The sequence below is a fragment of the Zonotrichia leucophrys genome, chromosome 4 (genome assembly GCF_028769735.1).
Source record: "Zonotrichia leucophrys gambelii isolate GWCS_2022_RI chromosome 4, RI_Zleu_2.0, whole genome shotgun sequence".
Lineage (NCBI taxonomy): Eukaryota > Metazoa > Chordata > Aves > Passeriformes > Passerellidae > Zonotrichia > Zonotrichia leucophrys.
Window position 1 is genome coordinate 10,455,760 of NC_088173.1, and position 144,179 is coordinate 10,599,938.

Below are 144,179 nucleotides of genomic sequence, written 5' to 3' on the forward strand. Positions count from 1 at the left end.
ACATGAACCTCTGAACAGAAAAGAAATAAACCAAAACTGTCCATGTTGCTGTTTCCTGCTTAAGGAATGGACTTCAGGTGATTGAGAATTGAGGTTATTGATTTAAAATAAGTGTAAGAAATTTGAAAGTTAGAGCTGAGTTGTGTCGAATAGGTGTTGTAGTCTTTTCAAGGAATTAAGAGCTCCCAGTTGTTTTCATGTTCTCTGTAGTTTTAATGCTCTTTTCATACAGTGGCAATGTGAAGGGTCCACAGTTTATTAGGCTCAGGAGGATACCAAGAGTTTTTCATACAAGATTCCAGTGAAATCACCTTCTGGATTTAGCAAGAGTGGCCTGAGATCTTCTAATGGAATGTTATTTTTTAGCACAGTAATTAACATACGCCTCTCTTGTTCCAGGGCAAAGTTTCCACTGATTTTTTATCTCCTACCTTAATAAAGACAAGGAAAAAAGGTGTTTTTAAAAACACACAGATCTGATCAATATATATATCCTGTCTCTTTAGAGCAGAGGTCTTAGAAATCTCTGTAATCCAATGTCATGGTTGAAGAGCATTTTATGGTTGTTATTATTGCCCAACAGTGGTCAGAATCTGATGGATGTGGACAACAAATAGTCTGATCTCTATTGTTTGGTCGATTATTTGAATACATTCTACTATTCCTAGGGATACATGTAACTTCTGAAAGACATGTTGCAAATATAACTGGAGAGAAAAATGGCCTATTAAATGTTTTAAGTGCTTGGTGCTCAGATGCCTGATGCGTCATCAGACTAGCATCTGATATTATGATAATGCTACCTAAAAATTCTCTGTCCAAAAAAAGGAGATACTTTAAAATATGTTCCTGGGGCCTCAGCTTTCTATTTCATTGTGGTGTTCTATTATAAAATGCACAAAACTTTCTAGTGATACAGCAAAATCACCAAAGAAATGAATAGTTTTGCTTTCTGAGTCTTCAGCACAGCTGTGTGTAAGTAACTAATGTAGCACAGAGTGTTCTTGGAATTCTAGGGGAAAAAAGAGAAGTATGTGCTCATTAATTTAACATTACCTATCCTGCGCACTGCAGCGTGCACTTTCAAAAAATGCACAATCACTGATTTGAGGACTGTATCATGAATCAGAATATCAATTTAGACCTGCACAGTTAATGCTCTGGGAATTAAATTCGAATTAATTGTATCAGCATATTACATTAATATTATTTTCTCCAAAGCTGGCTTTGTGCGTGCCTAATGAAATCTGAAAAGTGTATGCGCATAAACATATTAGAAAGAAGTCTTTAGAGTTTGGGTCGGGTTTTGGTGGGGTTTTATGGTATTTTGTCTTGTTTTGTTTTACAGTCTCCGTGCAGGATTGCACGGTGTGCTGCGGACAGCCGGGAGCAGCAGCGAAGCTGAGCCCGAGCAGGCAGAACTCCCCGGACGAGCAGAACCTCCCCCCTCCCAGTGCGGCCAGAACCACTCGGGCCGGCAGAACCTCCCCTGGGCGGGCGGAACCCACCGGGCAGGCAGAACTCCCCGGACGAGGAGAGCCGCCAGGACGCGCGAAACTCCCCGGGCCGGGCGGAACACCCCGGGCCGGCGGAACCGCAGCGCTGCCCGCAGCACCCACGCCGAGCCGAGCCGAGCCGAGCCTGCCCCTCAGTGCCCGCAGAACTACATTTCCCAGGCGGCTCCGCGCCGCGGGGCGCTGCGATTGGCCGGGCGCGGGCCGGCTCAGCGTGGCGGTGCGGCAGGTGCCGCCGGCGGGGGCGGAACATGGCGCTGGGTGCCGGGGCAGCGCGGCCGCTGCCGCACCTGCCGGCCGGGGGCTGCCTCCCCCTGCGGCTGCTGCTGCTCCTGCTCCTCCTCTGCGGACAGCTCGGGGGAGGACAGAAAAAGAAGGAGGTAGAGACGTTCGCTTCTTTCGCCATCGCGCCCGGCCGGGGGTGCCCTGTCGCGCTGCCTCCCTCTCCGGAGTCCCCGTGTCCCCGTCCGTCCGGCGCCCCCCGCGCTCCGCCGGCCCCGCTCCCTCCCCAGCCCCGAGCGGGGCGCCGGTGGGGCGGGAGGCGCCGGGCAGGCGGTGCCCCTGCCCTGCCCTGCCCCGCTCGGGTGGTGATGGCCGGCGGCGGCGGCGGCGTTTCCAGGGCAGCGGCAGCGCAGGGAGCAGCGGCGGGATGGCGGTGCCCAGCGTGCTGTCCGTGCCCAGCGTGCTGTCCGTGCCCGGGCCCGTGCCCTGCGCTGCCCTGGGCCTTGGAATGGCCGGTGCTGAGCAAAGCCCCCCTCCTGCGCCGGGCTCCGCTGGTCTGGGCTGCGGTGGGCCAGGGGGGCCTGGCAGAGGAGCCCGCGGGAGGTGGAAGTTAAACCCGTGTTTGTGGTGCCAAGGGAACGAAATGCCATGAGTTAATAACGAGCATCAAAGCGATGGCAGCAGGTGTGTGCGTGAGTGCAGGTGATGGTGCTCTCTTCTAGGACACCATCACCTACGTGGAGGGAGATGTGGAGGAAAGAGCAGTTTTAATTCTGATTCATATTAACAGCTTATCCTCACCAACTTCTGTATTTAAATAGGGAAGTGTACAAAAATGTGTAGTGTACATAATTGCCTTTTTCAGATTTCAATGCTGCTAGAGCTGCCTATGATTCTCTTCCCAGGTTACCCTAGATTTCAGGCCAGGCTTTTGCCTGCTAAGTGCTAGGCCACCCAGTAGTCTCTACAGTGTCACTATAACTTCATTTATGGGAGGAGTTAGCTTTTAACCAAACTAGAGTTTTTACAGCTGATTCTGTCTCTGAACTAGCAGCTCAGACAAAGAGAAGGATGGTCCAAATTTTAGGGTTTTGTTTGTTTTGTTTTTCTTTAAAGAACTATATAGGTTGTTAAGGCTTACAAGCCAAAGATGTAAAAGAACAGGGATGTCTTCCCACTGGTGTCCAGTGACAAGAATGGAAGGAATGACTTAAATCTACTTCAGGAGGAGTTCAAATGTGGTGTTAGGAAAGAGATCCTAACTGAGAGAGTGGTTGGGCACACAATAAGGTTTCGAGGGAAGTGATCATTGCCCCAAACCTGTAGGTGTTCAGGAGACAAATGGACAACGTTTTTGTGCATATGGTTTGACTTTTAGATTGCCCTGCGAGAAGCTGGGAGTTAGACTCAATGTTCCTTCCAACTCACAATATTCTATGATTTTGCAAGGCCAAAGTTGGTATGTAAAATTCTTATTTAAGTATTTAAATAGTGGTGGGACTCTGGTCTTTGCAAGATAAGTGATCTGATCATTGAAATAAATCCCTTGGGCATCATTGTGAAAAATGAACACCTTCACTCTAGGCATTCATTGCCTTTTCCACTCTTTTTAGAATGAGTAAGCAGTAAATGTGTTGCCCTTCTGCTGCTATAATTAACTTCTTTTCAAAACTTTAACTTATTAGGTTTCCTTAATAAAATGTGTTTAATGTTTGACACTTGATTCTCTCTTGCTGTGATGTGCTGGCACTGCAACTTTTGTTGACACTTTCATGTGGAGTGCCAGCTGTGCTACCAAGATAGCTGAAATAATCTATCTTTTAAGTGAGATCCTTTTCCTCACAAGTAAATAATGGCAAATTAAAACAGACATGTACAACTACTTTTTAGAAAGTTTCCCATTCCTACTGTGGAGATGGTACATAAAAGGATGGAAATGCTTGTTCGTTTGTCCACCTATTTGGTATTGCAGTTCAAGCAGGTATTTCTCCTCTGTAAAGCTTGTTATTCAGTGTTTTCCTTTTTAACTAATTTAAATGAACACATCTCAGTCTTCTGGATCTTTTTGCTGCCATTTTTCATTTCTGTTTAATATTTTGCCTTTAAGACAATGGACTGCTCATACAGAAAAACTCTTGGCTTTATGTAGACATAGAATCTAAGACTGCATCTTTACAGAAACTATTACAATATTGTAAGTTCTTGCTTCACTTTAAATGCAAGCTTAAAATAAAGTGTAACTTGGTTTTTCTCAGGGTTTTATACACTGTATGCTTCTGTGTTGTATATGTTAGAGCTATGATCTGACTCTTCTTGCCCCATAGCCTTCATGTTAAAAGCTGTAGTAGTTTACCCAATGTCTATAATGAGGAAAACATCTGTATGTGAAAAATGAGACTTGTAATTACAGTAAGTAGTTTGGAAGTAACATTTTAAAACTGTTCTGAGGAAAATTATGTGAATTGAAAGAGTGCAGGATATTGTGCTGTGGGACACTGCTGTTCACACCACTGTCCAGAAGCACAGTGGTAACAGGTAAAGGTGATGGAAGTTAAATGTGTTAAGTGAACTGAAGATGTTCTATACAAAGACTGGTAAGATTGACACAACTTGTTTTTGGGAAGTTGGAAAAATGGTTGAACACACACTGAATTGTTTCAAAGTGAACACTGCAAGAGAAAAGCTAATGTAGTGGGATTGAAAGGTGTATCTCAAGATAAAATCATCTCACGTCTCAGTTTTCTGCTTTCTCTGTGCTTTGTGTGTGTGTGTTGACATGGTTGTCCAGAAAAAGGGGTAAAGGACTAGAGAGAAGGAACAGCTTTCCCAATAATTTTTTTTAAAAAACTTGATTATTTGAAAAGTACTTCAAAATTACAAGAACTTGAGATGTTGGAGTTAAATCTTAAGGAAGGAAAGTATTCTTGGTGAAGACAATGATTTTCTTTTTTTATTAATTTATCTTTTTAAGTGCTGACTTCATGGAAAACTGTGCATAAAGTCTGAATGATTGGAGGTGTCTGGATCAGTGGTATGAGCATGGAAGAGGTGGAGATGCTTTGCAGGAAGGAGAGGACCAGGTTACGATATTAGGTATTTCTGAAGGACTTGATGTTAGCAGAGAAAATAACCAGGGAAACTGGGAAACATTGTTATAAATTTCTGTGTTGATTGTGAAATACTACATTAAAGCTATATTTAGAAAATGTGCAAGTCCTTAAATGCTAAAACACATAGTCCTCTACAGTATAATGTTCTTAATGATAAATAAAAAAACTGTCTTCTCTGGAAAATTACTGAGAAGTGCTAAGGTTGGTTTTAAATTTGATTAAATCTACAAGAATTTAAGAGCTATTTGGAAATAGATTTGAATTAGATTATTAGTCATCTGGTTTCATGGAAGCTGTTTCTAGAATGACTTCATGAACTTACAAACACACAAACATTCCTATTGTTTTGCTTTGATCTCCAGTACCTTTTCCATATTACGGACATTCATAACAGCCTTCATGAAGATGAGGAGATAAATAGAAAATATTGGAATGTCTAATTTGAAAATGAGATGAAGAACAATACCACAACTTTCCCCCATAGCTCGTACTTAGAAGCTAACTAGATTTGAAAAGCCTGCTTTTATGATTTTAATTTGGGTGCTGAAGAGTACCTTTATTTAAAGTGAAGTAAAGAAAAGTTCTTGATTGCGAAGTATCAACAAGACACTGGGGAAGGATTATTCTCTTGGAAACTGTATGCATAATAAGAGAAATAATAGTTAACTCTTTCCACATATTTGAGATAATATAATTATAATAATGTACATGCATTTTCTGTTCCCAATCCTTGCAATGCTTTTTATATATCTTATACAAATTTACAAGTGGGCTAAACTATTAAAAAAATTAAAGGAATCAGAGTCATTAACTTTGAAGTATACTGCTTGGCTTTCTATTATAGATTTTCTTGTGACTGAAACACATAGAAAGAGAGCATTGAGTTTGCAATATTAAAAACATTTGTCATGGAGGATAATGTTTATTTTTGAGCTTTCATGTGGGTGGCTCAGAAGCTGAGTTAAACCACTGATAGGCAATTGGAGTAACTTTTACTGCAGGTAGTTTGTTAAATCTGACACAGGGAGGAGATGTGTTTACATACAAGCTTTCTTCAGGTGGAAGTATTTTGTTGAGCTTGAGTCTACTAAAAAAGATACTGAAGACATATAAAAATATTGTAGTGATTTTACTCTTCTTTAAGGCAAGGTTCTGTGATATCTTAGTTTGCCCTGATTATTTTTAAAGGATTTCAAGATTCATACATTTATAATATTCTTTACCCTTTTTAAGGTAAAGACCTTAAACCATATTTATAAGTTCTTTACTTTTTCTCCCTGTCTGGTTTCCCCAGCTGAATGTAGAAGTTATGAAAGTTGTGAGAAATTGCGGGAGATAAACTATCAATTAGATTGTCCTTCCAACTCTATCCCAAAGCTCAGCCATGCTTTTATCATTCTTGATAAATATGTGTGTGATATGCCCACAGAAGCCTTTAGTGGTGGTGACTCTACAATTTCTGGCTTTTTCTATTCCTCTAAAGATTTAACCTAAACTTCTGCATGTTCAAGGGCCTAGATTTTTGACCCTGTTTCTTCCCCTCATCATGACCATAAAGAACAAGTTATTGTTTGTTTAGTTGTTATTTTTTAAATTAAATAGAAGAAGCTATTTATGTTTTTAAGGCTTAAGGTATTAAATATCTGAGAGAGTCTTCAGTCTTGATCATATTTTCCTGTTTTATATGAAAGTAACTGGGATAGATTGGCACTATCCCCGTGTTTCTGCATCATGAGTTTTTGTTTTCCTTTCATAGTGAGCCTGTTGTGTTTATTTGCAGTTATTGATTATTTCCATATTGCAGGCAGAATGGCATCTTCCACTTAAAAATGTTTTTCCCATCTAATTTCTGGTAGTGGTTCCCCATAAAGGTGGCAATTCTCACCCATTCAGACCTGGAGCCAGCAAAACCTGCTGTCCTTGGTCTTGCTCCAGAACTGAAAGAATACTACTTAGTTTCTTACTTAATCTCTTGGTTCTGTTTTCAATGATCTGTAACATTCTTCTGTTCAGTGTTCTGTGTGTGTATTTAATTGAAAGGAGTATTAGGAAACATGGTAAAGCGAGTGGAGAAAAGGAAAGGAGGAAAAAAAGTTTGTGATGAATGGGAAGTGTTTAGCATATATTCAATTTCTCATATAGTTTAAAAAATAAATTCTCCATTTTTCAAGATCTCTTATATTATTTGAATAACAGTGATAATTAAAACCTAAGTTTCTCTTCTTGGTCTACTGAAATTCTGTTTAAAATTAAACTTGAATATAAAGCCTTCTTCATCTTGTGGTTGTGAAAATTTTGAGTTTGGTCTCCGGACTGTGGAGCACTGCATGTTTTTGCTTTTGACACAGGATGCATGAAAGTGTTTGGCAGTTACACCAATTACAGATTCTCTTTAAAAACTTTATTGTAAATTGAGATGTGGCAAAGCTTGAATCTGTGGAGGGAAACTCAGGCCTCACTGTAGATTTGCCTTCAAATCATTTTAAAGATGTATTTTAAGCGGAGATTTTGTATGCATTTATGTAAGTGGACATTTTAACTATTGCTACAGTAGAGATAGGCTTTTTTAAAACAATGCTTAAAGCTTTAAATTAAGTGTTCTCAGTTTGAAGTGAAATAAGTTCTAACCCATGCCTGAAAATATAAAACTCATTAAATGCAATTCTAAATGTTTTTCTCTACTCTTGTCCTAAAAAGAATGGGGACAGCACAGAGGAAAAAAAAATATTTGCAAGAATTCCTTTTCTCTGCTGTTTTTTACAACCCCATAAAACATCTATATCCCTCTCTCCTTTATTTCTAATTAACTAAAGTTTTGCAAAAATTTGGCAAAATTGATTAGCAGTTCTGGCTTCGACCAATCTGTGTAGAAAACTTCAGTGACTGCATACAATAAGTGAAATAAAGGATGCCTCTAGTGGCCTGATGGCATTTTGTGATTGGGTTACTGAAACCTTTTGTCCCAGATGTCTCTGTTTGGCATCCTTGCTGTCATGAGACAGATCAGTGACATAATTGATCTTCTCCCCTGTTCTGTTCTATAACCATTTATACAGCACATCCTGTGCAACCACATGGAAAATACAGATTGTATCTGCTTAAATTCTACATGCTCTGGAAAAATCAGTTAGTGAAATTAGAATTTTTAATTCTAAGCACTGAGAGGAAAGCCCTGGGTTTGTTGGATATTGGTTTGGGTCTTCAGATTTATTCTCTTGATTTTTAGAAGTGTTTTCAAGGTCACATTTTATTGGCTAAGATAATGGTCAGAACTAAAGAAGGACCTTTACCTGGTATTTGGTTTGGGCCTCATTCTCTTGCTCTAATAAATCTACTAAATAGAGTAGCAAAAGATTTGTACCCTTGCTATCACAGGCTTCTTCATGAAAACACTCTTCTTCCTGAGTGCTAAAGTAGTGGCAGGACCAGCATTTCTCTGGACAGACTGCTCTCCCACCTAATAGGATTTGCTATTAGGATTTTACTTTCTTTTGTATCTGATAATACCATTCTGGAATACCCCAAGTTCATAATCTCTTTTTAAGGAATTGCAGTCCTTAGCCTAACTATGCCATACCATTAATTTTTCTTATCCTTTGCTGCTGAATCTAAAGCAACTAATTTTTGAATTTCAGAGGAACTGGTCATTAAGCTTAGCAGAGTTTGGCTGTGTTGCATAGAACATTTTGTATATCAAGTTCATAACAGAAGTGGTAATTACAGTTATGCAGTCCCTCTGGAATGACATTTTGAGCTCAAAGAGCTGCTCAAGGTTATAGGCTGTAGCATCTGCTTCTTGAAGGATAGAAACCATTTTGTGCTCTGCTTTTACTTTGGCTTTTTCATAGTTTCAAATCACTATTACTGTCTTCTCTATTATTAAAAAAAATAGCATGTTCAACTGCTTTTGTTAACCAATTGCCTTAAAAAGACCAATTCTGACAGTCTACTGAATCAATCAGATATTGACATTTCTGTTTAGCTTTTTTGAGATTTCACTGTGTATATATTCATGTCTGAGTAAAAGACATGAATTGCCAAGTAAAAGTTTAGGTAATACTATAAAATTCTCATTTGTAGTTTAAGGTTCATTTCTGGGGCTTTTAAAATAATTTATACTAGGCATTTTTGTCTACTTGATTGTTTTGTGAGGTCTTTTGATACTTAGCCTGTTTTTCATGAAAAATAATTGACAGTTATTCAGTTAATTAATTAGCTAATTCCGTTTATGTTTTCCTCTTTTCTGGTCATACATACACATTCAGAATTTTTCACACAATTTGTTTCTCAGATCTTGTCAGTGGCTGGTTGCATTCTGAATGTAAAGTTGGGCCTTTAACTCAAGACTTTGCTGTCCTGCAAGAGTGTTTAGTATAATGACTTGTTATATTGCAGTGATTTTCTGCACTATGCTGAGGAATATGGTCATTTTAACAATAAAGTAGGAGAGGTATTTTTTGTTTGGTGGTGTTTAAACTTTCCTTGGTAATTGTAGCTGCTTTGTCTTTGTTTGCTTCAGTGGTTCAAATTGTTACTTAAAATATTTTGTTCTTTTTACTTCTCTTAATTATGTACATATGACCCTCTTGTATTTTTGGTAGTACACTGCAGTGAAATACAAATTCCATTTGATCCATAATTACTAGATTCACTGGGCTACTGATACACTAAAAATATGAAACTTAAAGTATTTTAGTGTGAATCTATTGAAGTATTTTAGTGTGAATCTTTGTCTTTCTATTAAAGTCTACTATTAAAGTATTTTAGTGTGAATCTTTGTCTTTCTATAAAAGACATAGCTGGATATTCAGATTCTGCACAGGAAATTAATGTAGGGAGTGAGAAAGCTGAGCAGACAGATTTTTTTGAGACACAGTTCCTTTCTCTACTTTGTTTTTTTCAAGGTTATCTAGAAAGATTAAGAAGATATTTTAATATGAATAGAATACCTGTGTCTGTTTTGACTGACCTAGGTAATGCTCTTCTAGATACCCTAGGAGTTACAGGGCTGGGGCTACATACAGTGAAGGAATAAATTAGCTGTATCTACATATGTTTAGGTGTCTTTCCAAGGAGAGGAATTCAGGCTACAATTAGGTGAGGGAATTGTAGAGCAATTAAATTAAGAGTATAGCACCTCATCATAGGTCACAGTACCAGTACCCTTTGTAGTCAGTGATCTTGAACTAGGGAATACAAAATGCAAGAGGATGTTTCTGAAATCTTATAATTCTCCAGAATGTGGATGTTAAAGTCAAAACTGTAAAAGCTGTGCTGTTCAGAATATGTGCTGATAAAGTATTGTGTACTCTTCAGCTGCAGGAGGAGAATGTAGTGATGATGACATATACTCATTCTTCAGTGTAGATTATGTGCATGGTCCTTAACAATAATAACAACTAAAATCAAAATAATAATATAATAACTTGATTGGAGTAGTGTTTTCTTTTTCTTTCATCACATGGTGATGTACTGAAGGTGATGTGGTTAAGGTGGTATATATTCTAGTTTCTGTTCAGGTCATGTGAGATGGTATAAACATGCTTATTGATTATGGTTTATAGGATAGGTTTCAGGGATTATGAGATGTGAGACCTGAATACTTCCACATGGGTGAAGATGATATTGAATACACTTCTCCCTACTTGAGTCAAAAACTGAAATTTAGAAGAGTGCACAAACTCATGCAGCAATAAGTGGTTTTTGTTTTCAAGTGAATCCTTTGTGATACCTTTTACCAGGATGTCTTCAGTTATTGGGTATTTTCAGATGATGCCTGAGGAAACTAATGCACTTGCCACCTCCTTTATCTGACTCTTAAGTGGGGCTATAAATTATCTCATGGCCAAGTCTGGCATGTTAAAGTGTAGGGCATGCTCAAAGGCCTAGAGATCATTGAGAATTTTCTCCTCCATTACTGCAATGTCTGTGCAACTTAAAAGTTGGATGTGAAGTAGAATTACTGCATTGCAGATGCCTGTGGTTGATGAACTTGGTTAGCTTCTATCCTCAGATCTAGTCAGTGAAAAACAAGTTAGCTTCAAGATGTGCAAATCTTGTGTCTGGTGTAACATTACACGTTCTTGTGACTTAAATGGAAATATCATCACATGTTTCCTGAACATTGTTTCCTGTTTTTCCTGTGTTTTGGAAAATAAAGGGAACTTGCTTTAAGTTCATTTCTTTGATAAAGTAGGATTTCTTTTTTTATTGTTGGGCAGAAGGATAGAAAAAATGTGTATGGGAAAATAAAAACTATTAAGCCAATGATCAATGATCAAATGTAATCAGAAGTAATGAATCCTTAAATCCTTCTGAAATCTGTTAGAGCATAGAAACTAGTAAAGTTATCTGAATTCTATATTATTTTTGCATCACACTTCTAAATATTTTAGCCATGGTTTGTACTCTTGATAGCTGATGGCTCAGCTCTAAAACATTTCAGTGGAAACTTTTTCCATTTTTCTGTTCTATGCCTCAATTTTACTAAAGCTTCAAGTGAAATGGAAAATAAAGGGCAGGAATTTCAAGAATGCCATTTCCAGGAAGCTCAGTCCAGAATTGAAGATGTACACTGTTATGCCTCTTGCTTGTCCCCAGCTGCTGGATTCAGTTAGTGACAATGTGACAGCACATTGAGTGGATGAGATAGGAATTGTTGTGAAAAGGACACGAATGGTGCATTAATGCTGAAGTTATTGCAAAAATATTTTTCTTCTGTTGTGTCATACTTTTGCTTCTAAGCTAGAAATGAGTAGAAGCTCTTGTCTAAATTTTTTTTCAAATCTCTGTTAGTTGATAGCAGTGCAATAACTTCTTTAGTGGGAAATTGTTTTAGAAGAAAAGATAAAGTTATTGATACCTGCTGGACAGACTCTAGATATTATAATTGTTCTTTATTTCCTTTGTTCTGTTTTTGGTTTGGGGTGATAGTGAAATCAGCCAGAGAATAATTGTTCTCTCACAATGTGAAGTATTAGAAATCAGGCATTCTTTATTATTATTAGTGCTGCACACATTCACGGTATTTTTTCTCTTATTGAATGTGTATCATGAAATTTTACAACGGGGTATTTATTCCATCATGACTGTACATGGTCACTACAACATATTTCCAAGCTAATACATAAACATCACTTCTCCTAGAATGAGTTTACATGTCTTTGCTCCTTACTGGTAGTTTTTTAATGGTCTTAGAGGATCGTCTAAAGGTGGTCGTATTCACTGAGAGCCCCCAAAATTTTAAGGGACCTTGTCTGGAACTTCTCTTAGGGCATGCACTCTTTTTTTTTGTTACATGACTGCCACAGAACCACTTAGGTTCCTCATTATCTGTGTATCCACTGGTTCCAGCTACATTTACAGTCTACAGTCTACTTCTACATTCTTTCACCTAATTTCCTAGTTACTCCTTAAGCTCTACTTTGCAACTTCAAGGGATCTGAACATTTCTCCCTGTAGTCTGTCAGGGGCATTGCTAATCATTTTCCCCTTCAAATGCATTGTAAGCTTTTTCATTTTTTTGTTTCCTGTAAGCTGAATAAATCAGTCAGCGGAGATGTGGGGCTGTGTGCCTGAATATGCACACACATATTTACACTAGATGAATAGCATCATGATGATGGTCTAGATGAAATAGCATTTGCTTTGGTGTTGATGTCTGTGGGTTTTTGTCCTGTAACTCTAGGTGCTATAAATGATCAAAGTGCTTTAACTAGAGTTCATGGAGAATGTAGCTTTCAGAGTAAAACTTTAACTAAAATGCCCTCATGTAACTGCATATTGGTTTGTGAGGCAGCTGACATAGTGCAATTTCTATAAAAGTAATAGTTACCGGAAGTTCTACTTTAGTGCATAAGGAGGGACAGTCCTCATCTGATTTGACATCCTGTATTTTAGCCCATTCTGTGCACAGAAACTGAGCTTCCTTAAGTCATTGTGTGCTATGAACGTGTAACATTCACAATAGGAGTTAAATTTTCAATTAAATGTGACATCTCAGCCTCTTCCACAGTAGCATTATGGTTAAAGCATGTCTGGGAAACTGATATAGTGGGAGCAGTTGATATTAATTTGATTTCTGGGAAATTTTATGCTGCTTCACATAAAGTACCCTGAACACTTGTCTGTCTGTTCCTTTGGGTGCTTGGATCCTGTTAAGGTGATCTTCATTATTGTATTAATTCAAAAAGTTCCTGCTCTGAAGCATATCAGTTGTTTTGCCCCTCTAGAGCACTGTTTGCACTCTGAACTGTCCTTTTACACCAACACAGAGGTTTGTACAATGTTGCAGAATTCACTGGGCACGGAGGAGTGACAAGAGGAAGATAATTTTCTAGCTGAATGATGATCATTTGAAAGAGGAAAGTCCTGGGTTCCCACAGCTATTTATACATTTAATCCAATAACTGTTCAGTGTAAAACATTGTAATACAATCTGTTCAAGTAGGTTTACTTGCCCACCATCTGGACATGAGTACTGCCTGCCAAACCAGTTGGGAGGGCAGTGGAAGAAATCAAGGTTACTTTAAAGTAGTGAAGGCTTCTCAGGGTAACCCCTGTACACTTGCTTTCTCTGTTTAAGCAGCTATCACCTTCTCAGTTGTAATTTTGTGTGACAGTGGAGGTGGCCGAAGGAACTAAGTACAGAGTGTACTATGCACAGTGCTCAAAGAGCCAGCCCTGGAATATTTAAAGGTAATAGTGGTCTTGGTGGGAACATAAAGATTCTCAAATCTGCATTTTTATTTCAATATTCCAGGCCATTTGGATATTACAAGAAGGTAATATCCAAGCAAGGGGAGATAACACAAAATTTAAGTACGTTTTGTAAGTACCTGGTGGCAGACAGGAGAAGCTTGTTCAACTTTAGAATTGCCCACTCTGGTTTCCATTTCTGTTTGCTGTAGATCCAAATTCCTCGATTAAGTGCTCTGTGTGGATTAATCTAAGTACCTCTTTACCTCTATCTGTAGAACAGATACCAAGAAAACGAGTGTATAGCACAAGAATTTAATGATTTATAGGTGGTCAAATGCCACATTCTTTGACTTTGTTTTAATAAAATGATAAATGAGAGGAGAGGCACTAAAGCTGATGAATTTCAGTGCAAAATTTTTTATACTGTAGAAAACATATTAGCAAGTGAGCTATGCCAGGAAGCAATGACGCCTTAAGTCACCCCAGTCTAGAATTTTGTTATGTTAGTATTGGAGCTTTAGCCACCTGTAGGGCACAGTACTGATGAAGATGGTCCCAGCTGTGTAAGAACTGAATATTTCCCTCCTTATCCCCTTCATAAAGTTAGGACAGGTATGGTGTTCATTTTACAAGAGACTCAAGTGCACAATATTAGATAGATTGTAAATGCAAGTATATATTGCATGTTCAGATGACATGTAGAATCATAGGAAATAGAACTTTAATCTTTCATTTCATTTTTTTGTCCCACCATATTAAAGTGATCTAGTTATGGTTCTGTTAGTGTATTGGTCTATTGGCATGTGTCTTAAGTGATTAAAAAATCTAGCTGAAGCTGTTCAGTTATAGCAATATCAGTTTTTCTGAGCAGTGAATGCATTGTGCTGTCATGCAGAACTCATGCTTGCTTGGCTGTGAGGGAGAAAATTACAAGTTCATTAGCTGATACAGCAGCTTTGTTTTCAAAAGTAATTTGATGTCCGTACTTCTCCCAAGTGAAAATGGAACTTTTCCTGAATCTAATCAACTGTTTTGATAGTAAAAATGTTCTGGAGGAAAGACATCTTTACTCAAGTCTTTACACTGAATGTTGACTCTACAAAAAATTTAAGAAGTGTTCTTTAAAAGGGGCTTAGAGAGACACTTTTAGCTGGCTTCCATCATTAGAACTATAGCAACTTTTTCTAAAAATGAAAAAGATGTAGAATTAGAAATTTAATTTCATGTGGATTTTAGAAGCTAATTTCAAAAGGTAAAAATATAGATTGCATGATAGTATGATAATATTTTTATGAGAATGAAATGTAATTTTAGTAAGCACATCATGTTTTTATTTTTCTAATGTAGACATTAATTTTGCCTCCAGTTTCGTCAATATGATTTATTGAGTTAGTCACTATAAGGTAACTGAATTTTTAATATTCAACATCGAAAAGAATGCTGAGTATTGGTGTTTAAACAGCAATTAACATATTAACATATTAACACCATTAGGTTTTGCATTAAAGCTTTCTAACTGCTTGTACAGTCATGATTTAATATTCCACAATGAACTTCTGCTTTAGTCCTACTAATTGCATTTTTTTATTTAGATAAAAATTATGTGCTGGTATCTATGAATAGTTTTTCCTTAAACTACTCAGAAATAGATATAAAAGTGAAAAGTAATTATTTTATATTAAAAGGATTAAGTGCTTTATCTGCCACTAGAGATTGTCTACCTCCTGTTGTACCACTGAATCCATTAATTAACTCAGCACCATGTTATGTCCTTTCTGTTCTAATGAACTGCTTACTGGGAAGGTAGTATTCTGATTAAAGGAATTCCTGCTCAGAAACTGTGATACTTCTGTTTCTTAATGTATGGGTAAATGGCAAGGGTGCCAGAACCTCATGTGGATGGCTGAGAGAGGTTAAAGGTACCAGGCATGAGGAATAATGCTGAACTTAGTGGTTCTGTCATATTTATGTGTGTGGTTTTGCCTTCTGAGAAACAGAATTTGCTAGTAAATTGTGACAATAAAGTGACCAATGAATGGATGGCATAATTAAATAAAACTATTGAGAATCAATATCAGATGTGGCAAAGAATTTATGAATAATGATTAGCAATCAATTGACAGTGAAGTAGTGTGAGGGTAGATGCAGATTTCTCTCCCAATGACCATGAGTTGTGAGGAAAAGTTTGAAGAAAGTGTTGGGGGAGATAGTACTCTGAAACATACATTGAAATGGTGCAATGGCTTTAATGTACACACTTTGTAGTTTTTAAAAGTGAAGCTTACACTCAATTAATTGTGATACCTTCAAAACTTTCTCTACTGCCCACTTTTCTAGCTTTTTAAAATTGCTTGTAGAATCTCTTTATTGAAATGTTGTATCATAAGAAAAAACAAGGAAAAGAATGGGTTTGCATATCTTGAAAAGAAAGAAGGAAAAATCAGCAGTTTGAATTTGAATCCAAATTGTGATTAGTTGTGTCATATGAACATTTCTGTGTTACAATTTGTCATTTCTGGCAAGAAGAGAAAATGAGAATTTTCTTTAATATGAAGTAGAATTTTTATTCTCATGCTTTGCTTTGAACCCTTCCCTTTCTGGTCTGATAGTAGGTTGTCCATTAAATTGGCTGGATCATGTTGCTATTGTAAACCATGTCAAGTGCTGTATATATTTTTCATTGTGTTTGATAATTACTGTTAGAGTCCTAAAGCTAAAGAAAACTTGGAAGAGTTGACTTTGAAACCAAAGTGGGCTTTCATTAATTTCATGTGAAGCAATGAAACACAGTACTACTTTCTGAAGTCCTTGTAGAAGAAAGAAATTTGCTGTCTTACCTTTACAGCTTGAGAGAGACATTGATAGGGCTGCCCGTAATGCTGAAGTCATCTGCACACTTTAGGTATTTGAATTTAATTGTTAGATATGTAACTCGTTTTATGTGTCATTTCTTTGGTTGCTTGTCCATTTTATAAACTGTGAAGGATGATGCTTCTCTTTTTTCTTGTTTTTTCCATTTCATAGCAAAGAAAGGAGTATACATTGCCTTTTCCTTTTTTTTTTTTTTTTTTGTTGTTGTTGTTGTTGTTGTTATTTCTGAGGTATGGCAACACAAATTGTTTTCAGTCCTTCTTGGAAAAGTAGTGGTCTTTATGTGCTCTATGACTTTCTTAGTAGCAAATAATGTGTAAAATTTAGTTAATTTAATTTTGGAAAAAAGTTGTGTAAGTGCTCATGATAGGTTTTGTCAATCTGCAAAAGTTTGTTAGACTTTAAAGGATTTATGAAATTGAGTTCTGTGTGTTATGATAGTTTCTGAAAGCAGAACAAACTGAATGTATAATAGAAGTCCATCAAATATTTATGGTTGCACATGGTCAAAAAACCCAGTTTCCCTGGTGTCTTTTAAAACTGTGACAATGCCAGCATGATATGGTCTTGAAAAAGTGTGGATGCAAGGGTGCATATTTTTCTAATTTTATGCAGCTCTAGCCATAATGCTCATAAAGAAAAACATAATAGTAGATTTGTCTCTTATAATCTTGTATCCTTCCTCTGATAGGGATTCTGCAGTCATTTGTAGTCATCTTCTAATACAGTTTTTCATTGCCTTTTTCTCCTGTTTTTTTTCTTTTGTTTTTCAAGGTATAGCTTGTTTTCAAAGCCCTCTGGGTTTTTATAAAATGCAGATTCACCAGCTACAAACTCCACTTGGTACTTGAAAAGTTACTTTTATTCTTCCTGCAACTACGTTCATATCCTGTTTAACCTAAAAGTCTCCTTATTTCCTTCCTATGACCCAAATGGTGGGGTTTTTTTGTTTGTGTGTGTATTGATTCTTATAATTTAATTCCTATTGTTTTTAGTTTTTGTTATTATTGTAGCTTTTGCTGTTTTCTCTAGAAATAGAATATTCACATATATTGATGCAAACTTAAAGCCTGCTCAACTCAAAGAGCAGACTTCATCCAGGAACATTTGTGGCTGCCCTGGGGAAAGTTATGTGTGTATTTTCTGCCAAAAATTGTTCTCTAGTCTGTTCAAAGACAAATTTCAAGCTGCCTACATTCACTTTAGGCTGAATGTGTCTTGCCTTCAGTGTAATACTGCATTCTTTTTCTTCCAATCTGTTTATTCATGTTGCAACTCCCAGTTATCCTACTTTTTCCTCATATGATGGTTTTCCTTTGTATATTTTTTGTCATCATACTTCTGAATTACAGTCACACTTCTGTGATTATCTAGATGTTTTTCCTTATAGTTTTCCTTTAGTTTCATCTTTTCTACAGTATTTACAACGTTCTTCTCAAGAATTTTGGTATTTCAAAATTTTCCTTCTTTTCAATATTCTACTCTTCTTGGTATGTACAGATGGATTTTAAAAGTATTCCCACAATCTGTTTTATATCTGTTGTTCTAAGAGAGATTGTCAGATTTTGCTCTCCTCTAAGGAGAGAGATGAATGAAATGCAAAAGTAGGTTGAGTAAAATTTTGATGTCTCTGAAGAGATCTGTATTGTTTAGAAATTTTTCTGTTGTCCTTTCCCGTAAACCCTCTGGATTTCTTTGTAGTGGGAGCAGAAAGCATACCTGTAATCATTATAATATCTGGAGACAAGTGTGGAAAGGAATCAAGGGTTTGATTTCATTATTTGGTACTTATCTTTTCTCTTCTGATCTGTGTGATTTGTTCTAAAATCAGAGACCATGTGCACATTTAATGCTGGTATTTATACAAGTATATCCTGTCAGGACCCAGATGGGCTAAGTTGACAGCACTCAAGAAAGACTAGGTCATACTATTTTCTTCTTTCTCCTGTTTCCATCAACCTATTTCAGTCATGACTTGAGTTTCTCCCTGTTGCTGAGTTGACTGAATGCTGTATTCATTCTCAATTCAGTTATTTGCCTTGTGTCAGCTTTCCTTCCAGGTCTATACCCTTTGCAGTGAAGATAGAAATTTAAGAATCTCTTTTTTTATTATGTATTTTTAAGCTTTTAACTTTTTAAACTTGCTCTTGATTCAATAATTCATTTGTTTCCAGTGTTTTGCGGAGAAAAGAAGAACCCTCACAACTTGTAAAAGTTGTAAAGCCCGGTATGCTTTATTACGACGCGCGCCGGACGCAAGCCTCCCCAAAAGGGCATGCGTACCCCTGAAGATTTCAGACCTCCTTTTATCCCCCTTCCAAATGCATATGCATACAGTTTCACAATAAGTTCATACATATTCATCTTGCATGACACTTAGCACTAATTCTTCTTTATCGGAGAAATTCCTAGGTCGGGGCAGATTGACCTCGTGGTTTTTCTGTTTTTCTTTCTCTGTCTCCTTGCTGTCTCTGGAACACGGCCTCTCCTTCAGCTTTAGCTCCACAGACCCTTCACCTCTCCCAGACACTTCACCTAGTTCAGGATGGATCCTTACTCTGTCTCACCAGGTTGATAAGTCATTGTTTTAGAAAGTTATCTTGCAGTTCACACTGCAGAAGAAAACACTCAGTTGCTGTTTCATGTGATTCAGGTTTTCTCTGTGGAAATTCCTACTGATACTGTTCTGATTGTTACATTTACAAGTGTCATGTGCTCTCCTTGTGTTTCCAAACACTGCAAAGTAACAACAAGGATAAATCCTTCAGATATCCCAATTACTATTTCTAGCCATAAGATACTAAAGGACATTCAGTTTTAGAGATATTCAACACAGATTGTTATTCTGTTGGACCTGACTTTTCTAGTCATGGCATAAAGTGCAGTAGTTCTCAGAGACTCCAGAGACTCATCGTGATTCTTTTTGTCTATGACCTTCTTTTGTCTTTGAGATTTAATAAGTTCCTTGCTTTTGACTTGAAGGTCTTCATTGTGAGTTGTAGGTTTTAAGTTTGCATTTCTTCCCTGAAAATTCAAGCTAGGCTGCATGAATTACTCTATTTATTCTTTGTACTTTGCTACACTTGGAGAAGAAAAATGGGATGACATGGTGTGAAATGCTATCAAAACAATATGATCTCTTTTAAATGCTTTTATTTTTCCTGCTTCAGTCCTTATTGCAGTTTCCTGAAATACATAAAGCTAGTAATGGATTCTGATCTCATCATGCTCACTCTCTGCTTTAATATATAAAAGGGATGATACTCATTCATTAAGCTCTAATCATTGCCTCTTTTATTATCCATCTATTGACAGGAGCCCTTATGGAAGTGATTTTTGTCCTGTTGCTGTGTTCTGTTGCATGAAAATGGTTCAGATGATATCTCTTCCCAGAACAGGAAACCATGTACCATATTGTGATAATCAGAAGATATATTTTCTTTTTAAATTCCTTTCTGAGAAGTGGTTTAAAACTACTTTCTGCTTTGAATATTTTATAACATCAAATCATCTAGGATCTCAATATAAGATGAGTAAGAATGGCTTAAGTCATTCAGTCGGAGTTCACTTAATCCAGTATTTTTTTTTCTAAGGACATCTGCAAGTGGGTTTTCTCCTCACCAACCTGTGATCTTCCATTCTTCCACTGTTTTCAGTTCTGGTTTTCTTGAGCCTAGTGTTTTCCACTAATGGATCTCTCCATGAGGAATGCTCAGTCATGAGTAGTTCATCATTCCCAGGTCTTGCATGTCTCTCTCCATGCTTTACAGAATGATGCTGTTAAGGAACCTACATCTGTAGTTACAACTGCATCGAGAGAGGATTGACAAGTCTTACAGCTCATGCCTTTTCATTTTATTAATCTTCATCTTTGCCAGGTATTTTGCTGTCAAAGAAAGCGAGTGCTTTTCATCTCTCCTGCTATCTAGAGCAGTGTTGTCCATTTGACATACTTCTGAATTTACTGAATAGAGTTACTGTTCAAAAGGCTTTACAGCTACCTTGCTTCATAGTTAATTTGTTCTTTTACAAGAATCGCTTCTGGCCTGAAGTAGATTTTTTTTTTCTGTCTCTTAACCATGAATATTGAATGAAGTGAAGCTGCCAAATCATTTATATTCAAACTTATTATGTAACCAGACCTATATTTTGCCATGCACAAATTGGATTGCAATAATGTTTTTACCGTCTCTGTGGAGGGGATTTGTTTACATTTAATGAGTGTAGTATGGAAACATGTTCTTCACAGTGCGTCATCATTCTTAAAAGTAACATTCTCCTTTTCCCACTGTATATTGCACTAAGACTCTACCAAATATTGGCCTCTGTACTGCAGCTGCATAGGAGCCCATTCTCTTACTGAAGCACATACTTCCTTAATGATAATTGAGTTGATATCTGGATCTTTTATTGATGATAGTCTTAGACAGTGAATGTACTTTCAGCTTTCTGGGACTGAGAGTAATTAAGTAACATTGACCTAGGAGTAAATCTCTGATTGTTTGGCCTTTGAATTGTACATTACCTGTTTGACTTAGAAGAGATTTAAATTTTCAGAACTGGACTTGTAGGTTACTATTATGATAAACACATTTGGTTCTTCCTATGCACACACATAGCTGATATGACATATAAAACTTAATCAGTTTTTCAGATTGTGTTGGTTTTATATTGTACATGCTTTGAACAGGGATTCTTCCCTTTTGTGGATAACTGTCAACCTGAAAATACTGCAGTTTCTGAATTGAAAATTCAGAGCTCCTAATTTTTTTCTTCAGGTTTTTTCCAAGAAACACAAGGAATGGTTGTGTTGTTCATAATCTAGTAATTTGCATAGTGAAATGACAGAGACAGCTAGGAGGTGCAGGAAGCAGGAAATTTTCAGTGAAAATTAAAAGGAAAAAATAATTAATAATGAAGAGGATATCTGTAGAAGTTGCAGAATCTCCATCCTTGTAGACTTTATAAACTGGATAATGCCCTCAGCAGACCATGGAAACTCCTGAATTTAACTATGATTTGAGGATGACTTCTACAACATTTAGAATTGTAAAAACAATTTTAAGTATCAAGAATGTATGATTTTTAAAACTATTTTAATTGAAACTGTATTACTTCTTGATAAAAGCAATGGTGCTGCAGTGAATACTCATTAGATCTTTAAGTAACTGATAAGAGATGCTCATTTCATATAATTTTTTTTAAATGAGATGATTCTAGAAGTCTTTTTTAAGTCTAATATTTTGGTCATCTTTCATCAGTCATTTGGAGAGAGACAAGTAGGTTTATGCAGGACATGGGTTATTTCCTGTGATTAAAAACTAATGGTGCAGTATTTCTCTATGCTGTACTCACCCACCTGATTGCTCTGTGTGCTTGGGAACAAAGTGTGAAGGTCACTTCTACAAGATCATCCTGAAATACTGTGATGAGGGGGGATGAGGGGAGAATGGCAGCCATTGGAAAATGAATACCAATTCTAAGCTGATGAGGAGAGAGCAATTTTGGAATGAAGAAATGAGGAAGTAATTAGCCAATTATATTATTGCATATGTTTATCATACTGGCATGGGATCGGCCATCAATAGGTAATGATAACATTTCTTATATCACTGCTGATGAACAAAACATGCCCTGCTGAGTGATAGGCTAGATCCACTATCTTGTTAATCATTGGGCTTTGGGTAGTTGAAAGGTGGTTTGATATAGTTTTTTAAAATATTAGCCAAATGTTTTTTTGGAATGCTCAGCACTGAAATTTGGTGCTGACATTATAAATGCCATTTGTAGATCTCAAACTTAGATCAGATGAATAATGCAAGTAATGCTTTCATAGCTGTTAAATTTTCCACAACCAGAGGAAATCAACAGTGTGCAGATGTCTAATCAATCTATTAATTTATAGGGTTTTCATCACAAGCTTCAAAGTTGGAATTAAGATTAATTTTTTTTTTTTTAGAGTTCATGTAATTTCTCCAAAACTAGTGCACTTTTTCAATTCTTTGGAACATTTGTTTTGTCCTCCTTTGCCCCCTGGATGGCTTAAATATGCTAATATTATTTGCGAGTAGTGTCTGTTCTTAGGAGAAGATTATTTGCATGCATGCATGCAGTTCAGTGATCTGTCATATCTATCTTAGGATCTTTGCTTGTCAAAGAGGTCTAATGAGTTGCCTGAAGTAACTGTACTGGAATAAGTATTTTTAGGAATTGCACTTATACTACCACCAGTTTCAATGCCATTATTCATATTTATATCATGGCAACACCACTAAAATGTCATTGGTAACTTCCTTGATGATCTTAAGCTGCATTTTATGCTACAGTTTGTGCAAGCATATGAAAATAAGGCTGTCCACTTGCTGAGGGTGGGTAGATTTCATGCTTAATTTCACACAATGATTAAAACAGGATTATTTTAATCAATTACCTGAGGAAGTGATCAGCTGTGGGCTTGATACCAACTTCTGCAACTATATTCAGATGCTCTTTAGTACCAAGGTCCTGCCATGAGAACTAACAGATGGAATTATTGCACGAAGAGAAATTGATAGGTAAACTAAAATCAATTTTTTCCATACCATTAATTTGGGGAGAAATGCTTTAGGGTTTGCAGAAATTTAATAAATATGCATAAGGTGATATTATGTTTTCCACATCCTTTACATTTATACTGGCTTATTAAAGATTTAATTAAGTTTTCTGAAAAGTGAGAGGATGCAGTCTTGCAAAAAAATGTAGATGACAGTGTGGGTTCACAATAATTAGGGCTTCGAGGATAAAATAAAGATTCTCTACAGTTAATGAATATTAAGGCAATGGCTGCTTTGACAACTTGCAGAAATGACAGTATTTTACTTACCACATCTGTCTTCTGTTTATTTTCTAGCCCTAGTCCATCAGTATATCTGATAGATTACACATCATTTCCTTCTGCAACTATGAATAATAAACAAAAGTTACCAAAGATATTTTACTTTATCCTTTCTGTGTGTAAACAGTCTTTTGTATCAACTTCTTGCTTTTCATTATCCTGCATCTTCTTTGTTGTCCATTCATTTAAATCTTAAAGACAAGTTAGTCTGGATTGATTTTATTAATATTTTCCTATTGAAACAGCTCATCACAAAGCACTGCAAAAACTGTTTTTTTTAAAATCAGTCTTTGAATCCATTTTGCTCTCAAGTTTCTAAAATCTTGTCTGTGGTTAGACAAAAATATGGCAAAGCAACTGAGAACCGTGTTAATCCATGGTCTTCATTGGTTCTTATGTGTGTAGAAATATATAAATAAGTAAATGACATGTGCTTTGTCTTCTTTGACTTGCAGCTTTCAAACTCTTAGGGACCACAGCTGTCTCTAATGTACTTCTCCAGTAACACACAATTAAATTTTGCTCCTTGATTAGGATTTCTTAGTGCTCTGATTACATAAATAATGACAATACCAAAGAACAATTCCTTTACACATCTGGTTCAATGTAAGTGGAACTATAATATTATACTTGAATGCTGAACAATGTATTTTGGCCTATAAATTCTGTGTCAGTAATATCAAGGAAATATATTGTTCTGCAGTTCAAAGGTTGCAGTGAACTCACTCAGTTGTCAGTTCAGTACAGTTGTCATGGATTCTGTTGTAGGCTTTTATTTAACACTTTGAATGTAACTTCCTGCTTCTTTCAGCTTTGTAGCACATACTAGAGGATACTGTTGAGCCATATGCTGTACATGTGGCAGAAGCTTGCATCCTTTGTCCTTGTACCCCTTGACCGTTTTCCAGGTCTGCTTTCCTCCCCGTATCATTGTTGATCCTGTGCTCCTTTTAGAATATCTCCTGGAAATCTTCCTGCAAGAAGAAATTCAATTTCTTTTCCATTCTGTATTCTGCTCCTCTGCCACCACAGTTGTGGTGGCCCAGTCTGCCATCAGTAAGTCAATAGTACTTACCTCTCTTTGTTCACATTAATATCCATGGGAAAAGTGGATATTTTCCTGATAGAGGGTGTTGAAAAAGGTATTCAGTGAAAAAGGAGCTGTAGTATGGACTGTGAGGAAAGATCAGCAGATAGTGGAGCTTGTTCTAAGGGGTTTGTATAGTATTGAGGAACTGAATTCTCTCTAGGATAATTTTCCTGTAAAACCTGCAGTCTCTCTGAAAGCATTACCTTTTTGCATTGATGTTTTTAAAATATACCCTTTCCTGAAACTTCTGGTATTCATTGAAATTTTGAGTTTCAGTTGTCTGAAAACTGCTTTATTTTTGCATATTGCTGCTTCTCCCTGATGGTCTGGTTAAATGCCTTTTAGAAGTACCAGGAGAGTTAATCTTTTTCTCATTGTTTAACTCTGTTCTAAATGGGAACTGTTAATGTGCCTCAGACAGAGTATTTGATTTTGTATAAATATGAAGTTTTACTTTAGTGTTACAAATTCTGGTAACTTATCCTGAAGACAGAACTGTGTATCTGCAAATTGACTTAGTCATGCTACAGATTATTTCTCCCAGCCCCTTTTACAAGCAGTTGGTAAAAAGCCATCTGGCTCACAAGCCATGTCTGTTCTATGTTATGAAATCTTTAAATACTTGCCTTTCTGCACTCTTATTTGTCTTTTGAACCACTCATTTACATAGTTTTTGACAAAGAAGTACTTTTTCAGAAAAATATGGTCTCTTCTGTGTGCTTCAGGAATAAATTATTGGGTATTTGGCCAAAGCCAGTGAGCCAAACTAATAGTAAGTTACTTAGGCAGTCAGATTATTTCAGTCAAGTTGGAGTGTGTGTATAAAGCAATTTGTGTTCTTGGTTAATATCATCCAGTTTCAGTCCTGCATATGTAAGTCCATGTGTATACATAATGCAGAATATTTAACTGCGTCATTTTTAATTTTTTTTTTTTGTATTTTTATTTATTGTGTCCTATATACATTGTTTTGCAGAGTAAATTCAATTCAGTTTACTACATTCTTGGAGTGGGAGATAAGGACTTGTGTACCAGCAAAGTAAATTGGAAAGTAATGCCTCATACTTATTTTTAAATGTGATTCAGACCTAAAACTTTACAGCAAATCATGTTGTGTTCTTGTAAAAGGATAGGTTTCTGTCAAATGGAGATAAAATGTATTCTCAGTCTTTGTGTCTGTAGGGATTAGGGCAGTAATTGCATCTAATTTCTGGTGATGCTTTCTCCTCCCTGTGGTCACTGATGTATTGTTTCACTGAATATTCAGGGAGGAGTTGAAATGTCTGCAGTGGATTTCTTGAACCTGAATGTAATTCCTATTACTTTACTCATCTTTAGGCTTGTCAGAATAAGAGTTTTTCATAAATGTTTTCTTCTAAATATAGAGGGGGCAAACTAATTGTGTACATTGATAATTTTAGTTAGGCACTTGCACGTATATAGTGCACAGAAAAGGAAATTTTGACAGAATGAATAGTACAGTTCTGTAGAAAACGTAATTTTTTTAAATCTCCTGTTCTTGAACTGTGAAATCCTGACTCCCTTGAACAACATGGAATGTAAACTATGCCAGATGAAAACTGGAATAAATTGATAAGTACTATTTGCCTTTTCTCTGTCATGTTTTTAAGACTGCAAGAAGTTTCTGTGATGAAAATCTCCCAGACTGATTCTATTTAAAGTGGTGCAGCCAATGTCAATATTCCTGATTGGCATTTTTCCTTGTAATGAGGTGATTTACTGTTTGTTCTTGCATGTTCCATGAATATTCACCAATTCTGTTGCTAAGCATATTGATGTGTTTTTCACTTACTTATCACTTACAATTGGTTTCAGGGCTATCTAATCTTCTTCTCTATAGCATTTATTCTTTATCTGTCAGAAGATCCTCCCTCTTAGTCTACTTCAGGGAGCAGGAGGGGTGTAAGCTTATCAAAGATTTTTCTCACTTGATCTTTCACTAGTTAACATGCCTCTTAGGTTATCTCTATAAATGATTTTGTCTTGTTAAATTGAGAAGTGAACAGATTAGAACCATTCTGTGCTTTTGGGTCAGTTACTGTTTCAGTTTTCCTTAGTTTTTCTTCCAATAGCACCTGCTTTAACTTAGACCATTGTGCTACTGTAAAAAATAGTAGTGGCTTTGTGTCCTGTCTTCTAACTGGCAAACTTTGTTAATTCTTTATTATGGCTACTGTTGCAGCATTTGTACAGGAACTAGAGAAGTGGCTGTCTTAGAGAGTGGCATGTCTCTTTCCATGGGAGTAAGTGGAGTATGGACACACTCAGGGAAAACTTTTTGTAGGGAAACCATTTCTGTTCATTCCTCATGCTATACGTAAGCATTTCTGAGATACATTTTTTTATTTGCCAAATTGACTTCAAAATCTAGGTTGAATGGGAATTGAGAGGGGGGAGCTGGAAGGTGGTGTGCTTAACTAGTGCCTAATATTGACCTTAAAGACTGCAGATACCAAAACTAGAATATTTAAATATTGGATAATATGTTAAATTAGCTATGTTAAATCTTTTTCAGCTAGCTTCAAACCAAGACAGGACAAGAATGTGTGCAAATTGATTCACATATGAATTGCTTAGCTTTTAAAGATTATGTAGCCTTTGACTTAAGTAATTTTTCAGTGTTAATTCTTTGTGGAGTTATTTTAAATACAAAGATGGTGTTTTCTACCTCAGCATGTCCTTGAGATGCAAATTATGAATGTTGGGAAGATACTAGTATATCTAATCTGTTCGGTTGGCAGCTGCAATGGTACCTGAGTTCTGTGGGAATCCACTGTTGCACATGAACTAGGCTGACTTGTGGCCTGAGCTGGTACTGCTTTCGTTATATTGCTATGATGATGGTGTTGGCATGTAAAGAGGACTTCAGAATATATCTGTGTGCATTAAGGTAATCAGGAAAAGTGATTCTTGGTCAAATTAGGAAAAGTGTCTCTTTTTCAGCTGGGAAAAAAATCGGGAAAGTGCTTCTCAGATTTATTATTCTAACTGTTTTCAAAGTAAAGCTCTAAGATGAGTCTGTGGAATATTAAATTTTATAATCATGCTTCCTTTCTCCTTTCTATTTCATTATTCTATATCAACATACTCCTTAAAATCAACCACAAAAAGCAAACCGCCAAATAATTTTTTTCTCTCTATTTTTTCTCTGTCCTTAAGCACCCTACTCTTTAAAAGTGCAAGTATTCTTTTTGTTTACCTAAACTTTCGATGCAGATCTCTACTTGGTCTTTTACAGAATTGAAGCTTAGTATTTCTTGACTGGTTTAGGTCTTGAAATTACGTTCCTCTTTAGCAAAAGAATAATCAAAAATTTTGCTTTTTTTGTCTGGGTGGTGGGTTTTTGTTGTTATTGTTTATTTTGCTTGGTTTTAAATCTGTAATTGTTTTTAACCCGGATAGGTCTCATATTAGCCAAGTCTGGAGTTAATTTTTTTTTTTTTTTACAAGAATAGTAATAATATTTTGCATAATATTTATTTCTTTTCTACCATAGGAGGTTTTATCCTATGGGTACTTTGGTTAATGGGTAGAACATAAAGAACATGTGGAATTTTAAGGAAGAAGTAAAACTTGTATCTGGGGTAGGTAGTCACAAGATGTTACAGTGCCTTTGGCAGTAACAACTTTTTCCACTCTAAAGATTAACTATTTTGTCTGCAATTTTTGGTTGTAATTTTTAAAATTCTTTAATTTTACACAGACTAGTTTGTGCATAGTTAGATATCTTATTTCAGAAAGTACTTAATTGCCTTGGCACAAGACAGAAAGTGTTAATTACTTATCATCACCACATCTTTCCTCTGACATTACTCTCTTAATTCAATTGTTGTGAAGAGGCAAGTGAGAAATTTAATTCTGTTGTTTTAGCTTCCCAGTGTATTAGGCAGCAAGATAACCTTTGCTATTAAGGTGCCAATAAGAAACAGGTACTTGAAAATTCTCTCAGTAATACCAAAAAGACAAATTCACGATGTCTGCCTATGTGTTGATTTTGGGGCTTTGGCATTTTTTATTGTTGCTGGTTTTTGTGTTTGTTTTGGTTTGGTTTTTTTTTTTGGTGTTTTTGGTTTTGTTTGATTCTGAGTTTTGTTGTTTTTTTTTTTTTAATGTTTTGGAAGATGAAGAAGCCGGAGTACTCAATCCCAGAATGTTTTTCAACTAGATGCTTTATGTATTCTCTGTATGAAGTTAACCAGTTATTCTTTGCTTGTATGGAGAACTCTGCTGATATGTTGATTTTGTTAAAGGTCACTTAGCTTTCTCTAAATTCTTTTATGTTATATACCCTCTTTTTATGTTATGTATGTATGTTATATAATATGTTTATGTTATGTATGTATGTTATATAATAACAACGAAAGTTGAGTACTCTTGTATTCCTTGTTGGAGCAATTTTTTTTAAAAAATGCAAGCATTATTCTTAAGGAATTTCTGTCAAAATTATTTCAGTATGCTTGTTTGAGGTCTCATTGTTTTCCTGTTCAAGCAGTTATATCTCTGATTACCAAACAGTGCTTATGTGCTTTGAAACAATTTAATTTCTGCCCCTTCATTCTGGTATGTTTTTACTCACAGAACCAAATCTTCTCTGATTTATTCTGTATTTACTCTGCATTTTACATTTCAAATGTTGAATTGATTTGTCCTAAACTTCTTTCTTTTAACAGTAGCTGCTGCTGCCCCTTCCCAGCCTTCTTTATAATCTAATGCACTTTAAATTCTTGATGTTTTCCCTAGCTAGCCTTTTTTAATAGTTTTTTTAATAAAACTTCTTTTCGTTGTAGCTGTTCAGTCATCTATTCTGTACTTCCAGGGTCTGGAAATACAACATCTGTTTTTAACCTGGTGTTTGGAATAACATAGAAAAGTGAAGAAGAGGAAGAAAGATTTATTTATTTATTTATTTTTTTTCGCATTAGCCATGGTTTGGTTGTCTGGGTAATTCTTCAGTGTAGCACAGTGCTTAAGGGCTTTAAGGGATTAGTCTCTATGTGGTTCCACAGAGAGGAGAGCTGAGTTATCAATGACTTTGTAAAATGTGTCTCTAGCATGCCTGTTTACAGAGAGCAAAAATGATACAACTTCTATTTAATTTTTTAATTTTTTGGGGAGAAAATCAAGTAATACCCTGAACTTTTGTTGCTCTTCTGGCTTTTTGACCACTTTCAAATTGTGATTTATTGGTAGCATTCCACCAAAATCAAAGCAACCTCAAATTTCTGAGGTGAACTACCTCTTTGTGAAGTTACTGTCATCATTACTTTATCAGCTTTCAACATAAAATCTTGTCATTCCATAAATATGCAGGGAAATAGGCAGTAAGGGATAGAAATGTGATTGGCAGTATTTCAACAGCAATTCAGTTTGTGAGTTACTTTATTGTGAAACAGGGAATAAATACACTTTGAACAAAGGAACAGTGTTGTCGATGTCTGTCCAAGTCACCTTTTCTCTAGATGCTACCTGCTCTGTAAAGAAGAACTTGCTTTACATTAATGAAAAAAAAAAAATTAGGATGGAACCACTCTTCAGTAAAGTGATGTCTTTTCATGCACATCCTTTAAATATCATGCTTTGCACCTAATGTTCTGGAGTTAAAAATGATCTGAGGAAGGGCTGAGAGAGTTGGGAATGTTTACCCTAGAAAAGCAAAGGCTGAGGAGGAGTTATATCGATGCAAATAAATACCTGAAGGGTTAAGATGACAGGCAGAATTGTTGGTGCCCTGTTACTGGGCTTGCAAGGGTCTTTCAGGGTGAAGAGAGAGACGAGAATGTTGACCTCATATTCAGAAGGCTTGATTTATTATTTTATGATATATATTACATTATGACTATACTAAAAGGAATAGAGGGAAAAGTTCTCAGAAGCTTTCTACGCTAGGAATAGAAAAGGAAAGGAAAGGAATCAACAAAGTTCTGTGTCCAGGCAGAAAGCAAGAACAGCTCTGCAGTGAGTGGTCAGTAGATCCAAACATTCATCCAAGACCAATCACAGATGCACCTGTTGCATTCCACAGCAGCAGATAACCATTGTTTACATTTTGTTGCTAAGGCCACAGCTTCTCAGAAAGGGGAAAAATCCTAAAGAAAGGATTTTTCACAAAAGATGTCTGTGACTGTGCCCAGTGACAGGCCTGGAGGCAGTGGGCACAAAATGAAACATGAAAGGTTCCACCCGAACATCAGTGAACACTTCTGTACTGTGAAGATGACTGAGCATTGTCAAGAGTTGTGCAGAGGTTAGGGGTGGCTGCTTGTTTTGTTTGGATTTTGTTGTTACTTGTTTTGGGGTTGTATTTGGACTTTTTTTTCCTGTTTTTTATTTGGTTTTGGGTCTGTTTGTTTGTTTTTCCTAAGGAATATACTACATAAGTTATTTGAATTTTTCCCAGGGCAGCATGCAGTTTGGGATACATGGCGTACTAGAGCTACATGCTGTGGTGTATACAAAACTAGTATATGAGTAACCTGATCCTGCTTTATCAGGTTCTTATGGCTTACTCTGTAACACTTTTTTAATAGTGTAAGAGATTCAGCTGGCAAAGATATTTTGTGATAAAGTTGAGAGGGAACAGCTAGTTATATAGCACTGTATGTAGAACATTCAACTTCATATGCAGTACTTGAGAGTAAAAAAAAGATCTCATTTTCACATTTTCAGAGACACTGGACTCTAGTTTTAGAATGAAGAAAACAGAGGAGAATTATCTGTAGTGTCAGACCTTTGCTTTTAGTAGAGAAATACAATTTCTTCAAATGATCTAGGTTAAATAAGGCTGCCTGCTGATTTCAGCAAACCCTGAAGAAGTGAAAGAGTTACTTATTTTTAAACATAAATACAATGTTAATAATGCGTTGAGCAGTCAATATTCTTTGTAGGAAGGGAGAGGTACCCAAATAATAATTTAGTTCCTGAATGGCTTTCAGTAGTTAACTCATAATTCTACTCTGCTAATTGAATGCTCTGAGATGACTCTTGCAGAAAGCTGAATTTAACAAAAAAACTCCTTGGGGTCCAGAAACTGAGAATGGCAATCTAAATAGCAACTAGTTTAAAATGCTGACTTAGTTAAGTTTAATTTTACCTAAAAATCAGAAGTATTTGAAAATGGCAGGCCAAATAAGTTGATATTAAACATCTTGATAATCTGCAGCTTTGAGATGTATTCCTGGATTTAGAAAGAGTTTTGATTTGTGAAATAATAATTGTGTATAGAGTTAAGTTGAAGCATCTGCATAAAAATAATAAATTTAGCACTCTTAAAGGTATGGCTGAATCCAATTCCCAGGAATCTGAAGGTTCTGAATATTGAAATAAAAAGCAATTTAGATTTAGTAGTTTGATCTTAATGAATTGAAATATATGTGCAGAATTAGTTTTAACTTTTTGTGCATAATTTTAATATTTAGCTAAAAATTTCTTCCCTACTTTAAGAACTTCTGCAATATTTTTGCTAGGTCACCCTGAATTGTTTTCCACTGAGAGTAAATGGAGCTTTTTTAGCTTTTGTGTATAACAAGCACTCTTGGAATCATCCTGGATGTCCTATATTATGCTCTCCTGAGACTAATATCCTTTCAGTATAAAGGTGACCTAAGCAAAATGTACTTTGAGGTTTAGCTGGTGCTTTTGTTGTAGAATCTTTCCTCTAATTCATAATTCAACCTTTTGGTATTTCTCATTATGTAATGAGTTACTTCCATCCTTATAAAGAAAAAACAGTAAAATAAAATTATAAGTGAAAAGCCTATAGTCATATAAATCATCTTACCTAGGCTTATTTCTATAAAACTTAAGTATTTTAACTTTTGTTTATTTAATGTATCTTTCCTGAAATAAGCTGTGTTCTTGTTTACAGTACTAGAGTCTTACTCTGTAATTCATATTGTTGATCTTACAGGCTTTATTTAAATCAGATTAACTTCATCTTTAAATGGATGTAAGTTACTTTAAAGTTTGTGACAAATTGTGAAAATTTTGAAAAGTATTAAATAGAAAACAGGGTAAATTTCTTGTATTTTGAAATCAATTGTCAATTTTTGATTGTACTCAGTGGAAATTGATGGTCTTTGTAAAATTAGCTGGGCCTAATACATCCATGTAAACCATTATGCAGGTTATTTTCAGTGTTGCATCTTACACAGTGTAAAAATATTAATGTAATACTTTTATAATGTTCAGAAAATGAGAGCTTCATGTAATAGGAAATTAACCAGATTTTTCTGAATCTGCTAATAGAACAACATATGGGCTAAAATAATAATAAAAAAAAAGAAACAAAAAACCACAGTAGTTTTGATTCTCTGTTCATTTATCTATTCATCTTGAAAAGGACATTTTTTAGGTATTATGCCACAATGTAGGCATTTTACATAAAGATGAAAATCAGCATCTCATTCCAAAAAGCAAATTCTCAGTCACAGCTAAATGACTTTGAGTCAATGGAGCATAATATTAAGTCAGCCAGCTTACATGGCTTCTCAATTATGTTCAGCCAATGGCTTTTTGTAAATAAATAAATAATCTGAGAAGGAAAAAAAGTATCCAAACAGATTTCTGTATATCTTAGTGGTTAGTAATATTTGCATTAATTCATGCTTCTCTTTGCTTGCAGAAGAGAAATTAGAGAAGAAAATATTTGTTGTACTGATAGTTATTCTCAATAGAAGAATTAGTTTATGAGTCTATGGCTGCAGAATAATGTGTTGCTCACTGGAATATTCAGATACTTAATCCAGGAGTTCTCCATTAGGCCTACGGTTGTGAATCAAGAAATCACAGTTTGTAACCTTGATATGACCCATGGTTTTTGTTCCTGTTTAAAGACAAGTTCAGAATAGAGACTAAGTATTTTTGATAAAGCTACTGGTGGTGCTTTTGTTAATGCAAAGAGAATAAATTTTGAAAAAAGTGAAATATATTTAAATCTTTTCCCCTGGATTTTAAATTAGCTTAGAAAATATTAGAGAGAAGAGTGAAGATGCAGACAGATCAAAGAAATTACATTTCAAGTCCATGAGCTATTTAAGATTTTGTTTAGAAGACCTATACAGGAAAGTAGCCTTCTATCTTCTCCCTTTTTAGTGTGTAGGAAATATTATATGAAATTACCTAAATATATGCCATTATTGTGTGTTGAGTTTTAGAAATGATATAAATGTTTTTATATGTTCAGGGATACTGATATGTTGGTAGCATACATTACATTTTTATGCAGGCATCAGCTGACCAAGGGACAGCAGAGGAATGAATGCCTGTAAGAACACTTTGAATGTTGAATCCATCATCTTTCTGCCACCAATTTAATGGGGTCAGTAATTGCATATCTCTGAATGTTTATCAGACACATTTTTAGAGAAGTTAACTGTTCTTACAGCAAACTGGTGAAATGTGTTTATTAGTGCAATTAGTTTCTCTGTACTATTATTCTTAGTGTAATTAAAGACTAAAATGGAGACTGTTAAAGTAAATTGGAATTTAAGCTACATGCATTAGATAGATTTATGAGATAGTTTACATGCAGTATCAGTACAACCTTGTTTTGTGGTTTACTTTTTGTTTGTTTAGTTGGTTTTTTTTCCACAATGAGTGTTGTCCTGAAATAATTGTGTACAGAGCTAGAATTTCTTGGGGATTTGATGCACCTGAGTGAACAAAGCAGAATTTTCATCAAGGGTGGTTTTTCAATCTGCCTTAGCTAGTTTTGGTAAAATACACATAAAGGAAACATGGAAGTCAAGCCATCTTATTTTTTTTTTTTAATTTGCAACATCATTTCAGAAATATTTAACAAAATCTGTAGTTAGCTCACCTCCAGTAGCAAATGTAATATCAAATCATTAATTAGAAACTCCTTTCTTTATTTTTTTCACTACAAAAAGTGAAATTTGAGGTGCTGGAGTGAATTGGAATTTATCAGGAAAGGGGAATGGCTCAGTAATAAACAATGCTTCAGCCTTATTAGTAGATTGAGTCTCTAGCTAATTTATACTTTTCCTAGTATAGGAATCTCATGTTACTGCTTTTGACCCAGTCTTTCTAAAGCTGAGGTCTTAATCTTCCAAGTTCACATATTGAGTATTCAGGACCCTCTTACATCAGAAAAACCTGAAACTTCGTCTGGAACCTGAAAGATGTAAAGTGTTAGAGCTGGTGTTTTTCAAAGGGAGGGAGTCAAATTTGAACACTGAATCATTGAGTAATATTGGACTTAATTCTTTGCTTTTTTCCAATAACCTCTTATGCCTTAGGTTACCCCTGTGACGTTATTCTAACAGAAGGCAAAGTAAATGAAAGGAAGTCTAAAGAACAAATCTTGAAAATATCAGGGCCATCCACTGGACAGACTGAGCAAGCAGCACTTAGGAAAATATGTTTGGTATTTTGTTTTTTTTTGTTTGGTACCCCCTGCCCACAACTGTTTTATTTGGACCAAAATAAATTTAGAAAATCTGGCCAAGAAAGATTTAAAGTCAAGTGAGGCAGCACGTGTGTATACAAGGTGATTCTTGTTGTTTATGCTTTGTCTTCTAGGCACTGTGTCTTGGGAGAATGAGTAAGTAAAGCTGTGTTTTCAGTAGCTAATCTGCTAGTCACAGAGAATGAAAGGGAAGGCTTGTAGATGTCAAGCTCTATTGGGTTAAGAAGCAGAGAGGAGATATGAAGGATCACTGGGAAGCAGTCCCTAATAGGGAATTGCTTCAGGTGCAGATGCCAGAAGCTTGGCCTGCGAGCATCTTTAGTTTTAGAACTTGTCACACTTAGTTTTTTGACAGGTGGCTCGGTTGTTTTATCACATCACTGGAAACCAAGATCTATAATAGATGAAATTTACCTTTTGCTTCCTTCATTACTCAATAATAGGGAAAACTGCAAATGGAAAAATAATTTACTAGCCTTAGGGATAAAAGAGGAATTTTTTAGAATTGTTTTCCCAAGCAGCTTTTTTTTCAGTGAGGAGTGATCATCTGCTTAACAGGATTGAGGAAAAGATGCCAATGACTGTCGCTATTTCAAGAGCAAGGACAATTTTTGTAGGTGATTGCTTTACAAAATAATCCTGTTTTCTAAAAAAATAACAGCTTTACTTGTTGTGTAAGAAAATTCCTGGATTTTGGATCTTCTCAGATTTTTTAACAGTTATTTAGTTTTGTAAAAATGTTGATGTGCTATACATTTTCACTTGCAACAAAATAGTGTAGGAGCAGCAAGTAATGTTGTAGTTCTGTTTGTTTACAGAAATTAGCATTAATTTTGTTTGCACATATAGGTCATACATGTTCCTATATTCTGATTGTGGCATCAGCTAATGAAAATAAGTAAATGATACTTGGCTACTTCTTCATTCATTGATTGAATGTTCTCAGTGCTTTTACAGACTGTTAAAGACTGTTATCTGTTGATCCTTTTGTAGCTATTTGCAACATCACACCCAGAGTTTTCTTTTTACAGGAAGAATTTCCTTTGTCATAATTAGGGTTTGGGTTTCTTGGTTTTTTGTTTGTTTGTTTTTGGGTGTTTTCTCCTTTAGTGTTTCAACTAAAACCCTTTCAGTTATCCACATAAATCTGGTAAGTGCCTTAGAGGAATACTGTAAATTAATAGATTTAAATATATGTAGAGTCTTTACTTGCAGAGACTATGTAAAGGAGCAGAAAAATAGAAATCTGGAGTGAAAATGAGGTAGTGTCCCTTGTTTTCTGGATTTGAGTAGCAGTTGTTGTGTCTGTCATCACAACATGTGTTTTGTTAGATTTAGCCTCTCTCTCCTACTTCCAGATTTTCTCTGGCAGAAGACTTTTCCCAGGGGGTGGAAAGAGGCAAGTTAATAAAATTTTTAAGTGTCTAGAATCCTAATGAGAATTCACTTTGTTGAAAATTGTATGTATGGTTTGTACAGTTGGAGAATAAAGGGTGAAAGAAAATATGTTTGGTTTCAGTATCTTCAAAGCAAAGCAATTTTGGCATAGACCATTGTCTTTTCTAACAGTGCTTTCTAGGATATTAGTAGGTTATTTTTCTAAGGGTAATATAAAAATTTTGCCTTTTCATTCTATGTGGTTTTTTGTCAATTTTTCTTCACTTTTCAATGCTTTTCTTTTGCAGTGGAGAAAATTTTTGACTCATGTAGAGCTCATGCTTTTATTCTACAGTATGTTTTTTCTGTTTTCTATACTTCTATCTTGAAAAAAATTAATTTTCTTACAAAAATATCCAAGTTAGATTCTGAATTATGAAATCCTTAAGACTGCTGGCTTCAGTATACATAAAACACACTTTACCGTGCCCCCTGCCTGTTAGTTAACACACTGACTGATTTTTCTGAGTGTAATGTCTGTTAGGTGGGTGCCTTTTTGATCCAAAGCTGAATTAGACCCGTGGAATTTTAAAATATGCCATATTTCCTTAAGATTCAGCTTTAAAGTCAAATACATGGCTAAAATGCAAACTTTTATTTCTCAGATTTATTTCTTTGATTACATTATTAAATGAAATGAGGACAAGGTTGCTAACTTACTCAGGAGCATATATTGTGAACATATTTTGTAATTGACAAAACCAATATCAGACCTTCATATTTTTCTAAAGACTTACAGGTCAGAAAGACTGCACTGTGAATTCTAGAGATCTCAGTCCCAAGGTCTCTTCTATTAATTACTCTGCAAAAGACATCTTCTGAAATAAAGTGTCCAAAATATTGGTAGGATATTGAAGTGCAGTCAGTTAACTAAGAGAAGTGTAGCCTATAGCAAAATGTTTTATGAGGCAAGACACTATCTGCAGTCTATTTCATAACTCTCTATTTGAAAAAATAGATTTCTTCAGAATGCAGTGAAGCAAGTATATACATTGTACCTAATGTCCACACTGCTGAAATATTAGCTTGATTTTACCTAGTGTAGTACACATACAAAATTAGTGCAGTTACTAGCTTTTTACTAGTGCATGTAGGAGAAGTGATAAAAGTGGTTGAGAACATTATAGTGAATAGTGCACAAGAGCTATGTAAAGGTGACGTTATACGTGGCTGAATCTAAAGGACTAATTTTTATTGGCAACTAGATTCCAAGTAAAACTACAATTGGGACTTCTCTGAGTAAGATTTTTCTATATAACTGTATTTTATAGAAGCAAATTATGTAGCACTAATAGAGCCGGATTTATTCCCTCTCCTGTTTTTTTTTTCTTTCTGTCAAGATCATGGTTTTGCTTTCATACCCTTAATGCTATTTCATGGGTTTCTTTTCTTTGAATAAGGCCTAATCTGAAAAGTATTTGTTTTTCTGTACTGAGTAGGATATTATGCATCATTCCTCTGTTAATATAAAAGTTATGTCTTTTTATTAGTTTTCTTTGGTTTATCTTTTTGCTTGAATAATTAAAGCTTTTGGACATTCTAGTTCCCATTCTTTTTAGCTCCTCGTATTTTATTGTGCGTTACTGTCTGGAGTGCCTGATGCAAAACAAGTGAATCTTTTGAAATGAACAAAGATTTAATCCTGACACTGCTAATTGAAGGAAATCTTACAAATATGTAAGCTTCATTTTTGTGTACTTTGCTTTATGATTATTTTTAAAGAAATGAACTTACATAATATCTTCTTGAGGCAAAACCACTGAAAACATATGTCTTTTAGAAGAAGAAAAATTGTAGTTTTAGTTGAATCATTGATATTCTCATGATAAACAGAGTTGTAATCTCTCCTTCACATTCATGATTACAAATACTAGCTAAATTCTGGTACAAAACAGGAACAGGAGCAAAAACCTAAAGGATTTTTTTTGTAAGGTCAAGTAAATGCAGGTATTTCAGAACTCTTCATGATCCACACTCATCAAAGCTTCTTTTGGACTCAAGCCTTGTGATGACCAGTGCCTAGGGGACCACAGCCCCTCAGGGGCTCTGATAATTTTGAAGGTGGAATTTCTGACAGGCAAAATATAATTTTTCTTTATCCTTGCAATTCATTCTTTCCTTGCCCTCATATATCTATCTCTACTCTCATTCATAGCATTACTGATTTGTCAAAATGTTACTAGATGACCAAATTTTTCTATTCTATTCAATTTTTTAAAAACTCAGAATAGCCACCTTGTCTCCTTGCTCAGTTGTTCTTGCACAAGTTGTTCTTATACAAACTTTCTGTTTGGCTTTTACATGTCATCAGGCTCTCTTTTCTGAGTGTGTCCCTACTTCTATAGGTTTTTTAGGCTAGTTTGTTCTACCCCGCCGCGGTGGAGCCTGACCAGTTTGTAAACCCTTTCACTAATTTATGTGTATTTTAATAGAGTTCTAGCATCTTCAAGTTTTCTGAAGTTAGTTTCCTCTTTGCTTGCTCTGCCTTCCTCAATTTCGTTCCTGTCTCTCTGCCCCTTCTCTGTCCTCCTCACTTCCTCTCAGCACTTAGCTTCTGAGTTGTAATATTCCAGGGTCCTCCACTCTTATTTCTAGTTTTTGTTTGATAGAGCAGCTTCCACAGGGCCAGTGAGCATGGAGCTGAAGGCTTTATCAAGATAGATGCATTAATCCTGCTACGCTGTATGCAGCAATCCACTATAGCATGGTCAGTACAACCTTGCTGAACCTAGGCAACTTAGGAAGCTAAGCACTTTCTGCTGAGCATGTGTGGCATCAGATTTACTTAATAAAAAAAACCAAAACCCTAAATAGATTTTCATAGGAATTGTTAGATAAAGAGGGCTGTCTTTTAGTATGTCTCATAGCTTGCTTTTAAATCAGTCATGGGGTGGAATGCATTCAAGCAAAAGACAATACACAAGCAGATTTTTCTTATACAATGGTAGTTCAATCAAAATATTTTGTTCTTCTCAGTCTTGAGATCAGCTTAAAACATTGATCTCATAATGGAATGTACCTAGATGAGTTTATATGACAGTGCAGTCTTGTCTTTAACAAACTAAAAAACTTCTATGAATTTAAATTCAGTATGATACATTTGTAGGAAATTCTAAACACAGTAACTATTTCCCTCTCTTTGCAGGTACATTCATCTTTCATCTTTATACTCAAGTGACAGACAATATCCTGCTGTGATTTTTACTAAATAGAATAAATACAACATAAGGCTGTGTTTTCTAAAACTTCAGTTTTTTTAAATGAAAGTTAAATTATTGCTGTACTGGTAACTCTAGTTAGGCATGATCCTTACTCTACTCCTTTGTCTTTGGTAGCAACCTGTTTGATTTTATTTTATGTATTCTTTCTGTTTAAGACCACACTGAGTTATTTTTTTAAATACTTGAAGTCTCATTGACTACATGAAAGACTAAATTATGCTATTAGCTAAACTCTGGTACATACAGTAATATATAACTTCCATCTTGAGTCCGTGGGAATTTGGAGAGTGGAAAGGCAGAATATAGGTACAAAGCACTTAAAATTTAAGCTTAACATTCCTCATGCTTGTCCTCAATTACAGAATCTTTTGGCTGAGAAAGTGGAGCAGCTGATGGAGTGGAGCTCAAGGCGTTCAGTCATCCGCATGAACGGAGATAAATTCCGAAGGTTTGTGAAGGCCCCACCTCGGAACTACTCTGTGGTCGTGATGTTCACGGCTCTCCAGCCACAGCGGCAGTGCTCTGTGTGCAGGTAATTTATGCCTTGGTGACCTTGCTCATCTTCCTTACCTCGCTTTTCAAGTGAGTGTTGGAATCAATGTGCAGTATGCCAAGTGGGGTTGTTCTTTGCATGGGGTAGATGCTCGCTAATCAACAGGCTCATGTGGTTGTTACAGCATCTTTTCAACCGCATTTCATCCATGTGTCACATTTTAGAATTAGTCCAGGTTTGATTTTTAAATTACAGTTGAATAAAATGTACACAGCTGAGGAAGACTTTCTATTTAAGAAATCAGCTTTATTTTATTATCAGTTAACCATGATCTTTCCAAAGACATTAAGTGATTCATTACCATTTAATAATAATGGCACTTCAGTGATTTCTTCAGTTAAGAGATGCCCAAGGGGCTCATGCAGGTGTCTTACCCTCTGATTTCACAGCTTTGGACAGTTCTTATGTACTAGCACATTTTTCCATGAGGTCATAGGTATTGTGGAATACTGTCTGTCACACCAATTTGATGTGTTCTGGTAACTCCACTCTGAATATGTATTAGAGTGCCTCTAGTAGACTTGAGAGTTCAAGATCTCTCTCTGCAAGTCCCTAGTGCAATAAGTTAATCCAAAAATGACTAATGATAGGGAAATAGGGCCAAGGCACTGAAAGGTAGTCATGCACTTAATTACCTCACTAAATCAGAAACTGTGCTAATAAAACCTTCTTCAGCCAAAATATGCATTAGAAATTACTGTGTTTAGCAATAAATGGGATTATTGAGCAGGGAACTCTAAACACGATTTAAATAGGTGGCAGAATATTTTGTAAGACTGAAAAATGTGGGCTGTATATGATGTAATACTATTTCTTGTTTTTAAATACATTTATTTAAACTATATGCGAGGTTGGTAAATGTAGCAGTGTGTTAGATTTCTGATGTGTTGGAATGTGACATTTACAACTGATACTTTAACTTGAGTATCTGTAATTGTCTATGTTTTTATTAGGTTTTTGTTTTTTTATATATTAATTTTGTGTCATTGAAGTCAGTTGGTCAGTTTTGAGGGAGAGTATATGAATTGTCTTTCCACTTCACCCTCCATATATGGACTGTGAAGCTGAAGGATTGGGTACAGAAATTGTCCAACATTCTCAGATGAAGTTAATTTTTAGTTCAGTAGTTTCTTTTCTGTTATTTCTTCTTTATGTTGGCAGAGTTCAGCTTCAGGAGATGATACAGGAGTTGAAAGTTTATTATATTGTTTTATATCATTCCTTATTTACCAGTGGGTAAAGCTACATGAGATGCACCAAGTTCAGCTTTATAAGGGTCATTGTATTTGTCATTATAATGGCCATGGCAAATTGTTTCCATGTTCTACATATAGGTCTTTTGTAGGGCATGTTAAACAACATAAATATTGCTGATATTAAGGAAGTTTATTTTGCTTGCAACTGTATATTGTTTACTGTGCTAAAAAAGAGCCTCTAAACTTCATCTTAGGAAAGACCAGACTAGATATCTTGTACCGTAGCAACTGAAAATCTTTAAGCATAAAATGAAGGAAAAATCAGCATACTACTTTCAGTTGAGTTTGTTTAAATAAATGTGAAATTGAAATCCATTTGTTCATGTGAAATAAAAGGAATTTAATGAGGTTGATCATACTGCACATAAAACCATTATCAGGAAAATCGACATTTTCAAATCAATGGTTAATTAATGGACAGGAGCACTGTAAGGATATATAGAACTGAAATGCATGCATTACTTGATTGTTAGATATTCACTAGCCACTTTGCCTAAAGGCTAAATTGATTTTTTAACTTAATCTGTAATGTTCTGTGAAGATGCTCTTGTTCAAGATTTAAGTTAACTGCTACTAGTCAAAAGATTTTTGGAATAATTGCATAGAGAGAAAAAATCAATGTCATATTTCAAATATGAAGAAGTATCTAGTCTGAAATCTTTGACTTTGAGTAGCTTTGCCACAAGAATAAAAACTTTTTTCCTCTCTAAAAATTGAGCATGGTTGGTTTATGCACCACAAAACTATAAAAAAAAAAAGTTTTCCTTTTGGTGTGTAGATTTGACACTTCTGTATTTTATCTTTCTATGATACATGTGGAAAGCTGACCAGATTTGTCTCAGACAATCTGAGGATTTTCTCTGTGCAGCAAGGAGGATGTTACAACATCAGTCACACAAATCATGTGATTTGTGAAAGTGTATGGAAATCATAACAATTTAAAATGATGTGTTAAAATGCTGCATACAAGGAAGTCTTTGGGACACTAGATATTTAGATAAGCTTTTGTATGCAAAAAATATCCTTTCAGTCAATCCTGTCTGAATCAATCTAGTCCTAACACACAAAGACTTCTGAAAGCCAGCAGCTATGTACATGTATTAGTACAGCCCATAGTCATGCTTCTAGAGTTTTTTTCAAGGAAATTTTATCTTTATTCTAAAGCAGAACTCTTTCATCTAGCTTTGTGGACAAATAAACAAGTTCCAGTTTTCTGATCTAAAAAAGTATTGAAAGACATCAATACTTTGATGCCTTTACAACTGTGTTAGTGGTAGCATAAATGTCAGTTTTTCTGTTGTCCCAGTTATTTAAGTCCAATATGACACAGCTGGTGTTAGGAAATGAAGTAGGAATAACTGATTAGCTATTCAATGTGCTCTCAAACAGAGCTGGAATGCGTTTCTAATGGCTTAGGATGGGGTTTTTTCCATGCATGTTTGGAAATGTGTTTGATTAAACTGTTCTGGTTCCAGGAAATTAAACTTGGTTAGTTTTAATTGATTTACCTGTTACTGCTGTTTTTGGTGTATATATTCTTCAACAGTACATTGGAAGTAGATACTGAAAGGCCCTTTGATGCACTGTGATGATGAATCACTCTGGATGAGCAGGCAGACATAATCTCACTCTAAATAGTGACTCCTCAGGATGTAAGACTAGCTTCCTTTTTCCCTTTGTCCTTAGGTCTTCACTCAGCTAAATAGTTTATCTCTGTTACCCACATCAGTCACACTGCTGAAAAAAATTACTTATGTATCTAAGAAGGAGGAAAAACCACATTCCTTCTGACAGGAATATCTTCATAGAGATGAGGGACTGTTCCTCAGCCTGTACTTTGTATTGCATACAGGCAAATGGTAACTACTGGACTAACTTGAATGATTTTTGGGTGAAAATTTGCTGCCAGCTTCTGTGTCTTTCATCTTCTTGCATCTTGCAATCAGCTCCCTCATTTTATTATCACTACATTTTTCCAAAGTGATCAGTACCTTTTACCAGCCAGAATTCAGTGACCCCCCTGCCTCACTTGATTATTAGTATTTTGATTTTTACCTACAAAAGGGCTTTAGCTCAAGCCTGCTCATGCTGACTGTCCTCTGCATCTTCCATTGTTATAATTAGCTCCTTTTTTGTTTGTAGCTGTACCATCTGACCACTCCATAAACACATTATATGAAGGCTTTTAGTTTGCTTTCTGAGCTCTGCTTCTCTTATCTGACGGGCAGAAACAACCATCTCTGCTTTGAATACATGTACATACAAGAGGTGTTTTGTTTTTTATCAAACAGTTCACAGTTTTTTCTGGTTCATTTTTCAAATTCATTGCTGGGGTATTTTCATTTAGAAAGGGATATCTGGGTCAGAAGAATGAGACTGGTCACTTGGGCCATGTATACATGAGAATATACATGAGAATACATTCTCATATATACATGAGAATACATGAGAAGAAATTCCAAATACTTTTATTAGCATCTACCATATCAGTGAGACCTCCAAGAGGTTTTTTAATCCTGAAAAAAAGATATGTTGATTTCTCACTTTAAAAATATCTCAGAAGACATCAAATAGCTGATGCAAGAGTAGATCAACAGCAAGAAGAATTGTGGCAGTCAAGGCGCATCATCAGAAAGATGAAACAGGATCCAATGTTTTAGTTTTTTGTTAGCTGATAAAGAGCAGATAGTGAGAAAGTCGTTGACAAGTCTCTTAAATGTAGTGAGACCTTTTGTTCCATGAAGGAATAGGAAATTTAGAACAAGCTTTTTAAAGTTCTGCAATTGCTTTTCCTGTGCACTTCAGGACCTTGATAGAAGTATTGATGAGTCCTGCTTAACAAGGCAGTGATTTTATACTTGGATAATAACAGACTCCTTATTCTTCCTGAGATCACAATTTTTTATTCTTTTACTTTGCAACTTCTACAGAAGAGGACCTCATAGTTTCTTTTCATCTGCAGAATATTGAACATTTCATGGGATGCTGTAAATAGAATAGCATAGATTTTAGCTTGCTTTCTCCTTTTATAGAGACATAGATTGCAAAACCTGCATGGTTTTCAATGTGTTTATACTCTCTGTTGCATTTAGTTAATTTTCTGGACACGTTTGTAGATTTTTCAGTGACGTGAGTCATCTTAAACAAAATCAAATAAGCATTCTGAATTTATTTTCTTGTTGACACAGAGAAGATGTCAAAATATGCATTTAGCCCTTTGTTCCTTCAGTTTTGGGGAGCACCATTGCGAATAGAAACCAGAAGTTGTATTGGAAGTAAATTGCAGCACTGATCACAGTTTACTTTAAAAAGATGGATAAGAATGTATAAGTAACCTGGTAGTACATTCTGTGCCAACTGTACATTTTTAAGCATTGTACATACTGTGCCAGAAAATAATGCTTTACTACTTTCTTTCTCAAATAATTCCATACTCTTTTATTCTTTTCCTAATATTCAGTTTGTGTTTTCCTTACTGTAATGTCAGACCAATAGAATAAAATTATTCTCATTAAATATAGCTCAAGTTATACAAATCTGATTAACTGCTATAGACACACACATAATTAATCTTTTTAAATAAAACTTTTAATATTTCATGAGCACCTCTTGCATAATGGAAGAATTTCTCTAGAGCATTTGCTTAGCAGCTTACTTTCCAGTATATTGAATTTTCTGTGTAAATCTAATAGTAGCATTCCCTTTTGATCTGGCCACTATTCTGCCAGCTGGTCAATATTACAGCTGTTGCTAGCTCCTGTGTTGCTATTATGATGAAATTCTAAAGAGGTAACTATCGTAGCAATAACATTCAAATTTACTCCGTCTATTAAAAAATCATGTTAAGAAAATGAGCAGTGCTAACATTATATTCTGTTGAGTTCAGACCAAGTGTAGTTCTTTGCTTTATGCCTTTATAGATTTTCACATAATTATTCTAATAATTTTGTGTAATTAACATTGCTTCCCAGAAACAAGCTGATGGAATGGGTATGAACTAATTATAGAGATAGGTAGATAAAAACTTGACAGTTGATATTGTCAAGTTGATAACTGATCATTGAAGACTGAGTTTTTTCAGTCAAGTACTTATGCTTTTTACTGTTATTGTGTCTGAGAAGGATTGAACCAGTGCTTACAAAATGTTACTAATGTTATTCTATCAGAAATTTTTCAATTGGAAATGATATAGTGGTGTGTAGGATGATCTTCAGTTATGAGTGTGTGGTAATCCTTTAACTTTGTATTCCTGCTGCTCCTTGTTTCACTCTTTTCCACACCCTTCAAGAGCTTCTATGAGGATGCATCATAGAATGGTTTGCTATGTTCAGTGAGAGGATGAAATTGTGCTTTGAGTCTCTTACAAAAAAATGCAGCCTTTTGAAGAATAATACTTTAAATGTTACCCAGTAATTCAGAACAGTTTAAAGATGCAAAATATATGGAGATCGATGGGAACAAGAGACCTCTCAAATAGTCTGGCCATAAGTGGAGTATCTAAATTTCCCAGAAATACTGTTTCATCACAAGTGAAAGGTAGATAAAGAAGAATGGTGGCGTCAAGATGAACTGATTTTCATCTTGTTCTTATAATAAAAATGGTTCAGCTTAAATATAGCAGGTTTAACAGAAGAGTGCACTACAGATACTGCTAAAGATTTTACAGCATTCCTTTGATGTTGTCTGACTGCCCTCTTCAGGATGACAATGAATGTTAGTCTGCTTCGTGATAGTATCTGTTTCTAGAAGTAACCAATCTAATGCCTAAATTACTTCTTTTCTTTTTTTAATTGCAAACTGCCCATTGAGTAAGGGTGTTAAGTAGCAAATTTTAGAGTCAGGTAATAAGGGTGAAAGTTGAGTTTTATTGTGCTTCATGTTATTTAATTCTTTGTGGGAGTAAGAAATCATCAATTTTAATTTTAAGTCTTGGCATTTTATGATTTTTTTTTTCATGTACAGTAGACTTCCTAATAATACACAACTGTGCTGGAGTTTGTATGTAATATATTTCATGTCTAAGGTTGATCTCTGTTATGGAGAAATGGGGAAGGTCTTATGATATCTGTGATCCTGTAATTTTGTCTTCCCTTCTTTGCTCTCTCTTATATGTGTTTAGTGCAAAGTTTCTCTTGCAGGAAACAGATTTTTGAATTTACAGCTTTTAAATAGCATTCTGCATCATGAAATGCATAGAACTGTTTTTCTAGAAACACTGTTTTGAAAAAAAGCTGCAGAACACATTTATACTACTTCAAAATCTTATCATATGCAAAGCTGAGTTGTCAAGTGGTAAACCACTGGTTTGTACTCTACTGTGGATGTGATTAAACAGTAATATGGAAATTAGCAAAGGAGTCTCTCTAAATCAGAAAGTGTTGCAAGCATCCCTTCATTTTGGGGGGTTTTTCCCCTGGATTTTTGTTGGTATAGATTTGTCCTGTGGAATAACCTGTGGTTTTATGGCACTGGGTGGTTAGGGGATGTCATTGCTAGTATTATTGTCCTGAAATTCCCTTTGTCTTTCTATTCCTCTTAGTAAAGTCCGAGCAAAATTGTTTGTTTTGGTTTGTGTTCTCTTTGGGTTTTTTTCGTGGATTTGTTTGTTGTTTTTCGTTTGTTGTTTGATTATTTTCTTTAGAAGAATATTTAGTAGCAAATCACCTTCTAGTGCTGATAGAAAAGATTAGATATTGTACAATATCACCACATCTAGAACGCCTTTCAGAGAAATAGTCTGGAGTTTGTCATGCTGCTTACAAGCCTAGTTTTTATTCCCTTAGGATCATTTCCCCAGTGCTTAGCAGCTTCTTTGGCTCTCCTATGGCTCTGCTATTTTAGGAACATACTGCTTTCACTGTTGTGTGTTATTTGTCCCCTAGTTTCAGAATTCCTTATGTGTAGCTGTTTCTAGCAAGGATATCCTGATAGCACACTCAAGGGCCACATAAGCATATCCTCACATGGATCAGTTAGCAGATCTATTTGAAATTTGCAACTCAGACCAGTCTTATTTACTGAGACTTTAAATATAGAAAACATTACTTTTTCTTAATGTTATCTTGGGATTTCTCTTGTATAGTTTAACGTAACACATTTCTAATTTTGGAGGTGACAAATTTGAAACAGAAAGTTGCATAAAGAGCTGAAACTTTTTAGTTCATAGTATGGATGTGAAGAATGATACTGCAAATGTAATTCATCTAACCATTGCAGCTGATTATAGGATATTTTTTTCAAGCAAATGGCATATGGATATACATTTGTTTCTTTTTCTTAACAGGCAAGCTAATGAGGAATATCAAGTGCTGGCTAATTCATGGCGCTATTCATCTGCTTTTTCAAACAAACTGTTTTTCACAATAGTGGATTATGATGAAGGGGCAGATGTTTTTCAGCAGGTAAATATTGAATACTGTAAAGCATTGTTGATTTTTACAATTACATGTCGATTTGTCAAATAACAGAAGATAAATTAGTTGTTGTTTGCAGGTGTGTACCCCAGTTTTGTATACAGTTTCCTCCTGGTTAAAAACATAGCAGTTTCTTAAACATCAGTGAAGACAGACTCTACTAATAACCACTTCTAGTATTTTCCAAGTGTAGTTTATAATCTTTGTTATTAGATTCCATTATATGTATATATATAAGCAACTTTTTTTCTAGGCAATTGTTTAGGCCATTTTTTAGAATTAAACACATTTTAAGTAAGATTTTCATTTGAAGATTTCCTTTATTTTCTCTTTAGGGAAAAAAAAAGCTCTTTAGTATAAGAGCCTTTTAATTGCTTTTATGTAATGCAATATTCTTCAGCTTCAGTAATATTTAGTCTGGAATTTCTTCAGGATAAAGAGAAAAGACTGTTTTAAAATTTAGTTGTTGACTGTGAAGAATAAAAGTCGGAGAATACTTTAAGGTCTGCTCTGAAATTGAGAAGTCAAGGAAAAAGTCATCTCTTGAAAATGAATACTGAATACTGGCATGTTATCTTTGATATTTGTCCATTGATTGAAGCTAAAAGTGCAGATCAGGAGGAGTGAAAAACTTTGAAGTTATCTGTATATTTTAAATAGCTTTTGGTGAAGTGTGTGACTTTAAATGTTCAGGGGAAAGATGATTATGTCTTTTTAAAACACTTACTTTAAATAGTTTAAATAGTGTGTTTAATAACTATTTTTACTTCTAGTTAAAATATTAGAATACATTGTGTAAAAATGGTTATTAGTGGCATAAGATTTTGCTTTAAAAATTAAAGATTTTTTGCTATTAACATTAAAGCTTTATAACCTATAGACTATATAGACTGGAGAACTTTATATATGTTGTAACCTGCATGGTTATAATAAAACAAAATATTTTGTTTGACCTTTCCTTAAGCCAATCAGCAGATGTTAGAAGAGTCCAGTTCAACTTATTCCTTGTATAACAGGGCACAAATTCAGTTTATTTCAAATGGTATGCATTTAAAATCATGTTTACATTTAGACAAAATTGAGCATAAATGTGTAAGAGTTTTTTTTTAGGAGATAGAGTGTTAAGAATAAGTTTTACCAATGACTATTTCAACGTGGATTTGAGGGAAATGTAGTTCTGACTTTACATTTATGTGTGCAAAGTCATGTAATACTGATGCCATAGCAAAAAAAACCCCATAAAGTAATGTGATTTTGATTTTTGCAGCTTTTTCCATGTTTATAGAGAAATGATAAACCAGTTCCAGATCAGCTGCCTCCAAACACTGTACAATGTCTGGATGTTTCTGTATCTCATAAAATATTTTATTTAACTATTTCACAGCATGTGTTTTAGCCTCTCTTGGAATATTTTTTATTTCCAAATCATTTCAGTAAAAAGGGCTATTTTTTTTGCTTAGATGGAAAATATTTTATTAGTTGATAATTTCTATTGATAAATTCAGCTTTGTATTTGATTCAGTATAAATTTTTGCTAATGTGGTGTGAACTTCATTTTTCAGGATATTAAAAAAAACCTTACTTCTTTATTTAAAAAGCTCCATATTGCATCAGCTTTAAGCATTACCCCTGATTTTGTTTATGTTAACTTTCATTTCTTCTAGTGCTTTATTGCATGATTTCTGAGATGGCCTGAATACAGAGGAATTTTATATAGTGGAATGACATTTTCCTATACTACCTTGCAAATCTGAAGTCAAAATTTCAAATAGCAAATGTATATGTAGATCTATTTGTTTATCATCTTTGAGGATTTTTTAATATCCTGTGAGTAGTTCCAGTGGCATCATCACATAATTAATAGTAACTTCTAGGGGAAGTTATGTGGCTTAAGCTAGTTATCCATTTTTGGATTCCAAAAAATGTCACTAGTCACTGGTGGTTAGTGTCTTGTAGCCAAACACCATCAAGCTACTTTACTCCCATAGAATTAAAAATTAATATACTTTAATAGATTGGTTGGGTGCAGGATCTTTGTTTTACCAATTACAGGAAAGGTCTTAGAATGTATGAGAAGTTTAAAGCATTAAGATACTCTTATATAGAAAAGCTTGCGGGTGAAACATTCTAAATAATTAAACATCTTGAAGAATCTACAGGAAGGAATATTGTGAGCACTCTTTTTGGGGGACTGTATATGACAATATTTCAAAAAATGTAATATATGGAGGCAAGTGATATTTTTGCGCTAATTAGATTTGTGTTATTGAGGCTATTGTGGTATTATATTTTGAGGATAAGGTTACTAATTTTTTTCCTGCTGTTTTTCCTGGTTTTGTAGCTGAATATGAACTCTGCTCCGACTTTCATGCATTTTCCTCCGAAGGGTAAACCCAAGAGAGCTGACACATTTGACCTGCAGAGAATCGGATTTGCAGCTGAACAGCTAGCTAAATGGATAGCTGACAGAACAGATGTTCATGTAAGTCTTTCAGCAATTCCAAAAGTGGAAGGTAAATGTATCTTTGTGGTTTGAGACAGGTTGACGATAAATTCCATCTTTCCTTAATAACTTTCTTTGTCAAGCAAGGGTTCCACAACACATTAAGAAAAATAACATTTTTGGTACTTTTGAGAACTTCTGCAGATTATATTCCATTCTTGCTTTGTTATAGTCTAATTCTGGATAAAAACAAGCAGTAATAATTAGTTGTTAATAAATAAAATATGCTTTACAAAACTATATACAAAACACTTAGATTCAAAGGTAGCTGCTTTTAATTCAGACACCACCTGCAAATCTTTTGAAGAAATAATGTTTCAGAGTTGCACAGTTCCAAATTAAACATGAATAATTTTCATAGTATGTGCTCATTAAAGAAAGTACTTTTTTTCTTATTAAAGTATATTTAGGGACTAGTCTTGCTGACTCTGAAACCAGATTTCAGGTGTTCCATTGTGTTTGGTGCTCCACATGGAAGATGATCTGTATGTAAGCATTTATTGCAATCTGTATTTGCATTTTTCCTTCCAGATTAGAGTGTTCAGGCCTCCTAACTATTCTGGTACAATTGCACTGGCTCTTCTGGTATCTCTTGTTGGTGGCTTGTTATATCTGCGAAGAAATAATCTAGAGTTCATCTATAACAAAACTGGCTGGGCCATGGCAGCTCTGGTATGCAGATTTTTCTTTACTAATATGCTTTTTATTGATTTCCTATCTTAGGGTATGTTTTTATTATTTAGAGGATAAATTAAAATCAATTAAATTAGTACATTGTTCAGAATTATACTGTCAGAAAAAGATTCATAATCCAGATTTTGGGTCTAATTCACATAAGAAGTGAGTATCAGTTACTATGAGTGACTCACTGAAAATGAGAAAATTCTCTAATAGGTTCAGTTTTTTATTTGAATTTTAGTATGAAAATATTTTCAATAATGTTTACTGATGTTTATGGCTATGGTACAACTTGCCCTTTTTTGATAAAATCCAAAATGTCAATCAATTGGTTTAGCACAGATATTGATGTCAGACTGTATCAATTTAGAGTAATGAGAGTTTGAGAAAAAAAACAGAGGCTTTTATGTCCTAAGACAGTGATAAAAGATCTGAGAAACAAAGAAAAAGAGGGAATTGTTTCCAAAATTGGTTTCAGTAATACTGACCTTAACATTCTACTGCTGACCTAAATGCGTGTAGGATGATCTAGAAGACTAGATCTACCCAAGTATGTTTGAAATATTAGTCAACTCAATCCTCAAAACCATAAATAATGAATGAAGCTTGAATTTGCTTAATTGTGTATTGCACTGTGTTTATTTACATGGTGGTTTTCAAATAACTGAGTAGACTGATGAAAAATGGGGGATGTGCAACTTAGCTGTCTCAGTTTTAAACTGGAAATAGTATTCAGGGATGGTGGATTTGTTACAGTGCATCAACAAGCACCCATTACTCTGACATTGTTGTGACTGACAGAAGAGGAAAAATCTGAGGAACAGCATCCAATGCTTAATTTTCGGGGACATGGCATCAGAAGCATGAGTTTCAACACTAGAATAGTATCTGTAATTAGTGAGTCCACTCCAGCATTTTACTGTTCTAGTAGTTACATCAATGGAGAGTGCTACTTTTTAGAAATTCATCGACTTTTTTTTGCAATATAAACAAAACTTTTATTCTTTTGACATTTAGATGATTATTTATTCCTGTGATCATTTTAAAGACTTCTCCACAACTTGTATCAATATGAATTAACCTTTCTTGAAAGGACATGGCTAGGATTTTATATGGAATATGAATTTTGTTTCTACATCAGCATTCATGTTATATTTCTCATCTAGGCTCTCTTTCCCAAGAAAGCTTGCACTGAGTGATCTTTTGAGGTCTCTTTCAACCTGGGCTATTTCATAGTTCGATGTGTTTTAGTTCTGCTAGACTTAGGTTATCATAAAACTGTTTCTTCCTTTCCAATATCATATTACTGGTTTGCTATTCTGCTCTAATTCAAAATTGTGACAAGATATCTTCTTTTTGTGGTACTGTCACCTAATGGGCCTTTGGCAGGCTTTATCTCATAAAGGTCAAAGATAAAATTACCTAGTATCTGGTGAGTTCTAATTTTTATGTCTACATTATTAATAAGATATTAAGGAAAGCTCTTTGTTCTAAATTCTTTAATATTTGGCATTAATCTTGAATAATGGCTACTGATAATACTGTTTTCTCTCATGTGCTGCCATAGCTTTTCCTACTAGTGTAGGGAAACATCTTTATTTAAGCAGTTTGTTAATCTACACCATACATTGAGGAAGGAATACAGAACAAGTTTTCAAATAAACCACCACTAAGACTACATTTCAAGTAGAATGAACATTCCTTTTGATCTAGGGAGCCAGGTTAAGAATGGCTTCTCTGTACCAGAATGTTATTTGGAATATCCCAAGATCTAGCACAGAGTTTTGACATGTCTCTCCCAAAGCCTTTCATATTTAATTTCATATATTTTTCTAGGTTATTTTTCAATGATAATGCTTTCTAAAGATGCTTTACCACTAGTTAGTCTCACATTTGATATGTATCAGTCTAACTTTTTATTTCTAATTTTTAGCAACAACCTGACTAAAGCAATAATTATCACAAGAAAATAGATACTTGTGTCAAAAAATCAAATAAAGATATGTAATCAGTGCTATTTCCTGTGTTTAACCATGCACTCTATCTCTGGGGACAACAATTTCATCTCAATTTCATACCTCAGACTTTTCAGATGAAAAGTTTGTTTCAGTGTTTTGTGGAATTGTTTTTTTTCCTCTTGCCGAGGTTAAAAATGAGTCCTTCAAATCATGAAATCATTCTACTACAAGCTGCAGTAAATAGTAGAAGATGTAATAAAATTGAGAAAATGAATGCATCAATTTTTTCTTAGAATGTTTGCTGTTCTCTTTGCATCTGAACATGACTGCTGATTGCTGTGTAGAAAACCTATAATGACATTCAGTTGAACTCTTGAGGACAGATCCAAATGTAATCAAATATTTTAAGAAATGTATTAATGTAATTCAGTAATTGTCATCCTGCTGATTGTATAGACGAGCAAGTAACTAAAATGGCATTAATGCCCTATATTGTTGCTAATGCTTTTCCCTGTAAAATTATGTTTACATTAAAAATTAATAGCACTTAAAGGATGTTTTATGAAGCGGTCTTATATCTGAAAGTATGTTGTAATTAATCATGGAATTGAGCCAATGCTTTACTGTTTTAATTGTTACTGTTCTGACTTCACAATGTAGTAAAAGCCCCATACCCTGTAAAGTGATGGTTTAGCAAAGATCATACATTTATCAGAAGTCCTTTCCTTTTGGTTTTATTCAGACCTGCACAGACATACACGTTAATTTTATAACTTCTTTTTGGTGAAATCAGCAGGGACTCCTGATTGCAGGCTTTTGGACAGATGACCTCAGTTAATGACTAAAATTTGTTGTGATTCATGGAAGAAAATGGGCAGTCACTAATATTATATATATGTGTGTGTGTGTGTGTGTATGTATTATATAAGGTAATAATATATTCAATATCATGTAGTTATGATTCTCTGACACAGTGCTTTTTTTTCTACCAGTAAACTTAGAGCTTCTTTTTTTGATAAAAGCTTATTAAAAGGAAAAATTGATGAGATGGTGTCTAGTTAAGGAGAGAAAGTAATGCCTAGGAAAATGCTTGTTATGAAGGGTATAAATAAGTAATTAATGTTTAATTATAAATCATTATGTTCTTCATGAATATTTTTTCCTTTTTGAACTTTCAAAACCAAATTAAACAGAAATCCTGGCAAGATATTAAAAGGCTACACAAAGCCCACATTTTCAGCAGAAGTATTGACAATTATTTTCCTCCATATTGGCTGTTGTTTTTTCAGATGGTATAGAGCTGAAAGAGCACAAAAGCATTTTATAAAAGCTTTAGGTTTGAGTTTTAAATTCTTTTTGGGTCTACTGCTAGGTGGCTAGTATTCATTAAACATACTCAAAATAACATTTTTAAATTCCAGCTGAAACATTTTCATAGAGATTATGGTGTTCAGTGACTGAAAACTGTATCATTGCAAACAGAGGACGCTTGTTTTCTTTTTCTTGTTTTAGAGCTTCTCAGTTTCCTTTGAACAGTTTTCATGTTCCCAAATCTTAAAAAAGGAAAAGGTGGTTACTTTTCATTTAAATGAAAAATGGATTGTGTCACTCTGCCTGATTGAATGATCTGTTGCTAAAAATTAGAAGAAAATTCTCAGCATAAAGAGTCTGTGCTGTTTTGACAGAGGATCCCAGAAATGTTAATTTGATAATTTCATTGATATAAAAATGTTGTCTCATAGACAGTATTTCCAGTAGTGTTTTAGTAGAATATTTAGGAATGCAGTTTTTAATGATGCATCTAGTTTTGATAGACTTGTAGAAGCAAGACCACAGGTTTAATCTCACGCATTGATTCCAGTGCCAGCTCACACAAGACCATCAAATTGGTTTTGCCCTCAGCATTAGATTGCACCACAGCTGTATTTGTGGTTTCATCCCCTCATTGAAGCACTGTAGGCTCTGGTAGTATCTTGTATGCCTTAGGCATTTTCTCTTGCAACATTACCCAGAAGAGTTTTAGGATGGCAAACCAGGATGACTTGAGTCCCAGTACATAATATCTCAAAATACGTCTTTAGAAATCACATGTAAAATTTATCCCCTAGATTATTTTGTGCTTTAATTCAAAATCTGCTATTCATCTATGGATATTTTTCCCTCTGACATGCCAACACAAACATGACAAAGGACTTCAGTCCTTAGATATTTGCAGACTCCTGTCCTTTTATGCTGGTAACAAGAAGCAATTCAGACTCTTCAGGATTCTTCATTTCTTAAGCAGAGAGAAGAAAAGGTCGGATGGTATAAACTAGGCAGGGTACTAACAGTTTAGATAAGGAATTGCTTCATTTTAGACAACAGTATGTGTGCTGAGAGTTTCTGTTCTGTTACCTAGACTGTCTTTTGACAGCGTTTTCTTTACCAGGCTGTTGTTTTCTGCGTATAATTTTCAGTTTTACTTTATGTGTATATTTGAGATTTGCCTATATACCTATGGAATCAGGGAAGACAAAATCTGTGCTCAGGTTAGAAGGCAGCTGCCTAGGATTTAATTCTCTTGGGCAAAATATGACAGGTCACTTGAATGAGGAGATAAAGTGTGTGTTTCCTGTTCTCATAGCAGTTAATGGGTATGAGAAATGTGTACTGTGTGGATATACTCCCCAGTACTTGCAGCACATAGTACATTCACCAGCAGTTATTGGTCCAAAGGAGCTTGGAGGGTCTTGTGGCTTCTAGTGACTTTTTCACCCCTTTCTGGAAATGAGGATGAAAAATTAATGTGCTTTATTCAAAGATAAACACTAGAACAGAGGTTTCTCTGTGTGGCTAGGTAGGCATCCTAAAGAACATCAATAAATTCTGATTGTTAATTTCCTTTTTTTCCTATAGTTAGAGGTTTTAGAGATGTAAAATTTAAAGATACAATTCTCTTTGCTCCTGTTTTGCACTCTCTTCTTTAATTCTATGTCTCTTATTGGAGAATCTGTTAAGTGATGGATTTAGAAATGGATTATATAGCTCATAGCATGAGAGCCTTCACTGAGTGCAAAAGCAAGGCTAAACTGGATAAGAAAGGATTACATTTCTTTAAAACAGTAATTCTGAAATGGTTAGAATTTACATATACAGAACAATATAGAAATAAAGTGTAGAACTAGCTGTCATTCATTTTTATTGAACCTATGCTTGAATTTAACTATAATCATAAATGAATCTAAAATTTCATTATCTTTCTTACATTACAGAGTTCTTGGGTCTAAACTTTCAAAGAAATCTCATTATTTTTGTTTTGTATACTATCTGCTAATAGGAAGCTTCTCTTCAAAAGGCATACTAAATGACTTTTTAAGTCTCCAGTTTTGTTTGATGAACTAGCAGACAATGTTAAACAAAACTTGGGCCTTTGAGAAGGGGATATATTAAACACAAATAAATAATTTGCAAGGTTTGCAAGACCAAGAAGTTGAGATACTCTGCTTATGTGCCTGTGAAGTTGTGTCTTGCTTGTAATTCAGTGTTCTGCTGGGACTCTTGGTGCTGAATTTATCTTTTATCTGTTCTTAGAAACCTTGTGATTTACACACAAATGCACCATGGGTGAGCTTAAAGCAGTCTCCCCCTTAGTGAAACTTAAGGATGGAAGCCATGAAGGAAGCATCCCTTGTAATTTGTTAACAAGGTCCTGCAGTGGATCCATCTACACATGGAGTGTACTCGCCTAGAACACCACTGTTTGGCTACAGAGCCAAACACTCTGCTTGCTTTTATCATTTAGATGCAAAATAAGCTACCTAAATCTGGAAGCTCTTCAAATAGCACAAACCCTGAAAAATATCCTGAACTCCATTGATAAATCAGGTGGCATGCAGCAGCCAGTGGTGTTCTTGGGGTCTGACAAGGAGAAAGAAGGAGCAGATGGTGGAAAGGTGTGTCTATAGTCTTCCTCTCTGTAGAACTGCTGAAATACAGACTCTACTATGGAAAGGTAGCATTGTGATCAGAGATAAGTGCTCAACTTGACTCTTCTCCTTTACTCCAGTTTTCATCCTTTGAACTTTGACAAGATCCAAGAAAACTGCAGAAAGGCACAATTTCTCTGCATATGAGAGTAAATATGAACAAGTTGATAATTTGTAGGAATTAATTTGGCAAAGTTTCTAACTGGGAAAAATCAACTTGCAGTAATGGTTAGTTTGAAATATTTGGATCCCAAAGTATAGGATCCTATGGAAACTATGCCGTTTAGAATGGCAAACATTGTTTATCAGTGTGAATTACAGATGCACTTATACTTGACATTTTCCTCTCCCCACTATTGTGTCTCCTAGTTGCTTCTCTTGCTACATATTATACTGTCTTACAATGTGGTATTTAAAGCATGAAAAATCTTCAGTAGTGTGGGAGATTTATTATTTATAAAATATTTGACTATATATAAAATGGGGTAGAGTCTTTTTGATCTTTCTATATGGAAGCAGATTTGGCCCTAGAGAATATAAATTGCTAACAGTCAAAATTTAAAAATGAGAAAAATTACTTCTCATGGAAAACACACTTTCAGAGAGGCATAGTTTATGTACTCCATGCATCTGTTATCTTTCAATGTTTGACTTTTCAGTTAATTTTTTGCCTTTCTAAATATCTTTCATGTCACTTTTGATACATTCAATTTCTACACTTTTGTGCTTTCACATAAGTTATTATGTGAGTCATCACTAAAATTGCAGTGTAAATTTCTCTGCTAAAACAATCTGCAAGGTATAGAAATAACTATGTTACTCTTGTCCCAGTAATGTCACTGTATAATCTTTTCATTTTGTTGCATGTTATTAATAAAAACACAATCCGTTTGCTAGCAATCACTACCAGTATGTCTTCATCTGCTGTTAGTTTTTATGCTGTTACATTCTTAATCCTGTTCAAAGCAAAATTTTATAAAAAATACATTTTATATTAAAAATAACAACTTTTTCTTGTAATTAAAATTCTAGCACTACAGCAAAATAGTAATTAAGCTGTATTTGAAAATGTATCTTTTCTTTCTATTATAGGAGAAGTCTCGTTTATAACACCACAATTAAATCATTCTGCATGCGTTTCTTGGTATCTTAGCATTTCTCTTAGGTCATGGCTAATCTTCCACTGTTCTCTCTGGATCTGCAATCATTCTTTTGCCTTGGGGTGATGTGGAATTATGATGAGTTGTCAGCATTCCATGGTCTTTGCTGGGAGGAGTATGATGCTGCTGCTTTCTTCCTCCTTGGTTTAGGGTCCACTTGGGGCTATTTCATGCTTTGTGCTTCTTCACTGATCTGCAACAAAAGTTTACAGGGTAATTCGAGGTGATCAGAATTTACAGGGTAAATTGAGGTGATATTAAATATGTTGGATGCTTCTCCTTTATTTTCTTTGTTAGCACTAAAACTGTTTTCTATGTGCTCCTATGTCTGTGTTTCTTTATTCACTTATTATTGTAATATTTATAAGATCTCCAATGTAATCCTGTGCATCATTTCTTGTCATTCCATACTGACGCATTGTAGCCTGTGTTTACACTTCAGCTGTCTCTGCTGTCACCTCATCACTACTGTAATGCATCAATATTTTAGTCCTATCTATTACTTCCTAAACAGAATAGGGAGGAAAATAATATGCCAATGTGATGTAAACTACATATGGTCACCCGGTCTTTGGAAAAATTGCTGTTTAGCTAAATAGCTACCCCCCATCCCCAATAACCACCTAACAGCAACAGCAAAAAAAAAAACCAAAAAACGACCAAACAAAAAAGCCACCCAAACCCCAAATGACAACAAAACCAAAGCCAGGAAAACCAAGACAGATTTGAATACAGTTTGACAAGATTCCATGGCAAGGTCTTGTTGTTATTTCTAGAGGTAGCAATGCTGCATTTAAAGAGATACAGAGCTACACTAGCTTATGTTTACATCAGTAGCGTGTTACAAAATGTTTTTTAAAGAAAACACTCTGAAGGGTTTTAGTAAACCCTGGTTTAGTCAGTCACTGTGGTACAAATTTTTGCATTCATGATCCATCTGCCATATCTTTATGACTTTATGATGCTATTTGGAATATTGATAAATACAGTAAAAATGAGCATGTGCTGAAGTTAAATTTTAGCTTTTGTAAAGATTATCTACACTGATAAAACAAAAGACATATTTAGATGATATGTGTTTCCTATTTCTCTCCCTTGGTAATCCAAAATACTGTACTTTCTTCTTTAAAATAGTCTTAATGACTCTTGGTATGACTGGTGTTTGTCATGGATATTCTACAGTATGATCTTCTACAAGATCTGTTTTTCACTCATCCCTAACCTAACCTCACACTTTTTTCTGTTGGGAATTTTCAACCTTTCCAGCAAATCAACCATTGCTATTTGTCATAGCTAAAATGAATCACAGTCACATAGGACACATAATGAGAATTTCATAAAATAGGACAGATTTGTTTTTTTAATAGCCAGCTTTTTTCTATTACTCTATGTATAATTTCAGACACGTGAAAACAAAAGGGTAAGATAAATATTTGTATAAGATTTAGAGGCAGAAATATTTTCATGGAAAGTTGTATAAATGTTGAGTACTGGTTTCCAGAACATTTGCAATGAATGCCTTCTACTGCTCCAAGTACTTGGCATGTAGATGTGTAAATACGGTGTATAAATTTTGGGTTATTTCAAGTGAGATTTGGAAAATCTGTCTTGAGGTAAGTAATTTTCAGAATGGTAGAAGTCATTAAGAATTTTATGAAAGTAATGCATCTGAAGATACTATCCTAAAATTCAGATAGAGTTAGATGCTGTGTCTGGGTAGTGAAAAAATTACATATCTGAAGCAAGAGTAACCAGCAGAATGGTTTTCTGTTCAGTCCTTCACAGTAAATTAATTAGTATATTGTTTTTCTTTTTTTTTTTTTTTTTTCTAGTGTGTTGTATTTGCTATGACATCTGGTCAGATGTGGAATCACATCCGTGGACCACCATATGCACACAAAAATCCTCAGAATGGACAAGTGGTGAGTTGGTTATTTTAGTTTTATTTTGAGGGGAAAGGATGTGTAAAGAGTCACTTGCTACAGTGAGTGGACAATTGCAAATAATTGCAGGTCTGTATGTCTGTATGAAAGTCTGTCAGTCTTAAATGTTGCAAGCAGAGTCTCTTTTGGAATTTCAGATCTTTAGAAGGTGCCACCATCTCTGATTTGAGCAATGAAATGAGTGGTTGTGTTGTTCAAACTTCTCTCTCTGCAGCTCCTAGCGGTAGTGAATGTGTAAGAAATTGTTCCATACCACACAATTCCTGCTGCCCAAAGGTAAATGTTGATGTTGTGTCTTTTTGTAGGGATGTGCTTCCTCACACAGTGGAAAACAAATGTTTTGTTTCCTACATTTAGACTACAGAAATCTTTTTTTACATAAACCTTTGAGGTTTGTAACCTCTTACCTTCCTTTCCCAATCATGTCAGTTAGAAAAGGAGATGCTCATGTGCTTTATACCATTTTCCATCATGTCTATAACTCTTCCACTACCTTTTACAGAATGCTTTTTCCTGTATCTCTGTGCTTCTTCAATGTAATCTCTTTATCAGCTTTACTAAGTAGTTACCATTGACTCTTGACAAAATTACTTTTATATCCTGCTACTGCTGCCTATAAAGGATTACTTTATTTGCTTCTCCCTGCTCACAAGTTAACAAATGTTCATCAGATCTCAGAAGAATAAACTCTCTTTGCCTGTTAGGATAGTACAAATGACCTTGGCTAGTTCCTAATCACTCCTTGTTATTTACCACTTTTAAAACAATTTCTTGAGATGGACTCTACAAAACTTGCAATAACCAGGAAGATTTTTTTTTAATAATTCACAATCCATTGAGCTATTTTCTGTTTTGTCCATCACTATTTAAAGGAAACTGTATTTACATCTTAATGAAAAGACTTATCTTAGACTCTCTTTGTGTCATATCTTAATTGGAGTAGGAAAAAATGATGGTTTGAAATTAATTACTGATCTGTGTTTTGTCAGGAATGAAGCAGAATATTGATGTCATAATAGAACAGGATTTTATCTGTGAACTTTGTTATTCAGATATAGATTTGATTATGCATAAATAATCTCAATAAAATGCTGTTTATGAAAATTTGGAATTTTTCATTACTGCCGTCCAGGAATAAATTTATGACACTTTTCAGTGGAGTGACAGAAGAAATATTGACTACAAAGAGCACTGTTTGTGACAAATTAGTTTTTACCATATCCAATTTTACACACATTGCCTGTCCTAAACCCTTTTTTGAAGTATACTCTGCATTTAATAATTTTAAAATATTCGTGAATTTCTTCTGGCTTGTCTGCATTTTCAGAGTTTGAACTTATGTCCCGCAGGTTTGAAGTGCTACTACTTTGGGACTGTTAGAGCACACAGCTAAGTAATGGAAATAATGGCAAAAATGGTTTTAAATTCTAGATACTAATGTTTTGTACTGGTCGAAATGCATTCTTTTCTGGGTTTGATGCATTTTATGACTTCAGGTAAGTTATTTGTGCCTCTGATTCACCTGTCTCTCCTTGTTCATATGTGTCAGTGCTCTGACCGTTTTGTATGTGACGGTAAGTAAAACCAGTTAGATTCTAAGAATTAGAAGAATAAATGCAGGATTACCAAGATCCTGCTTTAATTAAGCTATCACTGACCAGTATAGTTGTCATTTAAAGCTCTAACTTGAGAAGTGTTAGAATCTTAATAAGTAGGCTATAAATCCTTAACTATTTTACATTGCAGTTTGTTGGGTTTTTTTCTTCAAATAACACTTGAATATTTTCGTGTTTCATTTTTCTAACACTTATCTATGTTTCTGTGAATTTGAAGCAATAAATCTGCTTATCTAGCCTTCTGTGAGATTTATTCAACCATGATAATTCACTGTAACACTTTGTGAATTGTCGCTAGCTGCTTTCTATACCTCTGGATGAAATTTAACTCACCACTTTCTTTACAATGTTTCTAGCATTTAGTAACAATTCCAAATTCACATGCCAATTTTTTGCAAGGATTAATTGCATGTAATGCTCTGAAACTTTGTTGACAATGTTACCATGGGAATTTCTGGTTTTAAAAGAATGCATGGAATAGCTCACCAAGCTTAATAGTTTTATTATTAGGTTCAAAATTATGGATTCTAAGTTTTTCTTATTTCATATAAGTTAGTGGTTCAGTTCTGTACTAGCCTGATATGCCAACAGACTTTGAAAATGGTAATACTCTGTCTTCATAAAATGTTCTTTGCCTCAAATATCTCCTATTATATGCTTTGTTCTTGCTGTAATTTTAGATGACACTTAATTTGTTCTTAAATTCCTGGGGGTTTTTCAAAAGATGAAAGGACATCTGTTTCCTTTGCTCAGACAACACTACTTACTCTTGCCAGTATCTTGTGCACGTAACTTCACCAGTTCTTAAAACTTGGCTTTTGCATTGTGTTTATGATTTCCTAAGCTGTTTTAACTGCATGACTCTACTCTTTGAAGCTTTGAAATATTTTTATATATTTCTGTGTGGTCTGTTCTATAAAGCTGATGGTCTCTCTTATTGCAGTTGTTGTAGGTAGTTCCTTCATTCCCTACTGCTGTCAGCTAATTTCAGGTTTTGAGTCCACATGGAACAGCATCCATTTTTATGTAGAAAGCTGAATCATACAGTAACATTGTTTGCTATTTCAGTTCTGGTTTAGGTTTATGAAACTGTGCTGGTCTTCGATCTTGACACGTACTTTATTTCTGTTTTATTTCTAGAGCTCTCCATCTTTTGCCAAATAATCTGGTTAGGATTGGGCCCTTAATGACTCTGTTATTCTACAATCTGAACCTGTTTTGCTGGGACTGAGAGTGACAATTAAACATTCTGTTGGTGTCTGTGTGTAAAGCCTTGTGAGACTTCTGATTTTTTATTCAGAGCTTGACCTGTATAGAGCTGGTGGTGAGAGAAGTAGAAATGGAGAAAGCAATTACTTGGGTTTGAGCCTTCTGTAGAGGTAGCTCTCCTGCTATTTAATCAACCTAACAGCAAAGAATTCTCACTAGATTTTCATAAACTTTTAAACAAATAGCAGCAATGGCTAAGAGAGTATTTATGTATATCTGCCCATGAGTTAGCTGCCTATTATTATTATTATTATTATGCATACAAATTCTACAATTTTTACTGAGCAATATGCTCAGGATTGCATCTTTAAAATGGTTGGAAGTTTGCTCTAAATTAGAACAGGGAAAAGGACAAACTTGATCCAAAATGCTGAATTAACATGGTTTCCAAATCTTGTAATTTTCTTGCCTTCTTATAAAAAAAAGTATTAAAAGTTAGAAAAGTTTCTGTGTGAAGAGGAAAATATGGTATTTTATTATCAGATATTAGGTGGTTTTCTTGTATAAGTTGATGCTTTGTGAAACGGACAATAGTATTATTTGCCACTATATTAATTGGATTTTTTTTATTGTCTTATATTTAAAATCTTGTTGAAATTCCTTAAGTATAACACAAGTTGTGTCCTTAGGAAGCAGTTTGCATATTAAAAGATCTTTTACATCTTTTACTTTATAATATCACAGTAAATATAAATATTTGTTTAACTGTAGAATTTATTCATCCTGTTTTTTTCCCCTACTTACCTTTTGTAGTTTTATAACCACTGATCTTTACTCACTTATTTTGCTGATACAGTTATCTAGTAAGCTCTATGTTTCTGAAGTTAAATGAAAAATATATTCGACTGCTGGTATATTTTTTCATTTGTTAGTACAAAACAAAGGTATTCTGAAACATTTATGCTAAGAACATTAGGATTCTTAATTTGCACTATCCTCCACTGCTAAGCAGGACAAAATGTCACTTACCAAGGTTAATTCTTCTATGGTTTCTGATATGAATCTAATTAAAATCTGTGGAATGGTTTCTTGAAACATTTTTAAATAACAACTCAGCCTTTCAAGCTCAGTCAGTCACATTAAATTCATTGTCCTTTGGCCTTCAGTGTATCTGGAAGCATGTTTTAAGTAAAGTTTGCCAAGATTGTCTTTGTAATGCCTGACTTTTAGAAAAGTAGCCACATTGATGGTAGCAGTGCAATACAGACAAAAGTCACTTTATTGTGTGATAAATTATTTTGTTTGTCTTGCTTCCAGATAAAAAAAGAGTTCATACAGGTTACTATCAGTACCTAACATAAGAAATCCAGATTGGCCTGACTTTTACTGCAGCAATATTTTGATGCATCTGTTGCCACTAATCACAGCCATAGTCTTGTTGAAAATATATCTTAATATTTTATTGGAATAGCCACTTATTTATAATGGCATGCTGGATTGAAATGAGGAGTGCATTGCTTATGAGTTTTTTTAATGAAATAGCTTTCCTGTTGTTATCAAAGCAGTGAGCCTATTCAGAAGCTACAAGAAGTAAAGGGTATCTAAAGCTTTTAAATGAAATTTCTGTCATGATTTAGTCAAAAAAGTTATCAATTGACAGTGCAAGGTTTTTAAATTCAAGGGTGATTGTATCTGGCATTCTGTATAGCCTGTGTTTCTACCTTGACATTAGAAAAGGGGAAACCTTACACAGTATTTGGTACTCTTTTTTTATTGTGGGAAGAATTTACTCGAATTTACTAGAAGCCATTTACTTTCATTTGGAAGCACTATTTTCTGCAGAACAGCTCTTATGTCAGAAATCAGGGAGGCCTCAAAGACATGAATTTTTGAGGTATCTGAAGATAGAGCAATAATGCAATGCAGTAAAATATACTTTAAGGCAGAAAACCAGCATGGCACATGGGAATAACTGGTTCATTGTTCCTCTGTTGCTAATAGAACAAGAACCATTTTTGTAAAGCCAGCTTAAATGCCGTGCAGGAATGTAGTTTTTCTGTCTTCCTGGACTTTACTGGTTGTGGAGATGCATTTGGTAAGAGCCTTATCTATTAAAACAATTAATAGGTAACTTTGAAGATTGTGTAGTCTGGCTGTTCGCTCAAAGGTTGCTCTTTCTCTTAGACAAAGGGCTTTGTCTAAGAGAATTTTGAATGTCTCTGTGGTTAGAGATTTCCCAACCTATACCACTATTTAACCATCCACAGAATTTTTTTAATTTTATCTTTTAATATATTTTATCTTTTGCTTTTAATTTCCCTCAGAAACAGTCATGCTAAAATTTGTCTTCCTCTTCAGTAAAGCTGATTTAGCTGAGTTCTTAATTAGAATTTAACATTGACTTCAATAAAATTTGGACTTGGATGAGTGGTACAGCTTTTGAGAGCTTCTAACAGCATACATTTGCTTAAGTGACACTATGATATCACTACAAAATCCACACTGAAAACAGGAAAAATATTATGCCTGGAGTAGTCAGAGATGTTTCTCTGTATAGATTCTGCTCTCTTAATAGAGCCATGCAGATGTTCTTCTTGTACCTATTAAACAATTGTTTTCTTCTAAAATCCTACAATTTGGAGACTGGGGAAGGCAGAGGAGAAGAAAGGACCATATTTTCCATGTTGTGCAACACCATTTTTCGCTTTTTTTGATTGAATATTTTGTGAATATTATCTATTCCCTGTAGAAACATAGTCAATATAATGGGTGCAAGATTCTTTTCCTGAAGTAAAATTTCAGCAGTTGGGAGTTGTCTTGTGAACTACTAAGAAAGTCTCAAAATATTTTCTATCCTGTAGAGCCTTCTAGAGTTGGTGAGCTCTTGCCTTTCCATACAGTTTGCTAGTTGGCTCTAATGCTGTCATTTCAGTGTAATAGATTCGCTTCTCTTATGCCTGTGGACTATGCCAAGAGAAGGAACGTGCATTTGAGTGTGTTAATGTAAATGAAGCAGCATACTTCAGGTACTCCTCCATGGACTAATTCACCCAGAATCTCTGGTTCAGAAAGATACCTTTTTATTGTTGTTACCCTTTTTTATCATGGTTTTTTATTGAACGTAAGGAACTTTTGGTTGGGTTTATATTTTTGGTTTTGTTTTTTTTCTTTTTTCCTGCAAGACAAAAATTATTTGCTATGTGATATTTTATTAAATATAAAATGCTTTTTGTATGTTTTCACGGAAACAAAAATTATTCTGACACTTTTTTAGTCTACCTCTGCTGCCAGCATTAATTCCTTTATTTGGCTGACCTTTCATGTTAACTGACTGTTACTGAAGGAAGATACAGTAGAAGACGACATAAGGACTAAATTAAAATTAAAGGACTAAGGACTAAATCAAAAGGTAAACTAAAAGGTTTTGTACCTGCAGTCTCTTCTTCTGCCTTCAAAGGCAAGTAGGGTGGTGCTATATGCCTCACCTATTAGATATCAAATATTTCTGAGTTTCTGAACATTAAGTAGCAGTTTTTATGAGTTTTTTCCATTTTTCTTTTCTTTGAATCATTTATAAGACTTTTTTTTATTTATAGATATTGCCACACAAATTATGTAGATATATGTTATAGTCAGGGATAGACACACAAACCTGCTTTCCTTACATATTTCCTTGTTTTCCTTACATATTCTTTTGAAGCATTATAAATATTTTCAAGGTTGATGATGCTGCAACTACTGTTATTTGTTCCATTAGGTTTGAGATTTAAAATAGTGCTGCTCTTGGTAGTTTCCTTTTTTTTGTTCCCCACTTCTCGCAACAAACCTGAATTAAGATTAAACAGTCTTAACCGTGGTAGCTGAGGAATCAGTTTTGACTTCATCTGGTGTGCTCAGATAGGCATAACCTATTCCTACACTAAAATTAAAATAGAATAAGCTGGTACTTGGCACCATTATACATATGAACAGAATGTGAAAGTAGGTGCTCTGGTAAAGGCAGGAGTTGACTTGTGGGTTCAACTGTTTTTGTAGTTGGTTGGAGCAGGGGAGGAGTTGGTGGTGTTTGTGACTTCTGTAACAATAGACCTATTCAAAGCAACTGTGAAAATCAACTTGAAGGAGGAACATGTTTGTATTCCTTTTTCTTTTGGCACAATAATGCTTCAATAGCAGAAAAAAGTTTTTTCTAGCTTTAGAAGAAACAATGAGAATCTATCAATAAATTAAGGACCTTGTTTCCTGAGTCTTTTGTATTTCTCAGATTAATAATTTCCTTATCTAGTTTTCATTGGTTGTTTTTGTGCTTCTGTTTATTCTAATTATTGTAATTATAAAAGAATTTGAATGTATACATATATACTTTTGTCTTCCCAGTAGTCACTGTAAAATATCCTGGAAATCTGAAAATTTTTTTGCAAATTCTATAAAGCTTTTGTTACCAGAAATACCATACAACATGTGTTATTAATATTAAAGCATTTTGTTCTTCCATTATGTCCAAAGGACATGTTCAAGCTAAACTATTTGGTGAAAAGTTTGATTTATATTAGTTCCAATTAGATCTTGCTCAAGAATTGCTTACATGGCTGTTGCATTATAAATGCTTATATTTAGAAGCAGACATTGCTAAGTCAATTGTCTTGCTATGTGAGCAGCAAGCAGTATTTCTCAAATAAGTCACCAAAATGTTTGTAAGGGAATTATTGTTTTTAATCTGCTTTGTCCTTATTCTTGGAGTATGGGGAGGACATAATTTCACTTCTACCCTAATTTCTGGTCAGCATTCAAACTTCTTTTATGTTTACATTGTTGAGAAGCAAGTTCACAAAAGGAGTAGGCTTTACACAAGCTTTACAACAAGGAATTATTTTTGTTTCACACTAGCCTTTAGGCACACACACATCTGTCTGTCACTTAAACAGACAGTGCAGGATTATAGCCCATTTTAGGAGAGTTTGCTTCTAACAGCTATAATTGATCTGCTCTTTAAAGATTTCAAAGGCATCTTTGTGAGCTAATATTATGTACAGAAGTGGGTTGAGCAGCAGATTTTGTGTGCATCACCTGCTCTTAGTATTCAGTACTCACAGAATCAAACTTTCATGTTTATTTGAAATATATTGTAGTTCTTCTGTATATGTTTGTACTGAAAAAGAGGCCTTTTTCACTGTTCCCCATAGAAGTCTATCAATAATATTTAAACCAAAGCTGTTAAAGGCTGCAGCTCTTCAACTTAAGGTACAGTGCAAATTAAAAAGAGTTCTCTACTGACAGTCTTGCAAGTCTAGCTTTTGAGCAAAAAACAAAAAGCATGAAATAGTCTCCTTTGTGTTTACAGGTCCTGGGGTCACTTAGCATAGCAAAATGCTCTACATGAAATAAAAATACCACTACCATTAAAAGAAGGAAGTTGTCTTCATTTACAGTCACTCACACTCCTAATATGAGTCAATGTAATGAAAGAAGAATTTGGTTTAAGTTTTTTATTTTAATTGTCAGTGTTCTAAAAAATATTTCAAAGAAAAAAATGCATTCCATAGTTCATATTAACCACAATAATCCCTATCAGATACATAAAAGTAGGAATTTTTTCATAGTTTTCCATGTGGCGAAATACCAGTCATTGAAAAACAAAAATTTCAGAGTAGGTCTTATTATTGATGTTTTATTTGTTTATAGAAAGAGAACACTTCAATCAGTGTCATAATGACTTAATAAATACTATCTGGTCTTGTCCAGTACTGTCATTTAAGATATTCTTAATGCTGAAAATAAATTTCCAGGAAATTTCCAAAAGGAGGGCAGGGAGGTAAGTGGCTTATTTGAAGTGTAATTTGCCTGCTGGTGTTAAAACCAGTAGAACATGATAGTACCCACAGCCCTTTTGTATGGCTCTGTAAAGAACTGGATGAGCATTTAGCTAGAAGTGTGCTAGAGTAAATGGAGATAATGCAGGCATTGGATCAGCTGTACAGTTTAATAACAGATTTTAAGAATTGATTGGAGATCAAAATTCAATTAAAATTATGCAATTAGTCATTTAAAATCCCAATAAATATTCACTTACATTATTATTAATTAGCTCTGGAAAATAGAGAACTACAAGGCTGTGATGTGAATGAATATTCCATTTCAGCTATTGCTCAGGCTGACCTGTGATCTGCTGTATTGCTCTTACTTTTATAACCCACTGGATCAAATTCTGGTCTACAAATATTTTGACAAACTGCAGGAAAAAAAAAAACAACAACAGTACAAAGGCATTAATTTGTATTTCTTCTGGCTTCTTTGCCTGTTTGTTTAATTTGCAAATTTCCTAACTCTGCTAAAATATTGGAAAACTTCATTTAGTGAAGAACAAACAATTGAAATCCCTCCACACAAGCTTCTTTAAAGCTGAGGAAAAAAATTAGAAGGAAGAGGTTAAAAACACATTCAAACTAGTCTTACTCAGAGGATTCTTTTCTGTATAAATTTAAGAACATCTGTTCTGAACATGCTGTCTTCCAAAAGGGACAGCATATATAGCACAGGGCAAAATGCATCCTGAAAATAGACAGCACAGCTAGAATAGCAAACACATAACAACAATTTGAAAAAGAAAAGGATAACTGGGGAAAAACCCCAACAAAACAAACAAAAAGCAGAAATATCTTCCAACAGAATTCTCGATTTTATTGCTATAGGTGACAAGTACACTGATTTATTTAGTGAACCTGTGTTCAGTTAACATAAATACCAAGCTAACAAGTTCAGTCCTTATGCATAATATACGTTTAAATTTGCCCTCTTTTGCCCTTTTTCTTTTCAGTCAGTCATCTACACCATATTATATAGTTGTGATCTCAAAAATAATAATAATAAAAAAAATCCGAATTTGTAGTGCATGGGTATGCAGTAGCAGGAGGCCCCATATGCATTGTCCAGTCATGGGCAAATATATCTTATAAAAGTCTCTCACTTAGGATTTTGCTCCCAGACTTATTTTGTAGTGCTATTTTACCACCTTTTGTATTCAAATGAAGTTTTTAATTATTGGGTGGATCATGCATGCAACATTTAGTACCTTGATTTTGACTTACTTGATCACATATATTAATCACATTCAGCCCATACTTATAAATGGATACTTTTTCCTGTCTGAATTGTTTTCATACAATCAAAACAGAATTTCTGGAAATCCTTCTGACTTTCAGTTCTTCCTGTGTAAAGTTGTGGTGGTTTTTATCTCAGTTCCTTTCTGGCCTCAGCTGAATTCATTAATACCAATTTTTGCACCCAAGTCATCAACTTCAAATTTCATAAATTAGTTCCAAGATATAGACTTCCTTTATGCATTTTTAAACAGCCTGTTCTGTCCCCTGTTGAGCCAGTTATTCAAACTGCTTACCCCGTTTGTTCTACTCCCGTTTTTTAATACCTTTAAATATAAAGGAATGAAATACCAAAGTCCAGATAAATAGTAGCTTTTTCTTTTTGTCAAGAGCATTAATTACTTTTAAAAAATGATTATATCTAATGGATCTGGAACCTATCTCTTAGTATCAAATGTGCTGTATTTCATCTTATTTTTCATGTTCCTTCGCATGTTTAATTGTTGTTATTTTAAAAATTTATTCAGCAACATTTGATGTTAATGAAATTCTTTTTCCTTCTTTTCAGGATGTGTTTGGTTTCTGTGTATGCTCTTCTGTAGATTTACTCTAACATAGGCAGATAGATTTGTCTCAAATCAATGCATAAAATTGTTACTGGGCTTTAAGACTCATATACTAGTTTTGGAATTCTGCTTTTCGAGTTTTCCTGCAACTTTTTTTGTGGTATAGATGCATCCTGTCAGCTATGGATACTTGTATTCCTTTTATTCATCATAAACATTCACAGAATTAGGAAATTGGATTATTACCACTATTTACTGCATATTAACTTTTTTTGCTTTTTCTCTGCTTTAATGACTGAAATCTGAGCTACCTGTTTGCTATGGGGCCACCTCAGTTTGCCTCCTGGCAACTTCTATTTTGTCCATAAGTTTCTTGACCTTTTAAGAGGGAAATGTATTTGCTAGTTATTTTCTTTCCATTCTTTCTGAGCTCTGGTTGTTCATTGTATTCCATAGGGGATTGTTCATCAGTTAGTTCTGGAATTCTTCTCCAAAAGGTCAATAATTTATTAATTGCTTATTTAAGATGTGTTGAATATAAATTCAAGATAACTTAGGGAACTTTAATGGTTAGTCTCTGACTCACTCAGTTCACCAATTTTTTCTAGTGTGCATGATTTCCCTTGTTAATTTTTCATTTCATTTGAGCTCTTTTCAAGTGCAAAAATCCTAAATTGAAAGTTTGAAATGTGTTACTATTATTATTTCAGTTTATTTTACTGAATTAGCTCAAGTCATTTTACCTGAAGCTATTTTTGTGCTTCCTGTGTCCTTACAGCGCCCCTTTTTATATCAAAAGCACACTTAAAATATTATTGATTCTTGTGGAATCAGTAGGTAAATGAGAATGGAATCTGCCAGGTGTCATATACTGATCATTGAAATCTTCTCTTAGTAGTATTTGTTTCCACTCTGCCTAGAAAATTAGTCTTTACTCCATAAGGAGTTCTTTTTCTGAATGTTTTTCAATTCTTCTACTCTGTAATATCCCTCTCCAAGAGTGGGATCTCAAAGTCCTCTTTGGAAGAGGACTTCATTGTCCTCTTCCAAAGTGTGAAATGTTCACTCACAGCATTCCTAGTTCAGGCAAGGGTTGCTCTTTTGGTCTCTGTGCCACCTTAATGCCCACCTTCTGTACTTTGGTTTGCAGCAAACGGGGCACATGGCCTATGATCCTTTTGCATGAAATAATGCTACAAGGTGAACTTCAGGAATTTGCCTGTACACTCCAGATGGTACTGGTTTGTTCAGTCTGTTGGACCAAAGAGGAAATAGTATGAAATAGAACCATTTGAGACATGTGTAGTGTGTATATTGGGTTTGAATAATTAAAATACACTGCTTGCTAATCTAAACATAGTCTTTGGGTCCACAGCAGCTCAGCCTAAGCATCTTTGTATCAGTCATTGTGGTGTTCTTCCAGTCAAATTTTGAAATTCATTCTGATGCAAAGAGTGATTTTGTCCAAGAAGCTCTAGTTCCATGAAGATCATTCCAACCACAGATTTGTATCCAATATGCCTGTTCCTAAGAGAAGGTGTGTCTTATGTTTTACCAATCATATTCTGGTAAAACATCATTAAAAGAATATAATCTTGTATATAATAAATATATGTCCATTTCTTGCTTATATATATATATATATATATGAAAAAAACTAAGATACAGCTTTGAGTTCTGCCTGCTTTTATGTTAGTAGAACTATATTGCTCTTTTCTCTTATTTCTTGAAAAGACCAAATGTCGGTAGGCGTCTCAGAATCTTTACTTTAATGCTTTGCTTTCCTAAATTAAGGGCTTTGTAAGACTATGGATACAAAATTATTTGATACGAAAATATATTGTCTACTTAGGTTGAAGATCCTTTCTCTTCAATCTTGTAATTTTTTATTGAGAGTAAAAATGCCTCTTTAAATGAATTTTTAGAAAATGAGTATACCAAAGGGTAAACTTCCTTATTCCAAATTTGTATAGAGTAATTTTGGTACTGAGAAGAGATGTGGTGGGGAATCGGGAGGGTGTCTGTATGTAATTAATAGCTAAGTCAAATTCTCGATAAATTTAATGTATATTTCAGTTTAACAGCTTGACTTACTTTACTTAGCTTTTGTAGTTACAAGTTTGATGTGATTTTGTTTAATTAGCAAATTTAATTTCTCAACTGGGAAACTATAAAACAATTTAAAAGCTATTTATGTGTGATAATAATTTAAAAATGTTTAATATAGTTTAAAATAGTTTAAAAACATCCTTTGTATGTAAAAAACTTTTCAGTGTAGATTATCTGTAATTTTTGGAAGTATTACAGTGGTTGAATCCTGGCCTCTTTGTCATTTATTTATTTTAGAGTACTATGAGGATAATTTGCTTTTTTTAACATACTGTCAATACAATTTTTCTGTATTTGACATGTCACACCATAGAAATATTTTTTTATCCTGTTTCCCCTGACTTTCCAACACAATTTTCAGTCCTTTAATATTTTTATAATTCTCTAGAACTCTTTGGAAATTTGAGTGAAAATACATGTTCAGGTTGCTACCTAGATCCTAGACATAATCAGTTTTAAAAGCTTAATCTTTTAATATAACTAGAAAACTTTTTGTATGTATAGGTATATTTCCTAATCGTAGTGCTGCTTCTTTTAATTTTAAAGGTCAGTTCTATTATTCCTGAAGGGTTTTTTTTTAATATGTCAAGTTAAAAAAAACCTGACTAGAATACTTTCTGTCACACAGTAGTTGCATTTTAATATCTACCCAAATAGAGTGCATTTCCAAAGAAAGAGTTTCCCAGAAAAGCCATGCTAGATGGTATTAAAAACACCAGTTTCAAGGGAGACAAAAGAATGACCTTCAAACTTTTTCTGACTTTGTCTCTTATCAGTCATGCAAGTGTCAGAGTCATAATGTGAATACTTTGAATTGTCAGTAGAGGGAAGCTTCCTCTTTGAGGTTATATTTGCTGGAACAGAAGAGATAACACTATTATCAGTGCTTTTGTAGTGTAGCCAATTTCTCATTGCATGTACTGAAATTCACTTTTTAATACAGTTTTGATATTAATGTAATGATAAATATGTCAGACTGTTAAAATAAATTCTGAATGTTTCTGTCAGTCCTGATACAGTATGAAATAACACTCTGGTGTCTTTCAGAGATTTTTATGAGCATTTTGGGGGGAAAAAAAAGAAAAGTAATTTTCAAACTCATTTCTAACCTCCTCTTTAGTAAATTACCATTAAATATGTTTTTTTTCTAGGGTGTGTTGAATTACCAAATAGTTGGAACTTCAAAGTTTAGCTCTGGAATGTGAAATAGAGAATATAAACTAGCACACTGTGTAATACACAAATACTGTTACTTACTATTTGATCACCATCAAAAGAATTTTAGGGGTTTTTTTATTATGCATTCAAGCCCTGTCTTTGAGAATTTGTTTGAGCAGCTCTTCTTGAGCAGCTTGTTAGTTTTATTTATTAAATATCGTAATTTTTTTCTACCTAATGCACAAAATAACAGTCCGTTCAAAAGTATTGTGCAAATTTTGCATGGTAATAAAATTATGCTAAACTTTCACATGGCCCACTTCAATATTGTTGGTATTTACACTGAAATTAATCAAGGGCTTAACCACTACTGGTGGACTGTAGAGAGCTTTGAAGACTATCTTTTCATTTCCATTGATTTACTGAACATTGTTAGCAATAGTTATCTTATTATTTGAGATAATTTCTACAAGAATTATGTGTTATCTCAACTAAAAGATATAGGTAGTCATATGAATTATTACTGCATTTAGATATTCTGAAGTAATATTTGTATTTTATTTAAATGAAATTCTGATCTTCTAATATATAGGTTAGCAAAAAAGATTCACAGAATTTCAGGTTTCACCAGAAATCACAAATATTTCAAGTGTACAAAAATAACTCTTAAATCCAATAAGTCATTTTTAGACAACAAAAAAATAATCAAATATTTTAAGTGCATGCAGAATTTTGTGTAGGCAGAGTTGTGGCTCTGCTGAAAGCTAGACCTTGTTAGTATAACACAAAATTGACCATATTTTGTAATGGTTGGAACTTTTATTACTGAAGATCATTCTTTTGGTGTGTTAGCAGTATCCCAAATCTTATAAAGTTGCCTGTTTTCCCTGTTAGCATCACTCAAGAGGCTGATAACAAACATGTTGGTTTTGACAGGAAGATTCCTGCTTAATTTGTACAATGGCCTTTAGATCAAGTTTGCATGTTGTGCTAAGAACTCTTAAGTTGTAAACTTCTGTCAGAGTATTACTGATTTTACCAAGGTACATGGTTGATAATACATATTTTATAGTGTATGAAAGGTTGGACTACAGTGTTCATCTTACAGAATGAGGCTAAATTTGACGTTATTTTTGCTTTGCTGTTTGTTATTACCTTATCTCTTCCCCTGCCAATCTAGCTGCCTTCAGGAAAGCAAAAATGGTTGAAGCAGTGGTTAAGTGCTTTCTTTCTCAGTTTTCCTGTTTCTGATGGAGTAATTAAGTGCACTAAAAAAGATAAAAATATTTAATGTTGAAATCCTATACCTAAACTGGTATTATTTTCAAATATATAAATTCATATTTCTCTTCATACCTTAACAGGTTGAATCTGAGTAGATTTTGTTGTTCTAGAAGGTTCCAAAATATAAAAAGAAAGTAAAGACAATTGAATGAAATGAAAATACAGACGAGATAAAAAATACTTCATTTATTATCCAAATTTTCTTTCAATTATTTAGTTCACATAATGATAAAGAACAGTATTCTTTGAGGAAGCTTCTGAAGACTGTAATCTGCCAGAGTAATTCAGATAGTAGTGGTTCAATTACACTTTTCTGCTACAGAAGGTAGTTGTTTTGGGTTTTTTTTTTTATGTGTATGCAAAGGACTGTCTTCAAATTTCCAGGTACATAAGGAACTAAATTTTTTTTTTTCACAATGGTCTGACAGCAGCACAGGCTTACTGGTAATGTTTTACTTATGATATCACAGAATAACTTCTAAAAATAAAGATATTGTATCTTTAAGATAGCTGAGCAATTATCCATATTTGAAACTGCTCTCAGCTTTTTCCTAGCCAGCTTACCTGTTTCAAAGGTAATTCTAAATTATTTACACAGTGTATATACTAATTCAGGTTCTTTGGAGTTAGCAAGGTGTAAAGGGAAAGGAAGAAGAGATGTGGGCTGGTAGGAAGCAGTACACAGTCATGCTAATGCATGCAGGTGCAAAGCATGGCAGCTGTTCAGATGAACTTCTGAGGGACTGTAGGCCACTACAGATACTTATAAAAGATGTTCACTAATAGGGGGCTCTTAAACTGCTTAAGGAAAGACATAAAGATGTAATTTCTAGTGTTGAAAATACCTTATATTTTGGAGTACTTTATCAAGGCAGATGCCACATTCCATATCACTTGAAGGAGTTTTAGGACATGTAAAAGATAGTTAGATGGAATTGGCAGAAACTTGCTTCCTACTAGCAGGAGTTGAGAGATAGTAGTAGTACTAATAGTTGAGAGTGGTAGTAGTATTTAGTACTCAGAGGACTGTGACTGTTCTTCCTGATGTGTGTTCAGACCTTCCTTTCACAATCTTTGAGAAGAGTGAGCGCATACATTACATACAGAAGCTTCTAACCATCACTGTTCCTTCTTGAGGTAGACACTGCTGTAAAAGTTGGAGCTCCATCTGTTAGTTGCGTTTTGGAGTAAGCAAGTTATATTCACTAATGTTAAAAAAAAAAAAAAGTATTCTCATAACAAGCAGAGAAAAAACTCACCTGAGAAACTTCAACTGCTAAATGTGTGACGCCAGATTGAATATGTAACATTAGGAAGATGTCATTAAACTTTTCTTACATGTTTTTCTTGTTCAATCACTCAATGTAAGTCCTATTTTGGTTCATTAAATAATTAATCTCCAGGTCAGTTTAGAAGGAGCTTGGGAGAGAGGCATTTCTAACCACCAAAAATGTGTCTGACAGTTTACCTGCTGAATCTCTTGCCCAAGGTTATTTGCAGAGCCCATTCTTCTATATTGAAAGTTTGATTTTTCTTGTGACAGCCAGTTCAGCCTTCTGCAGCTAAATGTTATGTAGAAATAAATGTTATATTGAAATTCTTTAATATAGAGTAAATGGTTTTACTTTATCGTTTGTTCTGTGCAATTAAGTGGCTTACTCAATATTATATATCTTTCTAAATATTAATGTTCTGAAATTCTATCAGCAATAAACCATCAGAATGAAATATTGGCTCGTTGCAATCAATAGCAAAGTGCTTATTGACTTCTTTTGAATCTTTATTTCATCCAAGTTATTTCAGGTACAAAGAAAGTTCTTTGCTCTTCTACAAATATGTGGGACTGGGAATCTGCTTAGGTCAAAGTCACCTTGAGCTGTTTTAACTAGAGCTTCATACCTTGTATAAAGTAAAGTGGTGTGTGTTGAAGCCTTTTGTTTATTTTTGACATCAGTTTTTTGCCTTTTTCTAGTTAATTAATATACTGTTCTTATAACTGAACCATCTTAAATGTTTTGTTTTTCAACAACTTTGCCCAAATTAATAGTACTTGCTTTCAAGCCACGATCTACTAAAGCCAAGAAATTTATTCTCTTACTGCAGAGAAGGAGAATAGTTTATCATGAGGTATTGTTTTTGCTCTCAAAATTCTGCTTTGCATTTTAGTCTTTGTTAATGAAATTAATTATATAATCTTTGCCTTTGGCCTAAAAACTTATTTATCCAGAGTCATCTGTTTATTTATTTCAAAACAAATATTTTGCACAACTTTTTTATTTTATTACTTGAGGCACAATAATTGAACATTAAATAACTGATTCTGATATTTGAAGAATATGACTAAGCTTATTTTCTCCTTTCTGAGTTGGAAGGAAACTGCAATTTCACAATTATGTACTTGTAGTACTCTTAACTTCCTTGCACACTCTAGTCCAAGTATCAAAGTCACACATGAACAAGCCCTTAAAATATCGTGAGATTTTTTTATTTCACATCAAACAATTCCTAGTTTTCCTTGTCCCAAATGCATGGACATTCACTGTTCAATTTTTTTTTTTTCTCCTCTTCTAGGTATTAATATATTAGTGTTGCTTCTTTAGTAAACTAGCACTTAAAAAACTTCAATATAAGCTTGAATGTAATGATAAATCGGAATGTGTATAAAACTTGTATTGCTTTTTGCAATCCTGAAACTTTTCAGTGCTTGACTCTTTGAGTGTTTTTCTTGGCGAGAGCAGATGGAAGAAACTTGAAATACAGCTTGTCTTGCTGACAGCAGTATTTGATTTGTATTCATTTTAGGCTGGAGTACTTGCTAAGGATAATACAGCAAATAGGTCTGAGGTTTTGTGTCATAACATAAAATTTTTAGTTACTGGTGTTTATATTATATTCAGTGATTGCCTGAAATCATAAACAAAACTTTATAAAAGACATCATCCCAAATGTGATACTTGCTGAAGTACAAGATTCTTAATGGCATGCACTTCCTTTGAAAAAAATGTTCTCACTCTTTATTCTAATAATTAGGAATCATCTCCTAGTGCATTAAGCAATGCCTTTAAATAAGTGACTCTTATACCTGCCTTCATAAAGCATAGATTCAAAGAGTTTGTTACTGTGAAATAAATTCCTATTTGTCAGGTGTGCCTGCTCTGAAACTTTATATTCTAAACATGGAGTGATTCTTGTATTCTCAATTTGTTCTACTAAAGGCTTCATTTTACTCAGTTGCTATGTCATGTCAGCAGTACTTCTTCCAATTTGCTAACTAGACCTAATATACCATATAAAAATTGCTCTGGGCAACACTGAACACTTTTTTTATAATAATTCAGCTGCACAATTCTGATTAGTATAGGCTTATTCTAGGATACTAATAGAAATTTTAAAATCAGCTGCAGCAAATTTATTAGGAATTTGGTTTTGACCCTTTTTTTAAGGTATTCAGTTCTATTTTGATTTTTTTTATAATCATGCTAAGCCTTTTCCTTAGTTCTTTTCTGCAAGTGACTGCTTCTTTGTGATCTTAAGTGTTAATTAGCAAAAACAAAGAGCAAATGAGAGAGATTGTACTGGGATGAAGATAACAAGCTGTTAACATCCAATTATTGAGAGATGCCTCTACAAGAATTAGGGTGCAAATGATATCATATGCCAAAGTCAATAGTAGGGATTTTATTTACCAGTAAAATGGGAGGTAGAGAGATTAGAAAGAAATTGAAAAGAGAGCAGAGCAAGAGAGAGGCCAGGAATTGGAGTTAACTCCTTTAAGGCAGTCCAAAAGGGGAAGATTGACAAGGAGTCCTACCTAGTTAGGAATTCTGTAACTCGATACATTACTGGTAATAGTGTACCTTCAACAAGGCTGCTTGTGCTTATGAAGTTTTTATACAAAATACAAAATGTTCCCGTATAAAATGTTTTCATGGAAGCACATTTTTACATTTACTCTATTCTTCAGGACATAGAGTACAACTCCGTGTAATTTAATCCTGACACAAAACAGAAATTGTGTCTTTATTATTGGTGGGGTCATAAGGGAAATTATTATCTTTTTTAAGTTTAGTTGTATTATCCCAGCTTGCTATTTCTTTCTTTTGAATCTCCCCCTTCTGGTCTAGGAAGACATACCAAACCAATTTGTATGTAACATTTTCTTTTGTTTTGTCAAGATTATTTAGTTCACTTGTTAATGTCTCTGGAAAATGTAGTCAAACCATGATAAATGTAAAACTTTCTGAGAAAGACCTGGGAAGCCTAATACATTTTCCTTGATTCCAAATATGAATTCTTGTACCAATTCCAAGGCTAAATTTGGTTGAGACAAAATTACACATCCATAAGATAAATGTGAAAGCTTTTCCTCACACCATTTTTTTCAGTAAAAAGACAACATTAGCAAAAATCAAACTAATAATAGATAAAATGTGCAGTCCTGCTGATATTTTTTGTGCAGATAAAATGTGCACTCCTGCTAATTTTTTTTTCCAAACATGGTGCTTGTGATGAAAACACAGATCACAATCACATTAATAAACTGAAAATACAGGCAGTTATAGTGGCAACTGAAAGTTTCATCCATTCATCATAGCTCAATTTAATCTCTTAGCAGGTTCCTATGTAAAGAAAAATGACAATTGGTCTACTATGGACCTTTTATTAAAAAAAGGAACAATTCATAGATTATGATAAGGTTCCTGTTACCACAAAAGTAATCAAAAAGTTAAAAGGGCCTAAATGAAAGTGGCTTTTGCATCATCTTGGCTGTTTTCTGTGAGCTTTCTCATGTAAATTGGGAGAATTGGCAGTTCCCCCACTTTAAACTGGTTCCTTTGATCTTCAGTGAGGGTGTTCTGGCTTTATTCCTGGAATAGGAAAACAACACAAGTCTCAGAGGGGTTTGTCCCAATAGATTATCCTTCAGTGTTTCAGGTTGTTTAACTGCCTGAACTTGATATCTCTCAAGGTGGAGTTATAACTTTTATTTCATTAAATGCTTGCTGCACTGCTGGTGATGCATCTCCCATCTTTTCTTGTCATGTTCCACATCATTGGCACTAGAATTAGGAGAATGTGGAAGCACCCAGGTGCCTGTATTGTGCCTGTTAGGTTTCCTCTCTTTGGTATTGAAGATGTTAGTGGCACCAAAGCAGCTATAACTTCATACATTCATTTTGTGCTGCAAAAATACAGCACTGTGACACACCAGCAGTTCTTGAATTAGGGAGTGCAGGTGCCACACGGAACAAGTGCACTTCAATCACTGCATTGCTTTTAGGGTTAAGATGAGAAGACTTGTGCTGCTTGCCCAGGAGCCGCAAACTAACCTCAGCAGTTGGACAGATAACACTTGCATACCCGTGATTTTAACACTTTGCCATCCATATCGTACACCCAGCTTCTCAGCACCCCACTGCATTAATGCTGTGCTCCCATATCTATTAGAAATGTTATTAATTCCTGACAAAACCCAGCTGGAATCCGAATGTATGGCTTGCATTGATAGGATTCCGCTTGCTGGATTTCAATCCCACCTGATTTATAGCCACACTTTGATATCTCTGTAGCTGTATACAGTAACATTTTGCTGACCCTGACAATCATCTGTGGTTTCAATTGTAGTTAAGGGTCATAATGTTACTTCCTTATCATCAGATGTCAATGTAAATGTTTTGGTCTTTATCAGAACAAGACTCATTCACAGTCTCCCAACTTCTCCACTGTTGTTAATTGGATTGTAGCTTTGAAGTAATTTGGCATTGACACCTGCTCTTGCTTTTGCTACAAAGTAAACTTCTTTTTGTTTCTGTTTTTCACAGCCCTTTGATTTCAGCATATTTTGCAACTAGTGTCATAGTAGTCTGTCCATCTTCATTTCTGCTTGCAGCACTTCAGTATTTAAGTGAAAATACCTTCTGTGCCTTTTAGCTTGAAATCCAATTGAAATAACACTTCAGAATTTCAAAAGAGAAAATATTGCATTTCCTGACTAGGAAATTAAAAACATCTTTTGAGTCATGAATACTATGAAAAGGTATATGGAGTTATGCTGAAGGCTTTATCCAAAACAGCTGTAATTTCTTTGTCAAAAGAAAATATTACTACAGACCCAGGAGAACAGAAACTTAAAGATACAAATTTTTTTTACTACTCTTGGATTCTAAACCATAATTTAGATAACACCAACGACATGAGCTTAGCTGAATGGCTCTTTCAGCTCTTCGATCTGTATAGTTTGTAAGGAAACCTTCTGTTCTACAGTACTGTAGCTCTCTTTCCTGTTTTGCCATGACCATTCTTTGTCAGAACATCAGTTTTGTGAAGATCATCATACTTCCATGCTGTAGAATAGATAGATATATGGCAGAATCTAGGTGCATACTTTGCCTTTAAGTTTTTTTTTCTTTTGAGACTAATGAGATTTATCCCAGATTGTGCTCAGCATCAGAGAGCAAAAAGAGATATTTGTGAAGTCAGAAAATAGTTGTTATTACAAATATGTTTGTGTTTTTAGAGAAAGGACCAAGGAGGTCAATCTTCCCCTGTACTTGGCACTGGTGAGGCCACACCTTGAGTGCCATGTCCAGTTCTGGCCCCTCAGTCTGGGAAGGACGTTGAGACAATGGAGCGTGTCCAGAGGAGGCAATGAGGCTGGTGAGGGGCTGGGAACACAAACCCTGTGAGGAACGACTGAGGGAGCTGGGGTTGTGCAGTCTGGAGAAAAGGAGACTCAGAGGTGACCTTACCACTCTCCTGAAAAGTAGAGATAAGTCTCCTTATCACTTCCTGAGAGGTGGCTGTAGTCAGGTGGGGGTTGACTCTTTCTCCAGGCAGCACTGACAAAACCAGAGGACACAGACTTCAGCTGCGCCAAGAGAAATATAATTTGGATATTAGGAGAAAGGTTTTACAGAAAGAGTGATAAAGTACTGGAATTGTCTGCCTGGGGAGGTGGTGGAGTCACCATTCCTGGGTATATTTAAAAAAGACTGGACGTGGCACTTGGTGCCATGGTTTAGTGGAGGTTTTGGGGCATGGGTTGGGCTTGATGATCTTGAAGGTGTCTTCCAACCTTGTGATTCTGTGAAATGCTGCTCATGAAAAACATCTCAATTTCTTTTGTTTCCTAATTAGAAGTAATATGGTTTGGCTTCCAAATGTTATGCAAGCAGTCCATACTCCAGAACAACTGTTAACAGTTGAACTTCTATTACAGCTTTTCTTTCAGTAGAATCACTGTTTTGGTTGTCCAGCTGTAATGAAATGTGCAGTAGCATCACTTTTCTCTCAGAATTTTTTTTACTATTTTTAAAGTTGATCAAAAAGTAGTAAAAGTAGTAAAAAGTAGTAAAAAGTAGTCATGTTGTTAAGTAAGGCATCACAATTGCAATTTTTTTTTTTTCCTTAGGCAAGTAGGCTAAGCTATGTCACTCAATCTTCCCCAGCCTACCAACATGCTGTTTCAGAGATCCTGAAAATCTTCATCTCTGTGGAAGTCTCTGACCTATATAGTCTGTGTCATATTTCACATTTAGAGGGAAGATATTTGTTGCATTTGTTCCATCCATTTTGTAATATGGGAATTAAGGCTTTAAGGGTAGCAATGTTTTATTCCTAATGAGAGGTTTAAGTTCTGAGGGTTTTTTTAAATCCACAAAGTATGATTCTTTGAAGGCTTTCTGCATCCTTTGTTCTTTTATTATTTTGTGATGAATAAATATGGAAGAAGTCCCTCAGAAATAATTCTGGTTCATCAGGTTATGTCAAAGCTTCTATATCTGAGCAGTGTTTGCAGTTTCTAGATTTGTGAGATAATCTCTACTAGTGGACTCCTTTGACAGTACTCCTAGAAACCCTAAATAATGCAGTATAGGTATAAAAGCTGTCTAGGAACAACCAAAGCAGCAGCATAAACCAAGTTTGTATACTAACTTAAATTATACCAGCTACCCTTTCCAGCCTGCTAGTCTTCAAAAGTAAGGCAGCATTTCTCCACTTTTCTTCTAGGGCTGGAAAGCCAGATCATATTCTGTGCTTGGTGCCAGATGGATTTCATGGAAGGCAGCCAGCACAGGCTGTTCCAGCCAGCCACTCCTATGAAAACTAGTTGCTGTCTCTTGTCGCAGTTTTTGGTTTGAGCAATGGTGAACGCAGGAATGAGCTCAGTTCTGGAAAGTGTAACTCATATTCATTGCATTTAAACACGAGGGAATCAAAGAGTCTGTATGAGATTGTTGTGTTTATCTGTATTACAAAGATGCTTAAAAAAACACCAACACTAAATATTTCTTTAAAAGGGTTGATTTCATCCACAGCTATTAAACCCACCATTCAAAAGTGGCTGATATAATGTATGGTCTTGTTTAGTGAGTCTGAATACTTGCACTAACTGTTGCACCAAGGACGCTGAAAAAATAATGAACACATGGAGTTTTATTTGAGGTCCAGTTGATTTTCTAGATATCCTACTAATTTTTAGAGTAAGGTGCTTGAGTAAATGGAATAAAATTACAGAAAGTAAATACAACATCTAATAATTCTGTCTGTTCCTCACTATTTTATATGTGCTGGTGTATGGACTTCAGCTGTTTTGTTAGTCCTGGTCTTGCTTGTCTCCAACTGAGCTAGATGGCATTTCATGTAGAGACATTGCTTAGAGAGATTGCTTACTAGGATTATAATACATGAAATTTTCACCAGGCTGGTGAACTGTTGGCTTATATTTGAGTTAAAAATGTTTATAAAGCTAGTAACTGTTCAAAAGAAATTTCTTATTTCAGGTGTGTTAGTGTTAAATTGAAATTTATTGTTTCTATTTATTGTTAAATAAAATGAAGATTCCTAGAAAAGGTATTGTCTCAAATAGCTGACTGCACATTTCTTACTGTCATATATGGTCTTCATTTTGCTAGAAATGCAAATTCATTTATTTAGGATTTCTGTTAGCAGTAAGTGAGTTTAGATTTATTTTGTGTTTAATACTACATTCATTTTTGAAGTCATTAAGCATCATTTGCAGATGTCCCTTTTATATCTGGTTATCCACAATAATACCAATTGCCCTGCTAAATACTTGGACATTTTCCTAACTATTGAATAATAATATGTGATTAGATTAGTCAGAGGTTTCTTTTAGTAAATTAACTAGCTTCGAGATTTCTTGTCATACTTTAGTTTTTGAGATGGGATTAATATATTTATTTACTGAGATTCAGTGTAGTTTAAGTTCTTTAAAATAAACTCATACCCATGTTATGTTCCCAGCTGGTAGCCATTCTCACACACGTGAATAACTTAGGCCCAACCCAGTATCATCTCATGGTTTCTCACATCATTCATCCCAAGAAGAGCTTTTTAGGGTTGGCTGCTACAGGAGAAATAGGTCACGGCACATGTGCTATTCCCCAGCAGATAATAGTATTTTCTGTGATGGAAAGAAAGCAGGGAATTAGATTAGACTTCTGTTCTGAGACTTTCACAGACCTGACTAGGCCAATAACTTCAGAGAAAGTCCCCTATTGGGTTTGTAAGTAAGTTAAAACTCATTTGCCTGTATGAACTGAACAAATACTACTACATTGGAATTAAAGAAGCATGTTGGGAGTGTATGCTTCAAGTGAAGCTATGTGAAACTGTGCTGGTTTTAGAAAGCATAATATTTAAATAAGTAGCTGCTGTAACAGAGTCAGAAAGCTTCATCTTTAGAGCTGTATAAGATTTTTTTTCTTAATCTTGCTGGGTAGATTAAGCTGCTTTTGAAGTGATACATAGTTTGCTTAGAAGAACACCTGTCTGGAGAAATGCAGGTATGATAATGAAATCATACTGTAAAACATTTATTTATGTACCTTGATGTTGGGTTTCAAAGTGTTTGCTTTACTGGATGAATCATTTGTCTTCATAAAATGTTTAAGCTTTTTCTGTACTCAAAATGAAAAGGTCTTGAAATGATATTGTGGGACAATGTTTTAGAACTTCTGCTTTTTAAGCATTTAAATATTGCTGAAAGTCCTGCTGTTCCTGGACTTGGAACTTATGAAAAATCTGAATTGATAAAGAAAGTTGCATAGTTCTGTTTCTCTCTAAACTAAGAGAAAATAACATCTGCTTATATCTAATGTATGTTCTTGGCAAAATTAGTGGTCTTTAATTAAAATATGCCATTCCAAAAGCTCAATCATAATTAAGTAATCCATGGCTTTCTGTAATGTTCCTTTCTCTGATGAATTTCACCCTGAATGTTAATGTAGTGAAAGAAGACAGATTAATAGTGCTTATCCTAATGGTGTGGAATTCATAACTCTCTCTTTGGGGCAGTTAACTACTCTGTTGCTTCATTGCTTTCTACATATGTTAGCTTGAACTTGGCCTGTTGTCTCCTTCAGGGCACAGTCTCCATCTAGGGATTTCTTCAACATACAATCCAAATTCAGCTCATCATTTTCAAGAGTAGTTATTAGCAAAATTGTCTGCTTTTGATCAGTTTTCAGTACAGTTTCTAATTAGGTATGTGTCATATCTCGTAAACTCAGGATGAGTTATTTCTCAGTTATCCCAAATTATACTTTGTGAAGTAGCCTTGTATTTTAGGCTATGACTAAACCCAGCTCAGTTTAATCAGCTAGCTCCCTTCACCCTAGTATCCTTCCTGTGCATACCAATAGAAAATAAACATCGTGATGTTTGTTTTAAGAAAGCACCTGAAATAATGTTTAATTTTGGGTAGTCCAAAATTCTTCTTGCCTTAAGAATTAGCACGTGACTTGCAGAGGCCCTATTTTTCCTTACTTTGTTTCTGGTTTATTTACACTGCTTTATCAGAAAGGAAAAACAGAGCACAGATTATACTTAAGTATATTACTGAACCATGACAACTATGACTCTTGAAGGGAAATCACAAACATAAGCTGCATTTAGGGAAATTTAAAAAGGATATTACATTGCTGTTGTCCTTGAGTATTCTGGTGTGGGATTTTATATATATTTATGTATATATGTGTGTGTGTGTACCATCTGCAGTTCAATAACACTAAATATTTAATGAGTTTATGAATAGTAGATAAACATTTAACACAGTTTTGTAAAAATATGCATGCATTGAACAATTGTTTGTCACTGCTGAAGAAAATGGCCTGGTTTAGGGATATGAATATTCCAGTTCCAAATTCAAATATTTCTTTTTTGAAATAATACCTGATACGGGAGAATGTTGGAGTTGGAAAAGAACTGGTTGTTTAAAGTATGAGTTATTCAGGCTCTCTTTCCCCTATAAGTCCTACCACCATGACATTTGCTGTTGTGTGGCAGTGCTACTTGTGTGGCTGTCCAGTTTTCTGCTCAAGCTATGGTTGCCTCTCTTCTGACAAATTTTATCTTTGCATCTTACCTGGTCCTCCCTCTTGCTGCCTTTAAAATGAAAGAGAAAATCTGAGTTTATTAATTAATTTATTTAAAGCACTTGCCTAAAGCATTGGCAGCCAGATAGACTTCACAGAGTTTCCAAATATTAAGTGGATTCAGTGTCAAAAAGCAGAAAACATAGCAAAACCAGAAATTGTACTTCTCAGTGTTTTAATGGTTTGTAGCTTCAAATAAAATTTCATGAGAATGTCATTCAGCAATCTTCTTACAGAAGGATAGAACTAGTATGTCAATAAAGAAACCTCACATGTGATCAGTTCCATTTTTTAGTTTGAGAATTTATAAATAGGTAATCCTTCAATGGACCTTTAAAAATGTTTCTTTAAGTACATTTCTATTTTAGGTTAAGTATGAGTCACAGAGGGACATGAATTTCAAAACTTGATGAGTCAGTGGCCATTGCAGTGTACAGAACTGGTGTGCGGAGGGGTACATTTGCATAAGTATGTATCAATACACATATAATCCATTCTTCAAGTGGCCTCAAAGTATTGTCATATGCTATAGGGAAAGACACAAAGAAATATACCATACTGTTGTCACCATTCACTCTTCAATAAAAGCTGTTTGCCATAATTTTTTTACATTAAATACTGTTCTTCTGTCTTCTGAAAACTTCTACTCTGTTTTTTTTTGTCTCAGAAAGTAGGTTTTAAGGTTCACTGAGGAAAAAACAAGCTCTGCAATTCTTTTGTGAAGTGGTTAATATCAATTCCTCATAAGAAATAGGATGAGGTACTGTCATAAATTCAGATGACTCACAAATGCAAATTATTTTGGTTAATCTTCATCCCTGGAATAGTCTGTCACTTTCTGTACTTACCAAGCATTGCTCCTGTTGACCCATAGCTATAGAGGAGATGTGCCATGCTACTGTTTTGAGTATTTGGAGAAAAATGTCTTGGGGAAGCAATTTGAGGACCCTGTTGATCACACACAGATCTATTGCTGGGTAACTTTTAGAATAATGTACCTAAAAACATTTGTAATGTTCAATGGGAGCCCATTAACAATAGTTATTTGGAATAGAGGGCAGTAGACTGTGTTAGACTTAGTATTAACATTTATTTTACAATATTTTCATTTAATAAGATGGTTTAAGCATTAGGAACTTTGATGGACACTGTACTTTACTGTAGAACGACAAAATAGACTTTGTATGATGAAACTTCACTTAATCTGAGAAAGACTAAAGTAGAATAATTTGTTTAAGGCAGGCTTCAGTTTTCACTTTTGTGAAAACCATGCTGTGTCATCCCCTTGATTTCATCATTTCCCTTCTTAAAAATTGTATCACTTGAGCAAATAAATGCATGTTCTTTATTGCACATAGCAGCACTGTGAAAAAAGAGCCCAGCATAATGCTTTCCTGTGTGAAACATTACATTTACTCTATATATGTGTTTTGCCTAAATTTTTAATATCCTTTTTTACTAAAGCTATATAAATAAACTGTACTATTAATTTCTAGCTGTTGCTGCCTGCATTTTTCTGCAAAACAGGTTTTATTTTCACGTATCTGGTTGTGCCATTTTCAATGGATTTCTTAAAGAGGAATGTTTTTCATTTTTATTTTGCAGAGTTACATACATGGAAGCAGCCAGGCTCAGTTTGTGGCGGAGTCGCATATTATTCTTCTGCTGAGTATCCTTCAAACTAGTGATAAATATTCAAAAAACCAATATGAGGCACAGTGTGCTGTAAAATAAAATTGTTCTGGCAGTGAATATCATTGAGCATTTAAGCAGGTATTCTCTTTTGGCTTACTTATCATATGTTTAAATAAATATTCACTGTTGTTTCTATTTACTGCCAAGTAACACTGGCATTGCTTTTCACCTATGTGCTCCTTGTTATCTCCTTTGTTAGTCTTGTGCTTGGTTACTATTCTTAATTATTTTTTTCTTTTTAGTGTTCCTTTTCCAGTGGCAAAAACTAATTTTCCTTATTTTTTAATCTTTCTTATAATAATTAAAAATTCAATGAAAAAATAATTTTATTTCTTTTTGCTTAAAAGAAAGGCATACAGAAATTTAGCGAGTGTGCATGAAGATGATTTTTCCTCCAATAGTCCTTGGATTTTTTTCCCCCACCTAATATAAACATTTTACTACTGCTTCTTGCAATTAATAACTCAATCACTTTTGCTCTGACATCAGCTCCTCACAGAAAGACTTTGAGACCTACATTTGCTCTTTCAGTCCTAGTGGGTCAGGGAAAGTTAAGTTGGGGTTTTTGGGGTAGGGCTGGGGTTGGTTTTTTTTTTTTTTTTGAAAGTTTTAATAAACTGTAAGAAAAACTTCTATTCTCTCTGAGGTTTTAAAATCCTGATTCTTACCATCTTTCTTCACTGACTGTGAACTTTAATCGCCATTGACCATTTTTAAAGTTCAGTAGTTCCATCACAAATACCTTTCTCTAAGGGGAACAAGCAAAAAAAAATAGTATTTCCCAATCTGCAGTAATAGATGGATCCCAGGTTTATGATCGTGGCTACTCTTTTGTTCTCCCTCTGAAGTTATGTTGCCTTGGAACCTGCCCTTCCTTTAACTTCCCTGTCTACCTCCATCTTTGGCATTTCCTATCCAAAGAGAACACCCCCATTACACCCTCATTGCATTTGTTTGGGATCCATTTTGCTACCTTTGAAACCTTATATGCTTCATAAATAGCCATTATTAATTTAGTTTCAAAGTTATGATCATATTTTGCAGAGAAAATACATTATTTGCAATTGGACTGGAATGCTGTTTCCAGTTCTGGATCTCCCAGTACAGGAATGTTGCAGACTTAAATTGAGCTAGTCCAGCAAAGAGCCACAGAGATGATTAGGGGCTGATCCTGTGAGAAAAGGCTGAGGGAGCTGGAACTGTTAAAACTTAAAGCAGACTCCCAGGGAGATCTCATCAGTGTGCCTAGATTCCTGATTGGAGGACATGAAGAGGAAGGAGACAGGCTTTCTCAGTAGTGCCCTTTGAGAGAACAAGAGGCAGTGGACTAAAACTGAAATCAGGGAAATCAGTCTGAAGACAAGAAGATGCTTGTTACTCTGAGATGTGCAAGCATGGAAGCAGGTTACCCAGAGGGGCTACAGAGCTTCCATCTGTGTCGAGTTTCCACCTGAAAACTACCAAGTCAAAACTCAGTGATTATTACTTTTGATGCTACATTTTTTGAAAAGTACACAGAGACAGCTATTGCATTTCATATGAAAAGTTTTTTGTTTATTAGATAGAGTATGCATCTCACTGGTACCATCTTTATGCTTTCCTTTGTCGAGCTGCATTTTATTATTTCACAGTTTTCTGCTTTTCGTGAACTGCCACAATTTAAACAAATCTGTTATCTAAACCAAACCCATTGACTGCTTGAGTAAATAGGCCCCCAAACCAGAGAATATTAAAAATAAAAATTGAGTTGATGACATACTTTCTCTGACTCAGGCATGAAAGTGATATTTTTTGTTGGCAGATACTGTCTTTAAACCAGGAAGTTGGCTGGCTACATTAATGCTGCTGTCTGAAAGAATCCTTTCAGTGATGTTGTTTGTTGTCACTTGCAGAAAGAATTTCTGAGGTTTCATTTCATGGCTCAATATTGTTGAAATGAGTTTTTGGTCACACACAAATTTCTCAATGAAATCTTTCACACAAAATCTTGACAGAGTTTAACAGTTGCTCATGAAAATTAATATTACTTTGTTTTTTCAGTGTTGTTAGTAATTTTGAGCTGCTCAATTGCTCCTTCATTATTTTTTTAAAATGTTGTTATAAAATGTGGGAAATAGAAAAAAAATATGCAAGATTAATCATATCCTCTGAAAGATGCATTGAATTTTAAACCAGGGCATTACTATTCTGGCAATGTACATGTTTCATTTGGTTGCATCTTTTTACTTTGTAGTAGTAAGCTTGTCACTTCTTGCTAGATGTTGAAATGCAATGTTTTATTTCTCTATAAAGTGAATTTTTAATACCTCAGATGAAAAAATATGAGTTTCCTTTGCATTTCTGTATTTTGTTTTAGATAGTGATCCTACCCCATCTGCTAGTTGATTTCTGTATAAAGACGTGCTTTTCCATGCTTTAGCTGCATAATTGGGACTTGGGTAAGAAGGACTTGTGAAGATTTCAGATACAGTTTAAGTCATTTTATAAGGCAAAATTAAATTCAGTAAAATCTATAAAATTTACTGATTACATACCAGGTATATGTACACGTACAATATACTCACCTAGGACTGGTAATAGGGGTGAATTTCATTGGCACTAGGGGTGGGCTGACCCTGGCCAGACAGGGGCCTGCCAAAGCCACTCAGTCACTCCTCAGCTGGTCAGGGGAGAGAAAATGTAACAAAAGGTTCATGGGTCAAGATAAGGACAGGGAGAGACTCAAGGAAATTAACTGAAGTTACTACCAGTCAAATTGGAGAAGGGTAATGAGAAACAAAAACAGATCTTAAAATGACTTTCCCTCCACACCTCCCTTCCTCCTAAGCTTAACTTTACTCCTGATTTATCGACTTGGTCTCCCACAGTGGTGCAAAGGGATGGAGAATGGAAGTGTGTCCAGTTCACCACAATTGTCTCTGCCTCTTTTTCTTCCTTGGGATGAGGACTCATCACACTCTTCCCTTGCTTCCTCCTATGGGAGAAAGTTCTTCATGGACTTAATGAACTACATGTCTTCATGAACATGTAGCAGAGAACAGTGAAAAGACATGGTGGGATATCTGAGAATCATTAAGGTTGGAAAAGACCTCTAAGATATCATGGTGCTTATATTACACACTTCTGTGATTTCCAGGCTATTACTTCGAGTAGTCTGTGTTATGCTGACAAGATGACTCTTACTCAGTTTTGTTCTTTGGCTCCCTTTTCTCTTGTATTGGAGAGTTAACTTCAGGACATAATTATGGAAATCATAGAAGTGTTGGTTGAAAGGGATCTTGGAAGACTACATACTGCAGTCTTCCTGTTAATGAAAGATTATCACTAACACTGGAGCTTGGCTTTCTTGGTGTTGTCAGGTGCAATTTTTTCAAAACTTCAGGGATGGAGATCACGTAATCTCTCTGGGCAGTTTCAGCTGTGAAGCTGTTTTTCATCCAGTCTGAACCTTCCTACCTACAGTTCATGGTGCATTCTGGTATGAATTACAATCTTGTCTGACATAACATTTGGCTTCCCTTTGGATTTCTTTTGCCATCCTTATAGAATTGGTGGAAGAACTTTAGTGAAGCTTTCATTAAAAAATGAGAAGAGAACACTCTATGGAATAGAAGTATGCGATCCTTTATGTTTTAGCTTTTTATTGACTAGGAATAAAACAAAAGACAAGGTTTGCTTTTATTCATTCCACACTATATATCCTTGTTCACCATAAATCGACAGGTTAAATTTTTTTTTTTAAAAGAAAATATTTTTATCATTATTTGCAGAAAAAAAGTAACATGGAATAAGAGGTATAAATTTAATTTGAGGTTATATCCATAAAAGTATGCTGGTCTTTTCAGTCTGCTTTCAGTTTTCTTTGAAATTGGCCAATTTTTACATCCTTCCCAGAAACAAGAAATCCTTGTGATTATATGCAATTCAGAAGGAAGTTTTATGTAATATATATCCCCACATCATCTTGATAATCAGTGCTTCAAGCAACTAGGCTCAATTCACACACGTAATACTTTAGAAGGGGTTGTAGTATAGAGACTTTCTGATGTAGAAAATTTATCAAAAAGTCATTACATAAATATGTAATAAATGCTGTAGAATAAATATGGCAGATGACACAAAGAAAATTTAAATAAGAGCATGGAATAGATTTTTTTAAAGTGAATTTGTTTTGATAAATTTTATAAAAGCAGTGATGTATATGGAGCTGTGAACATGCTAGGCATTGTGCTGTCTGTAATTCAGGGTTTTGCTCTTGAAGAGTTTGTGTATCTGTAAAGACCCTAGGACTACACAGTTTACACAGAGCAGTAACTTAGTTCACAGACACAATCCCGGTAAGGCAGTGTAATTGTGTGCTCAATATCCAGTTCTACCATGCAAAAAGAGCACATATCTAAACACATTTTGATTTAGCAATAAAGTTTATCATTAGTTTGCATCCACATGTATTAGTGCAGCAATTACTTTTAAGAACATAGAGAAAAATTGTGCAAAACAAAATAAACAAACTGAATAAATGATTCAGGCATTTTTTTGAGCCAGATTGACTATAAAGAATGTTATAGATTCTAGTAATCAATTAATAAATTCTTAGTTCTTTTTAATCCTTTTTTGAATTAATTATGAGATAATATTCTGTAGAAATGAATTTTCAGTGTAAACTTCATGTAGTATGCAGAATTTATTCCTTTAGGATTTTTTTTTTTGCCTAATATTTGCACAATAAATATATTGTGTAACTTTAGTATATAAGTCATGGGAAGCAGTCCATTCTCTCTCCTTTTTCCTCTTCTATTTGGAGCTTTATAGAGTTCACCGAAGATACTTCTCTTTTCTTATTTCTAAGTTGAAAAATTCTCTTTCCCCATGCAGAAGATGTTCCAGGCTTGTGGTGTCTATTCTTGCAGCCCTCTTCTGACAGAAATTGGGTCACTGATAAGAGGAATCAGCAGAAGTGATCGGGTACTAATACAATTTTTTTAAATGCTGAGTAAGTTGACATTCTTGGAGAGACAAGAAAGAGAAACTAAAGACAAGGGTATTGAAGTACGGTTGCTAGAGTTATTAAGAAGACATAAATGCAAGAGAGAGATAACTTCGGAATGAAGAGCTGTCATTGCCTAAGAGAAATGACATGCAGTAGACTGCCCAATCAGAATTACTGTTGTAATTAACTACAGTTGAATACAGATAGTGTATTTGGCTGTTATATCCAAAAAGGCATTGAAGTGTGCAGCTGTAAATATTGCTCTGGGTGTCAAGATACAGCAAGAAAGATAAGGAGTAATAATTTTTCTTATTGTGTTGAAGTTAAAAGATTTCTTAAATTCTTTTACTCCTCCTTTTTGTAGATACTATTCAGTATTTCTAATGAATTCTCATCAAGTTTTTATGGCATTTCCCAGAGAAATAAAACTGTTTTGAATGTAATATGTCATAGTTGCTTCCCTTTTGTAGTACAGTGGATTCCTGCTTTAAGGAGTAAATTTAAAAGTAAGTATTTTAATTATCAAAAGAGTTTCAGTTATTAAACAATTTGCTTATATACTAGAACGTATTTATATATTATAGCTCCTATACAAGAGATATATTAACCAAAACCCATTATTATAGGAATTAGCAGTTATGATTAACCTGATATGTTTACTTGTTATTATTACTATTAAACTTAGCATTGATGCTGATTAAACACATGCACCTAAGTAAAAATGGAAATGTCTTTTCAGTTTCCTAATTTGAATTCCCAAGGCAAAGTTTAATGGGACACCTGTGTAGGTGGATATGAGATACTGATTGAAAGGGAAAAGGACAAAGCTTTTTGGTAGCATTAAAATGATACCTATTATGAAAGAGATAATAGTTCCTGGCCTACAGAGGGAATTTAAATTAAGTGTATTAAGTGCCTCTGTGGTGTGAGGAAACTTTTCCATAAGATGAATGTAAAGAGATGACTTTCTGTATGCCAGAGTCACTGAACATAGGAATCTGAAATTTTGAGTCGTAAGTTAGTAGAATAATATTCACTTAGCTCTCAGCAATAAGATTCTGTCACTTGTGCATCAATATGCACAACTAGTTGTGTGTTCCCCAGATATTATATGGTAAAGTGAATGAGGATGGTAACTGAAGCAGTGAGACAAGATTATTGTATTCTTGATCTTAAGGATAAAAAAGAAAGAAGACCACGGTGGATAAAGTTAGGAATAAAACCAAAACATTATAGCATATTTAAGCATGCTTCCTAATTAACTTTGGAAATCAACATCCAAAGCAGCAGAACATCCTGAACATTTTCTGTTATTTACTTGCATTAGCTGCCAGTACTACCTGTTAACCTTGTAATTTATTCCGATTCTTCTGGAAGCTGTCTGATTCCTCCTAAATGTAGTGAAGCATAAGGAGATGGTAGCTAGAAAAATCAAGACAGTTTTATGTTACCAAAGTCTCCTACTGATCGCACCGCAACACTTGGCCTTAAAGCAATTCATAATATGACACTTTAGAAAAGACATTAAGGTTCCTTAAATGGGAGAGAGATATGCAGAGATCTTAAATTTACAGTTGGGCATTTGTTAACACAACATGAAACATAATTCATAATCTTTCATCAGCTAATGGCAGTACTCTGGAATTGGTGAACTACCTTCACATATGGTGTGTGTTGTCTGTATGAATTTACCAACTCTGAATTTCAGTGATGTTCAACAATTTTCAGTTTCTGGTTAAAATTTTCCAATGCAAGGGCAGACCCCTGCAAAGCTAATCGAGCTGTCAGCTGCTCTGGCAATTGGCCCCTTTTTATTTGCCTTTCACAAACAGCTGACTACTGGTCCACACAACAAGAGGCATTCACTGACCATGGGCTGAAGACATTTTTAAGGGTTTGTTTAGGTTTCAGTTAATTATTTTAGTGGTTATGAAACATATTAGCTTGATAAAAGATGCAGAAACCTAGTCCAAAGTTTAATGTTTTACTTTTTGGATCCACAGATACCTTTTACTAAATGGAGTAGTCCTCAAGTGCATTCAGCTAAGAAATAAATTATATTGCCTAGATCCTAGCAATGTTAGAGAGTAAAACAACAGCCTAGACTCACACTGATGATGACTTATGATGTAGAAAAAGAATGTGTGATATTCTCAAAAATATTTATAGGTTTTTTGAGAAAGCAAGAGAGATTGTGCCTGCATGCAAGTATCAAGTGTGTGCTAACAAACAGATGAGACATGGTAGGTCTAGTGTTTGAAATAAAGTGCTTGAAAATAAGGTAGATAAGGTAGTTTGTAATAGTGTTAGAATACTGAGAGAAAATTATATAGCCTCATCAATACTTAAAAATAGCTCAAATGAATTTTGTTTTAGGAAATGTGTCTGTGTTTAAAAGTTAAACTGTTAAGAAATTCCCTCATTTATTTGTTTCTCTGGTATGCTTAACATTAATGAAAGTAAAGTACTGTTATACATCTACCTGTTCTAGAGGTGTTTATGCTTTTGTGATTTGCATATTTATTTGAAATACATACTTGAAAATTTAAATAAATGGTTTACAAAATATAAGTAAAGCTAGAAAAAGATATTATGGGGCAAACCACACTATAGATGGACATAGATGGACATATAGATGGATGCAAGATGGACAGGACTAAACCTGAAATTTCATTAGATGTAATTTATTCAGCCAAAAAGGTCATAAATAATAAACGTAAAAATCATTTCGCCAATGTTAGTTTTAGCTGATCCTAAATGTGAATAATTAGGATGTAAATCAGGCTGAAAAACTCTGAATGTTTGATTAGTGATTTAACACAAACTTAATCAGCTATCTCTATGCTCCATTTTGCAGCTGAATTAAAACAGATTCCAGAGTCTTTTTCTTCTTCTGATGCTTTTATATGGCCTTTCTATTCTCAGATGTCTTAAAGCACCGCAAGAGCAATGGTTCTTTCAGACTGTCTGTGGATTAGAGTGACAGGTTCATAAATTGAAGCTGAAACTAATCAAATTAATAATAAACTTTTTCACTATAGGATGTTCTATATTAGTGTGAAATCTATTCTCTGCTCTGTTAAAATGATGAAAAAGCATGAAAAAGGAAAGTGGTATAGTATAGTTGGAATTTCAATGGTAGAAATGCAAACTTTGAGCTACTTCACTGTTGTGACATGCATATTTCAAGGAGCTGAGTAGAATTCTGTGAGTGCCAAGACTTCTGGGATACTTCCTAAAATTATTGAAAAACCATTCAGTTAAGCTGAAGCCAGAAGGTTTTAAACAGAAAGTATGTTTAGGGTTGTTGTTAGTATCATTACTACTGGATTTCAGGCCATTAAAAATACTTAAATAGAGCTTGATTGTGTATTCATCCATAAATCCATATTCAGAAAATTTTCAGACTCTTCTCCACTTTTTCAACTTCTGATTTAGAAATCATCCTTCTTCAGTGAGATGAAACATAGGGAAGTTGGCATCTTAAACACAGAAGTTTAAGTCTCCGTAAGAAAAAGTAAATATCTCTATCAGCATAATATGCCCTCTTGTAAGGGGCGAGCGAAGAATTTCTCATGTTCTAATCATCACTCCCAGCAAAAAGCAAAGCAAAGCAAACAATAAAATCAAAAGAAAAAAAAAAGAAAATTGAAAAAAAAGAAAAAAGAGAGAGAAGACAAAACGTCTGTAGATATTTCTGTTGATCATATTACTCCTTGAAAAAAAGTATGGTCTTTTATTTGTTCCATGTCTGCTAAATTGAGCCGTAGATTTTTAAAGATTGAGTGATAATCTATCCCCGTTTTAGGCAACAGTAAACTCAGCACAGGCTCAAGTGGATGAATATTTTGTTCTCTAGTTTTTCTTGCTCATGTGTTATTAAGCAACTGCATGATCTGCATTTTAAAAGGTACTTGTTTCTTTCTGTGTTTGTAATGCTAATGCCAGATTTTGCACCCTTGGCAAAAAAAACAACTGAATATGAATGAGACCACCAAACTTTTTTCACAAAAGTAACGAAATGCTAGTCAGGCTAATTTCTCTCTTTCTTTCATTCCTCACTTACTGCTAATTACAAATAAATTTGTGATATAAAGATATAAATTATGTATTACAATCATAAACTTTGGAATGATCAGGTTTTCTTCCTTTTGGGCATTCTGTGATTAAATTTTCTATTAAAGTATGTTAATAATGATAAGTATCCAAAATTTACTAACCATTAGTTTTATTTTGTAGGATATCTATAATTTTTATTTTATTGATCCAATATTTTTTGTTCTGTTTTGTTTTGGATTTAGTTGTCTGGTTTTTTTCCCTATTTCTGATAACTCATATTGACTTTTTTAGGGCTCAATATTTTATTCTGTTACTACTGTTGCATCTTCTGTGTAAGCTTATAAATTGTGATTATTACTGCCTTTTTCATTGTGCTTTAAAACTGTTGTTCTTTCTCTATCAAAATTCAAAACCTTTTCAAAAACCCTATGTAAATAATATGTTTTCAATTTTTATGAAAACCTATCAGCTGGGAAAAGGAAAAGCAGAAGTTTCATATGTAAAGGTGTAATAATTTGAGAAGGTATATAACAGGATTTACACAAAAAAATTCAATAGAGGAATAAATTCATAAGAAAACATTTGCTTTCTATGGCTTATCTGAGTGCCACATTCCCCTCATCTTTTCAAAATAGTTTTATAATGCATAGTGAGGCAGATAAAGAGGAATTGGAAAATAAGTACATCTTTTGATGCATCATTTTTTGCAGATGAAAACTGTTCAAGTAACCACTTGCTAAAATTTTACATTCTGCACTATTAGAGAATTGTGATACTGTAAAAGATTCTTTCAGAGCTGTGACTGTTGCTTTGTGTTGTATAATATCAAGACATTGTGAAGGCATAAGATAGAATGTTAGAAATGAGTGAAAAACAGTAACAAGCTATATATTCTCTGGTATATAAAGCTAATTATTGTATCAAAATGACAACTCAGGTTGAATTTTTATTTTAGCAACAGACAGCTGAGGCAAGTAGCATGCACAGTGTTCTAGTGTGGCTGTGAAGCTGATGTCATTGAAGGTAAAAGGCAGCCAATGAGGCTGAAAGCTCAGCAATGTTGATTAAGGTTAGAAAGCAACAACTGAAGCAAAAATAGTGACAGCGTTAGGGAAGCTTTAGGGGTAATGATGTGAAGCTCCAAAAGAGAGGGGAAGAATTCCCCAGCACAATTCATGTGGTTGCAGATCTATAGTTCTCAGTTGCAGAGCAAACAACTTACTTTGGTGAGATTGTTGTTCCTGATGGTAAGAAAAGTGAATTAAACTCATGGTCTGCTAAGAAAATAAGAACTTTGTTACAAGGGATGTCTCCCAAATGGCTTTTTAGTGTGTGGTTGGTTGGTTTGTTTCTCAGAAGCAGCCAGGTAAGAGAAATAGCAAAGAACCACACTATGTACTGGTACTGCATGAGATAATCAAGGAAAAAAATAAAAACCACAAAAACATTTACAAGGCATTTCAAAACCTTTGCAAAACGTAGCACTTTCCCAAGAGGACCTGGTGAGTTACCTTTACATCTTGGGACTATGAGGTTTTTTTCCCTTGACTGTTAAACTCAGGAGAAAAACACTACTAAAATCTAAGTGAGGAACTGATGAAATAAAGTTATTAGGTAATGCTGCCTTAGGGGCTTTTCTTTAATAGGATAGAAATACATATGGAATGTTTTTTCTCAGCCCTTTTTGTGACAACTGCCTCAATTAATTAATCTTTATGGTTTTGTAACATTGAAAAATGAAGAACTGAATTATTCTCATTACATTCTCCCCCATTCTTTTTCCCTACGGAGAGCATAGCAGTAGAACAGGAGATTCCCAGTCTCATATGCTCGTGTATCTGAATCTTAACAGGTAAAACTTTTAGAAAGCAATTTTTGTATCATGGATTCCAAGATCATTTTTTTTCACAGTATTTTGCCTTTTTTTTTTTTTTTAGTATTTTTTCAAGTGCATTCATAAGCCTTTGGAAGACTTGAATGTAACCAATTATTCACAGACTAGCTCTGTGTCTTGCAGCTTGTGAGGAATTTGAGTTACTAGCATGATTTTAATTGGAGCTTAACTTAGGACTGTAGGAAGGTGTCTGCATCAAAGAGGTGATGTAAAAATTATATTTCCTATATGTTGCCTACTTGCTTCTGCCATCTTTCACCATTGATGTATACTTCTAAAAATCTTGTTATTCTTCATTTGACTTTTCTCAGTTTGTGTGTATAAAATTTGGAAGTCAAACCTGAATCAGGCTGCTCATCTCTTAGGAAGTGTGATTGTGTTAGCATTGACAGTTCTAAATCCTTTTGCTCAAGCTCAGCTTAATTAAAATTTTGCAATGAAAATTTCAGATGCCTTTGAACATTTTGGTCTAATTTTGAACATTCCTAAAATGAAAAATATTAATATATTATGATTAGTGCAAGTGTAATGTTATGAGAGGCAGATATTACTTATGGATCTAGCACATTTGAAGTATCTTCTTGAATGGTGTGCATAAATAATAACATCTTATTCTTGAAGTATAGTCATCATGCCCTTGGTTAAGTAATGTTGAAACCTGGAACCTTATTTGACCATCTGTAAAAGTGTGTTGAAGTTTGTGTTTGCTGCTATTGTGACCTATGGTTCTCATGATTCACACCTGCTTCAGAGTAGCATTCAGGCTTGCCTCTGCTTCAGAACAGATGTTATGCACAGTAGTAACTGTTCCTTTTTGTTGATATGGTTTCAAATAAACAATTAGGAGAATGGCTTAAGAGCTTGATAGATTAGTGAAATTGTTTTATTGTTATGTACTTGTTCACGTTTGTAACAGTTATAATGAGACAGCAAAACACTGAAAGTGACTGAGGACTTTGCCTCTGAGATGTTTCTCTGCTAAACTGTTAAGCAATATGACACTAAAGAGGGAGATAATGTCTTATCTAAATGCAGAGGAAAATAAACCAGTCCAACTGCTTCAGTTTGTGTCAAATAACCAGTGAATTGTGTGCAATTGCAGTGAATGATTTCTTGATCTTACAGTTTTTGCTTTTTAAAAATCTTTTGCTACCAATATACAGAATATTTTAAAATATTGGGGAATGGCTATTTCCATAACTGTCCAAAATTTGTGTCCTACTTTGTGACTTGTCCTTTAAATCTTCTTGAACTGTCTTTGATTTTTTTAAATCCAGAAAGAAATTTTTAAATGCACAAAGAAATTCCTGCACATTTTTGCCACAGGTGAATGTATCAGTACAGTACAGATTGTGATATGCATTTGTTATATATGAATACCTTCTTTCATTTTATGAACTTGAGAGCTGTAGTTCATAGATGTACCTTTGTGGCTTTCTGAGGTATCCACACATCTGCTGCTTTCCTTGACAATGGCAATTCAGATGCTGCTATCACCATGGGAATGGTACTCCTGAATGAAGCTGCTACCTCCAAAGGGGATGTTGGAAAAAGGAGAAGTAAGTTGTACTTTATAGCTAAAGTAATGCTTGGACAATTAGAAGACACTGTGAAATTACAAGTGAATATCTGATTAAATTTTCAGACAGTCTCTACTTAAACCAGTGTTTACCTTTTGTTGTTTGGAAAAGAGGAAAGCATAAAAATTCTGTTGATAAAACTACATTCACATGAAATAGTAACAGTAAAAAAATGCTTTAAGCATTTTCCGCCAAGGTACAGCTTGACACAGTATCTCTACTACATTGCATAAATGCTTTTTGGCTCTTGAATTATATCAGAAGTCGGTGGTATTAAAAAACAAGAGTTTCAGAATGTTGTTTTAAGATGGCAACATCCAAAAGAGTGTGAAAATTATTTTATTTGGTACTCTTGCCAGTATCAAGTCTCCAGAGGAAGGTGGAAGCCCAACAGTATGTTTAATACAGAACATACCTAATCTGAAATGTCTAAATATATTTAGCTTGAAGTGCAATTTTTAATGTTTTTCTGAATTTTGTTGGTATTCAGAATATTTGTGAGATTTTTTTCTCAATGAATCACATAAACACACAATATGAAAGTGTTTTATTCAGAATCAGAATTCCTCACTGTTATGTCAAGCAAGCTTTTACTGAGCATGACATAGGTTGAAACAAAGATGCCCATCTGCCTTTGCACCTTATTTTTCCCAACTTATTTTTCTCATATAAGCTATTGAAGGTCTTTGGAAGATGTCAGATTTCCTACACTGCCTCCTCTTTCTTTTGAGGTCAGTTCTTTAGGTTCCCTGTAATACGCAGTATTGCAGATAGAGCTGGCCAGCCATTTTCTTTAAAAGGATTCTAGAGCTCTTCATGATAACTGGGTGAATAACTAGAGATATCTCTATAGTGATTTGAAGGTCTCCTTCAGCAAGCTGTAGATGTGTCATTAATTCTGAATATCTTCTATAGTAGCTAGCTATAACAGTGGTGTCAAAGTGATGTCTTAGGTTTTAACTTTCATATTTTTCAGATTCTGTACTGCTTTAGTGTGTAGTTCTGAGCTTCATATAAAGGGATGGTGAGCTCTCTTCACAGAGTAGGTAGACAAAACAATTCCTTTTCTAGCTTGGGAACAAGGACAACTTATCCAAATTTCAGGTCCAAGAGCATAAACAACAGTGGAATGAAGAGAGAAAAACAAGAAGGATGGGACTTCATTATCTAAAGCTATAATTGGACCATTAACTCCAATATGCAAATGGACCAGGACTTATTAAACTATGAGACCTTCTGGCCAATTGCCCATTCTGTGACCATTTTGGTTTATCTTGGGTGTAGCCCTTGCTGGGCTCTTGTGCTGCCCAAGGTGTGATCATTGAGGCCTTTAATACTTATTTTATTCTTTGGCTCTGTCTACTCTCTGTTCTAGGACAGCATTCATAAGGTATCAAAAGGATACAGTGCCATAAGTTTAATTGTAATATGATCGAAGATCTGGGCCTGTAAACATAGGCACGGTGAAATGTCAGTGGACTGCAGTAAAAATTCAGGCTCTTTGCTCTTTGTGGCCATTATATGAATGCTTTCTGTGTATCTGCCTTGCACTGTTCATGCTTCCAGTTTATTCATCCATGCTTGTAAATCATATTTGTGAGTGGTGATTTCTTTATAATGAAGTATGTTTATTAGGTTTGTACCTGGCTAGTTTTCTCCAAATAACTGTAGAAATTTTATATTCCAGTTGACATGTGTCACTTTCCACATGGTCAGTTTTAATGAAAAAATGCATCATTGTCAGTTTCCTTGGCTTCATGTTTTCTCATCCTTTCTTCAAAAGCAGCACACTTTTGAAGCATGAATATTGCAATTAAATAGCAAAGAGTTGGCTGAAGTAGAAATAGTATAAGAAGAGGAATTTTTAAAATCAAAGTACCTCACTAGATTCAAAACGTTATCTAATGTAGATGAGCTGCATCTCAGTTTGGAACATGTGCCTCTTTTTAAAAAAATTACTTGCAGTAGAGTGGGCTATCACAATCAAGAAGATTTTATGCTGTTATTGCACAGGATGCCAACAGATGTTCCAAATTTTGTTTGTTAATTTAAGCATTTACTTTGTTAGTTCATTCTTTATCTGAAAAGATGCAAAGCACTTTCACCTGGATGGTATCAGAAGATCTGCATCATTGTTATTTACCTTCAGAACCTGAAGACTCGTATTGCTAGTGAGCTAAGAGTAAAAAGTAATTTGGCTGCCAGCCTTGGAACTTAGAACAGTGACATTTTTAGCAATTATTAACTAGATATAGTAGTTACTAAGCTGCCTTTACTACTACTTCAGCCATAGACGGTTGGCTAGAGACAACATGATTCCATTAGTCAAGGGACATTTTTCTAAATGGAATTTTTTTTTCCAAAAACAACAAGCAAATACCTGAAATGACATTATTTGATATGTATAATTTAATGGGCTATTAAATCCATTATCAGCAGTAAGGTGTTTGCATCCACATACATTTGACTTTCAAATTTCTGCTTTTTTCTTGAAAATACATTTGCCCTGACAGGTTATTTTTTCCTAATAACCATAAATGTTATTTCCATATCTGTTTGAAATCCTGTCAGAAGATAGCGGGCTTCAGTAGTCAAGGCAGTAACATTTTGTATTTAACTGTGTCAGAATTCTGTATAAATGATTGACATAAATAATATTGTTTGTAGAGATTGCAGTTTTAAATCTTTTATGTTCTAATAAACAAAGTTATTTTCTTTCCAGTAATATGTGTGGTAGGCCTTGGTCTTGTGGTCTTTTTCTTCAGCTTCCTGCTGTCAATATTTCGCTCCAAATACCATGGCTACCCATACAGGTAATCTGTCTTTAAATTCTCATCCTATAGACTGTAACAGCTTTGTAGAAGTTTAAGAATTGCTTTCAGCTAAACAATCTTTAATCTTTACCACTGAAGTCAATGGAAGGTGGTAGAAGTGGGAAGAATGGTGATTAATTTAAACAACCCAAAAAGGGCTGGAGTGCAACTGTTAAAGCAGACCAGTTAAAAGGGTTTGAGCACAGATGTGTGACATGCGCAGTGCCCCTCTGAAAAATGCAGGAAAAAAACATGCTTTGGTTTGTAAGGCTTTATTAGATTTTTATTTTTGTATAACTAAGATGTGCATAAGACAGGGAACAGAAAACAAAGCACTGTATGCTGCTAAATTTGACTTCACTAAAAGTACCCTTTTCTTTTGTCAGCCGCACCATGCAGGAGAGAAAGGATTATAGTTTTTCTAAATTATACATACACCTGTCAGTTAAACAGTTGCAATTTTTCTGACAAAGGAAAAAATTAGATTTCTCTGATTAGGCCACATGGTTAGTACAACAGCCAGTTTTGTATTTTTTGTTAAATTCCACTAAAAAGGATTCATCCTTGCAAAGCCAACTTAGATGTAACATTTCAGCTATAACCTTACAATTTTTCTGTTAGTGTTTGCTCTACGACTTCAGAACTATTTTCATTTTCACAGAGCTTGGTCTCTTTACTTGCTTCAGATTAGTTTTATTATTTAATAACACCATAACTGAAGACAAGGAAACTCTTTTTGTTGCAATATGTGCACAAGGTTTGCTCCTGCTTTTTAGTAATTTCTGCTAAGGAAAGAGTTCTGTAAAGGACTCAGTAGTATCATACTGCAAAATTTCATCGGTATGAAATTAATAGCCATTTGGGATAGACTGTCCTGCTTCTCACCATCCTCTCTTGAGATTACTTCTAGCTTGACTGAGTTGGGGTGAAAGGCAGGATCCAGTTTTCCTAAGTGTGAGGTTTTCTTACCTTCCATTAACTGTTTAGGTCTTAAACTTTAAAGAAGCAGGATTTATGAGCTTAATCTGCAGCAGAAAGCTCACTTGAGAAGCATTGTCAAAGAATGGCAACCCATGGTCTGAGCTCCCTTCTCCACTTAATAAACTTCTCATAACAAGTTTATTAAATGGAGAAGGTGATGGTGGTGGCGTGTTCCTTGCCATGCAGTTTATCAGGTACTAAAGAGAGCCTGACAATTGTACTAGTTTCATTTTTAGTTCATATTAGGAATGTTCATATCACCTATTAACATCATGCTTATATATCTGTGCCAGACCTTGCATTGCTTTTGTGAATGTTTGCAATAGGGGATTTTGGCTGCTGCCTGATACCTTGGATGTCTGGTGCTGAGCAGCATTGTGAGCATTAGTGTGCTCTGTGAGTTTGCATGCCAACACCATACCATTGGTGTTAGTGCAAACTTAGTCACTGAATATATCTTCTAGTATCAGTTATTATAAACTTTGGGAATCTTAATTTAGATAATGTAGGGCTTTTCCCTCTTGTCTTGCAAATCTGTTTGTTGTAAATACTAGGTGGAATAGAGTTTTAAATTTTATTCTCCCCACAATTAATCTAGAATTTATTGAAATACCAGATGTCTTTTAATGGGAGTGTCTAGCAGAAGTTGGAGGCCTATGTAGATTTCATACTTCTCTTTTATTATCCAAGCTAAGAATAAAGGAGAGCAAGATTTGGGGCTAGGGAGCAGAATTCTATTAAAAGCTTATTCATTTGATAGGTGATACATATTAAAAGTGTAGCTGCTAGTATGCTAAAGCTGGTTAAAAAATAAATAAATCCAGGACAATGAAAAAGGATAATTCATCACAATCCTGATAAAATAAAGTAGTGCCAGATCATGTTGTTACTGTGAAGAAATTACTAGATCCATAAACCAAATTCTGTCTTAAGGAGCTAATTAGACTCCTTAACTCATAAATCAAGTAAATTCATAAAGAAATGAACAGCGTTTATGCCTAAACTCATAGGAAACATTTAATAGCTGGGTAAGTGTGATGCAGTTTTCTTGGGTTTTTTTAAATACTGTTACTGCTTCTTCATGATTAATCAAGATCTTTTGGGGTTAGTTGGTCTGTCCTGAATGGTAGCAAGTTTTTGCGGTAATAAATTAATCATTCAATCTTAAATCCTCACAATCTTCTAGTATTGGAAGCCATCACTAAAGCTGATCCTTTTGCTCTGCTATTATCAAATTTCATTTACTCATTTAAAATGTAAATGTGTAATTTATTTATCAGGTCCTTTCCAGTGCTAAATCGTTCATGTTTCTGTTGGTCTCTTGGGTAGCTCTGACCCAATTTGCTGTTATTTTAAATAAACACTGTTGATCATTTGACACTTCAGTGGTCACAATGTGTCATCTTCTTCACAATCCCACAGCATTTTTTAGAGAATCCTCTTTGTTTCTTGTGGATAGTTCTTAAGGATTTTAATGAATATACAATACACTGGGGAGGACCAAGTATATAAACTCTTATTTTTTCTTTCCTCTTTTAATTTAGTATCTTGCATTTTAACTTCAGTCTTGTGTGCTAAAATACATTAATCTTTTTGTCTGAATTCCTTAAGATCTTGAAGAAGTTCCATTTCCACGCCTCATCAGTTGATCCCAATGCAGATATATCTTAAGATGTGAAATATGTATTTCCTTTTCCTATCACTGGTTGTAGATTTCACCTTGAAACTCTCAGTCTTTATGTGATGAATTGTCCTCAGGCTAGTAAAGCTTTGCCTTTAACAGTACTAACAACAATGCATACTAATGATCTGTCAGGGAAAAAGTGACATTTTGTTGGCCTGCCTAAAGCAACAGTTAAAGAAAACTGAAATTGCTTTAATACTAAATGCATGACCTCAAGCATCAACTTCCCTATCCTACTTAAAAAAGAAAAAAATTCAAATTTCCTAAATTGTTTCCATTCTCTGGCATTGAACAGCCAAGTCAGTTCTTTGTGAAATATCATGCATTGGTAAGAAGTGAAACAATAACACAATCTGCTGTGCATCCTCTTTTCTGCAGTGACCTCCAGGTAGTGAAGATAACTCAAAACAGAGCTAGATAAACATAAAGCCACAGTAAAAAACTGGAAAAAAAACATTGTTTATTTTTCTAATGGGGTCTATAAGGTGCTCTTTAGAGGGCATGTAATAGGAAGGCACAGTAATTTTGACAGACTTTTTGATCCACTTCAGACATTTCCAATTCTGATTTGATTCTTTCTTTCACAGGATTTTCTTCTTGAAGGCTAGTGTTGGGCAAAAATTGTTTCATTAATATGCTGGTAAAATACTCTTACATAGTATAGCTTTGAAATGGGAAAGGTGATTCAAAGGGGGGGGTCATCATGAAGGTTACTCACTAAGCAAATACAATCATCATAGATGAGCTCACATGCAGCAAATCTTTCTGCTAGACCCATTTTTGCCATGGCAGGAACTTTTCATGGCTGTATTAATCTACCTTTTTATGGGGACGAGATGAAATTTTTCATTTTGCTAAAACTTTCACTTTAATTGATATCATTAACTGTTGAAAGATTATGTAATAATTTTATTTTATACTCTTGAGCATTTTCTCTTTATAGTTCTTTCTGGATATAGCAAGTGTGTTGATATATCTTGGACAATGTTTTTACGAAGTCTTCTCAAACTATTATTTAAAGTGAATAATTGATATGTTAAATATCAGATATACTCAGTGACTGAGCAATAAAATGTAATTATAACAATACAGAATTTCATCTGTCATCTCATACACATGGGGGTGACACAGAGACTGTTCTTCATTAGATGCCAAAACCATGAACTCTGAGTTGACTTTGGAAGTTAGGAAAGAGCTTGGCTCTCTGGAAACCACACCTTAGGCAGTTTCAGCCCAAAAAGCATACAGAATATGAAAAAGAATGAGAGAGCGTGCTAAGAACAGAAGATATCAGTACATAAGCACAGTATTGTATTATTGGGAATTTTAGGCATGTAAATGTTTGTTACACTGCTTCAAGAGGATACAGAGAAAAGTTTCATCCATGCTTTACTGTTATTAAAAACATTTCTTGCTTTTTTCTTTTTTTAGCTTTGGCTGCAACCTAACTGCTCTAGATTGTTTTTTCTGCTTTGTTTTCTGAATGAAACTTCTACCACAGTTTCATTACTCTTTACACTTTAAATTGTTCTTTCAAGCCTACATTTTATCATTAGTTGTTTTAATCTCAATTTAAATGAAATAAACACTTGAAAATTCTATATTTTCATAATTTTTCATTAAGTAGATTTTGATTTTTTTTAGAACCTGCCTTGCAGTTGAATATTTCATTATCCAATTATCCTTCACAGCCATTATATTTCAGTATTATTTACAAGAGTAATGTGAACTTTTTTTTAGATAAACCATAAAAAATAATCAGCCTTCTGACCTGTGTATTGATGGAATGGAAAATACGTATTCTTTATTGGCTGGCAGAGAAAATTAACTAAGCTGTGCAAAACATGAAAATTAAGAGATGCCTTATTTTCATCAAAACCCCATAAATGTTAAGTCAGACATAAAATATTCATTTATTGCTTGGGGAAGGACAGTCAATGCAACAGGACACACAAATTGTAAGATGCCCCAGAGCTTGAAAAATCCTTATATTCACTGTATACACATCTGTGTTGTAATTAAATTGGTTTCAGTAAAGAAATCCTGTATAATACTAAAGTTGTAATTAAATGCAAGTGACTAAAATAGAATAGTTATTTCTTGAAAATATGGTGGAAAAAATATTATTACATAGAACAAGTAGTATTTACAGACATATGAAATTGAATTTATTAATAAACATGAGCATACTACTAACAGCTTTTTCGGTATTTCATGCACAATTACATTTATTTACCTTAAATTTTTAAATTGGTAAACCTACGTCTGATAAAAACCAGGATTCACAATTTGATCTATAGAGCCCTGCAAAATTGGCTACTTTCTTTAAAACAGCAGAAATCAAGATTTTAAAAGACAGGAAAACAATAATACACAGTTGTCAAAAGAAAGCCTTTATGTTTAGTATATTCTATACTACTACTATTAATATGGCTAAACAGTACGTTGTTCATGAAAGAAGCTGCCCATGGAAGTGGAAGGCAACAGTATAAAGTCCCTCTATTCATCTAAACCATCTAACAGCATGCTGAATTCATGAAAAGCCACAAACCTCCATATTCTTCTCTATAGGAAGTGTTGACATCAGTGCTGGTTTGTAATCCTTTAAAAGATGGGAATTCTAGATGTCTGGACCTGTAGCAGGTCTCTTAGGAAGGATGTGCTTCTTACTGTGGCAAACAGTGTGGATGCTCTTCTCCCAGTAGGACCTTCCTTCTTTGATTATCACCACTAAAAACAACTCTTTTTGCTCATATGCCTTTTACTTTTACCTATTTCTATCCATTCCCATCTAGTTTTATGTCTGGAGGGGCACAGTTTTTCCAGGCTTTCCTATTCTTCTTCACCGTGTTTTGCAACATGTTTTCTTCTGTCTGTCTGCAGATCTGTGCCAATGGATGTTGTCCAGTTTGTTAGTCTTGATTTTTTAGAAACTGCCCACCTCCCATCTCGTCCTTTGTGGTACTCTATGGTTTTTTCATGGCGTTCTGGCTTTTTATAGTTTTCCATAAAGTCAAAGAATAGCTGGGGTTGAAGTGACTCCTGGAGATTAATCACTCTTCTAAAGTAGGTTCACTTTTAGCAGCTTGAACAAGATCACTTCCAGGCAGGTTTTTTGACAGAAAGAACCTCCACAACCTCTCTGGATAGCCTGTTCCACTGCTTTCTCACCCTTGAAATAAAAAAGTTTGTCCTCATACTCTGATGGAAATTGAGGTGTTTCAGCTTTCTGCCTACACTTGTTTTAGAACTTTCAGTGTTTCTTTTGTCTATATTCTGTATCATGTCTCTTAGCTGCTAAAGGTGCAGTTCCCTTATAGAGCGAAAGTAAGGATCAACAGCTGTGGTAGTAGCATGTTGATCCAACTGCTGTATTTGTATTTCTTTGCTGTTACATATTGAGTCCTCTACACCTCTTAAGTGTATCAATTCTAGGCTTAAGAAATCTTCAGCCCTTCCTACTCTTCTCTCCAAACTTTTTCACTACTATTAGTCCTCTCTCTTCTCCTCTCAGATCCTTTCCTATTCATGGCTTTACACATCTGTTCTAGACCTGGTTTATGTTTTTAGTCACATGTGCTCAGCATTCCCTTACTTCCCCCTTCAGCCCTCTGCAATTCTTCTCTCCATGAAATAGTTCTTGCTGGCTTTTCCCAATCGTTAATCCCTTCACCCTCCAGCACCAGACAGCTGCTGTCTGTTTTGCTTCGCTTTGTATGTCTTGCCCAATGAGCTTGTCAGCTTTTTGCAGCAGTGAACATCTTTATACTGATACAGTCTTTTAAGCTTGTGGCACTGGTATTTATGTTTTGTTATGATTAATTAATTAATGCCATGAATGGAAAAACTGGTGAAATTACTACAGCATGTATGCTAGTGCACACTGCATGTCTAGGAGTTGAAAGACCTACCAGGCAAAGCTAGAGGCAGTACTTGCATTTAGCAGTTCCTAACTTGTGTGTTAGTAGTTAGTCCATAGTCTTGCACAAGTCTCTGTCTCTCTGGGTTCCCACTTCCCAGTCTATGGGATTTGATTAAGTACTTAGAAAGCTGTGACACACAATATATATCTACATTTCAGAAATAAAAAGTTTCCTTACAGGTGTAAAGAAACAGCAATGTCATTGGAAACTTCTTAATTTATTAAAATACTAAGAACTTAAGAGTCTGCAACCCTACAGAGCCTTGCCAATTGCTCTATACTCTCCCAACTCTGGGGCCACTTCAGCAGTAAAAGAAGATGGTTTTAAATAAACCTGAAACATCCCCTGGGAAAGATTCCTCACTTCAAGTAATAAGAGCAGATGCAGAACTTGATTAAGGAGAACAGATGTTTGAAGAGCGTTTTTCTTTTTAATTTTTTTAAATAGGCAAATTTAAGTTTCAATCACTTATGTTTTATTTGATAACTTTCATGCTTGCTTAGTAATTACTAAATGGAATATAAAAACTTAAGAGATTATTACACAAATGTCAAATGACTTTTCAAATTAATGTTTTGAAGTCCTTGTTTATTATTCTTTTCGAATAATTTTGGTGCTATGTTTTATATGCATTTTTCAGCATTTAATCATGTTTTCTTTCTTTTCAGCTTCTTAATTAAATGAATTCAAGTGGGATTCACTTAGAGCTGCTTACCATGAAGATAAGCTATAACTGCTATTTTCAGCTCACCAATGTTACATGTATTCAAGAATCTTTTGTTGGTTCATCTGTTTTTGTGATAATTTATATAGTATCGTGATAGAGAAATGAATGCAGTTTTATGCAATGAATGCATAATTTATAGAAAAATATAGTAAATATCTCATTGGGAAGTGCTAAAATGTTATGAATATAGTGTGCTCAAGAATTTAAATAAATTTCAGTATAATGGGCTTCTGGTTAAGTCTTCCTTATTAACTGTACTGCATGGATCCAAAGGGTATTTCTGAGATTTTTCACCTGAAGTTTGTTTGTGTTTTTGAACTGAACAAAATAACATCAGTTCTTTAGCTATGATTAAGAAATACACCCTAGTGGAAACTATTATTTGACTGCACCTTACCCTCACTTTGCTTTGTAACAGAGTATTTGTATAGAGTCTCTGATCAGCTCTGACATGCTGAGCCATTAACATAAAATTCTATTCTACACATTTTCATCCTGGAGTTCTCTTCCTGACTCAGCAGTGTGTAGAATACATACATTACAAGTTCATCTTTCTCTTATGCCAAAGGATGAAATTCATAATGGAATTCATTGTGTTACAGCAGTCAGAACTCAGATCCTTTTAAGGATTGAGTCTGTGGTGACAAAATGGGAGGGTGGGGAGTAACAACATTTTATAACCTAAAACATGCTTATTTTCTGAAGTAGCAACAGGAGGAGGTATTACTCAATGGTGCTTGTAACACAGTACAGGTGAGCCTATTGGAACTGGGGTTACAGCAGTTGCCAGTTTTATGCGTCCACTGAGCTCTGTGAAAAGTCTGTATAGGAATTAGTAATGCCATTTAAAAATGCCATTTTTAGCAGTTCACATGTCATAATATGTGAATTACTCATAAATCCTTGTATACACCTACACAGTATATTCTCAGCGGCTCAGGAAACAACAATCATCACAAGATACTCTACCTCAGTCCTACTTCTTTTCCTCCCTACTGGCAGTTTTCCAACTGGAACTTTTTCAAGTACCAATTCACTGTCAGTAGCATTAGGAATTTCTTCATTCATAATATAAAATTGCCTCTAAATATGAGGAGAAGATTGACTAGACTTTACAAAACTCACTTTATCTTATGTATTTACTATTTCTTCTCCAGAAATACTGGTATGTTAAGAACTGGGAAACATTTTTGGACAAGGAAAAAAAAAAAAGAAAGAGGAAAGACAGGTTATATCTTACACGAAACCAAGTTTTTACTACTTGTTACCATAGTAAAAACACAAGAAGGTTGTAGAGCAATATTTAAATTAGAAGCTGAGTAAAAACAAACTCAAAGCACCTGTTTCACTGACTGATGTGGACTGTGGAGGGGGTTACAGCCTTTTCAGAGATGCTTCAGCTGTTATTCAGGAAGGCAGATCAGCTTGCCCATGATTCCAGTTGAGTGGCATGTGCCAGTGCAAGGAAGCCAGGACAGAATTTGCAAGACCTTTATGTCAGTGGTAGAGGCTTGATAAAGGGGTGGAAAAATTAAATTGTATGGTATTCAACAACAGCCCTGGTATAACAAGCATTCAAAGCCCTGGTAGGAAAATAAATAAAATCACTAGGACAGTTATCAGGCTAATGACTTAAGGATGGCACAGCTAGATCTGCAGGTGACCGAGTGGGGCTGTATGAGAAAGATTACATATAGTGCAACAGCACTGACATCTTTCAGGAAAAACAAGAAGCAGAGCAGTAAGCCTCCATGGTTGGAAGTTGTATTCTAAAAAAAGAATTAGAATTGTGCTGCTTGATCAAGATGACAAGTGACTAGAAAGTGAAAGAAGAAAAACTGCAAGTTTCAGACTGGAAGTAATAGTGAGAGATCTTAAGACCTTGTGCTAATGAGACTAAATATTTCAGCTTATGATGAGGTAAAGCATTCCAGTGACACATGACTGCCTGCTGGAACAGCTAATAGATCTCACATAGTATTCAACTCAAAAGCAACAGCTTGAGTATTGCATGGGTACTAACATACTATGTAAGATATATTCATGGGGTAGCTACTCTGTAACAAGAACCACAATACAGTACATGTTGTTGTAAGACAGGACAAAATGAAATCTGAAATAATTTGGAGTATATTAGAAATAAAGGCAGCTAATAATGCAAACAAACCTACCCCCCTTCAAACAACAACAAACAATAAGCAAAAAGTGAGACACCTACAACACCTACAACAGCCTGGTGGCTGTTCAATACTTCATTAGAAGCACAGAGAAAATATGTGCCACAATTCCACAGCAGCACACAGGTCAAGTGTAAAAACAACAGGTAAAAAAAAAAATCATCTGAAAATGATGCTCATCATGGCTTCTTAAAATACACCCAAAGCAGGGAACTAGTCAGAGAGTTGATGACAGAAATACAAGAAGGGGCACCCATTGATAAAGACTGTGACAGAGAAGCCAAATTCTCTGCAGCAGCTAGGCCAGAAGATTTAGGTCAACATGATCTGGCACACTATGTATGATGGTTTTAAATAGATAAGCTAGGTTCTGGTAAGATCTTGGGACCAAATAGCATTTATCAAAGAGCTCTGATAGAAATCAAATGTGAGATTGCAGAACTGCTGAGCAAGGTGCCTTTACCTATCATTCCAGATTGCCTCTGTGTCAGAGGCCTGAGAGATGGCCAGCACAGCTGTCACCTATAAAAAGGAGAGTCTAGAGGGAAAGCTAAGCTACAGACCAGTGAACAATTTCCAGTCCTGATGGGATGGTCTAGTTGGCAATAAAGAGTAAGGTTACTGAGAGCAAGGATAAACATAGTCATCTGAAAAAGGTGTAGGACTTATAAAGGAGAATTTAGGTTCACAAAGCTTGTAGATGGCTAAAATAGTGTCTGAAAAGCACAAGGATAAAAATCCCTTGGTAACTATTTATTAAAGAACCTAATATGGAATTGGAAGAGATGTCCTTCTTGAAAACCCAATTAAGATACCAAGAGAAGGACAGGGCTTAATGGGCACTTTTTATGGCACTAAAGTCATACATCCTTCCTGGAAACTAGTGCTGGGACAACTGGAATACATCTTCATCAGTGATGTGTAGAAAATGCATGGGCAGTGCAACCTGTGTTACAGATAAGCTCACAGTATGTGCTGAGGGAGAAAAGTCCACCAAAACTTTGAGGGTAAGACTGGGGTGTTTTGATGGGTAAAAACTTAGGAATACATCTAGAGAAAAATAAATACTTTGTTCAGCTAACACTCAGGAAAAATATGCAAGTGAACAAATTTTAGCAGAGTTGTCAGTGTGCGCTGACAGCCAAAGAGGAGATGTTTTGTGTCATCAGTAGAGGGGTTTGGGTAACAAGAGAGGACAAAATTACAACTACACAAAATCTTTGTGGATTCCTGTTGAGTTCTGTATGTAGTTGTGATCCATACATCCCAAAGACTAAGCAGTTCAAGGTACAAGTGGAGATAAGAAAGCAGTGTCTCTTAAAAGAGCTCAGATTCTAAATAAGCAGGAGTATGGTATTAAAAAACCTAAAGACACTTTTCACTAGTTCATGCTTGCAGCAGTGGACACCTAAAAACTTTTAATAAAAGAAATCCCTACTTGAGGATCAAAGCAGACGAGATTCATAGAAGCAAAACCTTGCAAAAGAAAACGTAAAAAAAAAAAAAAGGCACTATATTTTTTTCAATTAAATTTAACTCCAGATACTCTTCAGAAAAGCCAAATAAATCTCTCTCCACAGTGATGTTAAGTGACATTATCAAGGTTCAGTGCCCTGTTAGGGACTTAGAAATGACCTCCACATGATTTCAGATGTCCCATCAGGCAGAATCACACACGAATTCAGGACCTCATTGTTAAATGATTTAAGATATCCTTTGAGCAAGTTAGCAACTCTGGGAGTTATTCTTCCAATTCTTTGTAACACATGAACAATTGAGTATAATCTTGCTGTCTATGTTTGGTAGTACTGAATAACTATATTCTAGAGAAAAATGTAATGTAGACATATTCTCTAGTGTTAGCTGGAGATTTTATACTCTTATTGAAGTTTTTTACTTACCAATATTTCTGTCCTTGAGGATTTTGACTCCCATAACTTTCATTTCCAGATGCACACGCACGCTTTTCCAAAAAATGCCTCATTAGGTGTCACCCTGTTTTTTTAAGATTTTCTAAGCCTTGTGATGTTGACATTCTTGTAGTGAACTTTCTCACACACTTTCTGTAAATAACTCAATGTTCTGCATTCCTTTATGGAGGAGGAGAGAGTTGATAGACTGTTGGTTTGACCAGCGTCAATGGAGAGGTGGCACTGCCACCCTCCAATCCACTGCCACTTTTGGAAAACTATAAATGTTAGAGTCAGAAAATAAACTTCCCTTTTTCTTCACCTTGAGAACAGTGGTGCTCGCTTGTGGCTTTTTGTGTCCTGTAGTGACAATTAGGAGTTCTTAATGAAAAGACTTCCTGTAAAACATCTCAAATCCAAGAGCAGGCATTCCCCTATGCTCAGTCCATGTATGAACAGTAACACTATGTTTTTCTCTGAACTATGGATACATGCTACACACACTAAGAGCTATGCAGTTTCAGAGCTTATTGTCTGTCATGTGGCAAACTGAATCCACATCATCCATAAGGATAGGTCAAGCAACTCAAGTCTAAGTTTCTTTGACGTTGTCATATGGAGACAGAGGAACAGAGCTTTATGGAGTTGGTTTTAATTTTATGTTATCTATGCTAAAAATGTAAATTCAATGTCCTCCATTTACCGCAGTTAGCTATACCACTATACACCAGATAGATTACATGAATAAGCAACCCCACATTTATTTCTTTTTGCAACACAATAAATGTATGATGCCCAAAGAAGCATCAATCTGTATTTTCCAGGCATGTTTTTACTCTGCGTTAACACAGGTCTATATATTTTCAGATTAGTAGCTTTTATAATATTAGTCAGTGCTGGTCCCTCTAGAAGTACGTGAATGAAATAGGGAATATTTTTCTGGTTTGTATTTAGCCTTTCTGCCTTGCATTTTAAAAATGCATCACAAATATACAGAGTAATGAAGAAGCCTTAGAAGTTCCAAAGTTGAAAAGCTTTGTTTTATCTTCTAATAGTTACATTTTTGCTCCAGGAGTCTTACTCTGGAGAGAAAAAAAGCCTGAAGGTAAGTCATTACCAAGCAGTGCTTCAGGCAAAAACAGTGCAAAATAAGAGTTTATCTAGGGATAAAGAGCATGCACTACCATAAGTATTTGTTTCCCCTCCAGTAGCACTTGGTGCAGGAGTTTCATTCTTTGGTTTTAAGAATAAAGAACGGGAAGCTTTACATTGTGTTTAAGAAGCTGATTGAGTCCTGTTCAGTGTTAGCTTGTTTTGTCATAGTATGTATTTTCGTTAGAAATGCAGTAATTTAGCAGAGTGAAGATAAACATTCTGCTAAATTACTCAATTGCTAATGAAAATACTTTGTTTTAAATTATTTATCTAATTATTTAGCTAAATAAATGAATTTATTTATCTGAAAATATTTTCATTGGTCAAAGCTAGTGGAAGTTATTGTTAGTATTAGAAGAAGGTTGCAGCCAGTTTTTGCCTTCAAGAGGGTTATCTACCATCAGCACATCTAATAAATCTCCTCAATTCTGACTTTGGTTGTGGCCATCTATCTGTGCCAATAACAAGTCTTTCACTAGTCAAGGCATTTGAAACTAGGAATGGTTTCATAATCATACCTGGTGCTGAACAACCTTTATCCCTTCCTTTTCTATAATTTCTCACTCTCCTCAGAGCTATGTTTAAATACTTCTTTCCTCCACCTCCATCTTGGATAGAGCCATGGTAGGTGGATGGCCCAACTATTATGGCACTCAAAATCCTCATCAGATAATTGCTGTTCAGATGCCCTGTTTTCTCCAGGCTTTTGAATCTCTATCTCACCACTTCTAAGCTCGACTGGGTTGTTCTGTGACTTCTCAGAGAATTCCATTAACTCAGAGAGGACCAGCCCCAGGCCAAAGCTCCCTCTCCTCCTACACACATATGCCATGGCTGCCTGGCCCAAGCAACCTCTTTTCCTGACCACCTTCCCTGCTGGTCTCCTTCTAAGGGGATGCTCTCAGAAGAGGTCTGGGCTGGCCCAATCCCCCTGCACTTTGAAGCAGAATGATCTTTCCTTACCACAGCTTGCATATTGTAAAATTCCAAGAGGAAACAAAGCTAAAAATCAGCCTCTGCTGTACAGCTATGTCAGTCCAGAGACCTTCCTGCAGATACCAGTCCATTTGTTTCTAGAGGACACGCTTAAAGCACAAGAAAATAACAGATACAGCTTGTCAAAAATAAAAGTTTTCAAGCAGTATTTTTCATGCAAACATGCAATTACTTGCACCTAAAATGTTCAATTAACATACAATGCAACAAAAACCTGAATACAGAGAATATGTAGGAAGAGCAGAGTAAGCATTTCTCCAGCACTTCTCATTCAGGGAGAGCTGGACATAGTCACAGTTCATTGCTTTATAATGCTGCCTCTGTCCTGAAGCCACTGGAGGTTCATTTCAAGCTTACCCTCACAGCTCAGTTATTTAGAAATTTTTATAAGTTCTGGGAATTTTAATGAGCATTTTAAATGCCTCAAGTTAAGACATTACTGATAGTAATGGTTCAGCTTCTTCCTATATCCCTTCTGTAATCACATCTGTCAAAACATTAGCCCAGCTCTCCTACAAGAGTTTTCTTACTGGAATTTCCTTAAAGGAAGATTTCCTGCTGGACCTGTAGCTTCTTCCCCAGACTGGTTTCACAAAAAAAAAAAAAAAAAAAAAAAGAAGAAAAAAAAAAAAAAAAAAAAGAAAAAAAAGGTAAAACAGTGTCTAAACCACAGGCACACACATGACAGAAAATCCGAAGACTGTATTTTAGTTCACAGAATCAAAATAATGAAAGCATTCATGCCAGTGCATAATGACAGTGAACATAACCACTATAATGTATAATTAAGACAGACAGGTAACACTAAAAAATCTAGCCACCACAGATCTGGAAACAGGGTTTTTTCATGCTTTGAGCTGTTGCCAGGTGAGGCAATTCTTAGGAGGGTCAAGAAAATTAGTCTTAAATGGCTACGTAGCTAAATATCAAAATATCATAAGGTCCTAAGACCTCTGTCCCCACAGAGACTCCTCCTAGGAGAAATGTGAATATAATATTCCTACAAGTAACCTACGCCTTTTTTCCTATGTATTCAGGGACATTTGAACGCCTCTAGAGACTCTGTTTATTATAAAATTTAGTTTCACAAAAAACTGAAAACACCCATTTTGATCACTACGAGCTCTTCAAAGAAGTTGATAGTATTACAAGGCATAGCACAATAAGCCAAGGAGTTCACTATCCCATAATAAACCTCTCTGTCCTTAAAAATCCCCTAATCTAATGATCTTTCTTTCAGCCTTCCTTTCTTGCTAAATCTTAGGTACATTAAAATGTCCTCCAAATTTACTGTTCCTTCAAGAGACTCTCCACTGCTAGCAGTGCACAAGTATCATCACTTTTCTTTCTGAAGTGGCTTGGTACTTTCAAGTGTCATTCACATTGAGAGATACCTTAAGAAGTGCATTAAGAGACTTTGTTTTCACTTGGTTGTGCTTTCTGGGTCACACTTCCTTTAAACACCTCTTCTGTCTGATTCATTTCAGGAAAACATTAACATTTAATGTCATTACAGGCTTAAGTAGATATTTATCATCCTCCTGAGGAAAGGAATTTCCTTTTTGCAGGCTGCAATTTTTGTGACACTAATATAAATCAACACTGAAAGGTGCTCTAGTGTGTCATGTATTAATAAAGATAAAAAACTAGGCAAGATAATAGAGATAAATGAAGATGTATAACGAAATGGCTTGAAACAGACTAGCTTTCAGCACAATTTTCAGGTGGGGCAAGGCAAGCAGCAGTACTCCCAGGAATGTCAGAAGTCTAAAAGCAAGAGTACTGCTCAATATTTAGATTTATAATATTGTTATGTCAGTGCATTTAGCAGTAAATTACAGACACAAATGTACTCTTAATACACATCAGCTCTCAATTATCATATGCTAGCTGCAATTAAATAGCAAGTTTCTTGGAGTCTACTTGCCATACTTCCCAAACCAATCTTTGCATTGTGAAGAAATAATGGAATTATGTTTCATTCTCCTCATAAATATTACTTGCATTCAGATATTCTGAATTCAGTTTAAATAAATCCTTCATTTAAACTTTACAGGTTAGTTGCAGTCAACAGTATCAGGTATCCAGGTAGGTAACTGATAAGTCTACTCCTAGATAACATAAATAACCAAGAAAACTATTCTGTATATATGTGTGATGTAAGGAACTCCTGGCATTCAGTTCTCAGTACTAAAATATGCACAAAGAACCCAAATGCACTATTTTTACAAGGCAGAACATAAAATTAAGTTTTTACATAGTACTGATGATAGGAAATGTCTGGGAGGAGCTCATTCAGCAGAAATTCTCTACAGAGAGGATGCTGTGTGTGATTTGAGTTTATCAGAACAACCGTAGGAGTAATTTGGCTTGTGGATCTGACATGCAGCTTTCTATGTAATTAGGATTACAGCTTTATGAGATACAAAATAATGAATAATCCTGGCTTATAAAAGCAACAATTACATTTTACATTAATCTTTTCTTATGTAAAGTAGTTGTCTTCCTACTTAGGAATAATTGATTGGTTTCCAATTTGCTTGGTTTAGGAGACTGCTGGGCTGAGTTCTTCATGCATGCTACCAGGCACACATTTGTGCTAATCATCAGTATCATCTTCAAAAAGTAATGAAAAGTGTCATGGCAAGAACAAGAGCATTTAGTGCTTCTGATAAAGAAATTAAGCTTACAAGTCTCATAATAGGAAGCAACTTTGTATTTACAAGTTATATTTCCTATACTTTCCATTGTATTAGTTATTAGTTTCAACACAGGACTATAATAGGAACAGAGATCAGGGAACACGAAATATAAAAATATGGAAAATTTCTAATTATAAACATAAGTTTTGAATTTCCAGTATTTGCAAGCAGATGTGAACTCCAGAAGATGGTCAAGGTAACTGGAACGTAAACAAATGCAGCGGATCAAAACAAAAATAGAAAAACCCCAATGCATCTCTATACTGATTTCCCCTCCAGCTGGATGTAGCTGCATGTCCCAGGTGCTGTGATGGAAGGCACAGGCTGCTTTGCTCCCAGCCAGACACAAGGCCAGGAGTGAAGGACGTGGCTCCCTCTCCAAGGGTGCTGCACCTCCTCTGCTGGCACAGTGTCAGGCAGCAGGCGGAGGAGAGACAAAGGGAGCCAGGTACCTACAGCACAGACTGACATTCAAGGCACTCTTAAGAAGCACAGGGGAGAAGATACATACCTAAACCCCAGATATGTTAGAGCTCATCCTGTACAAAGAGAGCACAGATAATTTTGTGAGGTCTAAGAAAATCACCCACTGAGCAAGGATACAGTGGGAAAGATAACTCTAGGTTAAATGGCTCATGTGTTGGTCCATTCTCATCACAGCTCCACACAGAATACCTTCATAAAACTCTTCCTTTAAAAACTGCATGGCCTTTGTCATCCAAACTTCAAGAAGAGAATAGAAACAACTAAATTTCAGCTATCTCTGATCAAGAAAATCAGGAATCTCAGACAGATGCAGCACTTGAAATAGCTTCACTTGTCCTATTGGTTCCCAGCACAAAAAAAGTCTGAGTCAACAGGATATGCAAAGGAGTGCTTTTATAAAGTTGTAACAAACATTTACATGCATGTTCATAGACCAACAATTTTCAGAAAGCAACATACCAGTACCATCCCACCACTGGGCTGAAGTCCCTCAGCTGTGCCTGGGACAGCCTCTGCTCTCCAGAAGAACCCATCCAACAGCGAGGACAGCTTCTGTCACACACCACTATTGCTCACAGAATCCATACCACCCACCTCTCTTAGGCTTCCTTGCTCTCTGTAAAGCTTTCAGTGCCTCCTCCTGCTCTTTGATCACCATCAGCTGAACCCATTTCCTTCACCTGTACCTCATTCATGAGGTTACCCCTGGCCTTGCCCCCAGCACGTTTGTAAACCCTGGTGTTGCAAGTACAGGAGATCACTGGAACCCTAACAGAGGCTGAACTTGTTACATGTGTGAGTGTGGCTACCTTTTAGAGTAGCTAAATTAAAATTAGCAGTGGCTATTTTAATTTGAAAGTACTTTCCCTAAAATATGTATATTCATGAATATACTATTGTATAATTAGATCTATTATCTTCCTAATTATACTAATTATAATACTAATTATATTATATTAATTAATATGCTTCTTTTTTCTATGGTTATATTTTGTTCAAAGTAGAGAACAGTTCCAGAATTCAAAACACAGAAGCTTTGAAACTATCAATATGAACATAATAATGGAAGATACTGCTTGCACTTCTTTTTTCCTTTTTTGATTGACATCATTGCACTTACCAATATATCTGAGCTATTGCCAGAATCTCCTGCAAAGGATGCATTCATTAAATTTTAAAGCTTGGGTGTGCAGTGAGTGACTGCCTGTGAAATGAAAACTCTGTTCTAGTGAGATTCAAAGCTGAACACAAGCTCAAAGGAAAATTGCTTCTCTTGTCAAATCCTTCTTAAAACTTTGAGCAGATTTCCACTTAATCATCTTCGAATTCACCTGCTTCCTAAACTAGTAATGCTTATTTGTAGTGTGGCCGAGATTATTTTGTATTTATTGTTGAAGCTGGGCACTACTTCCAGGTTGATTGTCAATAAGCAGATACCTTTATCTGAGACAGTCCTGGAAGGGATGTTTGTATGACTTGAAAAACAACCAAACAGATAATCTGCAGGACTCTAGCTACAAAGACAAGGCTCCTATTTCTCAGGCTCTGGCTACAAGTCTATGGTCAGATAACACTTTTCACATGCTTTTTCAGAAAGTATCATGCCAAGTACTTTAGCATGAATGTATTGGGCTTTTTCATTCTTTGATCTAGCTGCCTTTGATCTAACAGCTAGTTTTTAATTAAGACTAATCTGCTAACGAAAAGGAAAAAAATTACAAAGGAGAAAATTAATGGCCATGCCGTCACACATAGGTTACCCTCTGACAAGGTCTGCAGCATTTTCAGTGTGAATCCTTTTGATGGACTTACTGCCTGCCATTACTACTCTTGTCCAATGTCACAGGGGTACAGTCCATCAAAGCAACTGTTCATGAAGTATGTTGTACTGGTGCAAGCTGCCAGGATGAGAGATGTAGTTACACTATGAGCAGTACTGTGCCTGAATCCATTTCCTTCTTTTCCCTTTACGCTAACAGGGAAAATGATTAAGAGAAAATGCTGCCAACTTTAAAGAACATTACTTGCAGCTTTTATGTCATTCTGTTCTACCCCACCTTCTGTGGCATTTCCCATTAGGCCAGCATGCTGTTAACATCTAACAATGTTCTGAGGCTGATGTGCTAATAATAAAAAAAAAAAAAGCTGGTCTGGATTTGTCCAGTGTTGTCCATATTTGGACTTTTTGCCGCGGCAAGTGGGTTCCTCTCTTAAGACGTGGGTTCCTGACACCATTGGATCTATAGCTACCCTGGTGCCCCGATACCCCACCTCTCCCCTTCTTACCTGCAGTGTTCCTGCCTCTGGAGACACCTCCAGGAGTGTCTACTCAGAATGGGGGAGCTTGCTCTCAGAAAGCATCGTAAATTCTCTATGGAGCAGCTCACTAAACTCCAAACATTTCATCTTAATGAAATAAACAATTAAATAGTACTAAAAACCTTGCTGTATTTCCTATATTGAATCCTACAAAATTTGTTGATTCTTGAGGAAAGGTAGGCTCTGAAGTTGTTTAAAGGAATGAAAGATGTTAGCTCTTTTTGTGAACATCAAGAAAATGAGTGAAAATTAGCAGCACATATCGCAGAGAAATGTGCAAGTTACAGTTGTGGTTTGTCCATTTAACTGGTAAGATGTAATATGGCCAAGGGAAATGGAAGATTTTAGATGCCAAAACCTGAGCCTACTTGGAACTATTGATCAGTTAAATCAAAAAAATAAAGCAGAAAATATAATGGAATAAAACAGATAGAATAGAATACAATAGAATAGGATAATAGAATAGAATAATAGAATTGAAAAGACAACAAAGTGAAATGAAGTGAAATAAAATAAACAAGATAAAATAAACCAATAAAATGGAACCCCTCCATATTAATTGTCATAAACTGCTGGAGTCTAATCAATATCTTAGAATTGTATCAAATCTACAGAATTCAGTGGAAGTGTCACTGAACTGTGTCTAATAAGCTGTAATGATTGATAAAATTATCCACCATTTGCAATTACACATAAATATTTTATGGAAAACATCACAGTTGCAAAATTTGACTGCTAAACAGAATTACAATTTGTGTACATATTTCAAGGAAATTAAATGCAAATTGTAAATAGATTTTGATTATTTATGTGTTTTTAATGTTTTCTTAAATGGTTGCTGATAACTTTTCCTGCTTAGTTAAGCTACACATTTATAAAATGTGTATTACTGTTGCAAATAATCTTTCTTCTTCTGTTCTCTGTGTTAACTTTGAGGGAAATTGCTGATCATTTCATAAAGAATTTTGAAGAATTTAAAGGTTCATAAAATCTAATCATAAAAATCTCTTCACATCTTCATAGCATGTGGAGTAGTGTATGTGTTTGTTGTCTTATCAGTATGTTTGTAAAGTAATATTCTGCATAATTGTTTGGTAGACATTGATGTGGTAGAACTCTGTTGCCTTTAGACCTTTCTCCCCTCTGATCACTGTTTGCACAGCACCAACTTCTCTACTTTGCCTTGATAAGTGTTGTTTCCCAAATAATACAATGAAACATCATTGACTACAGATTTCCCCCACACACAAAATGGTTTGTTTCACATTTATTTTTACCTGTTACTATTGTGGTTGCACTCAGTCAGGATTGGTGATATGTGGTGTGTAAGTGCATGCAGCTGCTGGGGAAACAGCTGCAGTGTCCTGCCTTTTTGCTCAGAGTGCCACAAAAATCAGTGCATGAGGTGTGTGAGCACATTTTGATGTATTTGAAAATATTTATAACTAGGTGTTAGCAATAAACTTCCAGGGATCTGGAATCTGCCCTCCTGATTGCTCTGAAATGATAAAAATACATTGAGCTTCAACTACATTCTGCCAGTCATTTCACCCTTTGAACCTTTCAAAGTAAATGAAAACTTTGCAGATGTTTATTTTCTAAGCATGTAAATATTCTGACTGAACAAACTGCATCTGCTTTGCTTTGTCTGCATCCCATGAAATCATTACATTGTCTTATTAAACTCTGCCAGGTTCTGAATGTCTCTGTGCTTGCTTACAGACAATGTCTACATGCATCACTTGTAAGGGACCTTGGGAACTTGCACACAAAAGACAACTTGGCCCTTTCTTCACCATAATTCCATGATTTTTGGATTTTTGTGTTTTGTCAGTCACTGATGTTATCAGAATTGCATCTCATTTCTGTCAATGCCTCAAGAGAAGAAACCAATTCTAAAGTTTCCACTGATCCATGGAGGGACAGTAAAGCAATGGGGGAAAAGGTATGAATGTACTTGAAGAATGAAGATAAATTTCTCTTCTGATGATGTTGTGAAATGTTTTGCTCCTGACTGCATCTGCCTCTTACTTTGCATTCTTTTTATTCTGTAAAGAGAATGGAGCTGCAATTCATAACTACATTATTTGCTTCTCATCAAATTCCTTGGGATTTGCCCATCAAAGAAAAATGTTTAATTACATTGTCAGGATTCATTTAATTGCCTTTTGACTTTAAATTAATTTCCTAGCATGAAAAACTTTTTAAAAATCATAGGTCCCTTAGGAAAATTATTTGAATCCCTTTAACAATGACACTGATATTTTACACTCTAAAAAGAGACAACAAATCTAACTTTGTAAGCACTTGGCACAAAATCGATGCAAACAATAATATGAGCAAATATTTATAGAATCTGAAAAGGAAGTAAATGTTGCATAAACAAGAGAAGAAAAAAACGCCTTGAGTAGAGAAGGAACTGCCAAAATAAAATAAGCTACGGCTGTCAATAGCTTGGCACCAGAGAAAAACTGCTCCCCTGACTCACCCACCCTGTTGTCACCAGCGCTGGCTGAGCTCTGCGGGAAGGATGGAGCAAGCAAGGTGGCAAAATCCAAGCGCAGCCAGGAAATGTCAGCAGCAAGGCATGGCAGGTGAGCACTCCCTCCTCTGCTTTCCTGATGTGTTCTAAAGAGAGATGCATTTATGGAGTTAACAGTAGTGAGTACCCAAAAAACCTCACCGATCTCAAACATTTTCTGTTTAATCTCAGTCAAGATCTTTTTCTTAATTCTTGTGCTAGACTGGTGGTAGGAAGATGGAAATGGGTGGTCTCAGGTGGCCTCAGAGAGGGTATCTGGTGAGAGAATCCAGTTTATGGAGCTGGTGGTATCTACATTCAAAAACCCTAGGTACAGGAAATAATTTCTTATAGTCTCCATTTAATCAGATTTCTGCACACATTATGCTCTCCAAAGTCTAATTAACCATTAGGTTAGAGATAATCTCTTACATCTAGGATCATTATAATGATCCCTTACATATTTCATTTTTAGATATCCAGTGTACTTTTACTTTCCCTTCTAATATTTTTTTTCTTTTTTTTCTTTTCTTTTTTTTTCTTTTTTTTTTTTTTATTAAATTAAGCAATAAGAGAAACCTGGCCAGCTTTAGACACTTTGGTTATAGTTTTTGAACTAAGTCTTTGACTGTTCTTTCTGCTGATTTACAGGAGCTGACAGATGATTAAAGCTATGTGTGTCCAATCACCAAGAAGCTATTTCCCTTTCTACATTCCCTGATTGACATGGAAGGTGAGAAATGAAAAGTTCAAACAGGCAGTAGCAAATGAGATAATTTTAAATTTACCACTGTGAACAGAAAGCAGCACTTTGCATTACCAAACAGACAGAAAATAGGGCCCCAAATGTCAAAATTCTGACAGTGTGATAATTTTTATCCAATTATGGTTTTGACTTTCTTTTTTGTTAGCACAAAATAAGATATTATTATGTTGTATCCTAAGGTCAACAAAATGCATTGCATTATATTTATGTGAAATTGAGAAATTCAGGGAAGGGAAGGGAAGGGAAGGGAAGGGAAGGGAAGGGAAGGGAAGGGAAGGGAAGGGAAGGGAAGGGAAGGGAAGGGAAGGGAAGGGAAGGGAAGGGAGAAGGGAAGGGAAGGGAAGGGAAGGGAAGGGAAGGGAAGGGAAGGGAAGGGAACTCTTGAGATAGCTGTAGAAATAATTCCAGTTGTAAAGGATGACTAAAAGATGGATGATATAAAAACAGTAGAATAAAATCAGAAGTGGGTGTACTTGCTCTTGGAACTTGTTGAGGGCTGCTGAAGCAGGAACCCAGTTTACATCCTGGGAATGCATTAGACAGGGAGACAGACAGACGGACTCCTTGCAGAAATGGGACAGCTGCAGCCAGTCCCTCATTGCTGCAGGTATTCAGAAGTTCCACATGCACAGACTTCCGTTCTTTAATCCCTAGTGGTCCTGGGTTGCAAAATACTGTATTGGGATTATGTGAATCAATTTATTCCAGAGTGACAACCTATCACCCAAATGCCTGAATCACGTATAGATATGGGCAAATATGCACACAACTATGATGCAAATTTAGGTGCCTTTGGAAAGAGTACAGAAACTCATACTTCTTGATTGTGCTTCTCATGAGACACCAACTGAACAATATCCCTTCTCAGTCTTTATGCTGAAATTCTATTTTAGTGTAAGATAAGCTCATTAAGTTTCCCTTTTTTTGTACCTAAATTTAGCCAGCAGACAACAGCTTAAGTCAAATTTGGACCCCTGTTCTTGTCCAGAAAATCCTTAAACTCAGTATTTGAAATCATCATTGCCTAATCAAGTGCTTCCAGTAATTTAGAGTGCAGCACAGTTGGTCCTCTCATCATGACAAAAAAGGTAGCCAATATTTTTAAGACTTATAATTTTTTTGGTGTTCCTGAAAGGATGTTTGCTGTATGGCAAATTTATTAAGATGTGACATAACTAATACTAGAACTTTGTGCCTTGGCTGCGATGTTAGATGAATCTATTAGAATATAAATTCTAGTGGTTATCTGTGTCTGCAGAAATAATTCATGTTGTTGTCATATTTATACACCAACAATAGAAAACAAGGAACAAATCCAGATGAGTGAGATGCAAGCAAATCCCTCTTGTCTTTGTGTCTTAGAGTCTCAACAGGTATGCACAGCATCCACTCTTTTTTACAAGTCTCTAGAGCAACCAGGATTCCATGAGATTACATTTCCTGCTTCAGTGAATATTTGGGAATTTATTGACCACTTAATCTCATTTGGGATTATTTTAAGACTTGGAAGAATGAGTAAAAGAGAAAAGTAATTAGCAGGATACACCCCAACCACACAATGTTGTGTTTGTCAGGCAGGAAACTGGTGGCAAGTGACTAATAAGCCCTGTAGAGAGAGTTATGCTCTTTTATTACCCTTTCTCTGAAAACGTTGGGCCAGCTTCCCACTACAGAGGGGTCACAGTGATGCAGAGAGGGAATTCAATGCCACCTCACTTTCAATATGTCTCATGGTCTCAGAAATACACAGTATGCCCAGGGAGCCTGTAATGGTTAATGTTGTGTTCTAGGTGCAATCTCACTCCATGTTTTCAACCCTGAGAATAATTCTTGTCAGTGAATTCCCTCATGATTTTGGGTTCAGCTGAAAATGCTAATGTATTGGAATGCATTTGCTAGCAGAATAAGAAAGAGCTTTTATACTTTATAGTTACAGATTTTTGTTTCAGTCCCAATGTGTTTTTATATTTCAAAGTATTTGACTCTTCATCTTTGAGATAATTATAATAAGATTAACACAATTTTTTTTCCCAGCTATTTTAATTTCTATGTACACTCCATGCAGTGTAGGATTTGGTCATGTTCCAGGCTCATAATTGCCTTGCAGCAGAACCTTCTTTGAGAGTGCTGTGGGATCTAACCTTGAAATACTTCCCTAGTAAGACAGTAATTTTTATACTTTTCCCAAAGGTTAGCTACTTGGTAAGGCTTTCTCCTTTTTTTAATGGCAGTTTTACATCTGCAGAGTTCATGGTACTACTGAGTCCACCTCATTTTCCCCATAACCCAGTTGGTGTGGTGGAATTTAAGCACATTGCATATTCCTTTACGTAAAAAATTTGAAAACAGCCTTATGTCTCAATATTTAAGTGATTAAATTAATATTTCTTGCCTATTTAAAAAAAGCTTCAAATTATGAGGCTACTGAGATTTGTATGAGATTTCCTTTAATGTGTCAAATAATTCTTACTTCTAGCATTATCCATGAAAGACAAGAAATGTGAAACATAAGCTCTGTCCTCTGAGGGCAGATTGCCTCTGGCAGCTAAAACTGAAGGAATGGACTTCGTTACCCTACATCTCCAAAACAGCAGTAGTTGCAAAAGTCACAATATTGCCTTAAGGTTATTTCTTATCTTACCAAATGCCTTGAGGGGACAGTCAATCTTTGTTCTCATACACATTGAAATACAGTTCACATTCATTTTTAAGGGAAAGAGAGGTAATAATATTTTATATTTTTTAAGTTATTTAGATTTTTTTTTTAGATTAAATAGGAAGAGCTGGTGTCTGGGTATGGGCACACACAGAAGATGTCAAATATAATGGAAATATTTTATGCTTTTCTATAAACTGTGCAGTATGAAAAATTCCAAAGTTAAAGCAATGATGAAATATGTCAATATTTATATTTTATTTTTATTTATACTATTTATGTGAAAAGTAAATGCTTTGGCCTAAGACAGAAGAGAGCCAGAAGATGATGTGCTATCATTTTAACAGCATCTCAGATACCACAAAGGCTTTACAATGGAAAGCAAACCAAACCAGTGCCAATGTTTTGCAGTTTCTAGTCTATAGGTTAAAGTTTCCAAACATCTTTTCTAAAATCATCCCAGTCCAAGACCACTGTCATGACTGAATGTCCTGCTTGTATGGCAAACACAAAACATGTCAGTGATCTGATGAATTGCATTACACATTTCGGCATTTTGATTTAATATTGGGGTCAAGGTGGAGAGAGGCAGCTAGAGGCAAGTAAAAAGGTAGAAATGTGCAGGAAAAAGGACTTTCCACCTTCAAAGATAGTCTACTCCAGAAGCTTCCTTAAAAGTTGAGCTTTTCATCCTAGGAAGAAAGAGTGGGGGAAATGCCTTTAAAGTCAATACTGTACCAGTTTCTGTATAGGTAAATGTCATTAGGAAGGAGTAATGCAATTGGGAGTCAACAGGAGGTTGTGGGCACGCTGGAAATGTTCCTGGATAATCTCTAGCTAGCTCTGAGAGAAGTGAAAAATCAAACCATGAGCCAGACTAAAAAAATATTAGAGGGTAATTTACCTTCTGAAAATGTGGAGAGAACAAAAAGTACAGAGAAAACTGTTTTATTAGAAATTTCGTCACTTCTCAAGATGATGTGTGCTGATTGTGGTGCCAGCATGTGACCCAAGGAGGGGAAAGCATCTAAAGTATCCTGTTGCCTGCTTGGGATGGCTCTCTTTCATCTGTTCAGACATCCAAAAAAATTCTTCCAAGTACTTTTATCCTGCTTCCTTTTGTGATCTGCTTGAATGAAGAAATATCTTCTGAGATGCAATTCAAGCTTTCAAAATGTTTTAAGTCCCAGTTCAGAAGGACCCAGGCATAAAACATCTTTTATAGCAGAAAGAGCCTGCCACCTTGACAGCTAAGGCACCCTTGTTCTTTCTGAGCTGGAGGGTTGACAGGAGACAAGGAGAAACCACCTTTCACAAGGGCTGTGTCCTGCCTTTGCAAAAGTTTGTGACTTCCACTCTGTTGTGTGACTTCCACTCTGTCATGCAGTAATCCTAAGGAATACTTCTCCCCATAGAAGAAACATCCTACACCTAGAGATAAGTGTTCCTGTCTTTCTGCTTCCCTTGGATTTACCTCTTTGTGAGTACAGGGATGCAGATTTGGGGCGAGCCAAAGATGGATGAGACACCACACATCATCAGGACTTTGCAAGAGGAGTGGTGCTGCTCTGGAGCCAGACTGCTCCACCTGCAGCTGGGCTGGTACTGCCCCTGGTAGCACACCACAAAGAGTCCAGGATGAACCTAGGGACAGGAAAAGGAAAAGCACATAATCAGAAATATAATTCTCCCATATACATCACCTGTTTTTCCACTTAATTTTCTAGTAAATCTCATATTTCTAACCCCAACTTTATTTACATTCTATTTTGCAAAGGTAATCTTGGCATTTTGTGACAAAGGCTGGAGCAAATCTGGAGCCATGCATAGCGCTGGGGAATTTATTATAATGTTTATCCAGATCACAGCAGTATTTACAGTGACAGTCATTGTTCAATTCCCACTAGAATTTAAACTAAAAGAGCTATTGTGCCCTAATATTTTTCAAGTAATGTCTGACTTCCTTCCTTATCCTGCTATAAGGAATTCCATCAGCATTTCTTTTGCATGGCTGTTTCTACCTAGGGTAACAACCTATATGAGTAAATACAGGTCCTAATCTTATAAAAAAGATCTGAAGAACATCATAAGATGATCAGTAAGTTTCACAGGAGATGACTGTTTCTGCTAATTGGCAATTCCTGGAAAAAATTATTGTACATATGAATTATATAAGTACTATATTGGTGGTTCAGGATTTTTATGCCCCTTTTAATCTTCTGTTCTAAAAATATCCCTTCAACTAAGAAAACAAAAATCAGAAAGCTTCCCAAAAGACAGAAATGCTATTTACTCAGAGCATGGCTTTTCTGACAAGTGCCAACTGACATTGCCAATGATTATAGCTGCATACATAAAATATAAAAGCATCCTGCAAAGGGTGTGATGTTCAAATTCTGTTATGAATTTTAATCATAGAAAAGTATGGTAGATGACTGTGCAAAAATAGTTACTTCTATTTGCCTGTGTACATCAGCCTTGTGAATTTTGAGAGATGGTGATTATGTCAATATCTAAGTGTAAATGCAACCAGCCATATTCTTCAGTTAATTCTGATTTATTTTGGTGATAAATATTGAAAATGACTAATCCAATGCATCTGTTGTGACAAAAAATCCAGATTGACTACATATGTACCTAGCACTGAGGAAGGCAATTCTGCTGTGGATCCAGTGTTATTTTGAGTTTGGGAAAGATGTCTGTTGCATACAAACTTGACCTGATATTTAATGACATGGGAATCCCCTTGGATCAATTAGTTATTTTTTGTTTACATTTCCATTAGGTAAAATTTTTTCCCAGTTTGGCACTGCTTACCACAGTTACAGAGCCTATGCAGGATTTATGCTGCACATGTTTTCAGCAATGACAAATCTAGCATATCCAGAGAGATTTTTCTCCACAAACCAAAATTATAATATCATTTTTTAGGTTGCTACTTCTTACTGAGTATTAGGTCCAAACTTACACTCTTTCTGCCACCAGCATTTATGATGTTTGATGTTTTGGATGGAATATGTATTAACTGTTAAGTTTGGTTTGTGTTGACTTGAGTTTAGAAGGGGTGTATGGGCTGTGAAAGGATGTATTGCATTTAATTACCTCTTGGAAAAGTAGGAGTAGAGGTAGCTGGGTAGAAAAACACAGAAGGACATCATCTTGCAAAAGAAATTACCTCCAGTGACATTGCACCAATTAGAATGTTTACCTGCAATTTTTGCTCCTCTCTGAATCATTTAAAGAAAAGAAAACACTACAGCTTTCATTTTCTTGCTGTGATGCAAATGTAACAAAGTTTTTCAAACTGCAGTAAGGTTTTTTTAATCTTTTATCCATTTGAGGGTGAAAATTTAATTCAAGAGGTGCAGCTGACACAGATTAGAAGGCAAAAACCACAGATTTTTTATTTAATAAAATTAAAACAACATCTAATTGTTCACTCCTGACAAGGATTTTTAGAGTCTTCAGAAAAAGGAAATGCTGGAAAGAAAGGAGATAAGGATGGGGATAAGTCATGCACTACTGTTTGGACAACTGAAACTGGTAATAAATGCTGACCATGAATGAAATCTGCAAGCACAGGAAAAAAAAAATTAGCATATTTCAAGTATAGGCAAGCAGCATCCATTTTAAAGAGTCTTATTATATATGATAGATGAAACTTTGGTGAAAGGAAAATGCATGTAAAATGAAATAGTGGTAGGGGTTTGATTTGTTTATTTGTTTTCTCCTGAATTGTTTTCAGTCCAAAAAGGACTGGTATGAACTACCACTTTGGGAGTGGTGTAGTTTATATTTTCACTTATACAAATACTCTAGTAAATGGCTATGTGACAATCTCATATATTGTTGTTTCAATATTGATCAAGATTGCAGAGGTTTAGGTGTGCTGGAAGATAAAAAAATCATTCAGCTTTGAATAGAATTGCCAAAATGAAGCATTATCTTGACAAAGAAGTTTCAGATATTTGGACTTGAATCTGGACTTTAGAGAAGCATGAAGACCACACCAGCCATGTTTCATAAATCCCATCCTTTCAGTTTAACTAACTTTCATACTTTATTCAGCTTCAAAGGCATTTAATCAGCTATGTACCTAGATTTTCCAAAATAGAATAAATATCTAATTCTACTTTTACTGTGATCCAGGGTCTACTTGCACTTACTGAAAAGGCAGCAGGATCATACCCCATAACAAATAACTCCCTGACAGGCAGGGACAAAGACTAAAATTAAGTTTCACTCCATGATGCTTTACTCACTGGGCTTGGTCTGGTGGGGATGGAGTGAACTTTCTTTATAGCAGTCTCTGTGCTCTCTGCTTTTGATTTGTGGCTAAAATGCTGGTGTTCACACAGTGATGTTGGAGCTGCTGCTGAGCAGGACATGCACAGGGCCAAGGCTTTCTCTGTCTTTCACTCTGCCCCCTCAACAAGGAGCCACAGCCAGAGCAGCTGCCCTGAGCTGACAAAGGGTTGCCATATAACAATGTGCATCATTAAATCCATGTTGTTCCATTCCATATAACATCGTATGCATAATTAAAAGTGGTGGGGCAGACTTTCCAAGTCTGGAGGCTGCCCAGGGACTGACTGGGCACTGGTCTGCTTCTGAGAGGAGCTGAGTGATTGCCTTTGTATCTCTACAGTTCATTCTGGCCTTCCCTTCATTTATTAAACTGTTTTAAACTCAACACACTTATCAAGTGAGTTTTTCTCAGTTTTGCTCTGCCAGTTCTTTCCCTCACCCACCATGATTCCTAAGATGGACTTTTGATCGCATACCTTTGCTTCTTTGTCAGTGAGTGCCTCATGTCTCTGTGTATGACATGCTACAGTGCTGTACAATGCCGACTGTGATGAGAAAATTATTACTCATGACTTGCAAATTTGAGGTGGCTTCTTATATTTTGCTAGAAACATCAATGATAATGTCTGGGCAAAGGTTATAAGGTTTTAGTTTTAGAGTTTAATTTTCAAAGTGGTGCAAATACCTCTCCTAAATTCTGCCTCTGATGGTTTTCTGGTAACTAAACTTTGCCCAAGTACAAACACAGTCATTTGCTCAAATTCAAAAACATTTTAAAAAAAAAATTCCATAATCCATACCATAATATTCTTCCTAGCTTTTGCTTGTACTCTACATTATTGTGCTTAAAATTTGATGGGTGTTGCAGAAATATCCAAATCTATACAGGGCTTAAAACTCAGCCTTTAGCACTTTATTTTCACATTTATTGCATTGTTTCAGGCAAACAAAACAAATTTACCTTCAATAACGTATGCTTATATATCAGATACACTTATATTTCTAAATTCTTACAGTATATATCTGTATACAGTATATACATCTGCACTGCAAAATCAATACATTTTAAAAACTGTGATAAAAAAGCATAGCAGCTCAAGGCATTTCTGTCCAAGTTGCTTTCCATTAAAAATATTGTTTCATATCATTCATCTTCACCATGTTGTGTTTCCTTTGGGCTTCTATTGCTATACCTGTTATGTCAGTCCCATTGTAGCAATGACAGTGATTTATCAAGCACATTAAATCTGCAGAATCTCTAGCTAGAAAAGCTAGTTTTTCAAATATTAAATCTCAGATGTGTCACATTTAACCTGCCCTGAACTCCTGAAACAACTCTGTGCTCCTTTGAAAGGAAATAATATTTGATTTCATTAGCAAACTTTTTGCCTCAGTGTAACATAAAATGTCAGCTGCTGAAGTTAGATGTCTTGCAGAAGCTTAAGAATTATTTACACAAGGAAAGACAACTTATCCCAAAGAGTCTGTCCCTCTTAAGCTTATCTTTCCCTTTACTCTCTGATATGTCGCTGTCTCCTTCAATTTTCTCTCAACACAGAATTGCCTGGCTGTCTCCTAAGATGATTTCTGCCATTTGCCTGACTGGGCACAGCATGCCAGGCTGTGCAGGCTAGCTTGTGTTACTTTGTCAAACCAATTCCTGATTTAGAACTATCTATTAGATCATCTTGAAGTCTTCCCTTTTTCTGTGAGCACTAATGTTGACACATCTAAGAGAGCACAGGGAGGAACATAAAAGACTACAAGAAGATGCTAAGGGAAAGATGAAAAGAGCAGAGCACATTTAGCTTTGTCAGACACAAATGAATAGATGTAAGATGACAGATACAAGTGTAAGGAGTTAGAAGAGTTTTTCAGGTTGGTCAGAGGAAATAATCAACATTCATGGAATAACTGTGTATGATGGATGTTTTTTATAATGGTATATATAATGATGTCAAGTGTTTTCTGAGCACACTAGGAAAGAAAGTTGTATGTTTTAAAGAGCTTTAAAGGTAAGATAGACATTTTCAGGAGTGCAGGCAAGGGAATAACCAGCACCTATAGACCTCCTTCTATTGTATGTTGTGGGGAGTATCTGTCCTTCTGAAAGTCTTTTCTCTCTCCTAACCATTTTTCTCTGCAATAGATTAAGAGCAATTGAGAGAAACACAACTAAATGAATATTGACTGAACTAGACATACATAGAAGTGCATTTTCAGAGGAATAATTCACATTTTCTTTCACATACTGAATGATAGTGCAAGAGATACTCACTAGCTGTGTTTTTTTAGAGTTGATAAGACTTCTTTTGGGGGAAGAGCTGATTTTCCTTTGAAGGAAAGATATTAAGGTTATGATCACCTATCTACCTTTTAAAATTATCATAACATTTTCCAACGGTGGAATCTCTAGACTAGAGTGAGTAGTATAAAAGCTTTGGGCTGACTTGATACACATGGATGGGTTTCAGCATCTAATAATAAAAGGTGTATTTACTCTATCTCTGATGTACCTTTGAAACCTGAAGTTACTTTATCCTACTCATAAGTAATCTCACTCAGTGCCAAATCTCCATTTTATTTCAGTCAATTGAAAAACTCCTTTTACCTGCAATATAATAATACAGACCCAACAGATATAGCCTTTAGATAAGTTATCATGCATTCCTGTTAGGCATGGCTATCACTTGCAATGTAAGATTGTATGCCAGTGGGCTGAACAACCAGCCAAGGAAGATGAATAATGTTCTCACCCGTGCCAGAGTTTCAGTCCCTGTCCTCAGGGCTTACTGTTATTGATTTATAAAACAAAATATTTCAAACAAAAAATCCAGCCAGAAAGAGCCAGAAAATTTTCAGCTTCATCCCGACTGCTTCTGCCCTTCAGGCAGAGTTGATAAGGTGGAAATTCTGGCTATTACCACCTTGCCTTAATAATTCTGCAACAGTTTCTATGTTACCCTCTCTGCATGTAGGAGATCAGGATATTCTTTCATTTCTGTGGAACACTTTTCACAAGGGTAGAATTATTACTAATTTCATGTGGAACATAAAAAACAAGCATATGATGAGGTATGGAAGATATAGTCATGCTTTTAATCTTGTTTTATTTGCTGCTCATTTAAAAACACTGAATTGCTGTTTATACTCATCTTGGTCAAATAGTGAGAATATTCAGCTGCTGGGTTTTTCCACTGTACCAGCTCAGCATCTTGGGAACAGTCTTGCATTTTAAGTTTGAAATTTATTCTCTGCAACTCTTCAATTACCATTGGCAGGTGGTGATGAAAAGCAAAATACTATTGTTAACTGTTTCATGAGCATATTTTTCCTGAACTCTGATAAAAGTAGGGCCTGGATTGGAAATGAAGGTGAAAAACGAGACTGAAGAACCACTATTTTACAAGCTCCAGTGGAAACATACAGCATGATGCACCATCCCAGATTTACTTGAATTTACCAATAATCCTATGATTCTCACTATTATTTTACAAATAGGTAGTATTGCATAAACACACAATTTAAAGTATGCAGTTTCAGAGGTGTCCTGAATAGCAGGAGGTTTCCACCTTCATTAACCTGCCTCATCTTTGGGAATAATGCCTGGCGTTTCAGGAGACTTAAAAGACATGGTAATTTCCATGAAGATCTAATTCCATATTTTTTCATTCACTGAGTAAAGTTTGTTTAATTAGATGAGAGATGTACTCCCACATTCAGGACATCAGGACATCTAAGAATCAAAATGGCCCTTTCACCACTTCACTTTCTTGTGCAGTTCCAATTACATTGGGATAAATTAATGTCTCAACATAAGATTTATGGCTGTTTTTCTAATTGTACTAACCTATTAATGCATAAACTATCCAGATTGATTGATTGTTTTTACATAAACAAAAAAAGAAAAATAAAATTGGGAGAAAATTATACCAGCATAATCCTGCTTATTTAGTTAATGAACTAAATCTTGCCACAAAGAGTGTCTTTTCTACCAGTGTAATTCTCTCACGTTTGCAGTCGCTGCCAGAAACTTCATTTCAGTTTGGGAAAGGAGCAGATCTGACTGACAGGAGCAGAACTAAGTTTGGCTGAACCTTCTTCTGATAACAAACCCCAAACCTCCTTGAACTCTGGTTCTACACATGCCTTGATTGGGTCAGCCTGTCCCACTATCTCAAGCACAGCAATCAGACAGTTGTCAGCCAGGAAAGGTTATGTAGCAAAAGCAATGTAAATTTCATAGCACAGAGTAACTGCTAAAACTTTTCTACTTAAGTGGAAGCAGCAGGGAGTTTGGCAGTGAGGATGCAGCAGCCACATACACTTTGTGATCCCTGAAGAAAAGGTTCCTCGGGGTTATGTGAGGACTGACATGAGTAGCTTGGAATAGGAATACATTTCCTCATCTCCTGGGTATCTGTGAGAAGAACTGACCTCGATAAGAATGAGCATTACTCTTTCATATTTTAAACTTGGTATATGCATAAGTTTTAATCTAATGTTGTGGTTGTAGAAAATGACAAGAAGTTGTTAATAAGGTCCGATACAGAGCTTGTGAATGAGTCTTCACCTATAAAATAAGATATTTTCTCAGAAGTATGTAACAAGCTTTTAATCTCCAGATACCAGTGCCAAGTGCATAGCTGGACCATTTCCTTTGGACTAAGTATGGAGTGAATTGGTTTGCAATCAAGCCAGCAAAAAGTTGGCAAAATGGCCATTAATTATATGGAAGGGACTCAAGCATCTTGTTGAATTGAGATAGGCACTATGACTTGGTGTCAAGAGACAGCCTGAGAATTTCTGGCATTCTTTGTTAGACAATGTTCACCAGCCTTGAATGCACTTCAGAGACAACTGTCTCTTTTTTTTTCTTTTTTTTTTTTTGATTGATCTTTTCTTCTTCATTCGGAATGCGTTTAATTATTTTGTAATACTGCTTGATTTCATCCTCACATTTTCAATTTTTTACTAAGAACCTTAATAAAAAATTTCAAAACACTGAGTCCCAAATTTCTCTTATAGAAACTCCACTAAAATCTCTTAGACAATACACTTTTGTGTTTTGTGAGTTTTTCATCCATCTTACAATTTGTCTGTTCTCTCTTTACCATCAGTTATTTAAGTCAAATTAATTTATTTATGGAAAAATCAAAAGCAGTCATTAGAGAGGCATGCTATGAATTTGTTAGAACTATTCTGCATTATATTCAGTTTTTAATTTTTATCCAGGTTGCATTATGTTCTCCTTCAAGCCTTTTAAAGTTTTTCATAATTCTTTGTAAGAGGATACATGATGGGAAATCCCCAGGACATTTTTCCCTCTGTTAATATAGCTTCTCTCTGCTTTCGCTTTTCTCTATGATAGTGACTGTCTTCAAATGAAAAGACGGGAGAGGGAGAGGGAGAGGGAGAGGGAGAGGGAGAGGAGAGAGGGAGAGGAGAGGAGAGGAGAGGAGAGGAGAGGAGGAGAGGGAGAGGGAGAGGGAGAGGAGAGGAGAGGAGAGGAGAGGGAGAGGGAGAGGGAGAGGAGAGGGAGAGGAGAGGAGAGGGAGAGGGAGAGGGAGAGGGAGGGGAGGAGAGGAGAGGAGAGAGGAGGAGAGGAGAGGAGAGGAGAGGAGAGGAGAGAGAGGAGAGGAAGAGGAGAGGAGAAGAGAAGAGAGAGAGAGAGAGAGAGAAGAGAAGAGAAGAGAAGAGAAGAGAAGAGAAGAGAAGAGAAGAGAAGAGAAGAGAAGAGAAGAGAAGAGAAGAGAAGAGAAGAGAAGAGAAGAGAAGAGAAGAGAAGAGAAGAGAAGAGAGGACATCCCCATAATCTTGTACTAACTTTTCCAGGCTTGGATTATCCAGCCTTCTCAACTGGCATATGCTTTGCAGCAGCAAACTCCAACCCCATATTCGTGTATATGTCTGAGTAGCCAACACGGTCTGTAACAAGCACTGAAGCCAAATATTAACTCAACTTAATAACCATGCACGAGCTCTTCTCTCAAATATAAACATTAATTAGTTGACTGTATATTCTGTCCCAAAGACCAAGCTCGTTCTAACACTTCCCTGTGCTGCTTCACTTCTTGTCTGACATACTTTGCTGATCATCCCTCCATTTCCCCTCTCCTTTCAGATGCTATATATATATATCTATCTATATCTATCTCAAGGTGTTCATGCTGTAAGTGTAGTGGTTTTTTCTCCAAGGATTTTGCTCTTTTTCTGAGATTTAGAACCTGAGTATTTATAGTACCTTCAACTGAAATGAATTCTCGTCTTCTGTCACACTTCTGTCCCTCAGCAGTTTGCTGCATCTTCCCCAACTTGTTTCTGGTTTCAGTTTTTTCTTTTTTTGTTGTGCTTTTTTTTTGTCCTCCCAAATATTTCATTTCAAAATTAGGTACTTTATTATTTCTGTATGTTTACTTTTTAATTTACTGTCTTGCAGCTCTGGTTATTTTTAACACTGTGTGTGGTTTAAAAACTTACTTTAATGATGTTTAAAATATTTCCTCTCCTGCATGTTAATTTTTGGGGTTAATCTCTCAACTGCCATGTCCAAGATGAAATGATTCTGTGAATATTTGCTTTATTTATTTCTCAGTCTATATCTAGTAACTGGAGATTCTCATAGATATATTACTGTAACTGGAGGGGTTTTTTACCTCTAGAAGCACCATGAAGCTCTCTCTGCTTATATATCTGACTCAAAACTTCCCAGTGTCATGCTTGTAATTCATCTTTTATCATGTGTCTCAACATGACTTTGACTCCAAAAGATTGTGCTTTATGCATCTCATATCTTTCTTATTTCCTGAAGTCTTTCATATCCTTAAAATAAATCACCTTATGTCTTTATTTCTGTGAGTTTTGAGCAAAGCAAATCTTTTCATACTTCTGCTCCTGCCATGGCTGCTCTCCTAACATGCTTCTGCTACCTGGAGAATGTTATTTCTCAGGTCCTGCACTAAGAGTTCTTGTTTTTCAGTTTTGCCACTGAGACTGCTGGCAATAATTTGTAGCATTTCAATTGCTTTCTACTGACCAGAAACTAATTTCCTCAGCTGGATTAATCTCTCACTATCAGTTTCAGCTAACTGGCTGCAGCTCTCATCTGTATGAGTACCTTCTGCTTACTATCCATTCTCCTGACCACTGATAATCTCTTATCCACTGCTGTGCCTTATCTATCTGATTTCTTTTCCCCTGTATATTAAGACTACAAAAAGATGAGTAGAAAGGTTAATAAAACAGAATATTAACCCTCAGCAGGGGAAGCAAGTATTTTTACTTAGTTTAAAAAGTCATTACAAAATTTAATTTTTATGGATTTGAACAAATTTGAGGGAAAGGCAAAAATGCTATTAGTCATAAACTCAACTTCTTTTATCTGAAAAAATATGCTTTAGTGCAAAATGAGAAAGTTTAGAAACTGCTGTTGATCGTCATCACCCCATTTTGTTCTGTTTTCTGTTGTCATGAATTGACTCTGAGCACAATGACAACAAAAGAAGGCTGTTTCCTTCAGGCATTATTTCATTTAAACACCTTTCTGAAATGAATGTATAGCAGGCATCTGTAGAACATATGAAAGCCAGCTATTACTGAGATGCCTAAGAGGATATTTAGAGGACTGTAAATGACTGAGATGCCACCACTTCTTGAAATACCCCTTGTAGGCATTTTATTCAGATATACTGCTGAGGTGCAGTAAATGCATAAGATTTGTCCATTGCAAGTATAAGATAAAATGCACTAATTTATATAACCTGGAGACTGTTTAAAAATAAAGAAATCATTTGAAATTTCATTTAAACCTTTGTCCTTCAAGTTTTTGTTTAGTACTATGAAGGGAAGCATGGCTATACCTTGCTTACAGGAATAACCCAACAGGCTTAGAGCCAACTGGCTTACAAGACAATAAAATTTTGGTTTTTTAGTGATGTTGTGTAACCCTTAACTGTTTTGATGTAATTTACAATGGTTTAGCTTTAGTATTTTTAATTCCCCTTTTGTTGTTTGCTATAAAATTGAGGTGACACGGAGTTACTATTTGTTAAATGAGATAAATGAGACAAGAGTTGCATTAATCAGCCATTCAGATACAAAACACTTCCTTACATATGCCTGTTGATTTTCATTACCTAAATCTTCTTTTAAAGATTTTATTTCACCTTCTAATTCAAATATTTGATTGTTTTAAAACAAAAAATAATTTTAAAGCAAAAAGGATTCTTGCAGTACAGCAGTATTTGTCTGGGAGAATCTAGAGGTCCTGAAGTTGCTCAGACTCTTCCGAATTAAGATTTTGCACAAGGTTTTGCAAAGAACATTTCATTGTTACTGCAACCACCACAAAGAATCCTCTCTCTTTTTGTGAAGCAGATTTAATCCACCCACTGCAAGTCTCTGATGGTCACAGTGTGCTGTTTGACCTCTCCCTGTGCTCCTCTTTGAGGGGAGAAAGGCTCTGGCCCTGTCTGTCACACTGCCAGCAGCTCCGCAGCTGCCCCTGCCCTGCTCAGAGCCCCTCGGCACACAGAGCTGCCAGGAACCTGCTCCCTTCGCTGCTCAGAGGAGCACTGACCAACCTGTGTCAGCAATGGGGGCTTTCCTCTTCTCCTTGCAACACCTTCACCCCAGATACCTCAGAATCACAGAATATGCTGAGTTGGAAGGGACCCACAAGGATCACCAAGTCCAGCCCTGGCCCTGCACAGGCCATCCCTCAGAGTCACACCATGGGCCTGAGAGCGTTGTCCAAACACTTCTTGAACGTTGTCGAGCTTGGTGCTGTGACCACTTCCCTGGGGAGCCTGTTCCTGTGCCCAACCACCCTCTGAGTGAAGAACTTTCCTTTGTAATATCTGACCTAACCCTCCCTCATGCAACTTCAGGCCATTCCATCACACTCGTAGGTTCTGGCCCAGCATTAGACCACATAGCTGCTATGCTTTCACATGCCTTGATGGAAGCATGATACTCAACGACTTCAGGTTGCAACTACTTAATATATTTGAGAGGGGAAGTGGAAGAAAAATGAGCATTTGTGCAGAAACACGAAAATCTGGCTTGGAGAGTTTCAGTCCAAGGCTGAAAAGAAAGTAGGACAAAGTAAATAACAGGTATCTGAAAATCTATCTTGCTGGGATGATAATTGTAAATTGATTGTGGTTCCTTGTTTCTACAGTATTAACACATGGGAAATTACATTTAATAGTTATTGTTTTTCTAAAAGGATAAAGTTCACTTCATGCTACAGTACATTAATATAGTAGAACACTGCATTAATACTTTAATTCAATGTTTTAGTATTCTTTTGTTGCAGAGATCTATTAAGGTACATAGCTTGGCTTTGCTAAGCTTTGTAGCAGCCTCTTCATTAGTTTCAATTTAAGTGAATATATGTCTCTTGTGGTGCACTTTAATTTGTGAATTCAAAGTCACAAATAGTACCTGTGTTCCCTTCAAAACATAAATTACATACACAAAGTTAGATCCAAAGGATTTATACATAGTCAAACTCCCAAATATCAGCCTCTGTTTAATGCCAGAGATGCTTGAAAATTCCAGACGCATCAGGTGCTGATTCTAATTTTCACTAAGTCTCCCAAAATCAGCTTTTTGATAAGCCCCAAAGCCCTGACAGATAGTGCTGAACAGCTGGCTGTGTTGCTCACTCCCAAACTCTGACAGATGCCCTCAGCAAAGGTATTTCTCTTCCCTCAGAGGTCGTGCCTTGGCAAGCTCACTTGGGTCCTCGTGAAGGGAGTGCTCTTAGTTCACAGCCCATGGCCGAGAGCACCATCCAGGCTGGGGAAGATGAAGGCAGCCCAAAAGGAGGCCAAATGTTCAAGGGAACAGATTGTCAAAATAAAAATGTAAACACTGAGATCATGGCCTCAGCTTACCTCCAATTTACTAGTCAGCCTCTGTTTACTGCTAATTGCTGAATCACCATCAAAAGACTAAAGAAGATTTATCTGATAACAACATTCCACCTAGTCTTCTGGACTATTGGCTTAGACCAAAAAATACTTGCCTGTTATGGAAAAATTTGAGCATGTACATGGTGAGGGTTTGGAGAGGAGAGGAAGAGTATGGAGAGGGAAATGGCAAATCCTATATGAGTTTTTTTGTCCTAATTGTGAATAAAAAAAACTAGTTGTGTCTCTCAGGAACACATAGTGCAGTCCTCTGATACCTCACTGCTGCACCAATTTGTGTGAAAGTCCTCCTCAACAGTTAATCCTGGAATTTAGTGCAGATTCCTTTCTCTCCTGGCTCTATAGGATGAGTTCAGTAATTTGTCTGAGACAGGATTTTTAAAGAGCTACTCTCTTTGGTGGTGTGAGAGAGAGGCAGAGAGACACATATGCACTCTTGAGATCTCCAGTGCCTCAGGGCATTTCCTATTTCTTGTAGCAGTGGACTTATCTGTGCTCCTTCAGAGGGCAAAAAACAAGATGAAATAACTTCTACTTTATCACCAGCCTCGGAATGTTTCTGTGTTACCCTTTCCTGTCAACCAGCGAGGGCTGCATTCTCCTTAGGAGTCCCAGGTGATTAAATACTGATTTCTCCTAGACTTGAGAAAGCTGCTTTTGAGTTAGGAGTATTAAAAGCTAATCACAAGGAATAGTCCTACATGAGAAATCTTCAGCAATTTTCTGTCCTCATTATCAGTGGGATAATCAACTGAATTATCGAATCAGCTTTTTTTCCAGACAATGAGCTCTCTGAGGTAAACAAAACAAGGCAAAGGCTGTTCACTTTCCTCAGTGATTCCTCTGGGCCACCTGAATTGCATTTATAGTCCTCATTTTCCAAGAAGTCAGCACTCTCTCAAGTAACCTAAATGGTCTGGCCACGGTTTTGAGAATTGGTGGGATCTATTACCTTCCTTCATTTCCAGGTGTGCAGGGTGAGCTTTCTAATTCTGATCAAGAGAATCCAGGCAGAGCATGCATCTAGGTCACACAGAAAACATGCATTTGTGCTTGTATAAAATGTATTTTTCTAAGCTGTTAAACAGTGTAAAATTCAAGGTGTTCATGTACCTCAGTGAAGCAGGTTAGTATTATTCAACACTATTCTACAAATAAGTTCTTTAAAAATTTTGCCATTCTAGTTCTCCGGGGGATCACTTTCCTAATGAATTTCAGAGAACATGTCCCACATCTGTGAGTGACTCCCACATCTGTGAGGTACATTTAACACATTAATTCCCACTGAAAATGAGAGGTATTTTGAGTATGAATTCTTTATGAGCTTTTCCAATGTGTATCCTAAATAACTTGCTAGAGGTCACAAAGGGATTATTATTTAGTGAAATTAAGAATGTTGCTTTTATTTCCTGCCATTACATCTGATATTCTCACCACCTCCAAAACCTGCCAACAATTCTGACATTCCTCAGAAAATTATTTCTAGTGATACTTTAGTGTAAACCACTGCCGTTTTCTGATATAGCTGTCTATTAGCACAACTCAA

At 35.3% G+C, this 144,179-nt stretch overlaps 1 protein-coding gene across 2 annotated transcripts; it reads left to right on the forward strand.

Moving 5' to 3' along the window:
• Positions 1–1,725: 1,725 nt before the first annotated feature.
• Positions 1,726–110,926, forward strand: TUSC3 (tumor suppressor candidate 3). 2 transcript variants are annotated; one of them, XM_064712218.1, is made up of 10 exons: positions 1,726–1,894; positions 39,849–40,018; positions 47,579–47,696; positions 50,050–50,190; positions 50,743–50,883; positions 59,805–59,894; positions 87,959–88,022; positions 100,476–100,550; positions 103,294–103,384; positions 110,641–110,926. In XM_064712218.1, exons 1-10 carry the CDS (start codon positions 1,766–1,768, stop codon positions 110,654–110,656), a joined length of 1,035 nt encoding a protein of 344 aa, XP_064568288.1. In that variant the 5' UTR covers positions 1,726–1,765; the 3' UTR covers positions 110,657–110,926. The 2 variants fall into 2 exon arrangements, with proteins under 2 accessions (XP_064568288.1, XP_064568287.1); XM_064712217.1 differs by lacking the exon at positions 103,294–103,384 and having other exon boundaries at positions 1,727–1,894.
• The last annotated feature ends 33,253 nt before the right edge of the window (positions 110,927–144,179 follow it).

Excerpts from the sequence above, each read along its gene's own strand:
- TUSC3 (XM_064712218.1), top strand. The coding sequence starts at position 1,766 with ATGGCGCTGGGTGCCGGGGCAGCGCGGCCGCTGCCGCACCTGCCGGCC. Across the intron at positions 88,023-100,475 it reads GCATATTATTCTTCTGCTGA|ATGCTGCTATCACCATGGGA; the intron begins GTATCCTTCAAA and ends ATGGCAATTCAG. Across the intron at positions 100,551-103,293 it reads GGATGTTGGAAAAAGGAGAA|TAATATGTGTGGTAGGCCTT; the intron begins GTAAGTTGTACT and ends TTTTCTTTCCAG.